General features: G+C 47.9%; 1 protein-coding gene across 2 annotated transcripts; it reads left to right on the top strand.

Annotated features, from left to right (window-relative positions):
• Nucleotides 1-71,261: 71,261 nt before the first annotated feature.
• TRAM2 (translocation associated membrane protein 2) lies at nt 71,262-139,886 on the top strand. Of its 2 annotated transcripts, none has more exons than XM_068994044.1 (11): nt 71,262-71,433; nt 106,731-106,794; nt 122,816-122,925; nt 123,356-123,472; nt 128,892-128,950; nt 130,072-130,156; nt 130,715-130,785; nt 132,339-132,443; nt 132,640-132,783; nt 133,504-133,667; nt 134,796-139,886. In XM_068994044.1, the coding sequence occupies exons 1-11, from the start codon at nt 71,314-71,316 to the stop codon at nt 134,867-134,869; spliced, it is 1,113 nt and encodes a 370-aa protein (XP_068850145.1). In that variant the 5' UTR covers nt 71,262-71,313; the 3' UTR covers nt 134,870-139,886. The 2 variants fall into 2 exon arrangements, with proteins under 2 accessions (XP_068850145.1, XP_068850146.1); XM_068994045.1 differs by lacking the exon at nt 71,262-71,433 and adding an exon at nt 72,323-72,339.
• The last annotated feature ends 3,291 nt before the right edge of the window (nt 139,887-143,177 follow it).

Here is a 143,177-nt window from a genome sequence, read left to right as displayed (position 1 = left end):
GGAGACTTGAGTTCGACCCCTGGGTCGGGAAGATCCCCCCAAGAAGAAAATGGCCACCCACTCCAATATTCTTGCCTGGAGAATTCCATGGACAGAAGAGCCTGGTGGGCTACAGTCCATGGAGCTGCAAAGAGTCAGACACAACCGAGCAACTAACATTTTCACATACACACACACTTATGTAAAGTCAAACTAGCATCCAGCATCCATTGACCATCTAGTGGGGAAAGATTTGGAGCAAGGCCAGGGTTCTAAGCCTCATCTTCTTCCTTACAATACACATGACACCAAGCAAACACACTTCCTCTCTGAGCCTTTGTTTACTCATTTATAAAAATGGGTAATACATAACCAACCTCACATAATTGTTGTAAAGGTTATCAATTACAGGCTTATTTATACCTGCAGTACAAATGTCCAGTGCTATCTTGTAACGCTACTTCTCCAGGTTTGGAAACATTTAACCCTTAATACAAACAATTTATAAATGATTTGAACCAACTGAACATTTTCCTACTAATGTTAAGCTGCAAACTACCCAGCACACACCCTAGTACAACCCTGCGCCTTCGGAACAGGTAACCCTGAATGCTCTAGGAAGTCAGATTTCCTAATACTATGTCCTTTTCTCTCTTGCCAGGTAATTTATTACATCTGGTTGGGCTTTGTAGTGAAGTCTGGTTGCTCTGAGGGAGGTGACTAGAGCAGAAATGGCTCTTTAAACAAAATGTAACAGAGGGCAGAGGGACCTCTCCATGCCTGCCCTCCCTGCCACACTGGGGAGCGTCATTCAGGATCTGAGAGTGACCTCGGCAGCCTGGGCTGACATGTCCCCACCACCGGCTCTTGGGAAAGCTGCCCTCCCACTCACCAGCCAGGTCCCAGATCAGTGATTCCCAGTAAGCAGTGAAAAAACAACAGCAGCAAGAAACAGCTTTCTTAGTACTCTTTCATCGAGAAGAAAAGAAACTGCAGGCAGTATTTTCATCATTAGTTATTATGAAACGTTCATGATGTTCTAGGGAGATAAAAGCCGAGGCTCGCACGGCCCTCCCACTCCCACCTGCCTCAATCCGTCCATAGCCACCTCAACTGTAAAGCAGTTCAAACTGGACTTGTGTAAATTCCCCAAAAAGGTCCAGATTTTAGAGTGTACCTACCTCTGAAATATGGAGGAAGAAACATTCTTCACTCTTGTTCCCTGCAAAGGAGTTAAAGGGAGGCAGTAATGTTTACTGAGCTCCTGGCGGATGTCAAGGCATTTTCTCAGATGATGTTTGCTCTTCATTATGACACTGAGGTACATATTCATACTATTGTTAGGGAGGCTGAGGGCTAGGAAGGTCAAAAAATTTATTCACGGTCACATAGCAAGTAATTGGTAAAAGCAGCATCCTAACCCCCGTCTACCTCATTCTTTTCATTAATTCATCTTCTAAAATACGAATGGTGAGGAGTTCAGCATTAATTATTACTGTAGTTCTTCAGTTGGTAAAACAGAATAAAACACTGAGCTTATTTGAAAACTAATCCTGCTTGTTTCCTCCTAAAGGCAATGTTGACCAGTAAAAAAAAAAAAAAAAATCTTAAAAAAATGAAGTTCAGTTCAGTTCAGTCGCTCAGTCGTGTCCGACTCTTTGAGACCCCATGAATCGCAGTACGCCAGGCCTCCCTGTCCATCACCATCTCCCGGAGTTCACTCAGACTTACGTCCATTGAGTCCATGATGCCATCCAGCTATCTCATCCTGGGTCGTCCCCTTCTCCTCCTGCCCCCAATCCCTCCCAGCATGAGGGTCTTTTCCAATGAGTCAACTCTTTGCATGAGGGGCCAAAGTACTGGAGCTTCAGCTTTAGCATCATTCCTTCCAAAGAAATCCCAGGGTTGATCTCCTTCAGAATGGACTGGTTGGATCTCCTTGCAGTCCAAGGGACTCTCAAGAGTCTTCTCCAACACCACTGTTCTAAAGCATCAATTCTTCGGCGCTCAGCCTTCCTCACAGTCCAACTCTCACATCCATACATGACCACAGGAAAAACCATAGCTTTGACTAGATGGATCTTTGTTGGCAAAGTAATATCTCTGCTTTTGAATATGCTATCTAGATTGGTCATAACTTTTCTTCCAAGGAGTAAGCGTCTTTTAATTTCATGGCTGCAGTCACCATCTGCAGTGATTTTGGAGCCCCCCAAAATAAAGTCTCACACTGTTTCTACTGTTTCCCGACTATTTCCCATGAAGTGATGGGACTGGATGCCATGATCTTCGTTTTCTGAATGTTGAGCTTTAAGCCAACTTTTTCACTCTCCTCTTTCACTTTCATCAAGAGGCTTTTTAGCTACTCTTCACTTTCTGCCGTAAGGGTGGTGTCATCTGCATATCTGAGGTTATTGATAATTCTCCTGGCAATCTTGACTCCAGCTTGTGTTTCTTCCAGTCCAGCATTTCTCATGATGTACTCTGCATATAAGTTAAATAAGCAGGGTGACAATATACAGCCTTAATGTACTCCTTTTCCTATTTGGAACCAGTCTGTTGTTCCATGTCCAGTTCTAACTGTTGCTTCCTGACCTGCATACAGATTTCTCAAGAGGCAGGTCAGGTCGTCTGGTATTCCCATCTCTTTCAGAATTTTCCACAGTTTATTGTGATCCACACAGTGAAAGGCTTTGGTATAATCAATAAAGCAGAAATAGATGTTTTTCTGGAACTCTCTTGCTTTTTCCATGATCCAGCGGATGTTGGCAATTTGATCTCTGGTTCCTCTGCCTTTTGTAAAACCAGCTTGAACATCAGGGAGTTCACGGTTCACGTATTGCTGAAGCCTGGCTTGGAGAATTTTGAGCATTACTTTACTAGCATGGGAGATGAGTGCAATTGTGCAGTAGTTTGAGTATTCTTTGGCATTGCCTTTCTTTGGGATTGGAATGAAAACTGACCTTTTCCAGTCCTGTGGCCCCTGATGAGTTTTCCAAATTTGCTGGCATATTGAGTGCAGCACTTTCACAGCATCATCTTTCAGGATTTGAAACAGCTCAACTGGAATTCCATCACCTCCACTAGCTTTGTTCATAGTGATGCTTTCTAAGGCCCACTTGACTTCACATTCCAAGACGTCTGGCTCTAGATGAGTGATCACATCATCATGATTATCTGGTTCATGAAGATCTTTTTTGTACAGTTCTTCCGTGTATTCTTGCCACCTCTTCTTAATATCTTCTGCTTCTGTTAGGTCCATACCATTTCTGTCCTTTATCGAGCCCATCTTTGCATGAAATGTTCCCTTGAAGAGATCTCTAGTCTTTCCCATTCTGTTGTTTTCCTCTATTTCTTTGCACTGATTGCTGAAGAAGGCTTTCTTATCTCTTCTTGCTATTCTTTGGAACTCTGCATTCAGATGCTTATGTCTTTCCTTTTCTCCTTTGCTTTTCACCTCTCTTCTTTTCACAGCTATTTGCAAGGCCTCCCCAGACAGCCATTTTGCTGTTTTGCATTTCTTTTCCATGGGGATGGTCTTGATCCCTGTCTCCTGTACAATGTCACAAACCTCATTCCATAGTTCATCATGCAGTCTATCTATCAGATCTAGGCCCTTAAATCTATTTCTCACTTCCATTGTATAATCATAAGGAATTTGATTTAGGTCATACCTGAATGGTCTAGCGGTTTTCCCTACTTTCTTCAATTTAAGTCTGAATTTGGCAATAAGGAGTTCATGATCTGAGCCACAGTCAGCTCCTGGTCTTGTTTTTGTTGACTGTATAGAGCTTCTCCATCTTTGGCTGCAGAGAATATAATCAATCTGATTTCGGTATTGACCATCTGGTGATGTCCATGTGTAGAGTCTTCTCTTGTGTTGTTGGAAGCGGGTGTTTGCTATGACCAGTGCATTTTCTTGGCAAAACTCTATTAGTCTTTGTCCTGCTTCATTCCGCATTCCAAGGCCAAATTTGCCTGTTACTCCAGGTGTTTCTTGACTTCCTACTTTTGCATTCCAGTCCCCTATAATGAAAAGGACATCTCTTTTGGGTGTTCGTTCTGAAAGATCTTGTAGGTCTTCATAAAACCATTCAACTTCAATTTCTTCAGCAGTACTGGTTGGGGCATAGACTTGGATAACTGTGATATTGAATGGTTTGCCTTGGAGACGAACAGAGATCATTCTGTCGTTTTTGAGATTGCATCCAAGTACTGCATTTCGGACTCTTTTGTTGACCATGATGGCTACTCCATTTCTTCTGAGGGATTTCTGCCCGCAGTAGTAGATGTAATGGTCATCTGAGTTAAATTCACCCATTCCAGTCCGTCTTAGTTCGCTGATTCCTAGAATGTCGACGTTCACCCTTGCCATCTCTTGTTTGACCAAAACAATGAAGACCTGCTGGTATTTTAAAATGACCACATTTAAAAATTAGGTGTCAATAGGTTAAATTCTGACATTCCATTGAAATCCTTGAGAAGGCTAGAAAATTCTACCTTTCTAAAATTTGAGAAATTTCTCTAACCCTGAGACGTAACAAGGGAGGAGGAAGGCTTTTATGAGAAAATCAACACACAATCATTCTTGGCTCATGAATGAATGGGGAATCAGTTGTGATGCATGTCTTAAGCAATTTATTACCAGTCACAGAAGTCAGCAAAACATTACTCCAATATGATGGAGTACTTATAAAAGTATACTTTCTATTGTTTTATATGTTTGAATTTGTATTAACAAAAAGATTTGTTTCTTTTAGATTTCCCCCATGTCTATTGAAGTATAACTCCTGTACAGTGAAATGACAAGTCTTGAGTGCACAGTTCTGAGTTTCAGCAGTTACATCTGTCTATGTAATGCATACCCCATCACAATACAGAATACTGCCATAACCCCCCAGCTATCTGTCAGCTCCATCCATGTCAACCCCTTCCATCTCCCACCCCACTCCACAGGCAGCCACTGCTCTGATTTATTTATTTATTTTTTTGCTACAGACGGAATCAATATGGATCTCTTTGTACCTGGCTTCTTTTACTCAACACAATGCTATTGAGGCCCATCCTTGTGTCGGGTGTATCAGAAATGATTTTCTTTTTTAAAATTTTTTATTGTTGAAGTATTCCTTTGTATGGAAGGATTCATTGTGCTTGGTCATTCTCCTGTTGATGGACATTTGAGTTGATTCTAGTTTGTTGCTCTTCTACTCGTTAAAGCCTGGACTAGGAAAAGAGAACAAGTTTTTGAAATGTGATTTTCTTCCTAGAACATTCTGTGTTAGGAATAAAGGTGCTGTGAATGTTCACGCACAAGTGTTTTCTGTGTTCAATGTTTTCATTCCTCCTGGGTAAATACCTAGAGGTGTATTTGCTCGGTCATAGGGTAGGTGCATGTTTAACTTTACGAGAAACTGCCAGACCAGTTTCCAAAGTGGCTGCACAGTTTCACATTCCCGCCAGGAACATATGAGGTTCTGTTGCTCAGCATCTTGGCCCACGCTTGGCGCTGTCAATCGTGGCATGCGTGGTGACTTGAACTGCTTTTCCTTGATGAACAACGATCAGTTTTCGTGTGCTTATTGGCAACTCCTCCTTTGTGAAGTGCCTATTACAGTCTTTCCCCCACTTTATTGTTTTTTTAATTTAAAAATCATGTAATCTCAACACCCAGAGATAACCATCATTAACATTTAACATTCGGGGCTTTCAGGACTTTCCTGGGAGTCTAGTGATTAAGAGACCATGCTTCTAATGCAGGGGGCATGGGTTCGATCCCTGGTGGGAGAACTAAGGTCCCGCATGCCACGAGGCATAGCCAACACACACACACATTTGGGGCTTTTTTCTATGCACTTACTTATTTACCAGATATATTCTTTACAAAATTGGGTCCATATTGTATTAACTGTTCTGTAACCTTTTCTTTTCTCATTTAGCAATTTGTCATGAATGTTTTTCCCTGTCAGTAAACACACTTCTATGCCATCATTTCTTTTTCCATGAATGATCATTGCAGTTTTATTCACAGTGATAGCCCAAACAGGATACAACCCAAATGTCTTTCACCCGGTGAGTCGATACACAAAATGTGGTGTATATCTGTACAATAGAATACTACTCAGCAATATGAAGGAACAAGCTACAGATAACCGTGACATACATGCAAAACCATTATGCTGAGTGAAAAAAGCCAGACCCCAACGTGTAAAAACTGTAGTGAAAATGCAAATATAATGACCAAAAAACACTTGGGGCTAAGAGATAGACTGTCAAAAGGGAAGGACTTCCCCGGACCAGCTGAACATTTTCCTACTAATGCTAAGCTGCAAACTGCCCAGCACACACCCTAGTACAACCCTGTGCCTTTGGAACAGGTAACCCTGAATGCTCTAGGAAGAAAGTCAGATTTCCTAATACTATGTCCTTTTCTGTCTTGCCAGCTAATTCATTACATCTGGTTGGGCTTTGTTCTATATATTGATTGCCGTTATGATTTCATTGGTCTATGTATTCATCAGAGCTTATCAGATTATGCATTTAAAAGGGATGCATATTGAAGCAAATTCTAGCTCAGTAAAATGGATGTTAGGAGATGCAATATAGGATACAGGCTAAGCACTGGAAAAGTGGGGCAAGCAAGGCTGACACAATTAAAGAAGAGAGAAGAATTTCTTCTTTAAGGAATTCTTCCTTAGGAAAGGACGCTGAGATAAGAAAGTAGAGTTTTGGTCTCGGTGGCGGGGGGAAATAGTTTTAAGTTGTATTAGGGTTCTTTGTTAAACCTCATCAAAGTTTAGGCTGGATAGGTGATTTATTCCTCACAGCATACCAAAAAAATGTTGAACAGCTGGAACCAGACTCAGGTTGTCCCTTTGGGTCTTTGGCTAGAGCCAGTAGGCTTTTCTAGAGTATATGTGTGTGTGTGGTGTGTGGTGTGTGTGGTGTGTGGTGTGTGTGAGAGAAAGAGAGAAAAGAAAGCCCAGGGAATTCGCCACCTTGTTGCTCACTTCCTGAAGTCTATGGCTGGTCTTCCTTTCCCCACCTTTCAGAGTCTCTTTATCTTTGCTTTATATAGAATGCCCAGAGTTTTTTAGCTGTACTTAGCAGGAGGAGTAAGGTAAAAGTATGTCTACTCCATTTTTCTGAAAGCAGAAGGCTTCTTGACTTTTATTTTTGTTTTATATTTGTTTATTTATGGCTGCGCTGGGTCTTCATTGAGGATCTCGGGCTTCTCATTGGGAAGGCTTCCCTTGCTGCAGAGCACGGGCTCCAGAGCACGCTGATGTGAGCAGCTGCAGCACAGGAACTCCGCAGCTGTGGTCCGTGGGCTTTGTTGCCCCATGGCGTGTAGAATCTTCCTAGACAAGGGGTCGAAACTGTGTCCCCTGCATTAGCAGGCAGATTCTTAACCGCTGGATCACCAGGGAAGTCCTTTTTGACTACTTTTTCGAAAAAATTGATTTGTTCATCTTTTTATTTTTGAGTCATAAGAGTTGCTCACATATTCTGGATAAAAGTCCTTTGTCAGATATGTACATTATGAACAGAAAGGTTCCTATTATTCTGTGTTTGCTGAGAGTTTACTGTGAATGAGTGTTATATTTTGTCAAATGCTTTTCCTGTGTCTGTGGAGATGACCACATGATTTTTCTTCTTTATTCTATTAAATTACATTAATTTGTATTCAAATGTTAAGCTAACATTGCATTCCTGGAATAAACCCCATTTGATCATGATAATTATTCTTCTGTATGGCTGTGCTCAATTTGCTAAAATTTTGTTAAGGACTTCTATATCTATGTTCTGGATCATATTGGTCAGCAGTTTGGGGGGATTTTTTTATAATGCCTTTCTTAAAAAATTCTTTTAATTTATTTAATGAATTTATTTGGCTGTACCAGGTCTTAGTTGTGGCATAGGGGATCTTAGTTCCCTGACCAGGGATCGAACCCAGGCATCCTGCATTGGGAGCATGGAGTCTTAGCCACTGGACCACCAAGGAAGTCCCCCACCGTTTTTTTTGTTTTGTTTTGTTTTGTTTTTATATGAGTAAATCTTGTCTCATGAAACAAGTTTGTAAATGTCCCCTCCTCCTCTATTTTCTACAAAAGATACATAGGATTAATATTATTTTCTCTTTAAATGTTTGAGATAATTCATCAGTGAAGTTTTTTATGTGTATATGTAACTTAGTTTGTTTCTTTTCCTTCTTTCAGGAAAGTCCCCCCAGACTGTTGTCCAGTCTATTTTATGTCTATTTTATGTACCTTATCTAGTTTTGTGGTTATTTATAGTGAGAGGGCTGTATGGTACCAGCTTTTCCATCATGGCTAGGTCAGAAGTATCTAGAAAGAAGCTTGTCTAAACTGATCTTATTATTAGGGTAATTCTAAATTCAATAGATTCCGTATTGCCCCAGTATTGAACCTACCTCAATCAATTGTCCTAACTGCATTTCTATTGAACCTATCCCCACATTAAATATTAATGTAATTAGTATTATTCAATATTAGCAAAGACTAGTACAATGAACAGAAGTCTGGATTCAATATTAATAACATTGCTTTTACTTACTTCAATACTGATATGCTTTCCTGTAAGGAGTACAGATAGCAAAGTTACAGCTAGAGTTCTTTTGTGTAACTCTGATAGACCTCAGGAGAGTTTTGCATTCCATCTATTATGCTTATTAATAGAAGAGTAAATGTTTGAAAGCCATTATTTAGAGACTTACATGCTTCAGAAAGGTTATTACTTAAATGTGCTAAACTTGTCTAATAAAAAGGTGCGTATAATTCTGGTATCTTAGCAGAACCAAGGCCTTTCCCAGTAGAGTATACAAGAGCTTTGCTATTACATCTGCGTAGCTTTGTCCCTGCTGCTTCTCATCACAGGACTAGACCATGAAGAAAACAATCATTTTCCAAAATTATACATAATATCCAGGTTAAGTGGATTTATTAGGCTCATATCTCTCTGTATAAGGAACCAGGCCGGAAAATGAATGCTTTGCTTATAAGGCCTACTCTGGGCCTAAATCTACTTTCTTAGATAAACAATCAAATTACTTCAACTTCCTTTTGGAATTAAGTGGGAATATTAAACAAATGATAAAGTAAATTTAAAAACTACTTGGCCTTTGGGGCTCTTGCCTTCGCTTAGGATAGGTGAAATAGTTTAGCCTGTGCTCCCTTAGAGCGCCTCACTTGGGGCTTCCCTGGTGGTCCAGTAGTTAAGAATCCACTGGCCAGCAGAGGGGACACAGGTTCCGTCCCTGATCTGGGAAGATCCCACGTGCTGCCAAGCAACTCAGGCCCTGTGCAACTACTACTGAGACTGCCCTGCAACCAGGGAAGCCTTTGCAATGAGAAGCCCCTGCTCCACGGTCGAGAGTAGACCCCGCTCGCTGCAACTAGAGAAAACCTGCATGCAGCAGTGAAGACCCAGCACAGCCAAAAATAAATAAAAATCTATTAAAAAAAAAAACAAAGCATTTCACCCTTAGGACAGCCTCATGATCTGAAGTCTGCCTCCCACTCTGGAGTTCAAAGGGAAATCCTCAGAGCTAGGGGTCACCATAGCTCTCCCAGTGTGAACTCTGAAGCTGAAGTAGATTTTTAAAAATACAATTCTGACATTACAGATCATTATCAGTTCAGTTCAGTTTAGTTGCTCAGTCGTGTTCGACTCTGCGACCCCATGAATCGCAGCACGCCAGGCCTCCCTGTCCATCACCAGCTCCCGGAGTTCACTCAAACTCATGTCCATCGAGTCGGTGATGCCATCCAGCCATCTCATCCTCTGTCGTCCCCTTTTCCTCCTGCCCCCAATCCCTCCCAGCATCAGAGTCTTTTCCGATGAGTCAACTGTTTGCATGAGGTGGCCAAAGTATTGGAGTTTCAGCTTTAGCATCAGTCCTTCCAAAGAACACCTGGAAAAAGCAAGAGAGTTCCAGAAAAACATCTACTTCTGCTTTATTGACTATGCGAAAGCCTTTGACTGTCTGGATCACAGATCATTATAGTGACACTGTAATTAAGAGTAATGTTACATCTTTTGAAAAATTTTCCATGATATTGCAACAGGGAGAACATGTAAGAACATGCTAATTGACTAGCACTGGGGAAAACTTTTTAAAAAACACATTACCACAAAATGAAACAATATGTCCTTTTGTTGATAGCACTGGTGAATTCTGATACCTGTACCGGTGAGTTTTAGTTACAATTACTTGGGGCTTTCCTGATAGCTCAGTTGGTAAGGAATCTGCCTGCAATGCAGGAGACCCCAGCTCAGTTCCTGGGTCAGGAAGATCCCCTGGAGAAGGGATAGGCTACCCACCCCAGTATTCTTGGGCTTCCCTTGTGGCTCAACTGGTAAAGAATCCACCTGCAATGCAGGAGACCTAGGTTCGATTACTTGAGACATTTTCCTACCAGCTGTCCCCTTCAAAATTACCATTTGAGCCAGGGACAGTCAAAGAATCTTGCTAATGTCTACCAACAAGTTCACAATTTTAAAAGATTGATTTTTTTTTTGGGGGGGTGGCGGTGTGTGGTGAGCACGCTACACAGCGTGTGGGATCTTAGTTCCCCAACCAGGGATTGAATCCAATACATCCCCTGCACTGGAAGTGCAGAATCTTAACCACTGGACCACCAGGGAAGTCCCTGATGGTCAATGCAGTGGGTTACAAACCCCCGGTGTTCAGAATCACAAGATAGTTTTTAAAATTTTAAATGCCCTAGCCTCATCTCTAATGGCAACCCACTCCAGTATTCTTGCCTGAAGAAATCCAGGGGCGGCGGAGCCTGGTGGACCGCCATCTATGGGGTCGCACAGAGTCAGACATGACTGAAGCAACTTAGCAGCAGCAACAGCAGCAGCAGCCACAGCAGCAGCAGCCTCATCTCTAGATATTTGGATTTGGTTGATCTGAGTAAAGAATAGTTATCAGTATTTTTTCATGGAATTTTTTGAGATATAATTTACATACCATAAAATTCACACTGTCAAAATACGCAACTGAGTGGTTTTAGTGTCTTCACAAAGTTGTGCAACCATCTCCACTAATAAATGAAGAACATTCATCTTCCCAAAAGGAAACTTACACCTGTTGACTGCCCATTCCTTCCTTCTCCTAAACCCTGGCAAACACTAATCAACTTTCCATCTCTATGGGGTTTGCCTATTCTGGACATTTCATAGAAATGCAGCCATACAGTGTGTGGCCTTTGGTGACTGACTTCTTTCACCTAGCATCGTATTTTCAAGGTCATACTATAGCATGAATTCCTGCATCATTCCTTTTTATGACTGAATAATATTCCTTTGCAGGGCTTCCCAGGTGGCGCAGTGGTAAAGGACCTGCCTGCAACGCAGGAGACACCGGTTTGATCCCTGATCTGGGAAGATCCCCTGAAGGAGAGAATGGAAACCCACCCGAGAATTCTTGCCTGAAAAATCCCATAGACGGAGGAGCCTGGCAGGCTACAGTCCATGGGGCTGCAAAGAGTCATGCACCACTGACAGACTGAACAGCACAGTGGCAGTATTCCATTGCATTATTATACCACGATTTGTTTATCCATTCATCACTTGGTGGATGTTTGGATTCTTTCCATTTTGGCTATTATGAATACTACTACTATGAACATTCATATGCAAGCTTCTGTGTGGATGTATGTTTTTAGTTCTCTTGCGTATCCATGTAGGAGTCAAATTACTGGGTCAGATAGTTACACTATGTTTAGCTTTTTGAAAAACTGCCAAACTGCTTTCTTAAGTGGCTGCATTATTTTACATTCCAACTAGCTAATTATGAGGGTTACAGTTTCCCCACTTTCTCCTCAATAACACTTGATATTATCTGTCTTTACAGTTACAGTTATCCTAGTGGGTATGAAGAAGTAGTATCTCATTGTGGTTTTCATTTGCATTTCCCTTATGACTAATAATGTAGGACCACTTTTCATGTGTTATTTCCATTTGTGTATCTTCTGAGCCATGTCTATCCAAATTCCTCATCTATTTTCCTATTGAGTTATATGTCTTTTTATTGTTGAGTGGTAAAAGTCTTTATATATTCTGGATACCAGAGTTAGATTTATTGATGTGTGTGTGTGTGTGTGTATGTTTAGTTGCTAAGTCATATCCGAATATTTACAACCCCATGGATGGAGCCTGCCAAGCTCCTCTGTCCATAAGATTTCCCAGGTAAGAATCCTGGAGTGGGTTGCCATTTCCTTCTCCAGGAAGGAAGATAGCTAATATATCTAAGATAATTGATATCTAACATGGGCTTTACTGGTGGCTCAGTAGTAAAGAATCTGTGGCTCAGTAGTAAAGAATCCACCTGCCAATCCAGGAGACGCAGGTTCAATCCCTGATCTGGAAAGATCCCCTAGAGAAGGAAGTGGCAACCCACTCTAGTATTCATGCCTGGGAAATCCCATGGGCAGAGGAGCCTAGAGGACTGCAGTCCACAGGGTCACAAAGAGTCAGACATAACTTAGCAACTAAGCAGCAATATCTAGTATATGATTTACAGATAAATGATTTATAAATATTTTCTCCCAGCTTTTGGTGAGTTGTCTTTTCATTTTATAGTGCTCTTTGCTGTGCAAAAGGTTTTAATTTTGATGGAGTACTATATATCTATTTTTTTCTTATTGCTTATGCTTTTGGTATCCAGTCTAAAAAACCATTGCCCAATTCAAAATCATAAACATTTACACCTATGCTTTCTTCTACAGCTTTAGTTTGACGTCTTACCTTTGTGCTTTTGATGTATTGATATTTGAGGTTAATTTTATATATGGAATGAGGTAGGAGTCCAACTTCATTCTTCTGCATGTGGATATCCAGTCATTTTATAATCCTGATTCTGATCTCATTTCTGATCACCAGCTGATCACTGTTTCTGATTCTGCACCTAATTCCAGTGTGTGAGTTTTTCCCCTATGTCACCAAGCAATTTTCTGACACCATGTAAGTGTCCTACAGTTCAGCTCATTATCAGACCCGTAGGTTGGGGGCTCGGTCCCATAAGACTGCCTCCTCCATATTTCAGATGCCAAAAGCCTGTCCAGATTATCACCTGGTCTCTGGCTGTCGATCAGAAGTTCCCACAACCCCCTGCTTGAGTTTTATTAAATGCTGGAGCAGCTCTCAGAATTCAGGAAAACATTTACTTACTATATTACTGGTTTCTTATAAAAGGATACGTTAACGAAAAAACGTTATCTAGTTCCCTTTATCTAGTTCTACAAGAATTAAGTCACTAGCCACTACAGTCACTGACCTTTTACCCTGAAAGGAGTTCAGGACAGAGATCACGAATGAGGCATTCTTTGCTCTGGAAAAACAGGCAGAACGGGCTTTTAGATAGTGATTTTCAGAAGAAAATGTATGTGTCTTCTCATATCTAGAAAAGCACCAAAATCATTACCAGAAGCATCTGCTCCTCATGATTAGCAGCAGCCTTCCACTGAGACCTGTGCTTGGTTGCGTGGACTCCCTTACCAAATCATGCTTTTACTCACCTCCCTCCCTATTTCTTGGAGAAGGAAATGGCAACCCACTCCAGTATTCTTGCCTGGAGAATCCCATGGACAGAGGAGCCTGGCGGGCTACAGTCCACGGGGCTGCAAAGAGTTGGACACGACTGAGCGACTTTGCTTTCTTTCTTTCCTTTTTTCTTTCTTTCTTTCTTTCTTTCTCCCTCCCTATTTCTTCCGAGCAGTTCCTCAAAGCTATGTGAGAAGCTGTCTCCATGGCTATAGTCTTCACTTGCTCCAAATAAAACTGAACTCACAGCTCTTGAGTTGTGCACTTTTTTTTTTCAGCCAACAGATGTAACACAGGAATAGCCAGATGGAAGAGATGCCTAGGGCTGTGTGCTGGGAAAGGGCATGGAACTTCTGTGCCTCCTGGGCGTGCCACCCTCCTTGCTCTCTGGATTGATCTCTCGATCATCACGTAGTGTCCTTCTTTGCTTCTGGTAACAGTCTTTATTTTAAAGTCCCTTTTGTCTAATATAAGTATTACTACTCTGGCCTTCTTTTTCACTTCAGTTTGCATGGAATACCTTTTTCTGTCCCCTCGCTTTCAGTCTGTGTGTCTTTAGATCTGAACTGAGTAATTTATATACACGGGTCTTGTTTTGATTTGTTGTTGTTGTTTTGGGCCACACCAAGAGGCATGTGGGATCTTAGTTCCTGAACCAGGGAAGGAACCCATCCCTCCAGCATTAGAAGTGCAGAGTCTTAACCACTGGACCACCAGGGAAGTCCCACAGGTCTTGTTTTTATATCCATTCAGCCATCTATGTCTTTTGAATGGAGCATTTAGTCCATTACGGTAACTATTGATATGTATGTTCTTTGCCCTTTTGTTGTTTGAGGGTTGTTTTTATAGGTCTTTGTTTTTTTCTTTTCTTCTTTTCTAATTTGATGACTGTCTGTAGTATTTGAATTCCTTTTTTCTTTTTTGTGTATAGCTTATAGATTTTTGGTTTGTGGTTACCATGAGGTTTTTATTGGGCAATCTATATATAGAGAGAGACTGCATTTGATTTGTTCTCTTCTCTCCTCACAATTACTATTTGATAATTATTTTTCATCTGATTGTTTTATGTATCCCTTAATTGCTTATTGTGGATATAGATGATTTTTACAATTTTTGTCCTTTAACCTTTCTAACAGCTTCGTGCGTGGATGATTTCCACGCATGTGGATGATTTCCATGCATGATTTCTTTCTGTCTGTTTACCTTTATCAACCAGTTCTTTCATCTTGCAGTGTTCTTGCATCTAGTTATGGCTCTTTCTTTTTTACCTAGAGAAGTTCCTTCCACATCTGTTGTTAAGCTGGTTTAGTGAATTCCTTTAGCTTTCGATTGTCTGTAGAGCTTTTAATCTCTCCATCAAATCTGGACAAGAGCCTTGCTGAGCAGAGTATTCTTGATTGTAGGTTTTCCCCTTTCATCACTTTAAATATATCATGCCACTCCTTTGTGGCCTGCAGAGTTTTTCTCGAATGTTATTTGTTGCTTTTCCCTTTTGCTTTTGATATTCTCACTTTATCTTTAATTTTTGTCATTTTGATTACAGTGTTTTGTGTTATACTCCTTTTTGGGTTAATCCTATATGAGACTCTCTGCACTTCCTGGACTTGGGTGACTGTCTCTTTTCCCACATTAGGTGATTTTTTTAGCTATTATGTCTTCAATATATACTCAACTCCTTTCTCGCTTCTCCTCCTGGGACCCCTGTAATGCAAATATTAGTGCACTTGATGTTCCCCCAGAGAGCTTTTAAACTCCTAATTTTTTTCATTCTCTTTTCTTTTTTCTGTTCATTGGCAGTGATTTCCCCAACTCTATCTTCCAAATCACTTATCTGTTCCTCTATCATTTAGTCTATATCGAGTCCTTCTAGTCTTATTTTTTCATTTCAGTTATTGTATTCTTCATCGGTGTTTGGTTTTTCTTTACATTGTCTAACTCTTTGTTAAAAACACCTAACTTCTTGCTCTATGCATCTCTTCTCCTTGTGGTGACCCAAGGACAAAAGAGCAGATAAAACCAAGGAGGGTCTTGGAATGCAGGAATGGAAAAACCAGACCCTTATCGTCCTTCCCTCCCCCATGTTGTGACTATTAATGGAACAGTATAACCTGTCTCCCCTCCTACCCCATAGGGAGAAGGTATTTGCCCTGCTCTTCCCTTGGGGTGCACTTTCCATCAAGCCTTCTTATCGCTTTCTATACCTATTACTTTGTTCTCCCATCCGGAAACAGCCACGTGTAAGTCAGACCTATTTCCTTTTCCCTTCATAAAATGTAATTTCATTCCTCATATCTTCTTGAAAACACACATCCTACCTTCCTTAAGCAACCAAGAACTGACCTTTATATTAGCATTCTATAGATTGATGAACATAAGTACCAGTGATAATTTCTAAAAAATATTCTAGAGAACATCTCAGGATGGCATCAAACATTATTCATTAATAGTCCAAAATCTTTAGTTTCTCTGTAAGAGGAAGTTAGTATTCAGTAATGAATGTTTCAGAATCTTATTTTATTTGAAAATGACCTAGCTATTCAATAACCTTCTGTCACTTGGTTTAGTACAACCCTAGAAATTCAGGTTACCAAAATCTAGGTAGACTGTTTTAGACAGACATTTTTAATCTTAACAGAGTTTATCTAAAAGCTCATATATCACTTACATTTTTTTTAAGTTTCTTCACTCGAGTTACTTTCCTTGCTGACAAACTTGTAACAGAGATAACAATATAACAGTATTTAACTTAAAATAAACCTAGGCACAGTGAAAATATTATGCTTAATGTTAGCAGCTCTTAGACATGTATATGTTAGATTAGCAAACAAACATTTATACTAGATATTTAATATTGAATATTTCCCAGTTCACATGAATCTGAAATTAATTTTGGTTAATTTCTCTTGTATTTAGAATTGTCTGATTTGTAAGCACTTACTTTTCTTACGGCCAGTTAAATCAGAACTCATTTACAACTTCAGCAATATTATTAAAAAAACCAAAAGACACACTGAGACATGCATAAATCCAGACAGACAGACAGACAGACAGAGATCTCATAGTTTCCCACTTGAGATTTAAAATGTCTCTTTGACATCCCCCAGACACTTTTTTTTTTTCTAAAGTTCTAATTTGCCCAGGGCTGAGATCTCAGGCAAAGTGGGCTGTGTATTTCAGGGACATGGAAAGGGTTAACTTCAAGCTTTTCCTTAGGCAGCCTTTTTAACAAGCTAGTTGTTTTTAATTGCATATGCAAAAAGAACTGATTTTGAAGCATAGAGGAGAGTTTATGATCCTTCAGGCTTTTGAATATAGGCAAAAGACCTGGACCAAAGGGAACCTCAAAATCCTTTCTTAGAGATCATGTGGATATGAAAGGTAGAGCAGGGGTTATCTAGGAAGTCTGATGGAGAGAAACAGAGGGCGACAGGAGATAGGGCGGCCGCAGAAAGACACATGTGGCATGAGTCCCTCAAATCTGGATTCTGACTGAGGGCCACAAAGGAGGGAACGTAAGGAAATTCTGAGTCCTTTCCCTGCTTTTGACAAAAGCTAGTGTGCCATTCAGAGGCCGTTTTTGGGGGGTGGGGTGCAGTTTGTACTGAGGCCAGGCCTTTTGCAGGGTCAAAATTTTCCAGTTTCTGAGAATGTAGCCAAGGGGTGAATCTGAGAGAGGCTCCCAAGACATACCAGAACCCATCCTTAGCCTATATGTTGTAGAAGGAGGGTACTGAGCGTCACCAACCGGCAAAAAGGCATCCCTTTTTGTCTCAGTTACATCTCCGTGCCACTAAAGGCACAAAAATGACCGACCACCCCAACAGTCGCATCCAACAAGTGAGAGGTGACCGCTGAGAACCATGCAGCTAGGGCACCATGTGACCCGGGCAAAGAGAGACAGAGATTCCTGGGAGCAACCGGGTGACTCACCATTTGGCGATTCCCTGAAATGTGGAAGGCACTCTTGGGATGGCTCAGAGGCAACACCTAGGCTCCTGTAAATCAGTCTGGACCGAAAGGGAAAGATGTGTACGTCACAGAGAAGAAGGCTGAAGAATCCGCCTTACAATCCTATCAGGGAAGTGGTGGCCAGGGGATGATGGTCTCTGTTTTGCTTCAACCACTATGTGCCTGACACAGTACATGGAAGTTGTCTTGCTGGGGGCGGATGCCCTTGTGGCCTGATCCGTTCCGTGTCCCCCTTATTCTCACAAGGGAGTCTTCACGTGGCAGGCGCCCTAATGGTTTTTAAGTGCCTGACCCGTGCCCAGGAGGAGGTAGGGAAGAGACCCCAAGTCCCCATATGGGCCACCAAAAATGGTGTGATCTGGGCATGAGTTGGAAAAGAATTTCCAGACATGAGACAGAACGAGAGGGAAATGAAGTGTATTAGAGTGGGAGACGCTGCTAGAACAGCGGGCCAGCTCAAGGGAGAACTGACATTGAACAGGGGTCCTTAGTCCACTTTTATACTCAGGGTACAAGGAGTGGGATAGGGGTCTTGTGGGTCGTTTGCTGATTGAATGAGGCATGTATACTGGGTGGGGGAAGAGTAAGGCAAATACCTTCTCCCTGTGGGGTAGGACAGGAGACAGGTTATACTGTTCTATTAATAGTTACAACATGGGGGAGGGAAGGACAAGGGTCTGGTGTTTCCATTCCTGCATTCCAAGACCCTCCTTGGTTTTATCTGCTCTTTTGTCCTTGGGGTCCTTGGATCACCACACTCCTCCCGAGCTCTTTGACGAGCTTTACAGTCATTACTCTTAATTCTTTCTCGGGTAGCCTGCCCACCTCCACTTCACTTAGTTCTTCTTTTAGGGCTTTATCCTGATCCTTTGCCTGGAACATGTTCCTCTGCCTCCTCATTTTGCCTAAGTTGCTCTTTGCATTTTTATGTATCTGGTAGGTCAGTTACATTTCCCAACCTTGGAGAAGTCACTCTCGGTAGGGGACATACTATGTGTCTTAGCAATAGACTCCTTTCTTGTCACCCAAGCTATATGTTCTAAGGGTTCCTCCTAGGAGAGCTGCATGGGTCATTCTGCTGTGGCAGGCTGACTTTGTGGGCAGTCTGTAGGCTTGGTTGTCCCCTAGTCTGGTTGGTTACCAGGCCCTGCCTTGTGCAGAGGCTGCCAGCTACTGGGTGGTGGAGCCAGGTCATGAGGTGGCTGACTGCAGAACCCCAGGGGGCTCTGAGGCTACTGCTGGCTCACTTGTGGGTGGTGTCAGGGTTTAGAAGTGTCCAGGGCTGTTGCCCACCACAGGCAGAGCTGGGTCCTGGAGTCTGGCTGCAGGCCCCAGGGATTCCAGAGCTCTGGTGTCAGATCTCTGGTGTGGGAGGCTGAATCCTGACACAGTTGGGTATGGAGTTCAGGGTGTCCCAAACTCATGGCCAGGGCCCAGCTGGCCCCAGAGCAGGGTCTGGCCCGATGTGGGCAGAATAGGTCAGTAGGCTGTGGGACTGTGGTTTTTCTTTTGCCCTGTGTCTACCTCCTGGTGGAAGAAACTGGTCTAGGGGCTAGAGCAGGCCTCCTGGAGGGCAGGTCTGGTGTCTGCCCACTGGTGGATAGAGGTGGTCCTGTCCCTTTGGTGGGCAGGGCCACGTCTAGGGGCATGTCTTGGGGTTTCTGTGGGCTCAAGAAGTCTTTGGCAGTCTGTCTGCTGATGGATGGAGCTGCAGCCCCACCCAGTTAGTTGTTTGGCCTGAGGAACCCAAGCCCTGATGCCTGTAGGCAGCTACAGAAGCCAGGTCTTGGTGCTGAAAAACTAGATGGGGGATTTCTCAGTGGCTCCCCCCAGCACCAGTGTCCATGCTGTAAAGGAGCTCCCGACGTGGCTGCTGCTGGTGTCCATGTGAGCCACAGCCCCCCTGCATCTCCAAAGACTCCCCAGGACTAGCAGGGAGGTCTGGCCCAGACTCCTATCACATTAGCTTTTGTCCTGGGTCCCAGAGAGAGTGAAATTTTGTGAGTGCCCTTTAAAAGTGAAGTCCTTTTTTCCCCTAGTCCTTTGGGATTCCTAAGCCGCTCTAGCCTTTAAATCCAAATGCTCTGGTGGCTCATTCTCCAAGCGCAGGACCCCCAGGCTGGGGAACCTGATGTGGTGCTCAGAACCCTCACTCCTGTGGGAGAACCTCTGTAATATAATTATTCTCCAGTTTGTGGGTCACCACCTGGGGATATAGGACTTGATTATATTGCAAGTACATCCCTCCTACCCATCTCTTTGTGGCTCCTTCTTTATGTTTTTAGTCGTAGAAGATTTTTTCTGGTAGGTTCCAGTCTTTTTTCTCTGATGGTTGTTCTGCAAACAGTTGTGATTATGATGTGCTCACGAGAAGAGGTGAGACCTCTCTAGTTTCCCATCTTGTAGCCATCTACTTTCTGAATTCGGCCCTTTTGGGTTTTTAAGGAGACTTCATTAATTAGGCATGATTGATTAAATCACTGGTTATTGGCAATCAATTCAACCTCCAGCCCCTTTCCTCTCCCCAGAGTTTGACAGAGTTCCTTTCAGAGTTGGGACTCAAAGTCCCAACATTCAATCCACTGGGTTGGTTCTTCTGGCAACCAGCCACCATTCTTAGGTTCATTCCAAATATATCCTCATTTGCATAACAAAAAACCATTATGGCTCTCATCACTTAGGATATTTCAACGGTTTGAGGAGTTCTGTTTTGCCCAGCAAATTATGCTGTGAGACAGTTATGCTCTGAGACTAAGATTGTCTTTGCCAATAATTTGTTTAACGCAGGTTCAAGGCAGTAATTATAATTTAAAATAGTAATATTTCACAAGCCAATAATGTATGGGATAATTTCTCTTAATAAGCCAATAAAGAGATTTCATACGTCAATCCAATGATAGGTAAATTACACTATTGCCTGAGGCAGAAGGGAGGTAAAAGAAGTCCAAATTTAGTTGAGATGTACCTTTCTATAGTTCTCAGTAGAGTCAGCCAATCAAGAGCGGGTGTCCAGTTGCCAGTGCAAACAGAAAATCCTTTTTGTTGCTAGAGCTCAATGCCAGCAGAGTGAAGCTGCCAGTGTTGGCCAGGAAGGTGGGCTGCTCCGGAGACCCTCTCTTGCACAGCTTGCACCACTCCTATGAGGAGTAGCCTCTCCAAGGCAAGAACAGATGTCCTTTCTCTTCCTGAGACTGCTGCGCAGTTTAACATCACTGCTGATCAGGAGTGGCCATGGCAGGAGCCAGGGTCTTTATTATTACTATTATTATTATTACTTTTGGCTGCACTGGATCTTGGTTGCTGCACCAGGGCTTTCTCTAGTTGTGGTGCACTGGCTTTTTGTTGTGGTGGCTTCTCCTGCAGAGAAGCTCAGGCTCTAGAAGTGCAGGCTTCACAGGCTCAGAAGCTGTGGTTCGTGGGCTCTAGAGCTCAGGCTGTCATTGAGGCACAAAGGTTTAGTTGCTCCAAGGCATGTGGAATCTTTCCAGACCAGGGATCAAACCTGTGTCCCCTGCATTAGCAGACAGGTTCTTATTCATGGTACCAGCAGGGAAGTCCAGGAGCCAGTGTCTTAAGCTTGTCAGAGAGCTACTTTGATCAACAAATAGCTTTGCCCAGACTGAACGCTCCCAGTGAATCTTCACAAATACTTGGTATTTAAAATTTAAATGTCCATTCTGTGTTGGCCACTTTTCCATATGTTCGGACCCATTAGCACCTCCGGCAGCTCCTCTCAATAGCTGAGCTCCTGAGTGCTGATGCACAACAGATGTCAATGACATCGTCTTGACATAGCTTCCTCAAGATAAACAAGATCACTCTTAGATCAAAACTTAAGTCATAAACAAGCGGACTTGAACTCATAACCAATCCACAACAAGTTTTGTGCCAGAAACAGGGAGGACGACCAAACATATCTTATTATAAATCACAATAGCACACGTCCTATCACCATCAGTTGAAAAGACTATTCTTTCCCCACTGAATGTCTTGGCACTCTTGTCAACTGGCCACGTAGGTTTATTCCTGGACTCAATTCTTTTCCATTGATTTGTATGTCTAATCTTACACTAGTACCAAACAATCTTGATGATTGTAGCTTTGTGGTAAGTTTGAAATTAAGAATCGTGAGTCCTAAACAACTTTGTTGCTTCTTTTCAAGAATGTTTTGACTATTTGAGGTCCCCTGAATTTCCGTGTGAATTTTAGAATCAGTTTGTCAGTTTCTATAAAAGGGCCAGACTGGATTTGATAGGAATTGCATTGACTCTGTATATAAATCTGAAGAATATTCCCATCTTAACAGTGTTAAGACATCCAAACCAGTACTTGTTTCCTTTTGTTGAGTAACATCTTCCATAATTTCTTTTTTTTTTTCATAATTCCTTTCAATGGTATTTTATAGCTTTCTGTGTAGCAGCAATTTTTGCAAAGCTCTTCAGAGAGTTATAATATGCAGCCAGTAAGGATCATTGTTTAATATCCTGAAAATCTTGTCCCCAAATCACAAATCTTAGGTTATGTGTCCATGTATGGCCCTGCTAGGCATAAGGAAGTGGGGCTGACTTTGACCAAGATGAAACACTTCTGAGAGATGTCCATTTCATGACCTTTCCTAGGACAAATCTGGCAGCAAAATCTAATTACACCCTACAGAGAATCATAGAGTTGCAAAATCTTAAGAGGCATGAAAATTAATTTGTGTTGGCCCAGAGGGATGAGATCTATCCTGTTTTAGTGTCTGCTGAGAACAAATGTTCTTTGAAAGATCTTTATCCTTATAACCCATTCCCATGTTAACAAGTTCTCTCCTCTGGAAATATCCTCATCTACTACCTCTGCTTCCCTATTTATCACTAGATTTTGAATCCTCTGGGCTCTCCATCCCATCTGCACCAAAATTATGAGGTTTCTAAATTCTTATTATTACTACTTAAGGCCATTTCTCAGTGATCTGAGGAACATCTGTTCACCATCTCTAGTACAAAGATCAGAAGGAATTTGTTGTTTGTTTTTGTGTTGTTTGGTTTGGTTTGGTTATTTCCTTCTGGCTCTTGATTTTCACTGCCTTCTAGACTGGACCAAATCACTAAGAGATCTAAAGGGAATGAAGTGACCTTTCACTTTAATCCTATATTCTCTGATCACGTCAGTGTCTAAGTTGGGCCCTGAGTAGCTGGACGTGTTGACTAAAAGTGCTTTCCTAGGACTTCCCTGGTGGTCCAGTGGTTAAGACTCTGAGCTTCCACTGCAGGGGGTGTGGGTTTGATCCTGGTTAGGGAACTAAGGTTCCCTTATGCCGTGCAGTATGGCCAAAAATAACTATCCTAACAAATGATCAGTCTATTTCTGGGGAATCTTTGTAACAGGTCAGCACATGGACTTATCTGTGGCTGTCATCTATTCTAGACTCCATATCACTCTCCTTCCTGTTGCTCAACCTGAGGGTTCCTCTAGGTCCTGACACCATCTGCTCTTCTGAAAGTCCAGTCCAGGTGAACTGCCTGGAGATTGAGGAGCAGTCTGGATTTCAGAATACTGATGTAGAGATGGGGTTGAAATATAGGCCCAAGGTTCTCATCTTTTTCTTACTGCAATCTGAATGATGGGTGATGTTCACAACCATGCCACTCTCTCATGATCTATCCAGATATTGAAAAATATCTGGAAATATTTTATAGAGAAAAATAAGAAAATAGTACTACTGACCTTTTTTCTTTATTTGAGATTAATGAAATCATTTTATTCATCTGATGAGTCAGTCCTTTGGAATTTAAAAAATTATGATACAACATGGAAAACCACAGGGTTTGTCTAATTTTTAAATTTTATTTACAATGCAAGATGAGTTATTTTTCAATTCACTTCTCCACATGCATATTAACATGACAAGGAAATATTACAAGTGAAGAATAAGCTTAGATAAAACTTGTCTTAATATGCCATCTGTTGAGTTTTTTAAAAACTAGCATTAATATAAATAAAATAAATAATATATATTTATAAATATAAATAAATATTTATAATATAATATATAATAGTAATGCTAATTTTAATCACATTGTTTCAGTAATAACGACTACATATTGACTCTTTTGGGACCCCGTGGACTGTAGCCCACCAGGCTCCTCTGTCCATGAGATTCCCCAGACAAGAATACTGGAGTGGATTGCCATTCCTTCTCCAGGGGATCTCCCCAACCCCAGGGATCAAACCTGCATCTCCTGCATTGGGAGGCAGGTTCTTTACCACTGAACCACCCGGGAAGCCCCATTACATATTAGTAGTGATGTACATAATCCCACTCTTGTTTACAAAGAGTATATGCATGTTGTCTATTCTTTATTTGTATTCTACTATTTATCTATTCATGTTTCTCATTTAAAAGAAAATGAGAAATTTTCTCATGAAAAAACGTGTTACAATGATTTACACTTTTCTTAACAAGTAATAGTATCTCAGAAATGAGGGCTAATTTGGGCCTTGGGAGAAAATTTGGCAAGCTGTATGACTCTTTTCCAGTGGAAAAAAAAGCATCTTACCAACAGCAAAGGCACAAATCATAAAATAAATAATTGATAAACTGGGTTTCAATTTCAATTAAAATTGGAAACTTCTCTGCAAAAGACAACATGAAGAGAATGAGAAGACAAGCCACAAACTCAGAGAAAATTTTCAAAAACACATCTGATAAAGGACTGTTATCCAAAATATACAAAAAATACTTAAAATACAACAAAAAGTAAGCAAAAAACCGAATTTAAAAAATGGACCAAAGACCTTAACAGACACCTCTGTAAAGAACATATACAAGTGACAAGCAGGGAAATAAAAATATACTCCATATCATATGCTATCAGGGAAATGAAAATTAAAATAACAATGAAATACCATTTTACATCTATCGGCATGGCCAAATCCAAAACACTGACATCACCAAATCCCACTGAGGAGGGTGAGCATCAGGAACTCTCATTCATTGCTAAGGTGGATGCAAAATGGTACACAACCACTTGGGAAGGAAATTGGCAGTTTCTGAGGAAACTGGACATACTCTTACCATATGAGCCAGCAATCATGGTCCTTGGTATTTACCCAAAGGAGTTGAAAACTTCCGTTCAACAAAATTCTGCATAAAGATGTTTTTGTTTGTTTGTTTGTTTTAAATATTTATTTATTTGGCTTCACCGGGTCTTAGCTGTGGCATGCAAGATCTTTAATTGTGACATGCACGATCTAGTTCCCTGACCAGGGATCAAATGCCAGTCCCCTGCATTGGCAGCTCAGAGTCTCAGCCACTGGACCACCAGGAAGTCCTGCATACAGATGTTTTTGTCAGCTTTATTTATAGCTGCCAAAACTTGGAAGCAACCAAGATGCTGTTCAGTAGATAAATGGATTGATAAACTGTGGTACACACAGATAATGAAATATTATTCATCATTAGAAAGAAACGATCAAGCTATGAAAAGGCATGGAGGAAGCTTACATGCATGTTACTAAGTGAAAGAAGAAAATCTGAAAAGGCTACATATGATTCCAACTGTAAGACATTCTGAAAAAGGCAAAACTATGGAGACAGTAAAAAAGGTAGTTGCCAGGGGTTGGAGGGTGAAGAGAGGGATGAATTGGAGGGATGAATTGGCAGATTTGGGGAGCAGTGAAAATTCTTTGTATGATACAGTAATGATGGGTTCAGTTGAGTTCAGTTCAGTCACTCAGTTGTGTCTTTGCGACCCCATGGATGGCAGCACACTAGGCTTCCCTGTCCATCACCAACTCCCAGAGCTTTCTCAGACTCATGTCCATTGATGCCATCCAACCATCTCATCCTCTGTTGTCCCCTTCTCCTGCCTTCAATCTTTCCCAGCATCAGGGTCTTTTCCAATGAGTCAGTTCCTTCCATCAGGTGGCCAAAGTTTTGGAGTTTCAGCTTCAGCATCAGTCCTTCCAATGAGTATTCAGGACTGACTTCCTTTAGGATGGACTGGTTGGATCTCCTTGCTGTCTAAGGGACTCTCAAGAGCCTTTTCCAATGCCACAGTTCAAAAGCATCAGTTTTTCGGTGCTCAGCCTTTTCTATGGTCCAATTCTCATTTGTCCAAACTCATAGAATGTACAACAACACTAAGAGTGAATCCTAACGTAAACTGTGTACTCCGGGTGATAATGACATGTCTGTGAAGGTTCATCAGTTTTAACAAATGGTAGGGGATGTTGGTAGGAGAACAACATCTCTCTCTGGTAAGGGATGTTGACAATGGGGAAGGCTGTGCATGTGTGGAGCAGAGGTATTTGAGATATCTCTGTATTTTTAGTTTGGCTATGAACTTAAACCTGCTTTAAAAAATAGTCTTTTAAATGAAAAAAAAATTAAAGCACACTACCTATATAAGAACTGAGAGATAAACTGAGTCTGCTCTGATTTTTAAAAATCCCAGTCTGATATAAAACATTAACTGCAACGTGTTTCACAGTTATTTAAGACTGAGACCCTCTGGTCTAGACTGATAGTCTCCGAATTTTTTTTTTTTTTTGCACCCTACCATTAGAAAATGTGATCCCACAACCCAGTGCTCTGTGACAACCTAGAGGGGTAGGATAGGGTGGGAAGTGGAAGGGAAGTCCAAGAGGAAGGGTACATATGTATGCCTATGGCTGATTCATGTTGATGTAGGGCAGAAACCAACATAACATTGTAAAGCAATTTTCTTCCAATTAAAAATAAATAAAAATTTTAAAACATGAGCATGAACACCCCATATATATGTGTGTGTGTGTGTGTGTGTGTGTGTGTGTGTTTATTTTTAAATTACATTCATGTACCACTGTGCTGATAAATTCTGTGCAGAGAGAGAAGGGAAATTTTTAAAAGGTGACATGAAAGTAAATACAAATCAAAACTTTAATATGTTTTTGTCCCATCTATATGGATTGTGCTGCAGAGACTTTGGCAAATTTATTTTCCCTCCAACTTTTAGCAAAAATAAACCGATGAGTTATTTATGGGTCCACCAGGGAATATAGGCCTTAAATGTTCTTTGGTTAAAAAACAGCAAAACTACTAAAGAGTAGGTCAGATATTTGCTTATCCATGTCATCTGTGTTCTGTGGGTGTCAGGAGGACTTTGGGTCTCCTTCAGAAGATTTCAGATTGGATTGGTTTTGACCTCTCCTGTGAACTCTGAAAAGAAGGTAAAAATGTGTCATCATGGAGACTTGCAATTTTTCTCTTATTTCCGCCTTTCTTCCCATTGTAGGAAGAGTACAGAGTGTTATGCAGCTTTCACAATCTTTTCCTTTTGATGAAACATTGAAATGATGAGCCTTTGTCAATCGTCTGTAACACAAGGTGTGTCACGGGATATTCATAGACGCCTGCATTTGACTTTTGATCTATTCTGTACTTTGTTGTTTTGTTATTCATGTCTCCAGTGTCAATGATATGGGAATTGCAGTTATTTCATCTTCAGTGAAACTGAACCAATAATAATTCATTTACTTTCCTAGCTTACTTTCTTCTTTTTTAAAAATTTTTTAAAAAATCTATTTTTCTGTTTTCTGATTCACTGATTTCTGTTCTTATCTCAATTTCTGTTACAGTCCCTTGGTTTATTTTTTGTTTTTATTTACTTTTCGTTTTTTTGGCTGCATCACTCAGAGTGCGGTATCTTAGTCCCCCGCCTAGGGACTGAACCTGTGCCCCTGCAGTGGAAGCAGAGTCCTAACCACTGAAACTCCAGGGAAGTCCCTGGATGGTGCTATTTCCGATACGCTGAAACAAGGCAGTAAAGCTAGGGAAGTTCCAGGAGCCATCATTCCTCTGTAATCCAGAAGCCCTGTAAAGCAGTTTTAATTTTTTTTCTATGCTGAAAACATAATCCTTCCTCTTATGATCTCTTTTTTTGTTTATGTTTAGAATGTCCTTCTCTCATTTATATCTTAATCTTTATTTTCAAATAAAATTGTATATCTTATGGCTATATGGAAATCTTGAGGCCAAAACATTGGAATTAAGCTTGGTTTTGTTGTTCTTTTTCATATAATCAATGAAAATATATATCATCTGTTGAATAATCTTTCCTTTTATCATTGGATAGTGATATTCTATCTCAAATACATATATTGATAGATACTAATAAATCTGTTTCAGGGCAGATGTTCTCTTCTGTTGTATTAATTTTTTTCATTCTTACAATACCACAGCATTTAAAAAGCTGACATTCTGTGCTTTAATAAAGTGGAACAATAAAAGTCTTGATTTTTCTCCTCATTCTATTTAGAATCATGTCCTCAAATGCCAACAACAAAACAAAATTCCACCGGGATTTTTTGATGGGATTGCCTTAATCTTGTCAATTAATTTAAGGATGATTTCTTCATCCTTTCTAGCAGTCAGGTTTTATTCACCCGGGAATATACTCTACCTCTCCATTTATTTCACCCTACTTGCATATTTCTTAATAAAGTTTTGGTTATATAGTGCCTTGTATATTCCAGAATGTTGTATGTTCTGCTGCTGCTCCTATGAATGTATTTTTTTTCCACTGGTGTCCTTCAACTGATTATATATTGGAAAACTAAGCATAATTTTGGATAATTTACTCAATTTCACCTTACTCTTAGGGGCCTTCTTATTTATCCATGAAGTATGTCCCAAGAATAAAAGTTTTCAGTAAGAAAGAATTCACAGTTTCATTTGGTTCTCTGTTTTATAATACTTAAAATATTGTCATTTTTTAATATTTAAAAGTTACCAAACTCTCCATCAGTTCAGTTCAGTCGCTCAGTCATGTCCGACTCTTTGCAACCCCATGAATCTCAGTACGTCAGGCCTCCCTGTCCATCACCAACTCCCGGAGTTCACTCAAACTCACATCCATCGAGTTGGTGATGCCATCCAGCCATCTCATCCTCTGTTGTCCCCTTCTCCTCCTGCCCCCAATCCCTCCCAGCATCAGGGTCTTTTCCAATGAGTCAACTCTTCGCATGAGGTGGTCAAAGTATTGGAATTTCAGCCTCAGCATCAGTCCTTCCAAAGAACACCCAGGACTGATCTCCTTTAGAATGGACTGGTTGGATCTCCTTGCAGTCCAAGGGACTCTCAAGAGTCTTCTCCAACACCAAACTGTCAATATTATCCTGCAGTTTACTTTTTCCCCTCGACTGACAAGGAGAATTAGCTCCCTGAGGACAGCCATTAGTGCTTCCTTTTCCTCGTTGTATGATAGTCCACCATGTAACTGATTGAAGGCAAAAAGAGCAGGGGGCTGCAGAGTATGAGATGGTTAGCATCACTAACCCAATGGACATAAATTCGAACAAACTCTGGGAGATAGTGAAGACAGGGAAGCCTGGCGTGCTGCGGTCCGTGAGGTTGTGAAGGGTTAAACACAACTTGGCAACTGAACAACAGAACAGTACTTCCTTTCCCTTGTTGTATGATATTCCACAACATGACTACACTAGTGTATTTGTCATCTTTCATTAATGGAAACTTAGGTGGTTTTCTGGGTTTTTTGCACAAGCAATGTTGCAATAAGTATCTTTGCCCTTGCTACCTAGGGCAGAGAGTAAGTGATGGTATATCAACTGAAATATTGATTTGTCATTGAGTTCCTAACCTATATTCAAGGTCTTGGATCATTTTCATTATTTTTTCCATTGTTAAATAGTTAAACAAGATTGAGGCCCAGAGTTCTATTCTCAGACTTGAACTAGTTAACAAGCAGATCTGGCCGTTGTTTTCTTTATTGGGCAGGGTGATTCCTGGAAGCCTCTGGAAGCAAGCTGCTGCTGTTTGCTTTTTACTCTGGGCCGTTTGACTTGGAACATTTCTAAGGCTGTTCAGTTCCTGTGCATCTAAATGGACGGCTGTTTCTGAGTACAGGTTGGTTGGTGGTTTTTAAAACCTGGACCCGGGCCTCTGTTTTTGGAGGACTGTGTTCTGTGTACTTGTGTTCCTCTGTACAAGGGAGCCTTATGTGCGGAGCCATTCATCACACCTCTCAAATGGGCCACAGGAGAGAAGCAATTTCCCTCCAACCCACTGGTTATTACTATAAGGCGAGGGCCTGAGCTGAAGTCAGTGAGGGAAACATTAGTTCCACTCATTTTGCATGGTTTAAATTCCGCTCTCCCATATCTCATCAATATGAAATACCCCTCACCCTCTTCCCTGCTGCATCCTCCCTTTACCCCTCATTTCCTCGTCCAACACCATGTTTATTATTAGGCACCTACCAGTCTAGGCAAAACATCGAGTAACCTGTACACTTGGATGTATGAGGAAGGGTGATGGAATATGCTAAAACTTCTTTGATGAAAACGGAGTAAATTTCAACTAAACAGGCCTTAAAATTAGCTGTACTTTGGAATAAGATCATTCTGGGTTCAAATCCCAGCTTTGCTTGTTCATGATAAGCAAATATTTACAATCAACCCTAAGATCTTGAGCCAGTTACTTAGACTGGTGGAGTCTCAATTTTTTCATCACTAAATGAGTATAGTAGTAGGTATCTCACTCAAGGTCATGAAAATATATGAGTTTGTTGTGAGTGCTCAACCAGTGATACCGGTTATCTTTATAGCAAGAGTTTAATATGAAATCCCACCAGGTTATAGACTAGTCTCTGTACTGATTTAGGTAAATCTCCTATATTGTTCTTTTAAAGCCCCATAAAAAGCCTGAATTCTCAAAGATTGACTCAGTTGGGTTTCTCATACTTTTAGGACTAATGTAAGGAAATTGATCAAACATCTTAATAAGATCATTAACAATAATCCTAGAAAGAAAGACCTTACTTAATGCTCCCGAATACTCCATTCCAGATTTGTGGGACTTGGGCATGGCATTCTCCAGATGACAGCCAGATCTGGTCATGAAAATCTGTGGCTTCAAACTTATCCCGCCAATGCCTGTCAGCCTAGTTGATGAGATCGCCACTGATCTAGGCTTGCTTCCCTCTGCAGCCTCTACTGGTTTCCCTACACACAACTCAACACACACACACACACATACACATACAATACAAACTTGTTTTCCATGTTCCATTCTGATTCACATTTTCTCTGTTTCTTAAATACAACCTGTTCTCATCACCAGGGCACTGAGTACACTGCTTTTGCTGTCTGGAACACATTTTTTTCAGCTTCTTGCCTAACTTCTCACTTTAAATGTCATTTTCTCTGAGTGACGTTGCTGCACCCATCACATCTGGTGCTTAATTCCATCCAGTGCTCCGTCTGTCATCGTCATAGTCAGTTCATTTGCCTGAATCCATGTCTAAACAAAAAATTCTTTGAATACAGAAACTGTACACCATCCTTTGCCACAGCACTGCCACACAGAAGACATCCAATCCATTAATTTTTCTTTTTCTTTGGCCACGCCACATGGCATGTGAGATCTTAGTTCCCCAATCAGGGATCAAACCCATGCCCCCTGCAGAAGTGCAAACTGTTAACCACTGGGCCACCAGGGAAGTCTCATCCAATCTGTTCTTGAATAGATGAATAAATAGACTGGACATAGCATAACAATCTGGCCAGTTTGTCTGAGCAGAATATTTATAAAGAGGAGTTTGGAAAGTAAGGTCAGAAAATAAATTCATTTCAAATTTTAGAAGCTCTTAAATTTGAGTTAAACTAAGAGTTTGATCTTTATCCTGTGAGCAGTGAAGAGCTATGAACAAGTTTTAACCCTATGAAAGGACATGATTAAAATGTTTACTTAGGAATATTAATTTGAATGTGGAATGCCTGATAGAGAAAATGACTAAGAGACTACAGACAGGAGACTTGAGTTGAACCTTCAGTTTCTCACAAGGAGAAAAATGCCTGAGAAAGAGTTGATGACTGTGACCCTGAAGAAGCTTTGTGGGGCTTCCCTAGTGGCTCAGTGGTAAGGAATCCACCTGCCAATGCAGGAGACACAGGATCCAGGAAGATCCCACATGCCGCACAGCAGCTAAGCCCATGCAACACAGTTATTAAGCCTGTGTTCTGGAGCCTGGGAATTGCAACCGAGCCCGCATGCTGCAGCTACTTCAGCCCACACCTCTAAAGTCCGTGCTCCGCAACAAGAGAAGCCATTGCGATGAGAAGCCGGTGCACCGCAACTAGAGTAGCAGAGAAAAGCCTGTTCAGCAATGAAGACCCAGCACAGTCACAAATAAATAAATAAATAAAATTACCAAGCAAAGAAACTTCTTACGATAAGAACCAATTCTTCTTGGTCCTGGTTTAGTCACTAAGTCACGTCTGACTCTTGCGACCTCAGGCTACAGTCCATGGGATTCTCCAGGCAAGAAGATTAGACTGGATTGCCATTTCCTTCTCCAGGATCTTCCCAACCCTGGAATTGAACCCGGGTCTCCTGCATTGCAGGCAGAGTCTTTACCGACCGAGCTACGAGGGAAACCTATCCATTTCTTAGTCTTATTTTTACCCACTGCAACCGGTACAATGGCTTACATTTCACTGATGCTTAGTAATCGTCACTAAGCAGATGAATAAGGAATGTGAAAAAGAACAGATGCACAGGCTTTGGAAAGGAAGAACTGATAAGACTGGGCTGGTTGTCTCCGGAAAGGTGTCATGCAGAAAAGAGGCCCTTTGCTAGAAACAGGCTAAGGGAAGAAGATCCAGTTTATGTGAATCCAGAATGCAACTTTTCATGGATGTTTTTCCTAGAAGGGATGGACAAAAAGCAATTCATTCTCATAATATCCTTAGGCCTTTGCAGTGTTCATAAGATTCCCCACTCTCCTTGTCACCTTAAATGGCAGGAAGAAATCGGCCAGGTGGTTGAGTGAGTCACCTGCAGTCATAAAGCCAGGAGAGGCCATCCTCAGAACAGAAGCCAAGCCCCCTCCTGACACGGGATCCAGGGGAGAGACCATGCCAGCTCCTCTTTGAACTAGGAGGCAAATGCAGTCTTTAACTAAGCATACCACGACGCTCCAGTTATGCTACCCGCTCTTCAACTTTTCACCGAGGCTCAAGTAGATGAAACCCTAATTGCCTGACTTCTGAGTGAACAGCAATAGTTGAAAGGAAATAAATCCACACACTGCTCTTAGCAGAGTCCTCAGGTGGGCTGTTTTCCGGGAATGCTGTCTTGAGTAAAGATGTAAAGGTGGTGAAAATGGCTAAATTACAACTAAAACAAAGGGTGCGAGTGAAGCCTGGTGATGTGTAGTCCAAACTGGGATTAAGTAAATGGTAATCATCCTTGATGCAGGTTCAGTTAGGGGCCTTCCTTTCTATCTATATATCTTTCTTTTTTTAAGGCATAAAGATGTTAACTGTCACACATACTTGACCTGGGGTCTGTGGTCTTTGCCTGCCAGCTGTGAGCCACACACAGCCCTCCCAGACTGCCTCCTTTCCTCACAAATGCTCCGGCTGGGTCCCCTCATGTCAGGGATACTGGCTGCATAATACATGGGGCAGGCCATGGTTATTCATTCACACACAAATATTTATAGAGTGCCTGCTTGCCTGACACTGTGCTAAGCCTAGCAGAGGTGGCAAAGAATCATAAATCCCAATATGCAGAAAGCATTCCCTGAAACTGAAAGGAGCTTACCGTCTACTCTGGCAGACAAAGGAAGTAAAGCAGTATAAAACTGTATAAACATTATAAACACATGATAAGGGTTATAGGTGTCCCATGATACTAGGCTAGGACTTTACAATGTGTGGGAAAATTCAAAGGTGGGTTGAGTCTGTAAGACAAAGACAGAGTTTATTTTTTGTTGGAAGGAAGATCTGCAGGAGGACAGAGCTAAGCTGGACTCTTTAGCCATCATTATCCAAACCTGGCCTGAGGCTAAGCTAAAGCTGTTGTATGAGTCACCAGAGATAAAACGCTTAAACAACAGACCGCATGGCTTGCGCAGCCCAGCATCCAGTCCTGAAGCATTTTCCTTTGAATGCCCGACTGCTCTGATATCACACAACGTCAGCCTACTATTGCACCCTTTATTAAGACTCTAAATTTACTGAATTTACTGTTTTAAGACTGGTATGAGCTTTAGTTGTTGTTATGACTTCCCTGGTAACTCTGATGGCAAAGAATCTGCCTGCAATATGAGGGACACCGGTTCACTCCCTGGGTCAGGAGGAGCCCCTGGAGAAGGGAATGGCTACCCACTCCAGTGTTCTTGCCTGGAGAATTCCATGGACAGAGGAGCCTGGTGGGGTACAATTCATGGGGTTGCAAAGATTCAGACATGGCTGAGTGACTCACACACACACACACGCAAACACGAATGATTAGTTAGATCTCTGCATAATTACTCAGCAAATGGAAGCCAGCTCTCCCTAGAACTCTGGATTATCAAGACTCATCAGGAACCCCAAAGACCAATGGAACATGCCCGGCCTGATGAGTAACCCCAGTCTAAGACTCCAGCAGACAGGAGATCATTTCCCCTTCTGAGCAGAGCCCTGGTTGGGAGGAAATGCTCTGAGATGGGGTAGAGTGTTCCCTGTTCAGTTTATTTGTTTAGAAGTGGGGAAAGACAATTTGGGGTCTAGAACTGTGTAAAGTTGCCCATCTTCTATCTCAATCCAGAAACTGTGATTTCAGTACAAGCTTGTCCACACCATGGTTGTTATAGAGCCTGGGAGCATACTCAAGGCCTTTCTACTGAAAGCCTTGGCCCCTTGTTTTAGCTAAGTGAGAAGAGGGTACCTAGGTCTGAGCTGGGCAGGGGGAAGGGAGTGATTTCAAGGGCAAATCCTTAGAGACAGGTACCACCCCAGCCTCTTGTTCATCTGCAAACTCCTTTTCACCCAAGCTTCATCTTTTAAAAATATATATATACATATATACTTATTTATTTAGTTGGCTATGCTGTGTCTTTGTTGTGGAATGTGAGTTCTAGTTCCCTCACCAGGGATGGAATCCAGGCCCTGGAAGCAGGGAATCTTAGCCCCTGGACCACCAGGGAAGTCCTGCTTCATCTATTCTTGAAAGCTTTTCTGCCTGTGTCCCTTCTGAGCCACCAGGGTTCCCTGCCCTACCTACCCTCTGTAACTGCACGTTGCGTTGCAACGTGGTGAGTCACTCAACCGGGTGAATCACTCCTTAGAGAGTTCCTAGAAGGAAGAGACTGTCTTCAGTTCAGTTCAGTCACTCAGTCGTGTCTGACTCTTTGCGACCCCATGAATTGCAGCAAATTACCTTCAAATGCTCATTGCCTTCTTCATGCCTGGCACACCGTAAAGGTTCGACACAGGTTTATTGAAAAGTCCTTGGAAATAATAGTTGGCAAAGTTGTGGCCAAGTGTGTTTCTTAAGCTGGGTTCATCAGACTCCTGGAGCTTCTGGCACTCTAGAGGTGTTCTAAAGCACCAGAGAGGTGTCTTGGGAACCCTCGTGGGAATGTGGGGGAAGATGTTCCCCAGGGCTCCTTCTCCTCCTGTAACTGTCTTTGATCTGAGTGGTTCTGCTTTTGTGTTTTATATATTAGGGGGTGGGCGACAGTCCATGGAGGTCTCAAAGAGTTGAGTGCAACCGAGCACACACACACATCTGGTTTTGCTTGAAACTTGCTGGCAAACCCCTAAAGGTGGAGGGAAGAGGAGCCTTTGGGTCTGTATGGTACCATTTCAGCAGGATATCGTCACAAGATAAAGAGGAGTGAGGCACTTGGGAGCATCTGAGCATGGTCACAGCCTCAAGACTGATTGCAGGCCACTAGGGAGAAGACCTCAGGAGAAGGAGAAAGGTGGTCACAGGGGTCTCTGAGTCACATCTCAGGGGCCTCCTTGAGAAGGTCATCAGCCATTGGCCAGACTCCTTAGGACAACAGACAAGGCCCGCCTTCCTCCTCTTGGTGTTTCCATTCCCTCAGTCTACACTGCAGCCACTCTCCCCTCAAACACAATGAAATCTTTCCTGCCTCAGTATCTTTGCACAGGCTGTTTCCTCTTCCTGGAAAACTTCCTTCCTCCTCTCTATCTGGACCAGTCCTTCTTTAAGCCTCCACTGAATTGCCTGTCCCTAACGTGCATCCTATCTCCCTTGACCTAGACCGGATAGGAGGAGCCTTTATTCCCTGTATTTCCAACTCAGCCTGTTTGTTACCAGTTGCAATCATCTGAATGTCTGTCCCCTTTCCCCTAGATAGGTTGTAAATTGTGATGAGAGAAGGGTGCTCCTCACTGTATCCTCTGTACCTGGCACAGGGCCACACAGCTAGGAGGGGCTCAACAAATTCTTAATAGATGAGACTGACAACCTCTCAGATGGTCCCCAAATATCTCTACCTGCTGGTGTTCACAGCCTTGTGTATTCTCCTTACCCTGAGAAACTTGTTTCTGAACCATGAGAAATGGCAACTGTGAGAGGCTCTCACTTCCATTATCAGGTCATAATAGAGTATACCTTCCATCTTGCTGGTTACCTTCTCAGCTTGCATACTTTGATGAAGCAAGCTGCCATGTTGGAAATGATCACATCGCAAGGAGCTGAGGGAGTCCTCAGGAGGAGCTGAGGTCCAGTTCAACATCCTGCGAGAAACTGAATCCTGCCCACAACCACATGAGCTTGGGAGTGGATGCTTCCTGACGAGACTCCACCCCTGGCTGACACTTTGATTACAGCCCTGTGGGAGACACCAAAGCAAAGATCTCAGTTAAGCCACATCAGACTTCTGACCCTCAGGAACCAGGAGATAATAAATGTGTGCAGTTTTAAGCCACTAGGTCTTGGGGATAATTTGATACACAGAAATAAACAACTAATAAGACAAGCACATGAATAAATCAGTACACTAATGAATGAAACTGAAGACCTCCCCCAAAAAAGGAGGAACTTCAGACTTCGGGGGAATAAACTGAGTTGCTAAGTCAATAACAAGGGCTAATGTTTCCTGTTTTTTCTCCTGGCTGTGAAATCTAAAGATGGGATTCTGAAGTTTTGATTCTGAAAATTCTCCAGAGTTTTCAGAATCAGAAATCCATCAAGTCTGTAGACATTATATTTGCCCAAGTCCTATTTGACATCTGAGTTCTTGAGAAACCTACATGCAGGTCAGGAAGCAACAGTTAGAACTGGACATGGAGCAACAGACTGGTTCCAAATAGGAAAAGGAGTACATTAAGGCTGTATATTGTCACCTGGCTTATTTAACTTATATGCAGAGTACATCATGAGAAACACTGGGCTGGAAGAAACACAAGCTGGAATCAAGATTGCTGGGAGAAATATCAATAACCTCAGATAGGCAGATGACACCACCCTTATGGCAGAAAGTGAAGAGGAACTGAAAAGCCTCTTGATGAAAGTGAAAGAGGAGAGTGAAAAAGTTGGCTTAAAGCTCAACATTCAGAAAATGAAGATCATGGCATCCGGTCCCATCACTTCATGGGAAATAGATGGGAAAACAGTGGAAACTGTGTCAGACTTTATTTTTGGGGGCTCCAAAATCACTGCAGATGGTGACTGCAGCCATGAAATTAAAAGACGCTTACTCCTTGGAAGAAAAGTTATGACCAAAGTAGATAGCATATTCAAAAGCAGAGATATTACTTTGCCGACTAAGGTCCATCTAGTCAAGGCTATGGTTTTTCCTGTGGTCACGTATGGATGTGAGAGTTGGACTGTGAAGAAGGCTGAGTGCCGAAGAATTGATGCTTTTGAACAGTGGTGTTGGAGAAGACTCTTGAGAGTCCTTTGGGCTGCAAGGAGATCCAACCAGTCCATTCTGAAGGAGATCAGCCCTGGGATTTCTTTGGAAGGAGTGATGCTAAAGCTGAAACTGCAGTACTTTGGCCACCTCATGTGAAGAGTTGACTCATTGGAAAAGACCCTGATGCTGGGAGGGATTGGGAGCAGGAGGAGAAGGGGACGACAGAGGATGAGATGGCTGGATGGCATCACTGACTCGATGGACATGAGTCTGAGTGAACCCTGGGAGTTGGTGATGGACAGGGAGGCCTGGCGTGCTGCGATTCATGGGGTCACAAAGAGTCAGGCATGACTGAGCGACTGAACTGAACTGAACTGAACTGATTGAAGCAGTCTGGCTTCAGAAGCCTTTATTATAAATGACTGTATTTTAAATCTTGATCTGAGTGGACCCTCTCAAAACATCTCTATCTCAGGTATATCTGGCTGCAAGAAGGGTCTCGTGTGACTTTGAAAATGGAAACAGCACTAATTAACTGGAATGGGTTAGTGGGCATTGATTGTTTATATAGTCTAGATGTAAATAATATAAAATCCTTGATGGAGCTGTAAATACCAGCTTAACAAAAACTCTCATAATTTATAATTTACCAGTGCATTTCAAGATGCCAACTTTCACCTTTTCCCTAGATTGATGGGCTCACTTCAGTGTAATAAAAGGGTGGGAAAAAATAATGATATACTTTAATGTGGGGCTTCCCAGGTGGCTCAGTGGTAAAGAATCTGCCTGCCAAAGTAGGAGATGCGGGTATGATCCCTGGGTCAGGAAGATCCCCTGAAGAAGGAAATGGCAACCCACTCTAGTATTCTTACCTGAAAAATTCCATGGACAGAGGAACCTGGCAGGCTACAGTCCATGGGGTCACAAAGAGTTGGACATGATTTAGCAACTGAGCAAACACACATTCTTTAAATGTTATGCAAGTTTCAACATCCGATTTTAATAGAGGTCTACGAGGAAGTTCCTTTTGTACATTTTAAATTCTCATATTTTTTCTTGCTCAGTTACATATAGGAAATATAATTGCCTGTTGAGTTTCCCTGGGTTAAGCTTATTTCAATAGTAACTACTAATTACTTGATCACTGTGGGATTGTAACTTGCCCTAACATTTAAAGTTTATTTGCTCTCAGATAAAGGGCATTTGCTTTTCCTGTTATTTATAATCATTTTCTTAATCTCCTAGCAGTGAACTCCCATTTCAATTGCTCATTATGAAAAACTCTTATTTGCTGTGTGGAAATGCAGAAATGTGTGCAATGGCGTGAGGTACCTTTGTGTGTATCCTAAAAAGAAAGCGAGCAGGCTTATTGAAGAAATCTGAATGTTGAAATATGGGCTTGAAGATAGGTTACAGGCTGCCTATTTGAGTAGAAAACTTTTTTTGTCTATGTCATTTGTCATGTGGGATCTTAGTTCCCCACCTGGGATCGAACCCATGCCCCCTACTTTGAGGGCACAGAGTCTTAACCACTGGACCACCAGGGAAGCCCCTTGAGCAGCAAACTTTTAAAAATCACTCTTTGCAGAGGGATGTGTTGCACTTTTGGACTACTGGTTGCAAGACCATGATTCTTAAAGCTGCCATTTTAGAGGCTTCCGTCAAGAGACAATAGACCAGAAATTAAGATAAAGCGTCTGTGAAGTTGTAATGCAAGTGCACCAGAGCTGGAAGTCTACCCACACTGTGCTCAGGTGACCTGAGAAAGCAGCTTCTGACTTTCCCTCAAGCCCTTGCCTACTGACTCACCTTCTTCTGCTGCAATAATAAGTGAAAATGCTTGGGCTTTCTGATTTTGTGGCCCTTTCCTTTGTTTCCCTAAAATGGGATTGGGAGGAATGATCATGGGACTAGGGACGAAGGTCTAGAATCCAGAAGTGTCTCTCGTGCTCCGATCCCCACTGTTGCCCATTGCTGCCTCCCTGCTGACGTCTGCATATAGCTCAGTTGACTGGAGATCAGGGTTTGGGGCTGATTTCTGGTGCCTGGGGGCTTCCAGGCAGGGCTTCTCAGTGTTAAAGAATCCTCCTGCCAATGCAGGAGATTCAGATTTGATTCCTGGGTCAGGAAGATCCCCTGAAGAAGAAGAAAAAATGGCAATCAAATCCAGTATTCTGCCCAGGAAGTTCTGTGAACAGAGGAGCCTGGCAGGTTACATCGTAGGGTCTCAAGAGTAGGACACAACTTAGCAACTAAACAACAACGTGGCTGCCTGGCTTCTGCAGCCTCTTGCTGGTGTTAAGCCCTCCAGGCCATGCCCTCTGTCCAGTCCCTGCTCTGGGGGATTAGCCCATCCTCCCTGCTGTAGGGTCAGCTCCCCTCGTGACAGTGGGCCTCTCTCAGCTCAGCTCCATCTTCTTCTCCCTTTCCATGAGAGGACGTCTAGGGCCCCTCCATGCCATATGGGAGCTGAATTAGTCATGGTGCTACCAGGCTTACTGAGGAGTGGCTACCTCCTAGGTTTGGCACAGGGAGGTGGCAAGACAACCTCACCCCAGAGTCCTAGCCATGAATTAAAACAAAGAAAGAAATGAAATGCCCCTGCCCTTGGCATTCCTCTCCACCGCTCCCCCAGACTTCTCCTAAAATGGAGAGATGGAGTACCACGTGACTCACTTCCTGACCCACACGACTCTCTTCTCACCCCTTTATCCATACAGGTAAGGAAGGGAACTTGTATTTCCCCTTTCTGAATCCCTGAGATCTCCTTACCAGCCCCGACCTCAAGGCTGAGACTTAATGACTGATAGTGTATGACAAAGACCCGCTTACCCATACAGGAACTAATTCAGGAGGTATTTGAAAGATATCACACCTCTTCTATAAGTCAACGGAAAATATATCACCTGATTTGAAATGAAAATTGTATCTTGATTCTTTAAATCCACTTGGAAACATATTGGATGTCAATTATATGTCAGTCTTTAAAAATGATGAGCTTTTTTCTATTAGTACATACTGCATGGTGACATTTATGACATTCAGTAAAAGGCAAAACTAGAGGGAGAGAAAACAGATCAGTGGTTGCCTGAGGTGGGGGATGGGGAGAAGAGTTGATGACAGGGGGGAACAGAAGAACTTTTAGGGGTGATGCACCTTGATTGTGGTGTTGGTTACATGATTGCGTGTGCTTGTTAAAACTTGTGCATCAAGTGGGGTGAATTGTATTACACATAAATTAGACCTAAATAAACTTGACTTTTACCAAAAATGATGAGCTTTCACACTCTCAGCATTATAGCTGACATGTATTGAACATTTATGAATGTTAAGTGGTTCTACCACTTCGACTGCCTTAGCTCATTCAGTCCTCAAAATAACTCTGATTGGACGGAGCTATTGTTATCATCATCTCCATCTTACTGATAAAGGAACTGAGACCTAGAAAAGTTAAGTAACTTGCCTAAGGCCACACAGTGAGCGCAGCTGGAATTCACACCTACATCTCTGTTGCCAAAGCCTGTGGGTTTCATCATGTTATATAAGTAAGTTTAGGCTGATAAATCGTTAAGAGATAAACTTGTAACGTTTATGTATGCCTATAACTTACCTTTCCCAGGGTAAATTCAATCACATTTGCTCTCTGATCAGAAAGTAAGTGGTACACCCCACCCCCAACACAAACACACACACACACACACACACACACACACACACACACACACGCCCCAGGAATGTATTTCTCCAGTTTCCCCAATTCAACATCCTTAGTTAGACTGAGAGTTGCATTCCTGTCGGTGAACTAAGAATGAGTCAGAGCTGGGTAACTGCTGCTTAGGAGGATCTCCTGGAAATTTCCAGGAGCTGTGTGGCCCACCAAAGTTCAAACTCCTGACCAGGCCCCCATCCTATACTCTCAGGTGAAGTGAAGTCGCTCAGTTGTGTCTGACTCTTTGCGACCCCATGGACTGTAACCTACTAAGCTTCTCCGTTCATGGCATTCTCCAGGCAAGAATACTGGAGTGGATTGCCATTTCCTTCTCCAGGGGATCTTCCCAACCCAGGGATTGAACCCAGGTCTCCCGCATTGGAGGCAGACGCTGTAACCTCTGAGCCACCAGAGAAGCCAGATACTCTCAAGTAGGGGTCTTTTAGTTCCAACCCAGATACCACCACAGCCTGGTGTAACAACGATGGTAGACTTCTCTGCTTCCAGAGACTCCTACTCAAGTTCCTGTTCAGTTGACCAGGGTCTGAGAAGCTCCTGCTTCCTCTGACAGCAGATGAATGAAGCACTGTTCTCATTAGCTGCTGGTTGCTAGCACACCCAGATTTCTGAAAGAGTCTTCCCAGTTGCTTCTCTCTACAGCAGAGGGCTTTCCATAATCAGCCATGGAGTTCGATGGAGGACAGTGGTCAGTCAGTTCAGTTGCTCAGTCGTGTCTGACTCTTTGTGACCCCATAGACTGCAGCACACCAGGCTTCCCTGTCCATCACCAACTCCATGTGGCAAACTGTGAGAGCTTCAGGCTGATTCTCGCCAAGGGAAGGGGGCACTGAGGACCACATCTGGTCTTTGGTTCTCTCAGTCGGGAAGGTATGCTGTGCAGCTCACTTATCAGCGAGCAAAGTGGTCCAGGAGTGCGCATCATTACAACAGGCGTGGGCATGTGCTATGCTCACTGCCGGGAGAATCTAACTGGTCGTATATCAGTTTGCTCAGCCAGGGACCTTGGTTCAGAAGTAGATGGTGCAAACACACTGAAAGGGAAATGATGTACTGTAGCAAAGACTACTTTGTGTTTTTTCTTATCTGCTTTACTTAGGGGACAATTTGGTCCTCTGAAGTACCAGTGAATCACCAATGCCTATAGGGCTGGAGGAAGGTGCTATGGAATTGGGAGGGGACCACGCAGGGCACAGCTTCACTCACCTGTCAGCAATCTTTATGGCACTCCTGGATCCAAGGGCAGGGTTGCTTATGTTGGGTGATTTGAAGGTCTATCATCTCAAAAATGCACTTTAATTCTCACTATTAAGGGGCCTGTTGTTAGATTTGGTCAGTTTCTGACAAAGATACTGAAGACCGGGGCAAGGCTGGGTAAGTTTGGATGGGATGGTGAGAAGGGGAGAGGTACGGGGGTCAGGGCGAGACTGTAGGTCCAGAGTCTTCCCAGAGGCAATAGAGAGCCTCAGAGACATGCTCTGGGGTCCAGGGACACCTTGACACTGAAAACAGAGGATTAAAAGTAGTCAAGGAGGGGGCTTCACTGGTGGCTCAGTGGTAAAGAATCTACCTGCCAATGCAGGAGACAAGGAGTCGATCCCTGATACGAGAAGATCTCATACACCACAGAGCAGCTAAGCCCATGAGTCCGTGCTCTAGAGGCTGGGAGCTGCAACCCACGCACCCTAGTGCTCCGCAACAAGGGAAGCCTCTGCAATGAGAAGCCTGTGCGCCGCAACTAGTGAAAGCCTGCACAGCAAGGAAGATACAACAGCCAAAAATGAATGAATAAAGACTTTTAAAAAAAAGTAGTCAAGGAGAGCCTTAGGAGACAAAGTGGTCTGCAGTTTGGCCTGGAATACCACATCTCGACTACTCTAAACTGTCATCATTACCAGTTGTTCAGACCTGTGTATAGTTTTTCCTTTTCTACTAGAGGAAGCCATGAAAATACAGGACACCTGATGCGAAGGATCATGGGTGTAGGTCAACAAAGGACCCAGAGGAGTGAAGATTGGAGACAAAAGAGCAAATGTCGCTTCTATTTACCTTTGCAACCTAGGCATGAAGGATGAAGATTATTCAAATTTGAGAGGGCCTAGCAAATAAGCGGTAGAGAGATCAGCCAAGGTAGTACCAGAAAACCAGTCTTCCTTCCTGAACAGAGGGTGGAGGGACCTGACAAGGCAGCCCTCCTCTAATTTTATCTTCTCAAGCATTAGAAATCATGTGCATGAAACCTAGAAAGCCATCTTATATGTGTAAACATAAAAGAACATTGCTACATTTGGAGCCATCTCTTTTTCTGTCTCTTAGCAACCTGTTTTGTTTTTTCAATCCTCCTAAATCTTATTGTTTTGATATTCTTTTGTTTAACAAATAGGTATTGGTGATGGTATATGCAAACCTCTTTCAAAGTTTGTTGCTACCAGTGGGGAAAGATAGCAATTTCCTAAAACTGCTCAGTGCTCTATACTCAGATTGTGAAAGAAATATCAGGGTATTTTTTAAAAATGAGCACCTACTGTATACAAACACCCTGCTGATAATCCAGAGTCACGCTGCTCTAACACTTTCAAAGATGGGGAATCCCTGATGGAGAGGAAATGTCCTGGGAGGGAAACTGAGTTGTGAAGTTTCCATTTCCATGATTAATTTCACTCTTTCCAAGCTCCTTCCCCCAAACCGCCTTTTTTCATCTATAAAATGCACTCACAGTTTATTGATTTCAATAGTCTTCTCATTGATTTGTAAACACAGATCAGGATGCCAGACCAACATTTGTGCAAACTGGCCTTGCTCACAGATGTAGAAACTAAAATAAATCAGACCTTGGGTTACAAGCGGTCAGCATGACCTCAGGAGGCAGAGTCAGGGTGCTCCCCAGGGGCTGTCTCCCTCCCTCCTTCAGTGCTAAGTGGTGATTCAATGCTGACCTGCATGCTGGCTTGGTCTCATCAACTCTAGAAGATCCTTGCCCTCCCTCTATCTCCCAGGGTTCAGTTACCTGCAGAGTGCACCTATTTATACAGTATTAGCTCTTGGATGTTAAAGATTCTATTCTGGTTCCCAGCAGCAGAGGCAAGACCAATGCATTTCCAAAGTCCAGAATGTTTCAAGGCTAGCCTTTTTTAAAAAGTGGAAGCAGGGACTTCCCTACTAGTCCGGTGGTTAAGACTCTTCAATGCCACTGCAGGAAGCACAGGTACCATCCCTGGTGTGGGAACTAAGATCCTGCATACTTCAAGCTGCTGCTGCTAAGTCACTTCAGTCGTGTCCTACTCTGTGCGACCCCATAGACGGCAGCTCACCAGGCTCTGCCGTCCCTGGGATTCTCCAGGCAAGAACACTGGAGTGGGTTGCCATTTCCTTCTCCAATGCATGAAAAGTGAAAATTGAAAGTGAAGTTGCTCAGTCATGTCCGATCTTCCTGACCCAGTGGACTGCAGCCTACCAGCCTCCTCCATCCATGGGATTTTCCAGGCAAGAGTACTAGAGGGGGTTGCCATTGCCTTCTCCGCGTACCTCAAGGTGCAACCAAAAAATAAAAAATAAAGTGAAAGAGACATAGGTTCATTTGTGGACAATTTGGGGAATACAGAAAAGCACAAAGAATAGACAGAATTTGCCTTTAACCATGTCTTCTAGTATTGTTATGCATACATATCCAAATCACCTTAAGACTGTATTTTAGAGAAAAATCTGGCCCTTTTCATATGGTTGATTCTGCTCTTTCTTTAAGATTACCCAAGACTCCCCATGAAATCTTCTTTATCCTTTGCTCTACCCTCTGACCTGATCATTAAGACCATTCTTGACAGAGAAAGAGGAGGGGACAGATAAAAATTCTAAATACAGGATGGCAGTCCTTTCCCAATGATTTGGATTGTGTAAGGAACTTTCAGAAAATGCAATTTCCCTGTTTTATTTTAGGTTTTTGGCAGTGGTGGTGTGTGCGGAAGGGAATGCCAGGACAGAACAGGAGTATCTCTTAGTCCAGAAGACAAACCTTAGGGGCAAGTAAGTCAGAAACACAAGCCCCCTGCGTCCCCCCAGACCTACTGGTTGAGAATCTGCATTTTCATGAGATTCCCAGCTACTTCCACACTGTGCACCTGAAGTCTAAGAAGCCCTGGCCCGTGGAGCCCCTTTCTGGCCTTCCTCAGGTGGTACTGATTGTCAGGATTTGTACCTAACCTCACACCTCCTTGATGTTGAAACTAACAATAAAATCCCACCTCCACAGGAGTAAACACCTCTGGCTCGGGCCACAGCCCTCATTCTTCTGGGAGAACTCTATAAGTCGATCTCAATGCCCCTGCAGAGCTGGTCTAAATGGAAGTCAAAGGAGGCAGCCAACTTTTTACTCTGCGCCCCGCCCCCTAAAGTCCCCTCCAGGGTCAGAGCTGTCATCATAAAGCATTCACCAGGGGGACAAGAGAGATTCAGGACCGTGTTCTTTATTATATTTTTTAAAGCTTATTTACATTTTTATTTGGCTGTGGAGGGTCTTTGTTGCTGCACGCGGGCTCTCTCTAGATGCCACAAGCCGGGGCTCCTCTTGATTGTGGTGCACGGGCTTCTCCTTGTGGTGGCTTCTCTTGTTGAGAAGCACAGACTCTAGGCTCTCAGGCTTCAGTAGTGGTGGCACACAGGCTTAGTTGCTTCTCAGCATGTGAGAAGACCAGGGATTGAACCTATGTCCCCTGCATTGGCAGGCCCCACCAGGGAAGCCCTCAACAGCACTCTTTAAGTTCTGTTGGAAAAATATCCATCCAAACCCTCTCTCCCTGTCTGCACCACCCCACTGGCCTCATTTCCAGCTTCCACTGATGCCTTTAACCTTGGCGGATCTACCAGGGGCCCCACGGGGGCACAGGCGGGGACCTACGGATTGCGGCGACCCTAATCAGGAGAGCTGGGATCAAGGACTCTTGAGTGCGGTACTGCTGATAGAGGGAGAAGAATCAGTGGCAGAAGCCAAAACAGTCGTGTCTGCCTGAGCCGTCAGCCACAACCATGTGTGCACATCGGGATGCGCGTCAGCCCAGCCTGGGGGAAGCCTCCAAAGGGCTGCTGCCATTAGGGCTTTGCTTGATGCCTCCAACCAGGCAGGCAGTGTCTGAAGCCCACCTGAAGAGGAGCATTCTCCTCCAGGACTAGCTGCACCCGGGGGGAGGGGCGGGGCTTGTCATTCCTCTGTCTGCGCACAGACTTCAAAGGTGTCCCACAGCCTTTGTGCCTGGGCACTGCAGCTCCCTCTGGGTGCTGGCACCACATCCTCTCTGTCTGTTTGGCAGCATCAGAGGATCCCGCTGGCGCTCAGCCCCGGCCTTGGCTATCAAGCTCTCATCTGGCGCCTCTTCTCTCCTGGGGTTGGCACCCTAAACTCTGGCGCTGGATCTGCAAATCCTTCCGTGGGTGCAGATGGGACACTTATGGGGCCCCACTGCCTGTAGCAATAGGGAGAAGGATGGTTAGAACTGGCTGCTTCCTAACCCTGGGGGAACATACAAATGTCACCCAATCCATCCTGGCAACACCGTGTTTATAAAACAAGCAACTATAGTGGTCATCTTTCTAGAGGTTATGGTGCATAGTGAAAGTCGCTCAGTCATGTTCGACTCTTTGCAACCCTGGCCACAATTCTCCAGGCCAGAATACTGGAGTGGGTAGCCTTTCCCTTCTCCAGGGCATCTTCCCAACCCAGGGATCAAACCCAGGTCTCCCACATTGCAGGCAGATTCTTTACCAGCTGAGTCACAAGGAAAGCCCAAGAATACTGGAGTAGGTAGCCTATCCCTTCTCCAGACAATCTTCCTGACCCAGGAATTGAACTGGGGTCTCCTTTGCAGGAGGATTTCTTTACCAACTGAGCTATTAGGGAAGGAGATGGTGCACAAGGGGTCGAAAACTCAGACCCTGAGGTTGCAGAGGCCTGTACTCAAAACCTGGCTTCCCATCACTAGCTGGGTGCTTCAGCTCTAAAGTAGGGCTCACAAGCCCAGCTTCACAGGGTCCTATGAGAATTAAATGAGATGCTGTCTATAAAGCACAGTGCCTGGCAGTTAGTGTGTGCTCAGTGAGAGGTAACTGTCATTGTTGTTATTATTACCTAAAGAGGACAGCAAGTCAGGCCAGAAAACCCATGAATCAGCACTGGGTTCTGGATCCGTTCTGGATCTGCCTTGAATCACCCTGTTTGTCTCTGTTTCCTCATCTGTAAGATGGGGATGACGCTGTCTGGTGTCCTGACTTTGCTGTAGCTAACCCTTATCCATTCGTACCAGGCACTGTTGTAAATGCTGCTTCTATTAATTCATTTCATCCTCAGTACATCCCTGTTTGACAAGTGAAGAAACCAAGGTACCTTCCCAAGGTCAAGCAGTTGGTAGCAAATGGAGCTGAGATCCCAACCCAGGCCGCCTGGCCCCAGAGCTTGCATTTCTCCCTTTCTTACTGCATCTCCGTTTTTCTCCACCAGCAAGCGCACGTGTGCGACGGCTCAGTTGCTTCAGTAGTGTCTGACTCTTTGTTTGACCCCATGAAGTGTAGACTGCCAGGCTCCTCTGTCCATGGGATGATCCCAGCAAGAATACTGGAGTGGGTTGCCATTTCCCCCTCCAGGGGATCCTCCCAATGCAGGGATCGAACTCGTGTCTCCTGCATTGGCAGGCGGATTCTTTACCACTGAACTATCTAGGAAATTTACTTTTCTCACTGTGGGGAACCAAATGGTATTTTGATTATGAAAGTGCTTTGGGTGTGGGAAGTATAAAAACATGAGAGATTATTACCTTATTCAAGTCTCTTGGTGCTCGGTCTTATTTTTTTAATTTCTTTTTTTTTTTTTGGTCATTCCCCTTGGCTTGTGGGATCTTAGTTCCTTGATCAGGGATTGGACCCGGGTCCCCTTCAGTGGAAGCTCGAAATCTTAACCACTGGACTGCAGGAAGTCCCTCTTGGTGTTTTGTCTTGACCTGGAATCCTTACTCTTTCCTGGCAGGGTATAGAGCTGGGGGTTACTTCAGTTTTTCCTGAAGTCTTTTAATCATTGGATGTTGAGGTGAATTGTGTTCTCCAAAAAAAAAATACATGTTGAAAGTCTAGCCCCTCATACCTTAGAGTATGACTGTTTTTGGAAATAAGATCTTTTTTGGTTACGGCTGGGGATTAGTCTTAGAGGAACAGAATGCCCATAGTCCACAATGTCGTGTGCCAGACTGTATGGATACGAAAGTTGGACCATAAAGAAGGCTAAGTGCCAAAGGATTGATGCTTTCGAACTGTGGAGCTAGAGGATACTCTTGAGAGTCCCTTGGACTGCAAGGAGATCCAACCGGTCCATTCTAAAGGAGATCAGCCCTGGGTGTTCTTTGGAAGGAATGATGTTAAAGCTGAAACTCCAGTACTTTGGCCACCTCATGCGAAGAGTTGACTCATTGGAAAAGACTCTGATGCTGGGAGGGATTGGAGGCCAGAGGAGAAGGGGACAACAGAGGATGAGATGGCTGGATGGCATCACTGACTCGATGGACTTGAGTTTGAGTGAACTCCGAGAGTTGGTGATGGACAGGGAGGCCTGGCATGCTGCGATTCATGGGGTCGCAAAGAGTCAGACACAACTGAGCGACTGAACTGAACTGAACTGAAAAATAATTCTACTGATTGATTGGTTTTTTCTGGCTGTTCTGGCCCCTCCTTGCTGGGAGGCTTCTTCTCTAGCTTCCGGTAGCAGTGGCTCCTCGCTAGCTACAGTGCTTGGGCTTCTCATTGTGGCAGAGCTCGGGTTCTAGAGCACAGGCTCGATAGCTGTGGTGCACAGGATTAGTTGCCCTGTGGCATGCGGGATCTTCCCAGACTAGGGATTGAACTCATGTCTCCTGCATTGGCAAGTGGATTCTTTACCACTGACCCACCAGAGAAGCCCAGAAATAGGGTCTTGACAGAGGTCATCAAATTTAGATGAGGTGATTAGGGGGAGCCCTAACCATATGCCTGGTGTCTCTAACAAGAAGGGAAAATTTGGGCATGGATGTACAGAGAGGGACAGAGGTCATGAGAGAATGCCAAGTGGAGGCAAAGTATTGAAGCCATCATTCCACAGCCAAGGATCACTGAGGCCACCCGAAGCTAGAAGAGAGGCACAGAAAAGATCCTGTCGTGGCTGCCAGCATCTTGATCTTGAACTTCTAGCCTCCAGAATTGTGAGATGAAAATTTTCTGTTGTCTTAAGCCATGTAGTCTGTGGAACTTTGTATGGCAATCCCAGGAGACAAATACACTTACTAAGATCAAGGAGGTGGAGATGAGATGAGGACAGAGATGAATGGGAAAGTCAAGGCTGACGATGGGTGATGAGAGGATGCTGAGAGGGGCTCAACACTCCCATGTGTGCACACATGTATGTGCACTTTGACTGTGAAATCTGAGCTGTAGGCTCACCAAGCCTGCAGAACTTTCTTCTACAAGATCACAGGAGAGGTCAAGCAAATGTTTAATCTGTTCCATCTCCACCTAAACAGGCAGGAAGAGGGGTCTTCTCCGGGAGAGCATTTAATTAAACCCCACCCCCTTTTTTCTGCACCAGAGGATGTGAGAAGTGGGGAGCTGGGCTCCCAAGACCCCCACATCAGTGAACAGCAGCAGTGGGGTCGACATCAGCCACGCTGACATTAGAGGTTTATTTCTGGTTGGCATGGAGGAATTCACTCTTATGCTATTATAACTTACTTTACAAAATTACATTCTGGTTTGTCTATTTTTTAGGAAACTTTTGAATGAAATATAACAGACATACATGTCACAGATCCTAAGTGGACAGAAGTGTGTCTATATCTGTGTAAGCAGCATCTGGACAAAGACTGAGCCCATCACTGTACCCCGAGGCCCTCCTGCCCCTCCCAGCCACTCACACGGACAAAGGAACCACTATACCGACTTCTAACATCACAGATGGATTTGCCTGTTTCCGAGATGATATGAATGGGATTCACAGTCCTCCTTTGTGTCTGCCTTCTTTCTCTGCACCTTATGTTTGTGAGATTTCTCTTCATCTCGCCTATGGAGCAGTTCATTCTCACTGCGAGAGAATAATCCGTGTTTCTGGTCTTTTGAATCAAATCAAGAGATGCAGAGAGAGAGAAGTGTCCTTACATAATTCAAGCTAGTCCTTTTGAAAAAACAAAACAGTTAAAGCCACTCAATTGCTGAGACAACAGCAAAACAAGTTAATTGATCTTTGTAAATTGGATCCAATTTATTGGCCCTCTTTTAAAAGCCACTTTCCCAGATCACTTTCAACCCACCCTTTCCTTTCCTGTTTCCCTGGATTCCCAAGCCCCAGTTATGTCACCCTGGGCTGACCCAGTCTGGACTTAGGGGAAGGGATAGGGGGTTCACTTGCTTGGATTTCCCCGGGTGAACCCATCTGCACCCCAGAGTAACTGGGAGCCTGGACTATCCCTCACTTGGCTAGGAGGGTTTCTGTGCCTTGAGCAGTGTCAGAGCCGCCTTCACCCAGAGTCGAGGAGGCTGCCCCCCACATCTGAGATTTTGGAGTTCTTCCCCGCGTCTGAATCAGAGATAAAGCCTTTAGAGCTCCAGTCCCTCCGAGGCAGGAGGGAGTCCGAGAAAGGGGGCGGCTTCTCTGCGGAGTCCCTCCCCTGGTACCGTGGCTGAGAGTCACTCCCACAGCTCGCTCTCGGCCTCTGGCCTTCCTTCCCAAGAGCAGCTTGGCTGGAAAGGGTCTGCACCCCACCCCCACCGCACACCCGCCCCGTCCCTCACCGTTCCACGCCAGACCACAATTGGCCAGATTCCTTAATGCTGACCAGCCTTTCTGGGGGCTTCCCTTTGGCTGGTAGCAATGACTTAATCCCAAAATGCAATTTTCTGGGAGCCCCGATGCCGGCCTGAGCCCGAGTCCATATATGGTCTTAATACAACCCTTGGGCCCGGGCAGGGGTAGCGCTGAGAGGCCCTCTCCCTCCCCACGCCGCGCCTGCCCACTCCAGTTTCCAGTGACGTCAGCCGTGCACCCATAACAAAAGGTTAAGGCGGCCCCCCTCGCAGCACTTCTTTGTGCCTTTGGAAGGAGCAATATAGTTGTTGCTTCTTTTCAGGCTCCCCAGTTCCTGGGGGGTGCTTTCCCTTCTGGAATGTGATAAAACCGCGACACGACTGGTACTTTTCCTTCAGTTACTGCTCTGGCTGTGGGTGTGGGCAGGGAACTTGAGGAGAGAGGACAGTATACTTGCTCAAGCCCAGTTGCCCTGGACTGTTTTGAACTGGAAGCAGTCTCAGGGCCCCACCCTGGCATGGGGCAGAGTCCAGTTTTCGCAGACCTTAGTTGGAGCCTTGGCTGTGCCCTGGTCTCCACCCTCAACTAGTTTTTATTTGTTTGGCCTTCTGTATGAGCGAGAGAACTAAGACATTGTCAGACAGAGGAAAAAATATTGAAGTCTAGTTACCAGCTCTATTCAAAGCTCATTAGTAGATGAGCATGTTCTTTTTATTAGCATCCTCACCACCGTTCTAGAACCAATTAAAAGTAAAGCCTGGGACTAGACTCCAGCAGTGGCGTGCTGGAGCTAGCTCAAACCAGTTGTGAACCTAATTTAAGTTTTCAGGAACTTTGCAAGCCTATGGTTAAACACAACAATTACTAAAGATTAATTTATATACAATTAAAATAGAAGCAACTGGATTTAAAACATTTTAAGAAATTATCAAAACTCATTCACTTCCTAAGGATTTTACTGTGTTTGCTGTTATCTGTGTTCTTGAGGTTGAAAAAAAAAGTGAAACTGTCAGTTGCTCAGTCGTGTCTGATTCTTTGTGATCCCATGGACTATAGAGCCCACCAGGCTCCTCTGTCCATGGAATTCTCCAGGGGAGAATACTGGAGTGGGTATCTGTGTTCTTGAGATTATTCACATCTATTGTATCTGTGGCCTTCTCTGGTGGTTCAGATAGTAAACAATCTGCCTGCAATGCAGGAGACCAGGGTTGGATCCCTGAGTCAAGAAGACCCCCGGAGAAGGGAATGTTGGTGGAAACCTCCTATAATGCAAACATCCTATGATGCTGTGCACTGTTCAGTCTTCCCACATCCCGGTTCAGTAAGATCACACTGGGATGTTGAAATCAGCTATGATGGGGGTATTTAACCACTAGAAACATTACAAATCAGACCTCCAACCCCCAACCCCCAAGGCAGTTGTTGACCTTGACTGTAGCTCTGAGAGGCAATAAGAAATGACTCACTCCCTGCCCTCAGGGTGCTTATAAGACATGGAAGGGGACAAGCCCAAATCCTTCATGACTTGAACTGCTCCGGATTTCTCTAAAATCCCAAATGAAGGGTGTCAGAGGACACAGGCATTGCAGTCGGAGAGACCTGCATCCGCACCCCAGTTCTGCTACTTACTGGCCATGTCCCCTTAAATAAGTTACCCGATGTTTCTGAATCATTTGCCAGGGAATAATAGCATCACAATATGGTTGCAAGGATTTAATGGTGAAGATATGCAAGTGCAGAAAGAATATTTCCAATTGAGGGACCAGCCTGAAGGGATGGTGTAGAAGCATACAGAAGTGGAAAGACAATTCAGGGAATGGCCAGCAGTCTGGGAATGTCTGGATATTACAATACACTGGAAGTATCAAGCTGGGCAGAGTGCAGGTAAGATGTGAATCTGAAAATACAGGATTAACAGGGAGGGTAAAGCTGAGGCTCCTTGGAGCAGCGCTGGGGAGACTGAGCTGCCGTGAGGGCCACCAGCAGTCCAAGTCACCAGGTTTGAAGGACACAGCAAGTTCAGGTGCAATTCAGACAATCCTCTCAACCAGGATGTACAGTCCTTGTTGTTATTGTTCAGTCGCCAAGTCATGTCTGACTCTTCCGGACCCCAAGGACTACAGCACACCACTCTTTCCTGTCCTTCACTATTGAGAGATTGAGTTTGCTCAAATTCATGTCCATTGAGTTAGGGGTGTTATCTAACCATCTCATCCTCTGTCTCCCACTTCTCCTGCCCTCAGTCTTTCCCAGCATCAGAGTCTTTCCCGTGAGTCAGCTCTTCACATATGGTAGTCAAAGTATTGGAGTTTCAGCTTCAGCATCAGTCCTTCCAATGAATATTCAGGGTTGATTTCCTTTAGGATTGACTAGTTTGATCTCCTTGCAGTCCAAGGGACTCTCAAGAGTATCCTCCAGCTCCACAGTTCAAAAGCATCAATGCTTTGGCACTCAGCCTTCTTTATGGTCCAACTCTCATATCTGTACAGTCTGGCACACGGCTTTGTGGACTATGGGCAATCTGTTCCTCTAAGACTGATCCCCAGCCGTAACCAGAAATACAGGGTCCTCCTCCTGCCCTAAAGAGAGGGCCAACAGGAATAGGTTAATAAGCTATGTTGATTCAGTGGCTCAACATCATCATCAAAAGGCCAAGCACACTTTTCATTTTGATATTCCTACAACTGTTCTCAGTGTGTCAGCTTTTATTCTTGGTGTTGATGCCAAGCATGGTATGATGGTTGCCACAGCTCACAACCCCTCAATTAAAGTAGGTAAGAGTGGGGGCAAACCTCAAAATCATTATGCTGTGCTGTGCTTAATCGCTCAGTCGTGTCCAACTCTTTGCATCCCCATGGACAGTAGCCTGCCAGGCTCCTCCGTCCATGGGATTCTCCAGGCAAGAATACTGGAGTGCATTGCCGTGCCCTCCTCCAGGGGATCTTCCTGACCAAGGAACCAAAGCCAAGTCTTCCACATTGCAGCAGATTCTTTACCAGCTGTGCTACCAGGAAAGCCCCAAAGTTGTTGTATCAGGAAGCAAAATCTTTCTCCAAGCCCCAGCAGATTTCCTCTGTATCTCATCAGTCATAGTGGGTCACAAACTATAGCAGGCAGACAATGGCCTCCAAAGACGATTACGCTCTTATTCCCCGGAGCCTGTGAATTTGTTACTTTAAACAACAGGGACTTTGTAGGTTAAAGGTAGATTCTTGAGATGGAGAGGTTATCCTGGATTTCTAGGATGTTCAGCATAATCACATATGGAAACTCGCTGGTGGTCCTGTGGTTGGGACTTCGAGCTTCCACTGCAGGGGGCATGGGTTCAATCCCTAGTTGAGGAACTAAGATCCTGCAAGCCATCCTGTGTGGCCAAAACCCTTGCAAAAAAAAAAAAAAACAGCATAATCACATAAACCCAGATGGATGACAGAGATGGTAGTGTGGGGCAGGGGTTATATGTAAGAGAGAGGCTGCTAGATACTAACAAAGGCCCCCAGCTGATAGCTCACCTCAGTCTTTCAGCTGCAAGAAACTCAATTCTATCTATGCCTAAAGGAACAAGGAAACCAATTCTTCCCCAGAGGCTACAGAAAGGAACTCAGCTCTGCAGCCTTGATTTTAGCCCAGTGAGATCTATACCTGACTTCTGACACATACAGCCATAAGAAAATAAATTTGTGTTGTTTTATGCTCATTTGTTATGGCAGCAATAGTAAACTAATACACCTGCCCATCTCGTAAGCCAGTAAAGGTAAAAGGGACTGAGCTAACTATCCCTGGCTTAGGGAAAAACTAGGGATTTTCCCCTGGGACTAGGTGACAAACCAAGTTCCCTGCGGGTGCTGGCAACAGTCCATAAAACCAGGAAGAAGTACTACAGCCAGGGTGGGGATCGAGTAAGCTCCGGGACAGACATGCCAATGGTTTTCAGCTTTCTTCTTCTCAAAAATATTTATTTATTTATTTGGCTGCATCGAGTCTTATTTCCAGCATGTGGGATCTAGTTCCCAGGGCTGGAACCTGGGCCCCTTGCATTGGAAACAAGTCTTAGCCACTGGATCACCACGGAAGTCCCTATCTTTTGTTTTGATGCTGCTGCCGCCAAGTTGCTTCAGTTGTGTCCGACTCTGTGGAACCCCATAGACGGCAGCCCACCAGGCTCCCCTGTCCCTGGGATTCTCCAGGCAAGAACACTGGAGTGGGTTGCCATTTCCTTCTCCAATGCATGAAGGTGAAAAGTGAAAGTGAAGTCACTCAGTTGTGTCCAACTCTTAGCGATGCCATGGACGGCAGCCCACCAGGCTCCTCCATCCATAAGATTTTCCAGGCAAGAGTTCTGGAGTGAGGTGCCATTGCCTTCTCTGTGTTTGATTGGATCAAGCCTCTAAACATTTCAAATATCACACAGGGTTGCAAGCAGAGGTCCATACAGGCTTCCAGAGTTCACTCCTGTTACACCAGCACCCAGGTCTGATTAGTGGGTGGTCTGGGGGGAAGACTCAGAGAATGGGCAAGCAGCTTCCTAGTTCCTGGACAAGCCTCCAGAGCTCTACTGTGGAAAACGCTATCCACCACACTCCATCAGACCTGAGATATCTTCAGTTGGAAGCAACATCGTTACTTCATGAACCAACAAAAGAAAAAGTGCTGTCAGATATACAGCAGCCTGCCACAAATTGCAGTGTTTAAATGAGTAAGGTGTTAAAGTGAGAAAAAGAGTACATCTTAAAATCAAGAGTTAACTCTTAAGATGCTGCCAGCTCAATCAAAATTGGCAGGGGATGTACTCATGAGTTTCTAGGGACCAAGGTGGGAGGGCGAGTGTGGGCTTACAGCTCTCCTCAAAGCCAATCGTAAGGATGCGGGCTTCCTCCTGTGGGCAATGGGCAGTCACTGAGGGGACCTGGTAGGAATGGGGCCCCCAGTTTCCGAAATCAAATTTACAACTTTGTTTCAGATCAGAGCATGAAAGACTGCTCCTCTATTGCCCAAGAGAGTTGGGCAAAACTGGCCTCACCTTTGACTAGCACTGGTCACCTCTGTTACAAGTGAGGATGCATTTGAAGGATAGCTTTTTATTAATAAGGGGCTTGGGTTTACCCACCCTGATGTGCAGGGTCTACCTGTTCTTTGATTTATTCAGTTCAGTCACTCAGTTGTGTCCAACTCTTTGCGACCCCATGAACTGCAGCATGTGAGGCCTCCCAGTCCATCACCAACTCCTGGAGTTTACCCAAACTCACGTCCATTGAGTCAGTGATGCCATCCAACCATCTTCTGTCCTCCCGTTCTCCTCTTGCCCTCAATCTTTCCCAGCATCGGGGTCTTTTCAAATGAGTCAGCTCTTCACATCAGGTAGCCAAAGTATTGGAGTTTCAACATCAGTCCTTTCAATGAACGCCCAGGATTGATCTTCTTTAGGATGGACTGGTTGGATCTCCTTGCTGTCCAAGGGACTCTCAAGAGTCTTCTCCAACATCACAGCTCAAAAGCATCAATTCTTCGGTGCTCAGCTTTCTTTATAGTTCAACTCTCACATCCATACATGACCACAGGAAAAACCATAGCCTCGACTAGACAAACCTTTGTTGGCAAAGTAACGTCTCTGCTTCACGACTTCACTTTGAATATGCTATCTAGGTTGGTCATAACTTTCCTTCCAAGGAGTAAGTGTCTTTTAATTTCATTGCAACAGTCACCATCTGCAGTGATTTTGGAGCCTAGAAAAATAAAGTCTGACACTGTTTCCTCATCTATTTGCCATGAAGTGATGGGGCCAGATGCCATGATCTTAGTTTTCTGAATGTTGAATGTTAAGCCAACTTTTTCACTCTCCTCTTTCACTTTCATCAAGAGGCTCTTTAGTTCTTCACTTTCTGCCATAAGGGTGGTGTCATCTGCATATCTGAGGTGATTGATGTTTCTCCCGGCAATCTTGATTCCAGCTTGTGCTTCCTCCAGCCCAGCATTTCTCATGATGTACTCTGCATAGAAGTTAAATAAGCAAGGTGACAATATACAGCCTTGATGTACTCCTTTTCCAATTTGGAACCAGTCTGTTGTTCCATGTCCAGTTCTAACTGTTGCTTCCTGACCTGCGTACAGATTTCTCAAGAGGCAGTTCAGGTGGTCTGGTTTTCCCTTCTCTTTCAGAATTTTCCACAGTTTACTATGATCCACATAGTCAAAGGCTTTGGCGTAGTCAATAAAGCAGAAATAGATGTTTTTCTGGAACTCTCTTGCTTTTTCGATGATCCAGCGGATGTTGGCAATTTGATCTCTGGTTCCTCTGCCTTTTCTAAAACCAGCTTGAACATCTGGAAGTTCACGGTTCATGTATTGTTGAAGCCTGACTTGGAGAATTTTGAGCATTACTTTGCTAGTGTGTGAGATGAGTGCAATTGTGCAGTAGTTTGAGCATTCTTTGGCATTGCCTTTCTTTGGGATTGGAATGAAAACTGGCCTTTTCTAGTCATGTGGCCACTGCTGAGTTTTTCAAATTTGCGGGCATACTGAGTGCAGCACTTTCACAGCATTATCTTTTAGGATTTGAAATAGCTCAACTGGAATTCCATCACCTCTACTAGCTTTGTTTGTAGTGATGCTTACTAAGGCCTACTTGACTTCACATTCCAGGATGTCTGGCTCTAGGTGAGTTATCATATCATCGTGGTTATCTGGGTCATGAAGATCTTTTTTGTACAGTTCTGTGTATTCTTGCCACCTCTTCTTAATATCTTCTGCTTCCGTTAGGTCCATACCATTTCTGTCCTTTATCAAGCCCATCTTTGCATGAAATGTTCCCTCGGTAGCTCTGATTTTCTTGAAGGGATCTCTAGTCTTTCCCATTCTATTATTTTCCTCTATTTCTTTTTTTTGTTAAGATTTTCATGCATTCCATTTATTATTATTATTATTTTATTTTATTTTACTTTACAATACTGTATTGGTTTTGCCATACATCAACATGAATCCGCCACAGATGTACATGAGTTCCCAATCCTGAACCCCATTGAGGAAGGCTTTCTTATCTCTCCTTGCTATTCTTTGATTTATTAGGTGATAGACAAGCCTTCTTTGGGGCCTTCCAGATGGCTCAGTGGTAAAGAATCTGCCTGCCAAGCAGGAGTCGTGGGTTCAATCCCTGGGTCAGGAAGATCCTCTGGAGAAGAAAATGGTAACCCACTTCAGTATTCTTGCCTGGGGAATCCCATGGACAGAGGAGCATGGAGGGCTACAGTCCGTGGGGTCGAAACAAGAGTCGGACACAACTTAGCAACAAAACAACAACAGCAAATCTTTTCATCCACCCAAGGATTTGGGGGCCCAGAAGCATAGCAGGACTCCAGAGGCATGGTCTGGACAGAGGGAAACACGGTAGATGGAACTCCGAGGGGTCACCAGTGATCACCTTTGCCACCCACTCCATCCCTTTGCCTGTGCTTGACCTCAGGTCCAGAGAGCTTGGAGATCTTTTGGATTGCCTTTATAAGTAACGGGGGAAAGTCACAGCATCATCACATGGAAGGGCCCCAAGAAATCACCTCTTCCTCTTAATTTTTCCCATTAGGAAAGAGTGTAGCTAGCCTAAGTTCACCCATCCTGGAAGTGGCAGAACCAGTCTGGAGTCTAAGTCTCCTCCTGCCCCCAGGGCACGTCCAGAGAGGCGAGGGTGGGGACAGAAGTGCCATCCCCAGGCACACCCTGCCCTAGTGTCCTGGGACCCTGGGCCAGTTACTTAGTATCTCTGGGCTTCTACGTCCTGTAAGTCGGGACTAGCAGCAGCACCTGAGGATTACGTTCGTGAGAGGGCAGAGGCCGCTGGGTGCCAGCTGGTGATTGCTCCATCAAGAGCAATGGCTGCCACTGTTATTCTTTCCTGTGATTTCAGGCCGCCTCCATCACCGTGCTCCTGCTATCAAACAGGAGGTCTGAACTTTGAGACTCTGGGACTGAGGCATCCATGGAATTTGCTCCCCTTGCTAATCTGGCAAAGTCAACAAACCCTTTCTGTCCAACTGGACAGGAGCCTCCTGGAGGTGTTAGGTCGCAGCATGGAAGAGTGTGCTGGGAGGTCCTGGGGTGCTGGCTGGAGGGCGAGTGGGTGGCCCCAGTGATAGCAGGGAGGTGGCCCTCCAGGGGCTGGGGGAGCCCGGCCAAGGGTGCCGGGGAAGGGGTGCAGGAGCCAGCAGGCGCCAGGCGGGGCACTTGGCATGTGAGTGGAGTGTGGAAGGCCAGGAAGGGGGTTGTGATTGGGCCTTCACACTAGAAAGGAAGGGGACTGGAGTCAATGAAAAGAAGCATTTTCTGTGGTGCTCAGGAAGGGCCTCTCACTGGGGATTTCCTACCCGGGGCTGCAGGCCTTGGCCGCCTTCCCAGGAAAAGGTGGTGCTGGTCGTGGGGAGCTCGCACACTGCGAGGCCTCAGTCTGCGGACAGAGGTGCCCACTCCCGCCTCTGGTGCTGCTGGGCTCCCTGAGCCTGCTTCAGCCTGGAACAAAATGCTCTTTGCTTGAACAGTCTATTTCAGATGTCTCCGTGCAGGACAGGGACACCAAGGTCTGGGCGGAAGTGGAAGAGGGGACTGGAAACTACGAAGAGCGGGGAGTAAGGGAGGTCAGGGCCTCGCAGGGTGGGCCTTGAAGACTGAGCAGAAAGGCTATTTCAAAGGAACAGGCCTTGGCACAGGGGCTGGCATGGGCCTAAGACCACAGGTCAGCCCCGGACCACTGGTCATGCTGACGTGGCTGTTCCAAGGAGCTCGATGTCGGCTAGGGCTAAACCTCCTTGGGGAAAAGAATTTCAAGATTAAAAAAAGGAAAAAAAAAAAAAAACCCCACAGATCAGCTCCCTTTTCCTCTTTTTTCCCAGCCCCAATTAAAAAGTATGCTATCTGCTATTGAAAAATCACATCTCAGAAGCAGCACCACTTTCTGACAGTATCAGCCAAGACTTCTGATGAGTCTGATGGACATGCGTTCCATTTTCACATTGTATAGTGAGTAGAGAGAGTCCTCTCACATTTGTTCAGGCGAGATAATGATGATATTATTACTAGAAGCACTGTGTTGCAAAGAGAATCTATCTTTTTTTTTTCTCTTTCCTACCCGCTGGCTATGTCCTATCCGCTTTCTTTCTTTCCTCTCCTCTCTCTTTACTGTCTTACGCCTCCCATCTTCTGGTGTTTACGTTCTTGCTCTCACTCTTAACTCTTCTCTTTCTTTCTTTCCTCACCTCAGTGCCCCACTCAGCTTGTGGAAACCCAGAGGACAAAGCAAGGAATTCTTCTCTTATCAGGAGGAGGGGCTCCTGAGAAGGGGCAGCGGCCAGGTTCTGGCTGCCAAGATCAGGAGAGAGGGGTCTTGTCTCTCTCCACAGAACCCTGGTGCTGCCCAGTCAAGGGCCCTCTCCCACTCATCAATGAGTCCTTCAGCCCAGTCAGAGAAACCTCTGGGCTTGCCCAGCAAAGAATCAAGCAAAACAGCAATGTGACCCACTCATTCCTGCCAAAGAGACAACAGATGGAAAGGGTTTCATGTATTTAGCATCCAGGAATATTTTGCATCATAACTGGACACTTACTTGATTTACAAAGGAATGAACTTTTCATGTTGGAATATAATCGCAGAGAATCAGAATGTGAGGATGAATATCAGAGTCAGGGGGAGCTCTCATTGTGTTTCCCAAATAATTTATTCATTCATTTTTGTCAACAAATATTCACTTAGCACCTATTCTGTAGCAGAGAATGAGGTGGTTATTAATACTAAGGCACACATGAAAAGTTATGATTCCAATCTCTCAGGGTCTTAAAATCAACCTCAAGGTTCTATCCACCCTAAATGTAGCTTTGTTCTTGAACACACCTCCTGTGTGGAAGCAGACTCCCCTTGGGGCTCCTTCACTATGGAATTACCTTGGGCACCCATATAAATATGGGATAGTATGGATTCCTTCATGATGGTGGTGGTTTAGTTGCTAAGTTGTGTCCAACTCTTGCAACCCTATGGACTGTAGCCCGCCAGTCTCCTTTGCCAATGGGATTTCCCAGGCAAGAATACTGGGGTGAGTTGCCATTTCCTTCTCGAGGGCATCTTCCCAACGCAGGCATCCAACCCACATTTTCTGCTTGGCAGCTGGATTCTTTACAGCTCAGCCACCAGGGAAGCCCAGATTCCTTCATGTTGATCCGTTAATCCATGCGCTCTTCCACACATCCGATCATCCACCTTTCCAACCTTTCATTCACCTATCCAGCTACCTTCAACCTAGTATCCATTCATTCATCTACCTACCCATCCAACCATCCTACCATACACCAATCTTCCCTTCCACTCATCTATCCATCCATTCACCCACCCTTTGACTCACCCATCATCCATTCAAGCACACAGCAGGAGGTCAATTATCTGCTCAGTGGGGATCGAGGCACCCAGAAACAATTATTGTGGTTGGGAACTGTACAAAGAGAGACCCAGTGGTTGTATGTAGTGTTCCTGATTGACAGCTCACAAATGAATGGTTCCTGAAGCCTGGGCTGTGATGTGAGAATCAAGATGGGATGGATTTCATGGACTGGTACCAAAGGTCCACAGAGAGGTGCCTAAATGTAATCAATGTCTCCCTTTCTCCCCAGTCTGGGCGAAAGCTGCTTGGGGAAGGCAGTGGCTCCTATAAGCCATCTTTCCATTGAGCTTTTCCTCACTGTGCCGCCCGCTGTATAACAGAGCTACTGCCCTGATAGTTACTGCTTTCTTTTTAAACAAAGGATAAGTTTCCCAGATAGTTTCCATCTAAAGATGCCCCCCACACTGGAGAACTCAGTGAAAGTCAAGATCTGAAATTGTTACTTTCCTCCCCAAATGTTGTATTCAAATTATTTTTCTGGTTGCAGGAATTCTGACCTCAATGTATTCATTTCTAGTGTTAACTTGAGTTGCGTCTCTTCTTAAAAATGTCCCCCACTTCCCTTCTGAATGGTGGCACATTCATTAGTCGTCTGGAATAAATCTGTCTCCAGCTGAATGAGAGCTGGAAAGAGGAAATAGAGGACAGTGGTTAGAGCCCTGAGTGGTCAGGAGTCTTGGTTCCCATGTGTTACTCTGCCACTGAGTCACTAGCTGCCCCTGGATGAGCTACTTGTCTTTTCTGAGTTACTGCCTGTCTGCCAGAGACTAGTGAGCATGGGATACTGAGACTGGGCTGGGAGCTCCAGGCCGGGAAGGGAGGCCTTGTCCTCGGCCCAACTCACCAGTCTTATGGGCTTTCTTCTCATTGTCTCTAAAAGGAGGAAAGTGGGCTATTTTAAGGTAATTTTTAATACCTGGACTCTTAACTCTACATTCTCTTGTACTTAGCACATTTAATAGTGAGCTGGCATTTTTTTTTAAAAGACTCTGCTCCTTTCCCCCCAGCAAAAAACAAAAACCAGAAATAATCACGACACATTACATGAAATTAATAATAATAAAAAATAATAATGGTATTTGTACTCTGTCTCACTGTTCTAAATTTTAAAACACAAATACGAGCTGCAAGTGGTCACACAGAATGATGGAACGAAAGTAACAATTTGTCTCTTCATCTGTAAAATCATTATCATTGTTTATTTCCAATCTGTGGTTCAAATGCAAGCTTCTGCTACACTAGAGGGTGGAGATCCGGCTGTGCAGGAATTGAGTTCCGCTGATTCCAATCCCATATGAGCTTACCTGAAACAAATGTGAGCATCTGAGAACCTGTAAACTAGGGGCCAGAGGTGTATATGAGAGCTGAATTAACTTCACATAGGGTGCAATGCTTATTAAAAGATAAGCAATAAAAATGGGCTAAGTTACATATTTATTATTAAAACTCAATAGCAACAACAATTATTTAGAACTTAGAGCAAAAGTTTTGGGCAAGAAGGAGGTAGTTTACATAGTTATTATAACTTAACAGCCATGACAACACTTGTTTAGAACTTATAGCAGAAGTTTTGGGCAAGCGGGAGGTATTTTTACTTCTAACGTTGCTTGCCAACATCCGCTGGATCATCGAAAAAGCAAGAGAGTTCCAGAAAAACATCTATTTCTGCTTTATTGACTATGCTAAAGACTTTGACTGTGTGGATCACCATATACTGTGGAAAATTCTTCAAGAGATGACAATACCAGACCACCTGACCTGCCTCCTGAGAAATCTGTATGCAGGTCAGGAAGCAACAGTTAGAACTGGACATGGAACAACAGACTGGTTCCAAATAGGGAAAGGAGTACGTCAAGGCTGTATATTGTCACCCTGCTTATTTAACTTCTATGCAGAGTATATCATGAGAAACGCTGGGCTGGAGGAAGCACAAGCTGGAATCAAGATTGCCGGGAGAAACATCAATCACCTCAGATATGCAGATGACACCACCCTTATGGCAGATAGTGAAGAGGAACTGAAAAGCCTCTTGATGAAAGTGAAAGAGGAGAGTGAAAAAGTTGGCTTAAAGCTCAACATTCAGAAAACTAAGATCATGGCATCTGGTCCCATCACTTCATGGCAAATAGATGGGGAAACAGTGGAAACCGTGTCAGACTTTATTTTTCTGGGCTCCAAAATCACTGCAGATGGTAATTGCAGCCATGAAATTAAAAGATGCTTACTTTTTGGAAGGAAAGTTATGACCAACCTAGATAGCATATTCAAAAGCAGAGACATTACTTTGCCAACAAAGGTCTGTCTAGTCAAGGCTATGGTTTTTCCTGTGGTCATGTATGGATGTGAGAGTTGGACTGTGAAGAAGGCTGAGCACCGGAGAATTGATGCTTTTGAAGTGTGGTGTTGGAGAAGACTCTTGAGAGTCCCTTGGACTGCAAGGAGATCCAACCAGTCCATTCTGAAGGAGATCAGCCCTGGGTGTTCTTTGGAAGGAATGATACTAAAGCTGAAACTGCAGTACTTTGGCCACCTCATGCGAAGAGTTGACTCATTAGGAAAGAGGGATGCTGGGAGGGATTAGGGGCATGAGGAGAAGGGGACGGCAGAGGATGAGATGGTTGGATGGCATCACTGACTCGATGGACGTGAGTTTGAGTGAACTCCGGGAGTTGGTGATGGACAGGGAGGCCTGGCGTGCTGTAATTCATGGGGTCGCAAAGAGTCGGACTTGGCTGAGCGACTGAACTGAACTGAACATCACTTAGAATTGTCATGGTGATATTTTTAAAAAACACCAATTTTTAGTCACTTTTTTCATTTAAATTCTTTTAACTTTGAAATAATTTTAAATTTACAGGAGAGTTGCAAAAATATTATGGATAGTCCTCATAAAACTTTTCGCTCAGCTTATATAACTGTGGTCCATTTTTTGAAACAGAAATTAGCGTTGGTACAATACTATTAACCAAACTATACTCTGTGTTTGGATATGAGCAATGTTTTCACTAGTGTCCTTTTTCTGTTCCAGGGTTCAATCCAGGATACCACAGTGCCTTTAAAGGTTTTCATTGTTTTAAAATTCTTTATAGATCATGCAACTCCTTTGTCCCTGCCCCCAGGGCTAACTGCTTCCGCTGCCCTGACCTTGGTACACCACTGATTCCACTACACTGCTGCGGGGTACGAGGCAAGAAGATCAGATGGTTCGTCATTTGGCAAAAGGTGGTATGGAGTCTGCTTTAATATGCTAGACTCCAAGAGAAATAATACTTCACTTTGTCAAGCTGGAGCTCCGTCAGCCAGACTCTTCAACAGTGACTGTTAGGTGTGTGACATTTGCAAAATTCATATGTTTGCTGTACAGAAACCAGAAAGCCGGACTCGTTTTGGGCAAGAGTGCCATGAGTCCCATAAGGCAAAGAAATGAAAATATACAGAGTAAAAAACCTTGACAGGGGCTTCCCTGGTGGCTCAGTGGTAGCGAATCTGCCAGTGTAGGAGACATGGATTCAATCCCTGATCCAGGAAGATCCCCCATGCTGTGCAGCAACTGAGACTGTGAGCCACAACTATTAAACCTGTGCTCTAGAGCCCAGGAGCCACAACTAGAAAAAAGCCTGTGCAGCAAGGACGTCAAAAATAAATTAATAATAATAAAAAGCCCTGACAAAAATTACCGTGCAGATGTTTCCGGATGCCTGCTCCATACCAGTCTCCCAGCCCTTTTTTCTTGCCGTCAGTAGTCAGGATCTTCACAGGAGGCTGAAAGCCTCAGCTCTTCTGAGGATGGCTTCCTGGTGAGGTTACTCCAATCATGTTAGTTCTACTCACCTTGCCAATGATTGGATTAAGTATGGACATGTGGTACGATCTGGTCAATGAGGCATGAGGGGAAAGTCTGGGGTTTCTGGGGAAGTTTTCTTCACTCTTCAAAATGCCCCTCTCCATCTTGTCTGAATTTTGGGTCTCATTGTATGAAGGATAGACTACCTGGTGCTATCGCAGCCCCTTTGTAACCATGAGGAACAAGTCTGAGACAAAAGCAAAGTGGGAGGACAGTAAGATTCCAGGGTTGGATGAATCACATACACACCTGGGAATGAACTAATTCAGGACTTCCTGTTATGAGGGAAAAGACATTTTCAATTTGCTGGGGATAGTTGTCATACTTGTACCGGCCATGACAACAGCATTTCTCTTTCAGCCATTTATTCGATTCACTAACACTTGATGAGAACACACCATGATATGAGAGTGAATGGCTAGATTCCTGCCTTGAAAGGTGACATCATCCAAAGGGGGTGTAAAACTCATGGGCAAATCCACCGGTTGCAGGAGAACTTGCTGCTTCCTGAGTACGCAGGTGCCATGTGTCCAGCCTGAATGCCCTGAAGACAGTTTCGTGAAGGAAGAGGTAACTCCCTTTACCTTGAAGGTTGGCTACTTTTAGCAAAGGGACACGGCACAAGGGTCTTATGAGGGGAACAAAGACACAGAAAGTAGAAACCACAGGGTGTGGTCAAGAAAGAGGGGCTACTCCAGTTTAGTTAGGAATTGGTATTCAGAATTATCAGTCCCCACTTCCCTGGTGACTCAGATGGTAAAGAATCTTTCTGCAATGAAGGAGATCTGGGTTCAATCCATGGGTCAGGAAGAACCCCTGGAGAAGGGAATGGCAACCCACTCCAGTATACTTGCCTAGAGAATCCCATGGACAAAGGAGCCTGTGGGCTATAGACCATGTGGTTGCAAAGAGTCAGACATGACTGGGTAACTAATGCTTTACTATGGGACTGGTGGAGAGAGAGAGATGGCACCTACCTGATCAGTGCCATGCTCTAGGAAGCCTGAAAGGCTCCAGTCTGGGCAGGCAGAGGGGACCCAGTGCTGACCTCTGGTCTGAGTCCTGTTTCATCAACCTGCTAATTATGTGGCCCTTGGTTCACGTGTCTCAGAGCAGCTATAAGAAGGGGCTGGTAATCACTATCTTGCTCCCTTACGGGGCAACTGTAAGCACAATATAAATGTGAGAGGTTATCATCTCCTCCACCTCCAGGCCTAACTATATATTCACCCATCTTAGGTTGTTGTCCTAGGCTCAGAGTTTTCCTTCTTGCTTTTGTTGTTGGAGCGGCCCTCATGCCTCTTCCTTGGTTTCATCCATGATCTCCCATATTTCTAGTATTTTATATTTCCTTCTCTTTCTCCTAAATGTTTCTTCTCTGTCTCCAAACAATCTCAGATCTTAAAAAATAAAGATCCTTCTTTGGATCCTCCATATCTCCCAAGAACACCATCCATTTTCCTTTTTTTTCACCAAACTTCTTAAAAGAATAGACTACTTTCTCATCTCCTTTTCTTATCGCCTACCCAATGTTAACTAAGTCCACTCCAATATCCATTTAAGAGTGGCACTCAAAACCCTCCTATACTGTAGCCAAGACATGGAAGCAACCTAAATGTATATCAACAGACGAATGGATAAAGAAGATGTGATACAGATACACAATAGATTGTGTGGATTGAATATTGTTGTTCAGTTGCTAAATTGCGTCCAACTCTTTGTGACCCCATGGACTGCAGCACACCAGGCTTCCTTGTTCTTCACTATCTCCTAGAATTTGCTCAAATTCATGTCCATTGAGTCAGGGGTGCTATCTAACCATCTCATCCTCTGCTCTTCTTTTCTCCTTTTGCAAACTTCCATCTTTCCCAGAATCAGGGTCTTTTCCAATGAGTCAGCTCTTCACACCAGGTGGTCAAAGTATTCAGCTTCAGCATCAGTCCTTCCAATGAAAGTTTAGGGTTGATTTCCTTTAGGATTGACTAGTTTTATCTCCTTGCAGTCCAAGGGACATATATACAAGGGAATATTAACCAGCCATTAAAAAAGAATGGAAGGATTTCCCTGGTGGTCCTGTGGCTAAGAAGACTGCACTTCCACTGCAGGGGCATGCACAAGAATCTGAAATATGTATATAACTGAATCACTTTGCTGTATGCTTGAAACATTGTAAATCAGCTCTACTTCAATTAATTTTTTTTTTTAAGTAGGCTCTTGAAGACTGTAATGCCTACATCTAGGGGCTTCATCCTCTTCTCATCTTGCCTGATCTAACCTGTCCTGCTGAAATGCTTATGTTCCAGCTTCCTCCACCTCATCCTTTCCTTTTCCTTCTCCTCTCTTCTTAGGGGTGGGGGGGTCCTTCAGATTCTGCTGAGTCTGGGCTTTTTCCTCACTCAGCACACTCTCCTGGAACACTTGGTTAACCTCATTGATTCAACAGTCCCCTTGCAGATGAAGCACTGCTGCTGCTGCTGCTAAGTCACTTCAGTGTCTGACAGTGTCTGACTCTGTGCGATCGCATAGTTGGCAGCCCACAGGCTTCCCCATCCCTGGGATCCTCCAGGCAAGAACACTGGAGTGGGTTGCCATTTCCTTCTCCAATGCATGAAAGTGAAAAGTAAAAGTGAAGTCACTCAGTCGTGTCCGACTCTTAGTGACGCCACTTTCCAAGCAAGTGTACTGGAGTGGGGTGCCATCGCCTTCTCCGAGATGAAGCACAAATACCTTTAATTCTGGCTTTCCCTCCCTTAATCCAATCCAGTGGTTTCCAACTTACCTGTCTAAGCATTAAGGACTCTTCAGGCTCAGCTTGTGTAAAGGGGAGGCTCACTTTTCCTCTCTTATAACTGTTCTTTCTCTGTTGTTCCATATACATTTCTTTTTAATAGTCCCACTATCGTTTAGGTCATTGCCTGGAAAATTCCACGGACAGAGGAGCCTGGTGGGCTACTGTCCATGAGATCGCAAAGAGTCTGACTCAACTGAGCAAGTGAGCATGAGCACCAGAGCCTAAAGTTTTGACTCCTCCATCTTCTATACATCATATATTAAAGCAAACACCAAATCCAATGAATTAACCCTTGCAATGTCCCTGAAATCATCCACTGCCCTTTCACTCTTATCACTGTTGAGAAGGGTTCCTTTTTTTTTTTCTTGACTAGGCTGTTATAATAGTTTTTCAATTGGTCTTCCAGATACCACTCTTTTTAAATAAAAATGATCTTTATATTCCTGATGGTTCTCTCTCTAAAGAGAGATTCAGTTATGCTAAAAGAAACTCCCACTGTCTGCAGAGTAAAGTCACAATTCTCTCTTTCTTTTTATAAATTTTCAGTTTTACAAAGGTATAATTGATAAATAAAATTGTAAGATATTCTTGGTGTTTTGATAAATGTATACCTTGAAAGGTACAATTCTTTATCATGGCATTTGAAATGCATTACAATCCAGCTCCATCTTAAGTCTCCAAAATTTATCTCACACTGCTCTTCTGCATTCTCTATTAGTAAAATAGAGAATGGACCTACTAAAGGTCCAGCCTGAACGTCCTCTTCCCAGTACCCCAACCAGAATTAAGTTGCCTTTTCTTTGTTCTCATAGGGTACATATTTCAAACTGTTCTTAGAGTCACCATCATCACACCGAATTGTAATGATGCCTCTGTCTCTTCTAACAGATTGTAAGCTGCAGCATACCTCTTGGTGTATAACAAATGACAACCAGATTCAATGACTTAAAACAGCAGATGTTTATTATTTCACAGTTGCTATGTGTCAGAAATTTGGGAGTGGCTGGTTTTGGCTAGGGGTATATCATGAAGTTGCAGTCAAGAGGTCAGCCAGGGCTGCAGTCATCTGAAGGCTTGATCAGAGCTGGAAGATTTGCTTCCAACAAGGCTCATGCAGAAGCTTGGCAAGTTAGCCCTGGCTGTTGGCTGAAGGTCCTGGTTCCTGTCCATAGGGACTTCTCCATAAAGCTGCTTGAGTATCCTCAGAACATGGCAGCGCACTTCCTCCCCAGAGCAAGTGATCCAGGACAAGAGAAAAAGAAGAAAACCAAAATGCCTTTATGACCATCACTTATTCTGTTAAAAGAAAGCCACCAAATCCAGGCCACACGCAAGGGGGAGAGGTGAATTAATCACCACCTCTTTTGGGGAGAGATACGGAAGAACTAGAGGACATATTTTTAAAAAACCACCAAGGGCTGTCCTATCTTTCTGTCTTCAGTTACTAGCACAGTTTCTGGCACTTGGTAGGTGCTCAGTAGATATTTCTAGTGGAATAATGTGTGAAGGGGGAAATATTGGAGTCATTGTAATATGGGTAATTAGTGTGGTCCAGCTGAAGAATGGTGGAGGTGAGAGTTGAAGGGAGAGATTCTGAGATAAGAATTCATGGGACTCCATGACTGGTTACATGAGAAGGGTTGGGAAGAGATTCATTTGGGGTTGAAGGTGGTCTCGAAACTAGGACTTAAAGATGGTTGTGTCAGTTGAAGTAGGCATCTAGGACTTCCTTGTTGGGGTTTCAAAGGTAATGACATATAAATCATACAGCTAAACTTAAGCCCCAAGTCTAGTTGTTCAGTGATATTCGGAAAGATTTGGAGTTGGCAGTCATCAATTTGAGCCAGAAGTCATCCCCTATATATCATGTTTCTCATTTATAAATGTGGAGGTTATAATACCTAACTGTGTACCAGAACTGTCCAACTAAACTCTTGGGAATATTAAAAGGTTGGCAACATCTCATCTTTTGCAAGAAATTCCCACCACTGCATCCTCTAGAAATGGTCATGTTTAAACACAAGGGAACCATCAGATTAAACCATATGAAATACTGGTATTCCAGTTTTGACTTACAAAGAAATCAATTCCATAGGGTTCAACCTAATAGATATATGTCTGCAGTTTGAAGATTTGAACACCTCTTCACAGATGGAAAATTGAGATGTTCCAGAGTTCTGGATCTTTCTATTCCTGAGACTGAGGTCCAACTAAAAGAAAGGTCAGTTTTGAAGTTAAATTAGGTTTAGCCCAATACAGGCATTACTTTCTCATTTCCTTAAGTCAGATAAAGGAATTAAAGAACAAAGACTAAATACTGGATTCAAGAAACTTAAGATGGAAAACTTATCTTGGAACTCCAGCTAAGTCCAGATTCAACTCCATTTCCTACACTGTGCCGTTTCTAAGAAATTGTATTTACTTAGAAGTGAAATAGCTGAGGACCTAATAAAAAAGGAACTAGGAATTAAATAGTTCTTTGCTCATTTTTGTATTTTTGTATATCTGGAAGGTGATTAGTTGACTCCTTCATTACTGGTAGGAATAATTCCAATATTTGCCGATATAAATTAATTTATGAAAAATACCTTTTGTCATTTCCAGGAGTACTTCTAAAACTTAATACCGAACAGAAACTTTCAGTGTGAAAGTTCTTTCTTTTCTTCTTCTTCAGTGTTTATTCTTCCACTTTTTCAGATTAATACCGAAGATATTTGGGTAAAAGGTGTGAAACTCATTGATAGCGGCATAAAGATCTCAAATGTCAGAGCAAACCCGCACGAATTCATCCATTCCCCTCTTTGGAAAACAAACTCCCCGAGGGCAAGGTCTTTGCCGCATATTCCCAGCATTCTGAACCGTGCCAAACGCTCTCCAGCTTTCAGCAAACACTTGGTTATCCGTCCATTCATAATCATCGGTGCAGGGCGCGGGCCATCAAGGAAACCGGCCTGCAGCTTTTCCTTCCTGCGCCCAACCTGCGCTGCTCTCAACCCCCCAGGGTCACAGATCGCACCGCCGGAAGAACCCTGGAGGCGCGGCCCACCTCTCGGTGGCCCTGCGGCCCTTCCCTTCCCGTGGAGGAAGGAGCGGTAGCCGCGGAGAGAGGGAAACCCGGGCCCACTTCCTGTCCGGGCAGGGCAGGGCGTCCGCGAGCCCCTCAGCTGGAAACTGCAGATTCGCAGCACTGGAGAAGGCAGTGGGGTGCGGGAGCCGGGCGAGACGGACCCGGCCGCGGGTACCGCCCCCACCGGCCCCGGCCCCGCCCCCCGCGCGTCCCCGGCGGCGGCGAGAGGGTTAAGCGCGCGGGGGGCGGGGCCCGAGCGAGCCGGGCGCGCGGATTGAGGGCCGCGGGGCGGCGAGGGGGCTGCGCCGGGGGCGGTTCCGGGCGGCGGGGGCGGGGGCGGGCGGAGGAAGGGGGCGGGCCCCAGAAGTTGTTGGGAGCTGGGCCGGCGGCGGGAGGGCGAGCGAGCGGGCGGGCGGCGGGCCGGCGGGTGGAGCGGGGCCGGGGCTCGAGAAGTTTGCACGGCGGCTCCTGAGCGCCGGGTGCGGGCCCCGCCGGCCGTGCGCGCCCGCTGCCATGGCTTTCCGCCGGCGGACGAAAAGTTACCCGCTCTTCAGCCAGGAGTTCGTCATCCACAACCATGCGGACATCGGCTTCTGCCTGGTGCTCTGCGTCCTTATCGGGCTTATGTTCGAGGTGAGCGACATCGGGGCGGGGAGCGTCCCTCTCGCACGCCGCCCGGCGTCCCCCTACGGGTCCCCTGGGGTCTGCGTCTGCGCCCGGGCGCCGGGCCGCCGTGTCGGTCCCCCGCATCCCCCCGGCTTTGTGCACCGTGCGCCCCTCGGCCTCCTAGTCAGCCCAGACGCCGCCGCCAGCTCCGCGTCGTGCCCGCCAGCCCTGCCGCCCCGTTGGGTACCCACTGGACCCTGCAGCTCTCTCTGCAGCCCCGACTCTCAACCCTGGCCTCGAACCGACGCGGCCCTGGCCCGCCCAGCGGAGGTTCCTTTCTGGTGTCCAGGAGCCAAGCCCGGAGACTCCCAGACCCGCAGGCATTGCACAACTACCCCTTCCTAGCCCTAGCTGCCAGCTCCTCTGGGCTTTTCCAGTGGGAGGGACCCCGGCCCTTTTCCACTTCCCACCTGATTTTCGGTGTCTTTTGCATCCTCAATTCTGGGCCATAGTGGGGGCGTTCGGGGTACGGCCCTAGCCCCGTTCCAGCAGTGCCCTTTGCGGTCCTCCTGACACCCCTCTTTTTTTTTTTTGCTCTTGCCCTAAAGGCCAGTTTTCATAAACCCTGTGAACATAACGTTCTGTGAACTGTTCCTTCGCTCCATCTGTGGTGGGCCTAGAGCTTCTCCCTGTGATAGGAGCAAGGTGAAGGCGAGGCATACCCTCTGCTTTTAGGAGAAAGGTGATTCTGCCATAACTGTGGGGGTAGAGGACAGCTGGGGCAGGCCTCACCGACTTGCCTCGAATGGGGTCGGAATCCAAGGGGGCTCATGGGAAGACTCCCTGCTCCGGACAGCCAGAAAAATGTGATAGTCACAAGCAGGGAGAACTGGCAAACAGTGAAGGACTCGCCCTGGTCTGCCTTGTCTCAAGGTGAGTGCCGCTTCATCGGCAGCTTATCTGCATCTCAGGAACGGGCTGGGAAGCTGTAACCATCTATCAGTTGCCTTGGATATGGAGGATTCCTGGTGTGGCTAATTTCCTCTTCCGTGTCCCTCTGTGTCTGGGTTTCCTATCTCTTCTCTCAGGATGAGGAGGGCCCTGCTAGGCAGGGAAGCTGCCCTCAAGGTGGGGATGTTCTTGTGGTGGCTGAGCGAGGGTTGGATGGGTGCACGCGTCCTTGGCTGGGCTTCAGGGTCTGTTGGAAGTAACTGGAGACTGCTATTGGGGTCTGCAGGCCTGCTTTACTCTTCCCTCATAACCCCCATAACTCTCGTGGTATATCCGCGGCAAGGGCTTTGTCAGGCCAGGGTCATCTCCTGTGCTGCCATCTCTGCTTGGTCACTAATCTGATGAAATTAAAAAAAAAAAAGAAAAAAAAAGCTGCAGCCTCAGTTTCCCCATCAGTACAGATTAGTAAAAACCCGTCTTTCTCCTGGGGGTTATTGTGAGGTTTAATTGAGATCATGTGAGCAGCAAACGCAGTAACAGCTTCTACCAATATAAAAGCAAGTCATTTGCGCCTGAACCTTTATTGTTGGCCATAAAAATAGCCTATGGGATAGAGAATTTGTTTGCTCCAGCAGATGCCCTCAGTATCTCCTTGCTGTCCTTCATTCTGAGAGGCCTCCCAGTGCCTTGTCACCAGTCTTGGAGGGTGTGGTTGGAGAGACACACGTGACAGCTGTAGCACTCACAGCCACATGCTTGCTCTGCAGCCTGGTGGGCCTCTGCTGTGTCTCTGGCGTTCATTAAGGGTGGTGACTCTACCTACTCTTGTCTTTGCTCCAAAAGAGCTGCCGAGCATTTAAACTCCGGATACCTCCTCCCCTCGCCATCTGTGGTCTGGTGAAAAGTCCTGTTGGTTAAACCTGGCCGCCTATGGGAAGTAGAAAGTGCCAGGAGTCCTTCATCCCGTACGTGAAGAGGAGGAAGGAAGGCCCAGGGTGGGAAAAAACAGCAAAAAGACTGCCCTGCTGTCCTCCCCATCTTGGGATTGGACTGGGAAATGCGGAAAGGATCGTGGCTGGAATGCCTCTGTCCGTCCCACCACCCTCTTCCAGTAGAGTCTTAGTCCAGTGGCATCCATGCCTTCAGGTGGGTTGTCTCCTGGGAAAGGTGCACTGAGGTGTGATGTGGGTCAGTGTGGGCTGGCCTGGGAGGAGGAGGGCCATGCCCCATCCTCCCTTATGAAGCATGAGTGTTCTGCTGTGCTAGGCACACAGAAGGTCCTCATCGTATCTACCAGCTGATGCTCCACGGAGATAGGTATTTGGGGAGACTCAGGTTTCTAGAACTACGTAATGAGAGTGGACACAACTCACTGTCTTCTGGGGACCTCCAAGAAACACATGTGGGCTCCCTCACAGGGGAGACCGTCAGGGACGTACTGCTGTCACTCGGGGCCATCTGGGCTCTCCCCTGGAGGGGTGCTGTGCGTGTGTGTGTGTGTGTGCGTGTGCGTGTGTGTGTGTGTGTGCGTGTGTGTGTGTGTGTGTGTGTGTGTGTGTGTGTGTGTGTGTGTGTGTGTGTGTGTGTGTGTGTGTGTGTGTGTGTGTAGGTAGGGATGTGGGTGAGAGTGCAGGGGCAGGCCAGCACTTAACACCGCCCAACTGGAGAGGGAGGAGATGGAAAGGGGAGGGGGAGGCAGGGCGAGGGGACTGCCAGCTTTTGGGTTTCTAACTTGGGGCAGGGCTAGGATGCCTTCATTCAGAAGCTGAGTCAGGAAAACTCAATTATAATTCTTCCCACAAAGAGCTAGTATCCTGGCCACTCCCTCCTCTAGGGTCCCCTGCCCAACCTCAGCCAATGAGCTGAGGCCCTCTCCCCCCACCCTGGCAGCCGCGGCTCTTGCATCCTAACTGGTCTCCACCTCTTCTGTGCCTTGCCCCTTCCCCGACTCACTGGTCAACTCACCAGCATTCAGAAGGGCTCTCGTTCCCCAGCAGGGACCTCAGGACCTTAGTTCTGTCCCGTGGGAGATGCTGACTCCAAGTTCCTTCCCTTGGGATCGCTTCCTTTGAGAACACACGTGAAAGAGTTCCCCTCCCACCTCCATCTGGCTCAGTTTTGAACCCTTCTGAAATTCCTTCTCCCATTTTTGAGGCTGGGGTAGGGGGACAGGCTCTTCCCCCCTGAGCCCAGGTTTTCTTTCCATCCTGCGGGCTGTTTGGAATAGAGTTGTTCTGTGCAGTCTCGGCACTCGGCTAAAAAATGTCAGGAATGTGGAGCTTTATTTTCCCCCCTCCTTCCCTTCCAGCTCTCTCTTTCTTGACTCTGCTGGGGAGAGATGGTGCAAGGGGGGGTTTCTACTCCACACTTTGGGTCCTTCAGGCCTGTCTTAGGTGGAGTCCGGCCCCAGCGGCCTTCAGGGTGTGGGCAGCCAGTGTGTGTCCGATTTGAAAGCCACATTCCCTCCCCTCCCCTTTGCCTTCCCTTTCCAGTGTCCTGTTCCTTTGGTGCCACGTTTCAGACCAAACCAGGCAGGGGAAGAGAGAGGAAAAGGCGCTCATTAGCAATCTGAGAATGAGAACAAGGTGTGGGGGAGGGGGCGGCACATCCAGCGGAGACGAGGCCACTTGTATATTACCTCTAAAGTCATTTGGAGGCAGAAACTTTTGTTTGTTGCCCAAGCTCATTTACAAGCGCTGCCGGTCTGCAGCATGGAAACGGTTCTGAAATTCTGGGCCCATCGTTTGGAGGTTGGGTTTCTGTTTTGGTCCATGATGACTGTAAGAATTTTGGATTCAGAACTTTGAGGGCAGTGGCTGGCTTTTGCTTTCAAATTGTTTTGGAGACAGATGTAGTAGGGCCACCTTTCCCCAGGAACCACCTTCTTCCTGGTTGCCACGGTCAGCTTGTCAGGGTGATGTGTTTGCAGCATATACAGTGGGAGCCGGTTGTGTTACAACCTGGCAGGACACGGGTCCCGTGGCACCAGTCCACATCCTGCCAGGCGTCCCCGTAGGCACCGCAGCCCGAAGTGAGGCTGCCGGTCCTGCCTCTTAGCATTCATGATTGCCCTAAGACAGTTCTGCGTCCCTTCCGCTAAGACGAAGAGCTGTGTATACGGCACAGAGATGTTCATCCGCGGGCATGTGTCGCCTCTCTTTGACTAACTCCTAATGTGCTTTTAAAGACGTTCCTCTGCCAGCTTGTACAGTTCCTGACTTACGCGTCTTCCTCTCCTGCCTCTGACGTGGCCCATCAGTGGTGTTCTAAAGAAATGAGTCAGGGGAAACCGAGAAGGGCTGTCTCTGGGGTGCCCTTGCTCTGTGATTGGATTTCTACCCACATTTCAGAACAGAGATTTGGAGCTAGCGTTCCTCCTGGTCTACCTAAAGTGTCAAACCCTCTCCTGTGGGATGTAAGGGTACCTCAGTGATCCCTGTTTATTCCCTTGGCAAAAATGTGATGGCCAGAAAGGAGGTGTTGATCAGTGAGTGCGTTTTTAACTCTCACCACAGGATAATGTGTAAATGTCTCGCACTGGGCCTGGCATGCAGGCACTCAGTTGATGGTCTCAGCAACCACGCTGGTGGTCTCTGTTACTGGCGTCCCAGTTGGGCGTGTGAGCACACCTTCTGCCATCACGCTGGCCCCGATTTCCATTTAGATATGACCTGTTTTTCCGTGAGACCTTTCCCCCGAGTTCTCTAGTGCCAGCCATCTGCCCCAAAGGGGACAGTCACAATACCCTAGGTGCCTCTTTCCCCGGAGAACATCAGTTGTCCCTCTTCCATCCATCTTATTGAAAGGTGGGCTGGGGGTGCTAGAGGGTCTCAGATATGTGGCTGTCAGCTGCCCTGCCAGCTCCGTCCTTGCCACTTCCCTCTCGCCTGCTCTGTGTCTTTACCCTCAGCTGCTGCTTCTCTGGAGCACTGTCCAGCCCAGTCACAACAGAGCGCCTTAGTCCTGCCTGTTTGCAGAGTCCCATGTGTTGCTATGGAGAAAACTTCAGTCTGGCAGGCATGAGCTCCTTTTTTGATCTGCTTCATCGTGGGCAGGGGCCCCAGAAATCACACTATGGCAGATGTATCCCCCGTTCCCACCCTGATAAATGCCTAAGCTGAAGGGTTGATAAGAGGGGATTAGAGTTCCCAAACTGCAGAAGTGCTTTCTAATCAACTAGAGTGCTTTTAGCAGGCCATGGTGGGAAACTTCACTGATATGATCTCGTAACCTTTTTATCCAGCTCTGTGTATCTGGTGTCCACTGGTACCTAATGGTTAAAGAAAAGGGAGTTAAAAAAAACAAAAGCTGGGGGAAGAAAACAGTAAAGGCTATCACCATGGCTCCTGACACAGCCCTTCTCATTTCACGAGCACACCTTTATCTCGTATACAGCCTTGACTTGCTGCCCCGTCTCAGGTGTCCCGGGTGGAAAGAAACCCAGTCTAGCTTACTCACAGCTGGTTAACGTCGGGGGTTGACTGTGAGGTTTAAAGAGCTTTGCAAGTGGGTCTCCTGGACCCCGCAGGTTCGCATAGCTTTCCTGCACGAAGGAACGGAGCCCGGTCATCATGAATGGGGGCCTGGGAGGCCCCTGGAGGGCATTTGGGGACTGCAGGGTTAGGTGAGGTGCTGCTCTGTGGCTCTCCACCCGAGCCACGTTGCCTCTCGACGGCTTCCCTCATCTGTCTCGAGGGGTTGGCAGGAGTCTCCATCTGTGAAATGCTTTACTGGCCTCACCCTGTAATCTGGATGGTTTATGGGGGTTGTCATACCCATCCAGAGCCTGGCTTCTAGAGCAGAGACTTGGCCAAGGACCATCCTCCCCGAGTCGGAGCCAAGACAAGAAGTCAGCCCCGTCTGGCTCACACTTAGAGCTCAGCTCTGATGCTTCCACGAATGCGGCGTCTACGGAATGTAGCCAAGGGCCGCTTTATTTTTCTTTGTCTGAGTGGAATCCGTTTATTACCTGGAAGTAATGTCTGGGGGTCATTGTTCCATGTGGAGACTTTTCTTCCTGGAACAGTCATTGCAATTTGCATATCCCTGATAGAGACTCCAGAGAGTAACCCGAATATGTGTGTCATATGTGACCAAGGGTGAGTGGGCAGAAGCTTTACCTCCTGTTAAAGTCACTGCTTGCTCTTGGCCCACATCTGCGTGAGAATCATTGCCTCTGGCGGTGACATCTTCATTGGCCTTTTCATCAAGTTAATATCGTGGTCACTGCTCAAGGGCACAGCTTTTCTTCATATTTTACAAGCCCAGAGGCTAAAGGGAAACCTAGACAGCATCTACAATATTCATAGAAGAGGAAAACAAGACCCCAGAGGTTGAGTGATTCGCCCAGGACGATCGAGTGAATTTCTGGCAAACTCGGGGCTTGAACCCATGTCATCTGACTCAGGTCCAGTGTGTTTTTACACATCTGCTCATTGGGTTTCCAGACGCTGCATTTGAATGCAACTGTGTGTGCAGAAGCCTCAAGACTGATAGATCTTTTTTTTAGTGCGCTGCATGCATTTATTTGGCACCTCATTGCTGACTGAGTGCCTGCTGTATGCCTGTGTGGAGTTCTGGGGATGAATGTGAACACGGTGACCTCCTCTCCAAGGAGGTTATGATATGGTAGCTTGAAGCTGATAGTCTGTTTTGCAGATAGAAGTAAGGTCTTGAATTTGATGAAAGCGGCAGGTGCAACTTACAGAGTTACAGATGATTGGGCCTCACCTTCAAGCCACTGCCATTGGCGGAAGAGGGGATTTATTGAATAGAGGCCCAACACCCTGAGCAGAGGATAAGTGTGGCGGTGACTCCTAGGCATTGTGTATGACACAGCTTCATGGATGAGTGAACTGACCGAAGGCGGGGTGGGGGTGTGTGTGTGCGTGCATGCAGGTGTGAGTTCTTGTACGCGGAGGCCTTCATTGGTTGGAGCTTTGGTTGAGGTTTGAAGAACTCCTCCATATGGTTTCTTAAGATTTTCAACATCAAACCCCAACATGATTTGAGTTGGTAGGGGTGAGAAGGACGTCATCCCCAGAGCCTCGGTCGTCCTGCCTCTGAAGAGGGTTTCTTTTCCTTTTTTGGCTGCGCTGGGCTTTCGTCACTGCCCTCAGACTTTGTCTTGCGGCGAGCGGGGCTGCTCTCTAGTGGTGATGCGCAGGCTTCTCCTTGCAGTGGGTTCTCTTATTGCAGAGCATGGGCTCTGGAGTGAGTGGAGCTTTAGTAGTCGTGACTCTTGGGCTCTAGGGCCTGGGCTCAGTAACTGTGGTGCTTGATGGGCGAGGAGTAACTGTTGATATGGATTTTGTGACTGCTGTTTGAACGAGGCTGACGGGGGACCTGGGAAGAGCAAGAAGAGGCCACTGTCCTGGGCAGAATGGCCAGCGTCTGCCCTGCCCGCCCAGCGTTCATCACACGGGTGCTCAGGGTGGTCTCGGGCCCTGGGCTGGAGTGTGTGTGCATATTCAGTGATATGCCACACACACACACACACACACACACACACACATCTGTGGCCTCTCTATTTCAGATCAGTGGGGTGAACCTAGAGTCTGAAGCCACCCTAACCCCACACCCACGGCAGCGTTCTTAAGGCATTGCCCGCCAGCTGGTAGGGTCCCACTCCATCTGCAAGGCCTCTTCAGCTCCTCTGACCACGGGCATGCTTTCTGCCTTGAAATTATAAGGGCAAGTTAATTAAAGGGGTAGAGAGATGTTGTAAAAGAGAGGCATCAGCACTTGGTGACATCCTTCTGAAGCCTAGTTTCGAGGAGGGCTTATCCGTTACGGTTAGCATTTGAGCTGCCCCAGTTGTGGACTCAGCCAGCACAGGCCTCACATGTGCCGTCAAGTAGGCAGCCACACGCCACACCCGGCTGTTTCAGTGTAAACTCATCAAGATGATACAAAAGGTTCAGTTGCTCAGCCACACTCGCCACATTTCGAGAAAGTTCTGTTGGACATGCTGATCTCCGGGTAGCTTTCAGAATTTGTTTTTTGTGGTTTTTGTTTGTGTAGTAATGTGAAATGGGGGGGGAGGGGTGGTCTTTAAGGTGTGGTTCTGTTAAGGACTCTCAGAGGCATGAATTATGGGGCTGAGGTCATGGGCCTGGAGCCACATAGCCTGAGTCTGAATTCTGGTTTTCCCTATCCTAGCAGTGTCATCTCTGTAGATTATTTCATCACTCCATGCCTCAGTTTCCTCATCTGGAAAATGGGGGTAACACTATGTCTGATAGTTGTTGGGAGGATTAGAAACATCAGCACAAGAGGTGAAATGTTGATATAGCTACAGCGCTTAGAAGATGGCTTGGTGCAGGGCATTAGCTGAGTGCATGTGCCCTGTTCTTCATGTTGCTCTCCGGAGGTGTTGGAGAGATGTCTTGGCTCGTGGGGCTCCCCTTTGCGGCTCCCTCGGCATTTGGAACGCAGCTGGGAACAGGGTGTGCGGGGAGGTCAGCCCTGTGCCCTGTCCTGTGACCTCCACACCGGGTAATCACTCAGGTCCTTGCCCAGCCGCCTGCACTCACTTCACGTACAGTTATAGGAAGCGTGGGTATGTGATCCAAGGTTACAGAAGAAAGAACAAATTCAGATGGAGCAGTGGCTGGGCAGATAGACAACTGTGGGCAGGTAGGTGGTGGCCGCCAGCCTGAGACTTTCTCCTGGAGGTAATGGGGGCCTTTGAAGAGCTTTGGGAGGGCAGTGACCTGAGACTCTGTCTTCTGCTCTGTTGATCCCTGGGGGGTGGGGTTGGAGGCGAGGAGTCTGATCAGAAGGCTGTGGCAGGGACTCCCCAGGAGAACTCCCCCTACCTCCTAAGACAATTTTAGTCTCCACCCCAACCAGGAAGTATGCCCCGGGCCCCCACTTTCCTTAGGACCCCCACATCTGAACTTTCTGGTGTCCACTCAGAGACTCTCCCCATCCACCCAGTGTGGCAGACACTCTCTGTGACCAGGCAGTTGTGTAGGACCCGCTGTGACCTGGCTGCCCCGGTGCAGAGTTGCCCTTGAACGCGAGTGTTGCTCTGAGCCACTGTCTGGCGGAGCCTTTGTGTGACCTTATCACTGAAGTGTCCTTCAGACTTACTCAGACAGTATGTTTTGCGTCTAACACGATTTCTAATTTTTTAAGAAGTCAGGCCAAAAAAAAAAAAAAAAAAAGAAGTCAGGCCTCAGCCAGATGGAACATCTTCACCCCCCTCCCTTTTTTTCTCGCTACATAAGCCATGAAGGGGCTTATGTTCAAGTACAGCAGCCTGACCCAGGGAAGCAGGGTTTGTTCCAGTGTCAGAGGAGGCGGAGGGCGAGGGAGCCCTTTGGGGAGGTTTCCTGGGGTTAGGGGTTGGGGGTTGACTGGGGAGGGGAGGAGAGAGGCTCGGCCTGTGCACAGCTTCGTTTTGTTCCCGAAGTTGCTTCGCTCACTGTACATAAGGAGCCATCTGCGCTCCGTCCGTCAGGCGGTGGGTGCTGATGGGTGTCAGTCATCATCTTTGACCTGTGTCTTCCATCTCTGTGCTGGTGCCAGGCCCCTGGAGACAAAACGAGGGGGTCGGCCCCTTGTCTGACCTCTCGCGGTGGAACCGTGGGGGTCTTCTTCCCAAGGCCCGTTGGTGATCACTCGTCATCTTAACTAAACAGCCCTGGCCCCCAGTGCCTGTAGTTTACGTGGTCTACAGCAGAGGGACGTAAAGCAGGTGCATCTGTCGGAACAGCCCCTGTGGTCACTGGCCCACGTCTCGTCTGTTAGTCCCGCCAGCTTGACCTTCTGGGCTGCCCCGCTTCCCTGCTCACCCTTACTGCTCCTCGACCTTTGCTCACACCCTGGGCGTCTCCCACCTGAGTGGCGACAGTGAGTCCCAGCTTGGTCCTCGGCCTCCTGTCTGGTCCCTTCTCCATGGATGTGCTCTGGCTCAGAGCTGGGTCTGGGTCTCTCTCTCTTCCAGGCCTCTGGTGGTGCCCACCTGAAGTCTGGGGAGCCCAGCGTGGCGTTCCAGGCCCCCTGGAGTCTGACCATCCTGTCCTGCAAGCTCAGCCTGCTCCTGCCCTGACCCCTCATCACAGTCCACCCTAGTGCTTCCTGAACATTTCTCTTCCTGCCTCCTGCTTTGTGTATGCACCCCTTCCCCGCCCCGTCTCTCCCGTTCTGTTGACTGACTCTAGCTTCTCCCCAGATGTCGCCTCCCATGTCGCACTGGCACCACCTGCTCTGAACGCTCTCCCAGCCTCTAACGGTTCACACCTCCTCACTGCCAGCCTTGGCCTTTCTCATCTGTTGATCCAACCCAGCTCAGACCGGGCGTGTGCTCTCTGCCAAGTGGGTCACAGATGGAAATGTGAAGGTCTTGCTGTCACAAGGGCCCAGAGTCCTCTGCGAGGGGGCAGTATCCTTGGTGCTCTTGTGTGCAAAGGTGCAGAGTGAGTCACTGTAAACAGGAGATGTGTGTGCTGGGGCTCAAGGCCTGAGGGCCGCTGGCCTGGCAGATGGGCCTGGGAGAAGGTGTTCCAGGCAGAGAGAGGATGTGTGGAAAGGACAGAGAGGTTAGGGAGTGGGAAGTGGCTCTGGGTTGCCAAAGTCGGGGAGGTGGCTCAGGAAGGAAGTTATGGAAGATGAGTCTGCACTGGTCTCAGGGCCGTGGACGCCCAGCGTTTGGATTTGCTCCTCAGCTTAGGGAACAGAGAGCCATTGCTTGAGTCCATTTTAATGATACTAAAATACATTTGTATATGCAAAGGCAAAATCCGGAAAAATCATAGCAGACTGTCAACATCGATTATGTTTCTCCCAGGTAGCTCATGGAAGACTTTAGTTTTCAGTGTTATAGCTTTCCCTTAATTTTTTTTTTTTTTCTAACAGTAGGTGTATGTAGCTTTTAAATTCATCTAACTCCTCCCAGTTCTGTTTTGGAAAAAAAGAAGCTTGAGATAAGAATTCAATCTGAACCACTAGATATCAGTGTAGGAAGTAGTGCTAGATACCAGCTTATAGCTAAATGCTGAATACACTTGTGAATACAGCGGTTTTAGCCACTGTGTAAGCCTGGAGTTGAGAAAGCTTTTAGATTCCGGCAAGGGAAGCTTCGTCAGAGAAGAGTGGGACTTGGCTGGAGCCTCAGAGGATGCTGACGTTCATGTAGCACTTTACAGCTTGTGGGGTCAAAGGACAAAGTGTGCTGAGCGCTGACCTTGTGCCAAGCACTGCTGTGAGCACCTTCCTTGGGTCCCGTTATCCCGCCCTCCCAGCCACCCTTAGGGTCGGTACCGTGGTTGCTCCCGTAGTACAGATGAGGGAACTGAGGTCTGCAAAGACCGGGGAGCCTAACCAGGCTTCCGTTGGTCAAGAGGCCAGAGCCAGGATCGACAGCCCACCTGTCTGACTTCAGAGCCCGAGTTCTGACTCCCATTTTAAAGAGAAGAAAACTGAGGCCAAGAGAATTCACATAACTTGCCTGAGGTCACACAGCTAGTAAACTGGGGAGCCAGGTATGCACTCAGGATATTCCAAATAATCCATCTACTCACACTGATATTTCCTGATTCGAGTTCCAGGCTGTTGGAATCCCTGGCGTGGTGACAGGAGGCTGGAAGTTTCTGGGTCAGAGGGGTACATGAAACTCTTCCTACCAGGCCCCCGTCCTTGGAGATTCACGCACCACATAAACTTGTCAAAGTAGAGGAACATCTCAGGTCTACTGGCCCTCCCTCTCCAGCAGGATTTAGTAACATCCACAGGTTTGCTCGGGCTTCCCTGCTGGCTCAGTGGTCAAGAATCTGCCTACCGAGACGCAGGAGACGAGGGTTCGATCCCTGAGTCGGGGAAGATCCCTTGGAGGAGGAAGTGGCAACGCACTGCAGTATTCTTGCCTGGGAAATCCCATGGACAGAGGGAGCCTGGCAGGCTATAGTCCATGGGCTCGCAGAGTTGGACACAGCAGAGCCCCTGAGCACGCACACAGAGGTCTGCTCTCTAGACCGCCGCCCTCCCATCCTGTTACAAGGAGCTGGGAGTGAAGCAGCTGCGTGGACAGCTCCCGCTCCTGTGACCGGTGGAGTGCCAGCTTTCAGGTCTGGGGGTGAAAGAGTGTGGGGAAGAGTCTGGTTTCTTGGATGGATGTGGGGCTTTGTCTCTGACCCCTTTCTCATTTATTGACTCTCCCTGCTTTAGGATACCTGGAAGGACCTACTGAGTGTCCTGTTTGCCACCTCTGTGACATTTTGTTTCAGTAAATCATGGTTCACTCCTAATTGTTACCGTATTAAACCCACCCCATACTTGTTAAACTCAAATTATTCAATGCACACAATGCCACATTTCATACAATGGGTATTAAAAGTATCTGAGTGTCATCACCTGTTATTTTTCTGTGATACGTGTTATTTTTTTTTTTAATTGTGGTAAAATATACCTACTTGCCTGGTGGCTCAGACGGTAAAGGCTCTGTCTACAATGCGGGAGACCCGGGTTCGAGCCCTGGGTTGGGAAGATACCCTGCAGAAGGAAATGGCAATCCACTCCAGTACAATTGCCTGGAAAATCCCATGGACAGAGGAGCCTGGCAGGCTGCAGTCTATGGGGTCGCAAAGAGTCAGACACGGCTGAGCTACTTCACTCACTTGATACATAACGTGGGCTTCCCTGGTGGCTCAGAGGTTAAAGCGTCTGTCTGCAATGCAGGAGACCTGGGTTCGATCCCTGGGTCGGGAAGATCCCCTGGAGAAGGAAATGGCAACTCACTCCAGTACTCTTGCCTGGAGAATCCCATGGACGGAGGAGCCTGGTAGGCTATAGTCTACGGGGTCGCAAAGAGTCGGACATGACTGAGCGACTTCACTTTCACTATACATAATGTACTAGTTAGTATCTTACCATTTACAACTTTTAATTTTTTAAATTGAATGGAAGGTTCTTTAAATTCCATAGTCCTTTACAATTTTCAGAAGTTTCACACACATGACTTCATATAATCCCATGGCCCTTTTAGCCCCCTACCCTGATATTACCATTTAAGTGTACAGTTCCATAGCATTAAGGACATTCCCATTGTTGTACAGCCATCCCCAGAACTCTTTTAAATTTGTCACTGTTGTTTATTTGTTGTTTAGTTGCTAAGTTGTGTCCGACTCTTGAGACCCCATGGACTGTAGCCCACCAGGCTCCTCTGTCCATGGGATCTCCCAGGCAAGAATACTGGAGTGGATGGCCATTTTCTCCTCCAGGGGATCTTCCCGATCTGGGATCTCCCTGACCTGGGTCAAACCCGGGTCTCCTGCATTGGCAGACAGATCCTTTACTCTTGAGTCACCAGGGAAGCTCAAATATTTATTGAGCCCCTGCTGATTGAAGGTGCCAGGGACCTGGAGATGATTGAGACTCATGTGGAGGACAGATAGGAAAACCAGTGGTTACAGTTCATTGTGGCCAGAGTTGTGAGGGGCTCTCTCTGAGCTCGATCGCTGGGGGGCTTCTGCACCTGGGGAGGGGCCACGTTACCACCTTGTGCTGCAGGGCTCCCTCTTGGCTTCCTGTGGGCCCCGTGCTGGTTTCTCACCGCATCACTTCCTGGAGTGGTGGTGCCGCCTCTGCTCCTGGGAGCCCCAGGGAGGATTCAGGGACGTGCCTGTGTCAGAGCCAAGTGCTCGAGCCACACGGCTTGGGTGGCGGCAGGCGCGGGTGGGAGAAGGGTGCTGCCACCCAAGCCAGCGCTCCACCGAAGCCCCTATCAACGGTTTGCCCAAATATAGTCTCCTTGTCCTTCCACCCAGCACGCTGAAGCTAAATAGACAGTCTTTCAGGTGTGATTAGTCCCAAGTGCCTTCGCTCCACTTTACTGCTAAAAAAAAAAAAAAAAAAAGACCACGGTGACGTGGCCAAAGTCCCAGACGAGGGGCATGTATAAAAGCAAACAGATCAGAGAGGCCTGGCTCCAGGGCGCAATTGGTTCTGTGCATTTCCATGGAGACCTCCGGGAAGTGAAAGGCAGTCGTGGTGTTCTTGTGCGGGTTTATTAGGATGGTTCACTCCCAGGCTCTCCTCCTCCTGGAAAACAGACTGCTGGTGTGAGGCTCGGCTGCCCTTGCCATCCGGGTGGGCACCCCATTTCCCAACATCATGTTGCCAGGTCGTGCCGGGCTTGTACATACCCCAGAGCACGTACAGCTTGGGAGTGCAGGCGTTGCTTTCACACTGCCTGGTTCTTTACCGGCTCCTCCACGTCACTAATTTAAGATCCTCAACTGTGCCCCACATAAGCTCAGTAAAATGGGAATGAAAATGATTGTGCTTATCTCATTGAGTTTTTTGTGAGCTAATCACAGAGCTTGATATCAAGGACTCCATTGATGTTCATTATTCATGAATACTGATTAATTCTGTGACCATCACAAGCCATCATTAGACAGCTGCTTTTCTGTTGTCTCTCATTTTCATATATATTTATATATCGTCCTGATGTATCGACGTCACACCAGACACACCATTTGCTGCCTGGGCCACCAAGCCTGCTAAGAAATGTGGAAGTGGGGTACGTTTGCTGAGGTTTTCTCCTTGGTGGGCTCTGAGCCCCCAGCCCATGGTTCACTGGGCTGCCTCAAGTGATCAAGCCTCAGAATTACCTCTCACCTCTTCCCCTTCTCAAAGATCCTATGACTTCAGACCACTGTCTCCTTCTCCCCCTAGGAAGAAAACTCTGTAGTCCAATGAAGTGGAGATCTGCTGCCTGAACTATGTTATACTATGGTGTGGTCTGTCATGAGCCTTCTCCGGTGGTAATCTGCCTGCCAGTGCAGGAGACCTGAGTTTCATCTCTGGGTCGGGAAGATGCCCTGGAGGAGGACATAGCAACCCACTCCAGTATTCTTGCCTAGAGAACCCCATTGACAGCTGTCCGTAGGGTCCCAGAGAGTCAGACACAACTTAGCGGCTGAGCACCCATGCACAGCCCATCATAGCGTTTTTTAAAGATAATATGGTATTTGCATTTTACCAATTGCTTTTATTGAATGACTTTCTTTGCTGTTTGAATGCCGCTCTTATAAACAGATTTCTTCGAGCCCTCCCGCTTAGCACAGTTGATTTAAGTTTTACTCTGCTCAGTGTACGTGCGAGCTTAGTCATGTCCGACTCTTTGTGACCTCATGGACTGTAACCTGCCAGGCTCCCCTGTCCATGAATACCATAGTGGGTTGCCATTTCTTACTCCAGGGGATCTTCCTGACCCAGGGATCAAACTCCCGTCTCCTGTGTCTCCTGCATTGGCAGGCAGATTCTTTACCAGTGAGACACCTGGATACTGTGGTTTTTCATGATTGTAATAGAAATGCTCAGACCAAATTCTGACCTTTCCCCCCAGGCAATGGTATATCGAAATATTTTGAGATGTTAGCATTTTTAAAAGTTGAGGTTGTTTCTGAATGCCTGCCAGGAAGGGATTGGTTAGATCAGTTGAAAATGGTGACATAAATCTATATGCACTGTCACAGAAAGCTGTCTATAGCCTATGGGTGTGTGTTTCTTTTTAAATCAGGTTATAGAATGTAATGTCAGTGTGGTCCTCTCTAAAAACTTGGATTTGTGTTATTTTTATGAAAAGACAGCGGTAAGGATAATTATCAAGATATAGTCGATGGTTTTGTTTTCTATGTGTGGCACAACTGTAATTTAATTTTTTCCATGCTTCTATATATCATACATATATTTTTTTCAACGAAATGTTGGTTTGCTAAGCAGAAAAGGCACATTAAGGCTGTTACCATTTTGGAGATGGAAAGATGGAAAGTTTGGATTGGTGCAGAGCCTGTTGCTTGGGGAACAGGAAAGATGAATGGCGAGAGGAGAAAGCAGCTGGAGGTGGAGTGGGAATTCGGGTGTGTTGGGCGGGGGAGCTGGGGGGGGGAGCTCCAGACGCTGCAGATATAAGCTCACGCCCTGGATCTTAGAGACGTCGTTCCCACCTGATGTAAATAAGAGTTTGCTTTTCTGAAGGCTTTTTTATTTCAAAGAAAATATTTATTTGGCTACTCCAGATCTTTCGTTGTAGCGTGTGGGATTTAGTTCCCCTATCAAGGATTGAAGCTGAGTCCCCAGCATTGGGAGTGTAGGGTCTTAGCCACCGGATCACCTGGGAAATCTTTCTGAAGCCTTATGAAGAGAGGTTCAGAGGGTGAAACGGGGGTGTTTCAAGCCATTCAGAGAAGCGACTACAGACACATCAGGAAAAACGCAAGTCAGGGTGGACCAGAAGTGGAAATGAAACTTCTCAGTTTCAGTTATTAACCGAGCAAGTCACATGAACATGAATGAAAGGGCCTGTGGTGAAAATTTAAGCTTTTAGAAACAGCAATTGAAAATTTCAAGTTAAATCCTAACACAGCAGGTCATCGTGGCCCGGCGTGGGGGTGTGGAAACCAGTCACCCTGTCCATTTTGGGGTGAGACCCACCCCACCTTGGTTTCCCGAGCACCTCTTTACCCTTCCAGGGCTGTAGCGGGTGAACAGGTGGTGGGGGCAGGGCTGGATGGTACTCTCTGGGGGAGGGGTTCAGTGAAGGTATGGGTCTTGACTGCTTGAAGAATCTTTGGACCCACAGCGCCTTGCTCAATGCTAATAGCCTGGGGCTGCTGACTCCACTTCCCTGCCCAGGTGTGTACCTACCTGCTGTTTGTGATGGTGGCTTTTGTGCATGCTCCGTCGCTTAATCGTGTCCGACTCTTTGTGACCTCGTGGACTGTAGCCCATCAAGCTCCTCTGTCCATGGGATTTCCAGGCAAAAATACTGTGGCCCTTTCCTCCTCCGGGGGATTTTCCCAACCCAGGGCTCGAACCTGAGTCTCCTGTGTCTCCTGCATTGGCAGGTGGATTCTTGACCACTGAGCCATTGCATCAACACATTATTTGTTAAACCTGATTGTGTAGAGGGAAGAGCGGGAGAAGGAACAGCCTTGGGGCTTCCTGTGGTTTCCTATCGAAAAGATACACAGAAAATGATAAATGGCAAAGCAGCGGTAACAAATTGGAAGAAAAATGGCTGATGATGACTTACTGAGTGTGTGATGTGCCCAGCCTTGTGCTGAATTGGCCCTTCCCTGTCGGCAGCTCTCTTCAGTACGTCCTGTTGTCTCTCCATACACAGAGCACTCGAAGCAGCTCCATCAGAGTTGCTGAAGGCAGGACTGGGATTTAACACCATCTTTCTGAGTTCAGAATCCAGGCTCTTCACTGCCGTGCTCCCCTGCATCTCAGGAAGGCCCGTAGGCAGCATGGGCTTCGGGGTGAGGCAAGGAAGCAGTGTGGGCACGGACGGCAGGAGGGGAAGTCTGGGGAAGTGGCGGCCAGGGCTGGCCCTCGAAGGGAAATCGAGGCAGAGACACAAATGGAAGGCAGAACTGAGGGCTGATCTTCCAGGCAAGAGAAGTCGTGCAGAGAACTGAAGGGAACCGTTAATAGATGAAATGCTGTAGAAGTTTCTAGGCTGAGTAGGCTGGGGAAATGATACGCTAAACAGGTTTCTTTGCTGCAGAACTTATCAGAGCCTTTATTGGAGCATAATGAGTCTTGTATACCTGCACCCCAAACATATTTGTTGCCCTTGGAGAGTATGTCATGCAGTGATATTCTAGAATATTCTTTAGGGTATCCAGGGCTATGGTACTGAGTTTGGGGAGTTGTGGTAATCAAGGGCGGAGAGGGAAGGAGGTTCAGGAATGTCAGATGGAAGGGTTAGACGTTTTCCTGTAAGCAGTGGGGAGCTTGGAAGAGCATGGCTGTTCTAGCTAGGATGGCCAGAGAAGAGAAGGGAAGACTGTCCTGAGGCAGAGACTCCAGTTAGAACCCTCTTCTGTAGGCTGGTGAGAGATGAGGGTGTGAGCGGGAATAGAGGATTTAATTACATAATAAAGCCAACAGGTTACTGTAAGGGCCATGGGAGTCCTTGACTGCAGCCTGGGACATGGGCAGATATGGGCCTGTCTCTTGGGTACCAGCTTTTGAAATAAAGATGCGTAGTGTGAATTTTGGCATGCCGAACGGGGTCAGTGGCATGCTGTTTAGGTAAAGATGCAGGAACGTCCCCCAGGAGAAAGATCTGAGTAGGAAAAGTAGATTTGAGTGTCACTGGCTTCGAGGCAGCCACTGGGGCAGGATTTCTAAAGGACCAACAAGGGCCCAGCCTTGAACCCTGAACCTTGGGGTGAGTCTCTGTCCTGGAAGCGTCTGTGTGTGGAGGAATCCGAGGGAGCAACGGGACTGCAGGGAAAAACCCTTTGGAAGAGGTGACTCCCCAGGCCTTGTGGGCGGTGGCTTGTAGCCTGAGGCTCCACAGCCGCTTTGTGGCTGAGCTTCTAAGAACAGTCAGCTGCGTCCTCCGGGTGCTGTTTTCCTTGTGTTCTGCAGGGCTGCCTGCCTCTTCTGCTTAGTGATAAATATCACGTCAGGGTTAGATATTTACAGGTGCTTCACGGAGGGCTGCTTTCCTGGGTCGGGAAGATCTCCTGGGTTGTGAAGATCCCCTGGAGGAGGGCACTGCAACCTACTCCAGTATTCTTGCCTGGAGAATCCCATGGCCAGAGGAGCCTGGCAGGCTACAGTCTGTGGGTTCGCAAAGGATCGGACACGGCTGAGCGTGTGCGCACACAGGAGGGCTCCAGGCGGCTTCCTGTCAGGTGTGTCCCCCAGGACTTTGGACTTGGGTCACTTCTCGTCCCCCGCACCCTCTGCCAGGTGGTGGAAGGACGTGAGGGTCTTGTGGTCCCATCCAGCGATCCATCTCCCCTGAATCCTTGCCTTCTGGACTTCACCTGGGGGAGCCTGAAGTCTCCGTATTTGAGGCTGGGGCCCTGCGTGGCCCAGGGCCTGCTTGTCAGCACGTGGCTTGGGTTTCCGTGTTAACGTTCCCAAATCGGGATCACAGAGGATCGAGTGTCGTGCTGGCTGGTCATGCCGAGCCTTCTGGAGCAGCCAGCTGCAGAACTTTCAAAGGGCCGCATGTAACTTGCGCAGGAGATGTGGAAGGGGTGGGGGCACCGAGATGGGGACAAAGAAGCCAGTTTGTGAAAGGGAAAAAATAAATGAGCATAACAGCTCTGGGCCATTGGGTGGGGTACGGCAGGACACTTGGGTACTATGCAACCCCTTTCCTCTTCCCTTTGGATTTTTCCCCTTCCAGAGCCGCCTTTAGTCAGAGCCTTAGTGACCCCTGCAGACCCCCTCTGGGTAAATACAGCCCCTGCCTCCCACCCCTCCACTCATTATGCATTCCTTTAATCCGGCCCATCTCCAGGTTGCCAGCTGGCAGAGACTCAGCAGATTCCAAACCCCAGCTGGTGCCGGAGTGTTTACACGGGGAAGCTTGGCAGACAGCTTGCCCCCAGGCTGCTCAGCTGGAGGAAAAGGTGGAAGGACGTCCCAGAGCTGAGGCCCGGTTTGTCTGCAGGCTCTCCCTTCCCCACCACCTCCCAGGCCTGCTCTGTCCCTGAAAAGGAAAAGGGGAAAAAAATCCCCCCATGTCTGAGGAGGTGTTGGGCTGAGGTCTCCTTGGCTTACCCCTTCCACCCACTTGGAGCCTAAATAGGCTGAGAGCCTTTCACTTGCCTGCTGGAGCAGATGAGATTATTATTTCAAAGCTGTTATTTGTCAGTATAAAGTCAGTCTCCAGAGTGGATGTGACTTTCCAAAATCAGTGCTGGAAGCTCTGTGATCAAATATTCCTGAAGCCAAGCTTGGGGTTCCTTCCTGCAGCCTGAGGGCAGTGGTGTCCTCAGAAAAGGCCCCTGAACACACAGGTCACTGGTCTGAAGCGGGGGCTTGTGTTGACGACAGTGTGTGAGAAGCCAGTCCCAAGGCATCTTGCCCAGGGGAAGTGGTTTCTGCTGGTTGTCAGCATCGCTGGTCATTGGAACTCGGAGCAGCTGTCTGTCCGCCTTCCCGTTAGTTTCCTGGTTAATGCTCCCAGCATACATGGATAGGAGAGGATTCGAATTATGTGATATGCCCTGTTGCCAGCAGGTGTATAGATGAGGTTAATTATTGTCACGTGGTATTAGTAGTAAGCCTTTTATTTGAAGAGCATAACAGTTTCAGTCCAGGTCCCAGTGGAAACAGATGAGGTGATTGAAGGTGCTGTTAACACAGGTGGAGACAGACAGGATGAGGGGAAATGGACAAGACACGGTAAACTGCCCCAGGGCTTTCGATCATGGAAGGTGGCCCCAAATCTGAAGAGATGGAGGATGGAGTGGGTGCAGAAGTTGTGCTGTGAGGGAGAGAGGGAGGAAGAGGGAGAGCTGGTGGCCGTGGGAGCTGTGGCTGAAGGAGGGGGCTGGACCTTTGGTATGTGATCGAGTCACTGCCACGTCACCCGGGGGGAGGGCACCAGGCAGTAGCACCTCCTGGTGTCCTCTCACCTCCTGTGGACTCAGATGAAGCCAGGACTCCAAGAAGCCCACTGATGCACTCGGTAAAGGTCGTCACACCCTCTGCTCTGGGTCCCAGGGCAGGATGGAGACTCAGCCAGACCAGTAGCACTTGCACATTCTCTTCTATCTCCTGTTTGATTCCTTCCTCCTTTATGCCTGCAGGCAGTCGGAAAGGGGGGCAAAGGCACACTGGTACTCCTGAAATACTGCAAACTCTGACGACAGCCTTTTGGGGCAGATGTTTCCTGATTGCAATAATTCAAATCCTAGAACATGTTTACTGTAAGCTACTGACTGCCCTGATTGATTTCTGGGGAGACCAGGATCGCCCTGGCTCCTGAACCAGTTCAGATAATGCTCAGGTACCACTTCAACCCATTTCCTTCTCTGCCAGTGCTCTGCACCCTCGGCCTCTGGGACCAAGAAGAGGTTCCAGTGGAATGTACATGGGATTCTTATCATGTGTCCAGTTAACCACTGGCCTTGGAATATCAGTATCCAACAGGAAATTACTTCCTTGATGGCTTCATGTGGAGAAGCTCAGACTCACTAGACCGTTAAATAACTGATAAAATTTAATTGGCAAACTGAAATGCAGGATGGTCTGTCAAGTTTTGTGTCTGGAAGTAGAGTTCAGATTTTTATGTGACAGTGTTGCCTCCCTAATTGAGGGAAGCAATTATTTTTTCACCTGTGCTTGGCTCTTTGGGGAAGCAAGATGTTGAAATGCCCAGGATGTGGGAATGGACAGCATTCCATGGATGAATTCAGTAGGTAAAAAGTCGACTTTGGAGCCAGGTTGCTTTTAGAATGAATGAATGAATGCTTGAATGAATGAATGCGAACTTTAAGGGGTCTGAGGGCCAGATTTCCCTTCCTTTTCCTGTTTTAGACTAGCTTCTTTGAAACACATGGTATTCAGCTGATCTGAATCGACCCACACAGTAGGTGCCCCCAAAGTTGCCCACACATGCCCCCCAAAGTTGCCCAACCTAGTAGATGCCCCCAAAGTTGCCCACACAGATGCCCTCCAAAGCTGCCCCACACGGTAGATGCCCCCCAAAGCTGCCCCACACGGTAGAGCCCCCTGAAGCCACCCCTCACAGTAGATCCACCTCCCCGCCACCGCCTCCCCTGAAGCCACCCCACACCGTAGATCCACCTCCCCACCACCGCCTCCCCTGAAGCCACCCCACACCGTAGATCCACCTCCCCGCCCCACCCCACCAAAGCCGCCCTGGTGCGCTGAGCTGGCTGGCTCCATCTGGGTCCTCCCGCACTGTCTCAGCACAGTTGTGTCTCATCTCAGCACAGTTGTGTCTCTTCTCACCGTTGCCCCTCCCCTCTACTTATCCACAATCTGTACATCTTTCTGGCTGAGCTCACGCCCTCCCAGGGGTCTTTCCCAAGGAGATCCATAGGCTGCAAGCCCAGAGCACTTGCTGCTATTTACAGAGTCGCTCCTTTGTACCAAGGACCCTCAGGGTGCAAAGATGAATAAAGCCACAGTCTCTGCCCCAGATAGTAGAAGGACCCCCACTTGTCCTTTGTCTCGTCATGTCCTGATTCACGGCATCTTGTCTCACAGATAACTTCGCGTGCGACAGAATCTCTGTCGTTAGTTTTCAGGCTCATTGTTCAGGGGTGCATGTGGCTAAGAGTGCACACGTCACAGTCTGATAGATCTGGGGTTCCAGTCCCATTTCTGGGGCTTATTAGTTGTGTGCCTCTGGGCAACCCTCCTAAGCTCTTTGAGCCTCACTTGTTCTGTATAATAGGGCTTGTGGGAGGATTAAATGAGATAATTTCTGTTAAGTGTTTACAGCGATTCCCGGCACATGGTTGGAGGATAGTAAGTAATAGTAGAGGCAGTGTTCGTAGCAGCAGGAGTTTCTACAACAGAAGGTTAAATGGGGTGATCCTGTTTGCTGTTTACCACGGGACCCAGCATTTAATGAGATCTCACACATTCATTGTTGTTCCTTACAGGCTTGTTGAGGGTTATGTGAGGTAATCACATAAAACGCCTCAACCTGGCCCAGCTGGCAGTAAATGTTCAGTGAAGGGCGGTCAGTTTTACCACTGCGGAAATTAAGGAGTTGCACTGGATTGACAGCCTGTAGCTTCTGGTTTTGGTCTCTGAGCTTTTGAGGGAAGGAAGTAGACCTTAGAAATTTTTGTGTCTCCAGTAGCATCGTGCCTTGCACAAAGCATGCACTCAGTAAATATTTTGTGATTGATTTTATATTTTTAAAAGTTTTACATGTTCTTTAACTTTTCAGATTTTCCGCTTCTAAGCAGAGGTATGTTTCTGGAGAGTGAGAGTGTCTTTCTTACCAGCCTGATATACATGCATGTGCACACACATACACGCTTCTCTTGCTTTCCTTGACCCACCCGTTAGAACTCCCGGTGTGGCCACTATAAGATCCAGGAGAAGGCCCCAGAATCCCGCCTGCGGCTGTGGTGGGCAATGCGGACCCCGGCCTCAGCCAGACCTTATCTGTCTGTGTGTCCGAGGGTTCTGATTCTGAGCCCCATCACTCCGACCAGAGACAGTGAAGGCTGATGGAATGATGGGAAGTCGGAGGCCTCCTGGTGGTCCTCTGGCCAGCACCCTAACAGTTCCCCCGGAACTGGCGGAACAGCTGTCCTCCTGTGAGTCCATGCAGGCAGCCCTGCCTCTCCCTCTCGGGCCACTCCTGAAGGTGAACTGATGGCCTCAGAGAGTGGCCGTGCAGTGCTGGGCCAGAGGAAGTGACTGACAGGCCAAAACGTTTCCCAGCCCTGTTGAGCGTGACGGTGCGGGGGTGGTGTTATAATTTTGGTTTTGCTCCCCCACCACATCCTCCCCAGTCCTCTTGACTTCTTGTTTCCCCGTTGAATTACATCAGTTCAAGGCATACTGAATGAGCATCTTCTCGGATCTGAACAGGTGTCAGAACTTCAGAGGCAGCAGCAATCTTGTGGAGCTGCCCGGGGCCAGTGCTCCCTCAGCCACCCCTCTTCTGCAGTCCTGGATTTCATTTCCTCAAGAGATCCCCCCTGAGTAGATGTATTCCTTCCAGCTCCCCCGTTTTCTGCGTATCTAGTCACTTCACCTCCCGTAGACTTTTTCCTCACCACACGGAGGTTTGAGAACTCTCCCATCCCTCCCTGACCTCCTGGCCACCGGAACAAGCAGTCCAGACCTGTCTCCCCTTCTCTGTACGTTTCACGCTCATCCCATGCACCGGCTTCTGCCACCTCCTTTTCTGCAACATTATACTCAGCAGATAATGACTTGATGACCTTCCCGTCCCCAAATCTGATAGACTCTTCATGTACTCATTCATTCAGCAAATATTTATTGGGGTCCCAGTGTGTACTGAGCTCTGTTCCAGCTGCTCTGGATCCATCAGAAGAAAAAAAGACCACTGCCCCCTGCAGCAAGAATCTCCATCCCAGGCTGGCTGGTCCTCCCTGGAGCCCAGACTCCTCCTGATGCCCTCTCCCCTGGCTGCTGTTCCTTCTGCCTCTCTTGTGGGTCCTTCTCAGCCCCCCTCCCTTTCCCTCCCTGACCCAGCCCTGGACCACAGCTGTCTTCTCTCAGTTGATGATCCCACCACCCGCCCAGCATTCTGCATTACCATTCTAACACCAAGCACATCTTCCTGAAGTTGTGTGTTTCGCCGTCCATTTCCTGAACCAGATGGGAACATTGCTGTTGGATCTGAATTCACTGTGCCATCGAATCTTCTGAAAATGACCCACACTGCCTGTGTCTGTGGCCATCACCTTCGTTCAGGTCTGCGTTATCCTTCCTTCCAAACTGGTTTCCTGCCCCCCAGCCTTCCCCAGCCCCTCCTCTGTGCCCCGAGCAGGTATGCTCTCTGCAGTGGAGACCTCATTGTGTTCTCCCCTGCTTAAAGCCTCCCACAGGGAGCAAAAAGTCCAGTTTTTATACCCACTATAGAGGGTCCTTCATGGGACCTGGTTCTTGCCAGCCTTCCAGCTTCATCACTTTACACACACAGACCATTCATTTCCCCAGAGTCATATTTTTCTGGTGTCTCTGAGAACATGCAACCCGCTTCCTGCCTGCCTTTGGCCTGTCCATCCCTTCAGTTCTTCACTGCAGGCAGAGCTGCCCTGTGGTCTCCAGAACTGCTGTTTGTACCCTCTGAAAATGACGAGGTTGTGTTGTGAGCTTTTCCATGCTGTTTTATCTGGCTGGGCTCCAGGTTTGGGCAGTGCCTTTCCCGCCTGGGATGGTGTTTGGGGTGAGGGTGTTCTTGTGTCTGGGAGTTGAGGGGGCAAAGCTTAGAGAGGTGGGGTGGGGTACCTGTGGTGTCCTGGGATCCAGGAGGGGGCCTGATTCCTTTGTAGGCACTAAGGAGTCCCAGAGGACTGTGGAGTGGGCCTGTGGTGTTTTCAGGAAGGCCGATCCTGGTCTTTCCCAGTGCAGTCTGGGAAGAGGGTGAGACCGCACTCAGGCCTGCTCTTTGACCTGCTCTCTGCAGCCCATGGCCTGGGCTCCTGCCTTAGAGGGGGCAGAGCAGTGGCTGCAGCATTGGCCCCCTCGAGGCCTTGGCAGGGAGGCCCCCCTTTGTGTGTGCCTGTTTGCACCTCCCCTCCTCCACCTTTGCTATGTGGTTGATGGCTCTGCATGGAGTTCATCCGTGCTTCTCAGCCAAAACTTAGGGTCACTGGTGTCCCCAGCGGTTCCTGTTCCTTCAGAGGGACATAAGTCTCTCTGAAATACAGTTGCCCAGTTTCGCCCCTGGCCCTTGCTCCAAGGCCTGGATTCACCAGCAGGTGGTCGGGGGTTTGCACACTGGATGTTGGATGAGGGTGCCTGCCGCTGCCTGTCTGCCTCTGAGGACCTGCCCTGAGTTCAGCCTCGGTCCAACCTCTCCCTCTGAGGTGTGGTTTTCTTCCTGGGCCGCCTTCACCTGTGTGAGGTCACAGGCAGCCTCCTGGGCTGCTGAGAAACTGAGATGGAAGCTGGCCTCCCCAGCAGAGAAAAAGCACCACCCATTTTTAGATCTCATTTAAAAAATCGCTTTGAATTAATAAAGTGAGATTTTGCACTAACATGTATTGCTTTATCTGAGTATGTGTGTGTGTATCTTGGAATATAGCATGTAACCTAGATATTAGTGTTTGCCTGGGCTCTGTTTATTCTGTTTAGGCGAACGGAGGGACTCCTGTGGCAGAGTGTGGGTAGTGTCTACCTCAAGGGTGCCTTGGGGGTTAGAATTGTGTATTCTGTCTGTAGCACATTTTTCTGGGAACTCTTGCCTTTCATGTTGTTTTCCTTCTCCACTTTGAAGACGATTTGGAACATCCCTCTGTGAATATTATTTGCAGACATACAAGGGATGTTTGAGTGCCTGGTGTTTTTCATTCATCTTGATGGCCTTGATTTAATTCACCTGAACCAAGTCATCATCCATGAAGTTCTCTCAGGTGCCCTCCTGCGGGTGGTCTTCGGCAGGCCTTCCTGGACTCGTGCTGGGTAGGCTGGGGGCCGCCCAGAGCAGGGTATAATGCATGTGCGGTGAGCGCGGGAAAGAGCGGTGGTTCAGAGGTGCGGTGCGCAGAGCAGTGCTCGGCCGGCCTCGACTGTGGAGGGTAAGGCGCTGCCTGCAGTTAGGTGGCATCACAGGGGACCCGCTGGAACCCGCGAGACCAAGACGACAGACAACGCACATCCTCAGTTGCAGAGGAATGGCTGATTGTACGAGCTCACTTATTTGCCTTTTTGCCCTCGTTCCCTCAGTTCGCGTGTGGGTGGAGGTGGACAGCCTGAGTCAGGGCCTCTCTTTGAGGCGCCCCGACTGGAGCCCAAGAGGAATCCGAGGGTTCCCACGGGAATCAGGCCTGGTCTGCGGGCCCCGGAGAAGCTTCATCGCTCTCCCCAGTTCCCTTCTCTAGCAAGCCCCGCTCCCCACGCCTGGCTCTCCCCACGCCTGGCTGACGTTTTAAGTAGGAAACTTTCCAGACGGTGGAAAATCATTTAAAAGGGTAGCCTTCGACCCTGGTCTACCCCGCTCTTTCCTTCCTTCATTGTAAACAAGCAAATGAAGGCAGATCCACCTGGGCCCCGCCCGGTTCCCCCGCCCCCCACCCTCAGCGAATAATCCTTCTACTTCCTCCAAACAGGAGGAAATGCCACGAGCTCCTTGGGGCTGATTCTTGCTGGCAGCCACTGGTGATGGTGGCCAGTGAGTAGTGACTGGCTGCTGCAGACACATGTGCCTTCAGGATTGCCCCCTCCCTGTGTGTCCCGCCTTATGGAGCTAAAGCTTCTCTAGAAACTGCAGCTCGGTGGACGCTGTGATATATTGGTGCCAGAGTTCCTTTTCTGCAGTCAAGTCTAAGATGTTACTTAATCTGAACTCTCCCCCCAAAATCACTTGGAGCCTAAAATTCTACACTCCGCAACCCTTTCTTTTTTCTGTGTTGATTTTTATTTTAAAGATGATACTGCATCTGAACAAGTAGCTTTTGCTCATAAAAATAGTTTGTTCTCACTCATGAATGTGCTCTGGGAATATCCGCAGAGAATCTGAACTCTGCCATGTCCTGCAAGAGAAGCACATTTTAAGTACATTGACATGCTAGAAAGGTATTCTGTGTACACACTTCCTTATTTTGTTATTTTTAAATTTTGGATGACTAAGTGCTTCTTTGAGCGTCCTGGGTGGCTCAGAGGTGAAGAATCCTCCTGCCAGTGCAGGAGACTCAAGGTCAGACCCTTGGTTGGAAAGATCCCTTGGAGAAGGAAATGGCAACCCACTCCTGTATTTTTGCCTGGAGAATCCCATGGACAGAGGAACCTGGCGGGCTACAGTCCACTGGGTCCCCAAAGAGTTGGACACAACTGAGTGACTAAACAACAACAACAAGGCCCTTCTTTATTTTTATATAGTTTTAGCTTCTGTGAGGAACAGTTTCTGAGTATGCTGACCCACCCAAATAAGGGGAGAGCTGCTGAGGATGAACGGGAGGTGAAGTATGTAATCAACTAAGATTAATTAAAATATTGGCTCAGGGCTCTTTTTGGGAGGGAGCAGATGAGAGTGTGTATATATTAAGGCCTCCAGAGAAGAAATATAATTACACAGGATGTAGGTATTTCATCTAAGGCTGTCTGTAAGGCGCATAGTGGGTCGAATTCCTTCTGTACAAGCATAGGTTGCATGAATATGCAGTCTTAAGGTTATCAGTCAGTTATGGCTGTAAAGGAAGTAGAAAGAGCTGTCCTTAGACCACCTCCTGTGTTTTAGTACTGGATTAACTTCAAATTCAGTTTTCATATGTATCTTTTTTTTTTTCTTTCTGTTTTTGAATAGCTCATCTTGGGAATTCCCTTGCTGTCCTGTGGTTAGAACTCAGTTCTTTCACTGCCAAGGGCTGGGGTTCAGTCACTGGTCAGAGAAGTAAGATCCTGCAAGCCGCTCAGCGTGGCCAAAAAAATTTAAGAGCTCAACTTCAAAATTTTAGAAACTGTTTAAGTGGCCCTTTCTAAATTCCTCTTGATCCCAATATAAAGTTTAGAGTTTGGAATTAATGAATGTCCTGGAGCCCCTGCTATCATTGTATCATGGCTGCTCTGATGATGGGTTTTTCTCATAAATATACAGTGTCATTTTTTTCATTTGATATAGGACTATGATCATGACTGTTAACAGAGAGTCTTTTCAGCACAATGAACACGGGCTTGTAGAAAATCTGTTGTGTGTGTTTGAGTAGCTTTTGCCTTGTTCTTACATTAAGGCGGTTTTTCAGGTGAGAAAACTCAATCTCCAGGTGTTTATAAAAGCCACACGGAAGGTACCATCAGCAACCTGCCCCTGACTGCCGGCACTCGGCCCTCCCTGCCAGCCCCTGCTCATCCAGATGGAAACTTTGAGAAAGCAAGTGTGAAGAGCATCTTTGTCTCAGCTGTATCTGCCTTTTATTGAGTGGCAGAGGGGCTTCGAACCTCACCGAGTCCCAGCCATATTACAGTGCATGTAGGTGACCAGCTGGACTCACTCTAGGAGAGAAAGGCTAAAAGACTTATTAAAAACACTCATCAGTTGAGCATGACTTATTTACTTTTTCTTGCAGTTTTTTAAAAACTGAAGTATAGTTGCTGTACAATATCATATAACTTACAGGTGTACAATATACTGATTCACAATTGTAAATGTTATAATTATTATAAAATATTGGCTATATCCCCCATGTTGTACACTATGCTCCTGTAGCTTATTTTATACATAACTGTACCTCTTAATCCCCTACTCCTATATTGCCCCTCCCCCCACCTACCGGTAACCACTAGTTTTTCTGTATCTGTGAGGGGTGTGAGTTTTAAATGTTTTTCTGACTAAAATTTTTCTGTGCACCACCTGGGCAGGAAGATGCAAGAGCAGTTTTGGGAAATTCTAAGTGGAGATTGTGTGGCTTCGGAGAGCAGGCTGGGGCATGAGAAGGGGACAGGTCACTTGGCTCACTTGTGCTCCTGAGGAGCTGGGCGTGAGCATCCCTCCCCAGAGGTTCCAGGTTGGCTGCATGGACTGCGGTTCAGCCCCTGGGTGGGTGAGCTTCCTTTGGAGCAGGACCCCTCCCATCCCCTGTCCTTGGTGGTGAGTCCTGCAGTGCAGCCCCATTCAAGGACCAGTGTGTGGATATGGCCAAGAAATAAACAATAAACCAAACTGAAGGTCAAATACTGCTTACCAGGAAAGCCAGGAGACTGCCTTCTTTGCATCTCTCCTCTCTTATCTCTGCTGTCCCAGACATCAGCTTGCAGTGGAAGAGAGCAGACTGGGGCACTGGGAAGCCCAGGTATACGTGGTAGGTGGGCCTGGCAGGTGGACCCAGGAGGCCTTGTTTTCTTGCTGTGGGTTACAGGTGACACCTGGGCCTCGTCTTCTCACGATGCAAATGCAGTAGTAGAGTTTACACTCTCAGCAAGCTGTCAGCTTGAAGCTGTTTTTTAAATTTTTGTGTGTTTGGCTTGCTGGGTGTTTCTTAGTGTGCAGGATTTTCTCTAGTTGTGGTCCTCTGGCTTCTCCTTGGAGTGGCTTCTCCTGTGGTGGAGCGCGGGCTCTAGACGTCAGTAGTTGCGGCTCCCAGGCTCTAGAGCGCAGGATCAGGAGTTGTGCACGGGGTTAGTTGCTCGGAAGCATGTGGGATCTTCCCGGACCAGGGATCAAACCTGTGTCTTCTGCATTGGCAGGCGGATTCTTTATCACTGAGCCACCAAGGTAGGCCAAGGCTATGTTTTTAGCATTGATGTAAGTGGGACCAGGAAATAACTTTTTGGAACTGAAGGTGGAGAGAGGACCTTTAAGGACATGCATTCTTATACCTGATCCTTTCTATGCTTATCTGTAAAATGGGACTATTATGAGTATCTGCCTCACAGGGTGGTTGTGAGAATTACGGGAAAGAATTTCTGTGAAGCCCTTAGAACCATGCATCGCACTGAGTAAGCCCTAACATTCGCCACCATTGTTGTTCATGGATAAATAGACGGGTCCAGAGAGGTGAAATGTCTTGCCAGAGGTCATCCACACCAGGACTGGGACTGGAGTCCCAAGTCCATTATGCTTTGCTGGAGGCAGCTGTTTTACTGGCATCCTTGTCTCAATGCAACTGAGAGCTCAGATTCGTGTGCCCCTAATAGAACACGGAATGACATTTTTAGTAGATTCCTGTTTCTTAGCCCTCTATGTTAACGAAGCCAGCCAGTGCTGGCACAGGGGGGTTTGTTGGCTGTTTCATCCTTGTTCTGAAGTTGGGAGAAGTTTGGAGTGACGCTTTGGGGTGCCAGAAGACCTCAGAAGTTTCTTGTGCTGGAAAAGTAGAGCTGCCTTTTTTGTGTGCTGGAAAAGTAGAGTTGCTTTTGGCGGGGCCGTCTTTTTTGTTTTCTTAATTAATGGATGTGATCAATCTAGGAGCTGATGATCCTCTTCCTTCCGACGACTTTGAGAAAGCTTAAGGCCAAATTTCTGGGGCCTTAAGCCAATGAGACTTTCTGAAGTGAGTTTTTGTGGATCAGCCGCATCACTGCTCCTTCTCTTTGCCTTCAATATATATTTTTTGGTCATCCTCTCCTGTTTTATGTCATCATTCTATTTTATGTGCCATGTTGTATGTCTCCTAAATTTGTTTTTGAAATGCATTAAAAAAAAAATCAAATTGTTGCCTTTTCTGCTTGTAAACTTGTGAGGTCTTGGTGGACCGGGGACCTCTCTGTGGCTCAGCTGTAGTCTCTTTGTCGTCAAAGCAGAGAAAACACGTTATCTTGCTGAGGCGTGTAACGTGGAGGCAAGCTTGGCTGCCGCAGACAAGGATGCGTGGCTTGAAATGGTTTCTGCTGTTATGACCAGGGGCGTAGGGATGGAAAAATACAGGAATCTCAAACTTTTTGCCTTAAGCAGAGTCCCAGATCCTTTCCTCTTCGAGTCATGTTTAGAAAGCATCTGTTAAACTTTTGTCTGTGGTTACTAAATACTATAGCTTCTTGCAGTATTCGCTCATCAAATAGGCGTTTATGAGAGATCTGCTACATGCCCAGCACTGGGAAGGACCCCAGGGAGAGAGAGGGGACATGCACAGGGGAATGAGGGCAGAGGACAAGCTGAGGGTCAAGTGACAAAGTAGCAGCGCCTCCCCTGCTTAATCAGGTCTGCATTTAACAAGCGCTTGCCCAGTGCAGGCTGTTTCTAGGCACTGTTGCCACAGTAGATTGAAGATAATCAAAGTAAGACCCCTCCTCTTATAGAATTTACATCCCAGTGAAGAGAGAGTTTAAAAACAAGGAAAGATAAGCCCTATAAAGCTGGCTGCTTATCAAGGATGAAGTTTATGGTGCATAAATTACACCTCAATAAAAGTTAAAAAAGAGAAAACCTTTCGGGTTCACCCCAGAACAGATCACCCTCACTCTTGGCACCTCTCACGTGTGCACTGCTGCTGTGTTCTGATGTGGACCTGTGACCCCAGCGCCCCACCTCCAGGCGACTTTGCGGTGTCTGTGGACACGCTCAGGGTGGTGGGGTGTGTGGCTCACTTGACGAGCACGTCCCGGATGGAGGGGAACCGGGTGACGCTCTGCCGTCCCGATCTAGCTCCTGCCGTGAGCGAGTGGCCTTCTTGCTGTCTGTTTAGTGCCACAGTCTTGCATCTTCATGGCTTTCGTTGGTGACTTAGCTGCTCACAGTGGCCCTCACACGGGGTGCCAGGGTGCCATCTGGGCATCTCGAGCATGGAGAGGCCGGGATGGGCCTGGCGGAGAACGTACATGTGTTAGAGAAGCTTCCGCAGGCTCAAGCCACAAGCTCCGGGTTCATGTTTCAACAGTGTGTTCCATGCAGCTTCTCTCAAAGGGAACACGTGTAAACCAAGGTTACATATTGATCAGTTGATGGAAATGTGCTCAGAGGCCTGTAGGAGTCTGATCCCCTGTCCCCTAGGAGCAGTGAGTGGTCCACTGTTGCTGCGATCACAGCGATTTTGCAGAACAGCAGTAACAAGAATTGCCTGGGTATGCAGGGCTAGGCCAAGGGCATTGGTACAGCCCATATACCAGATTGCTGTCGTCCCTAAAGCAAAGTGGGATAATCCATCCACCAGTTAGAGGCTAATGCTCTGGGTGTTAACTCCTGTGTCAATAGCTGTTTCCCTTAATTCAGGGTACAGCTTCTTGTGTAGGACAGCATTCCTTCACATACCATTTTTGTGGATGTGTGTATTAGGGCTAATTGAGATAGAAACACAGCTTTTTCTTTAAAGTATAGTTGATTTACAATGTGGCATTTCAGGTGTACAGCCAAGTGATTCAGTTATATATATTTATTCTTTTTTCAGATTTTCCATGATAGGTTGTTTTTCATATTTTTTCCATCATGGTTTATCACAGGATATTGAATATAGTTCCCTGTGCTATACAGTAGGTCCTTGTTGTTTATCTGTCTTATATACTGCCATTTGTAAGTGCTAATACCATGCTCCTAATTTATCCCTCACCCCCAGCTTTCCCCTTTGGTAACCATAAGTTTGTGTTCTATGTCTAAAAGCACAGCTTTTTAATAGTTTAAAATAGGCTTTCTGCCTGTTACACTTTGTGCTTGTAACCAGTTAAGCCAGTGGCATGCTTGGTTCTACCTTGTCTGTGTTTTCTACTTGTATATCCCTGTTTGATTTGTTTGTGCCCTTTATTGCCATTTTCTAAAATTTTTTTTCAACGAAAAGAAAAAAACGTCCATCTGTATACACTTCCACAGAGAGGCCATTTTATTTGGCCAAACTTTTCAGCCTAAAACTTCAGGGGTGACCCCATGGGAAACAGTAATGAAAAGGCCTAGTATTTATAGAAAGTTTTTATTATATAGCCACTTATCTCTGTGTTGCCATCAGTAAAGAAAAAGTCAAGCTACGCATTCTGTGTCACCATACTCTGAATACTTTCACGTATGCTGAATGTTTTTGGGCCTTGGTCTGTAGATTCCTGCGACAACCATTTGATTAACCGAGCTAAGAAAGTGACTTAAACAGTACTTAATAAGTTCTTTTACTAAGTAAGTCAAGGAGATAGACAAATACCATGTAGTATTGGTGTATGTGAATATATTGCCTATATGTGAAATCTAAAATATACAAACAAATTTGTTTACAAAACAGACAGACATGGAAAACAAATTTATGGTTACCAAAGGGAAAAGCTAGGGGGGCGGGGGGGGGATAAATTAAGAGTTTGGGATTAGCAGATGCAAACTACTATATTCCAAATAAATAGCAAGGTCCTGCTGTATAGCACAGGGAGCTATATTCAATATCCTGGAATAAACATAGTGGAAAAAATGAAAAATATATGCGTGTATAACTGAATTTGGTGCACTGGAGCTGTACACCAGAAACGAACGCTACATTGTAAATCAACTATACTTCAATTAAGAAAAAATTGGGGGAAAAAAAGTTTAAAAGCTCTTTTAAAATTTCTTTACTCTAAATTTAATCCCTTGTGTCAAGTGGTATAAACACAGCCTAAGTTACGATGTCAGAGTAAAATGAAATTAATTCCAAGTGGGTAGATGCATAGGAAAGCTCTCAGAAAACTGACCCCACCCACGTGGGGAGAGAGGAAAACCGAGAATGTAGAGTGAATATTCAGCTCTTAGTTTTACATTTCTGAATTGTTTCAGTTTTTAAAGTATGTATGCACCTGGCCTGCTTTGGGGAGCCTGGTGGGTTGCTGACACCCCCAAGCTGTAGGATTAACTGGGGGTGGTCCAGGAATCGAGATTCTAGAAGCTCCCCCAGAGGTTCGAACATGCCGCCTGGGTTGGACCCCAATGCTGTTACTCGTGAGACTCTGATATATCTTAGGATGGACTCTGAGCCAACTTTGAGGGACTGCCTGGGGGTTCCTACAGTTGCTGTGAGTCACTGCTTCAGGGCAGAGCTTCAGGAACCCCAGCAGGAGAGTCTGGCAGGCACGTGGCACTGACCAGGTTTTCCTCCATCCCCGCCCAAGATTCAGAGCCCGGGAGAGGGTGTCCGATGGGCTGGGGAGAGCGTCTGCCCCCTCCATCCTTCCAGGAGGACGGGGGTCATCACAACTCAGGTGGGGAGAGGTATCTCTTCAGGAAATGTCAGTGCCATTAGGCAGAGGCCAGGGGGTCCTGGTCAGCCAGAGCCACACTGAGGTCCACTTCAGCCCGCCAGCTTAAAAGGCGAGTGTATTTCTTGGGTGACACTGGAGGAGACTGTGCCTTAAGCACACAGCGTTTGGTTGAGGGGCCGTAGGGCGTCCTTCAGCCATCTCCCTGCTGTTTCTGCCACAGAAACCTATGTTCCCCCACACCCACGGGGCACCCTTCACATCTTTCTGTTTAGAGGCAAACCAGTAACTCTGCTGATGAAGTGTCCCCAGGGGCCTGCCTGGAAAGGCCTGGGGTCCGACTACCCCACACCTGGCCTCTGCACCTGCTCCAGAAACATCAGCACATCAGAAACATCTGGGGAGCTTTAAATGACACTGACAACAGGGCCATCGCTGCCGCCACTTCCTCCCCCAGACCAACCAGGGCACCGCAAATACCCTGCCTTTTACAGACAGGGGAAGTGAGACTCCAGGTGTAAGATCGTAGCTCCTGGTTGCAAGGTAGGCAAATGCAGAGGCAGCGTCTGAGCCCAGGCAGTCGGTTCTAGAGTCCAAGCGTCCCCTCATCTTACAGTCTCTCCCCTTCAGGCTGAACCTCAAGAGGACTGAGTGGGCTGTTAATAACCCAGGTGACAGCCACAGTTTTATCACAGCACCACTGAGATTTGAAAGGCAGCTTTCAAAATGAACAGACCAACAGTAGGGGGTGTTGTGTCCTACCACCCCCCGAGTAGAGAAGATGTGAAATTAGCAGCTGGAGTTCTCTGTTTCTGAGGCTCAGGTTTGGATTTGGGGGGCTGCTGCCCACTGTGCAGTTAATCAGCGTGCTGGGGAGCCTCAGCTAGGTCCTGAGTTCTGGAAAACTCTGGAAGGCTGTGATCTTGTATTAGTTCCCGTCTTCACTGGTGCTGGGTACTTAGAACTAACTTGATAAACAGTTGAGTGAGTGAATGAACGAATGACACGCAGACAAATGTGTCTCCCTTGCTTTTGAGCTCTCTGCCGGTGGGTGGAGCACACCTTGTCGCATTCTGTCTGCAGGGAGCACAAGTCTAGATACCATCCAGGACTTGGGGTGGTTTCGTTTGTTTTCAGTGCAGGTATTGGGAGGGATGTCATTAAAGAAAATGGGCGAGAAAATCAAACGTTGCTAACTCAGCTCCAGGTGAAACCCTTCATTGGAGAGGCCTGTGGGTCTGAGAATGTGAAAGGCATGGACTCCAGGACTGGTCGCAGGCTTTGCTGGTTGGGTGTTTTTTTTTTTAATGTGGCCAAGAAGCTAACTTGGACCTTTTCCCTCTGTTTCACAGGTCACCGCCAAGACTGCCTTTCTATTTATCTTACCTCAGTACAATGTTAGCATGCCTACAGCAGGTAAGGAAAGCACTGATCTCTATCTTTCTCGGGCCCTGTTTACCCAAAAGTTCTTGGAAAAACTTCCTTTTCCTGTGCCATGTATGATCATTTTGGATATCTAGACTCAGCATCCGACTTCCTGTTGCTGAAAAGGTGTGGGCCACGTGCAGTGCTCAGCCAGGGGCTCTGCAAGCTTGGGGTTCTGAGGTCCACCTCCAGGAACTGGGTGGGCATCTCTAGGGCCCTCCTGGTGAATAAAGGGGGAAATGTTCTTCCCTGAATCCAGTCCTCCCTCTTTATCCTGCAGTGAGGAGGTGAGTTGTCTGGACATGGAGGTAAGATTCCTTTCTTGGCTTGGCTCCACCAGAGGCTGCCTGAAGGGCATTGGGGGCAAAACTCTGAAACCATGGCCTCTGCAGGACATGGCTGGCATCTCTCCCAGATTCGCCTGCCCCTGCAGTCCCTGTAGCTAGGCTCTAGGGGAAGTCACACCCTGGGGATGGCTTACTCAGCCCTTCATCTAGAATCAGAGCTGGTTGGAGAGGGAGAAAACACCATACTTATGACAGAAGAGATAGGAAATGGCACAGCCAGCTCATCCCAAAGCACACGCCAGCCTGGTGGGCACACAGACCATCTTGCTCCTTGCCATGTGGTCCAGGGTCAAATTCGGCCTTCTGTACCTATGTCTTTTGAAAATCGTAATAACTAGGACAACTCTGGACCCAGCTATACTTATGATTTATGCATTTAGCATTTAAAAAAGTATTTTGGTTTTTTAAAAAACTGGGGTAAAATACACATGTCTTTTACCATCTTAGTTATTTTAAAGTGTACCAGTTCAGTGGTATGAAGTTCCTTCACCACCATCCATCCGTCTGTAGGACTGTTTCATCTTGCAAAACTGAACTCTGTAGCTCTTAAATGACTCACCATTCTCCTTTGCCCCCTCCTGCCCACTACCACTCTACTTTCTGTTGCTATAAATTTGACTCTTCTAGGGCCTCCGATAAGTAGAGTCGTATAGTATTTGTGTGTGTGTTGGTTACAATTTAGCTTTAAATGTTTTCCAAAGTACATTTATGACTCTCACAGGAAACTTATAAAATACAGGTAAACATAAAAGTCATACTTGACTCTACCACCCAAAGACTACAGTTAGCATTTTGTAATCTTGATTCATATAACACACTTCTCTGCTGTTAGCATATGATGAACCTTTTCCCTATGTCATTCATTATTCTTCCATTCAATTAGGCATTTGCAAAAACTACAGAAAACTTATTAATAAGGATTACCACAGTGATGTATTCAGTTATACATTGTTGGATATTTAAGTTTCCAGTTTTTATAGTGCTACAGTAAACATTCTTGTGACTTCCTGCATTCATGATTTTTTTTTTTGATAAATTCCTATTACTGGAATTTCTGTGTCAAGTAGTATGTACATTATAAAGTTTTTATATATGTATTGCCCAAATACCCTCAGGCATCTAATTCTTATGACTCATAAATCATGTTTTTTATAGATAGCATCAAATGCATTTTTTCTTGAGAGTCACTCAGTTGTGTCTGACTCTCTGTGACCCCATGGACTGTATAGTCCCTGGAATTCTCCAGGCCAGAATACTGGAGTGGGTAGCCTTTCCCTTCTCCAGGGGATCTTCCCAACCCAGGGATCGAACCCAGGTCTCCCCACATTGCAGATGGATTCTTTACCAGGTGAGCTACAAGGGAAGTCCGAGACTACTGGAGTGGGTAGCCTATCCCTTCTCCAGCGGATCTTCTTGACCCACGAATCGAACCAGGGTCTCCTGCATTGCAGGCAGATTCTTTACCAACTGAGCTATTAGGGAAGCCCAAATGCATAGGCTTTTAAAAAATGTCAGAATGCCAGTTTATTAATTCGTAAAGAGATATCCAGGGGCTTCCCTGCTCATGCAGTGGTAGAGAATCCGTCTGTAATGCAGGAGACACAGGTTCAATCCTTGGTTCAAGAAGATCCCCTGGGGAGGGAAATGGCAACCCACTCCAGTATTCTTGCCTAGAAAATTCCACGGACAGAGGAGCTTGGTGGGCTATAGTCCATGGGGTTAGAATGAGTCCAGCACCACTTAGCATCTAAACAGCAACAGCTGGACACGACCTAGCAACTAAGTCAAAAAGATACAGCAAAGAGATATGCACCTATCAGAGGTGGTGCCTGTACTTTCTTTACCTTTCTACCCAAAATCGACTTAGAGGGGCTGCCTGCCAGATCCTAGCCCAGCCTTGCTTTGTTCATTACTGGAAGAATGTACCGTGGTTGAAGCATGTGTGAGGGGGATGTGGCTTTATTGTAGGAAGGGCCTGTTTGTAAAGCCAGATCATGACCAGGGGATTGATTGTTTCAGTCTGAAACTTTCCAGGAGAAATTAGGTGACAAGTGATATCCTAAAAGCGTCCCTCTTCACAGCAAGGGTAACAAGTGAGGCTTCCTGCTCCCCGGCCGAACCCAGAGCTCCTGAGCAGGAGGCGCTTCCTATCCTGCCCTCATTTGTTTGTTTTAACTAATTAGTTAATTGATGAATCCAGACAAATATTTGTGTGCCTGCTGTGTGCCAGGCCCGGACTGTAAAGTAATTCACGAAACACGTCTGATCTCTGACTCATGAAACTTAACTGTTTATTAGGGAGCACAGCAAACAATAAATAATTACAGTTGTGATACGGGTGTCGAAAGGCGCATACAGGTTGTGCGATAAGGAAACATCAAAGGGTGGTTACCAGATGTTCCTGGGAAACTGCTGTTTGAACTTCTGGTACACAGCTGGTGTGAAGGGGCTTGGGGAGGGGGGTATGTGCAGAAGAAGGAACATTCCAGACATGGATTGGCATGCACAAAGCCCCCAGGTGAGGCACAGACACCTCGGCATGTTCTAGTAACTGAACCAAGGCCAGTGTGTCTGGAGCCAGTGAAGTTTGGCATTTTTCTCAGGTGGGGCAGTTGTGTCCTGGAATCCCCATCCAAGCCAGAATAAGGCCTGGGTAGAGGTGGAGGGATGTACTGACAGGAGATAAAGTGTTGCTAAAGGGCCTGGCTTTTGTTTGAATCTTGCCACTGGGGCTGTTCAAAATAAGACTGGCACATCACCCAGAGAGACAGTGCAGTTAGAGCAGCCTGCTTAATTTTGCTTTGAGCTCCTTGGTCACCAGACCAGTGTGTTGGTATTTGGTTTGCAAGTTGCAGAGGAGGGCCAACTTCTCACTGGAAAGAAGCAGTTCGCAACCCAGGGCAGAGGGCCCTTGAAACTGCGGATTTAAACCCCACAGCAATGGCAACCCACTCCAGTATTCTTGCCTGGAGAATCCCATGGACAGAGGAGCCTGGCGGGCTACAGTCCATGGGGTCGCAAGAGTCGGACACTACTTAGTGACGAAACCACCACCACACGCCTCTCTTTGGGACTTCCCTGGTGGTCTGCTGGTTAAGAACCCACCTTCCAATGCAGGGATTCGGGTTTGATCCCTGGTCGGGGAACTAAGATTCCACATGCTGCGGGGTCAACTAAACCCATGGGCCATCAAAATAAAAATTTAAAAAAACCCTCCCACTCACATCTCTTCCAGCCTGCAGCTTCTTGAGGATGAGTCCTATTTGTAGAACCAGGGTCAGTTCTGATTTCTAAGGTTTCTTCTTTCAGTGGCTTGCGACTTGTTCAAATCAGTGTTTAACACGTGGATTTTAGGAGAACAGCGACGGTTTTCATATAACTGGCCTGCTGATTCTAAATCCCTAACCTCCCTCGGCGGAGGTGTTCAGGTTCTACAGGAAACAGCCAGTGGGAGCGCTGAGGAGTTTCTTCCCGGTTTCCTTTCCTCCATCTCCTCTCTTCTTTCCAGCTCCCAGCATGTGTTTATAGGCCAGTGGTGAGAACAACATGCCGCAAGCTGAGTGGCTTAAGCAACAGAAATGTAACATGTACTGTAAAAGTGTAAGAGCAAGGTGTCAGCAGGGCTGTGCTCCCTGGCTTGGACCAGCGGGACACCAGTCTTTGTGTTTGCAGCCATCTCTGCATCCAGTTTCTCTTTCTGTAAGGACGTCAGTCATATCAGATTAGAACACATTCTACTCCATCATGGTCCCATCTCAACTGTTTACATCTGCAATAACTCTGACTCCAAATGAGCTCACGTTCTGAGGTGCTGGCAGTTTGGACTTCACAGGAGTTTTGTTCGATTCAACTCATAATGCTAGCTAAAAAATGCATGACTCTGTCATATTATATTAAGTTAGCTAAGAAGATTAAGCTCCATTCAGAGAAATGAACTAGAAGAGAAGATGGCACAGTCCTTGCAGTCAGAAGTTGTGCATCCTGGGACAGTGTCAGTGTCCCTGGGGTTTTCTTTAAGGTCAACAGTGATGAAGCAGGAAGTGTTCTTGGCACATCATTCCCACCTGTTAGGGTTGCCAGACTTTGCAAATAAAAATCCAGGACTATCCGTTAAATTGGCATTTCAGAGAAACAGTCCTTTTTTTTTTTTTTTTTTTAATTCCAGTGTAAGTATATCTCAAAGAATATCTGGGGCATAATTATACTAGAAAAGTAGTCTTTGTTTATCTGGAATTCAAGTTTAACGGACCATCATGTATTTTATCTGCAACCATCCACCCAGGTCTGGCGAGGAATAAAATGTCATGTTTCTGGTCTTAACCATCAGACAGAGTCTTTCTGATTCAAATACCCTACAGTATCTGGTATTACGGCCAGAAGTATATAGACTGTAAAAGGTCAGCAAAGAACAGAGGCTTGAGTCCCCCCACAGACAGACTCGTGGCTTCCTGACCCCCTTCTGATGTAGAACAGGGGACCCCACACAGGCTGAAATGTACCAGCTTCTTTTGAGTTGTTCCAAGAGTTTGCTGAGCTGTCTTGGGCAAACTAGGTGGTGTCAGGGTCCCCATTCCCTATCTGTCAAGTTGAGGGTGATGGTCACTGTCTCCACCCAGCACCTCCTGAAGACAGGGATCCAGGAGGCACTCACTCCCCAGATTGTCACAGACCTGCACCATCTGGGAATTGGTTAGAAACACAGACTCCAGGCCCCGCCCTGGATCCCTCGTGGTAACGAGACCCCCAGGTGTCTAAAGTGCTGCTCCCCGTGCTCTGGGTGGAACCCGCTAAGTAGGCTTTCAGAGGACCCTGTGCTCCCAGCCCCCAAGTTCAGGGAGGGAAACCCCCTAAATCCAGGAACTCATTTGCATCTTTCTGTTCTCATCCAATTTTGGCTTTTCTAGAACTGTTTTTAGTCTGAGGCGTGGAGGTGGGGGGTTACTATTGTTGGGTGGATTTGGTTTTGAGCAGGGGGTTACTATTGTTGGGTGGATTTGGTTTTGAGCAGGGGGTTACTATTGTTGGGTGGATTTGGTTTTGAGCCGGGGCTGCCACTGCAGGAGGCAAGGGCACCTAGGTGTTCCTGGCACCTGGAGAGAGAAGGCTGGGTGTGCAGGGCCTGTTGTGGAGAAGGGCTGGTTTCACAGTGAGGAAGGAGGACAAGGACCATTCCCTGTTGGTCCCGGTGGCTTTATCACCACCAGCTGCCACGTAGCATTTAACAGCTGGAGATGAAAAGCCCAGGGACCCCCCAGGGTCCCTCCCCCGCACCATAGTGTGGCCCTTGTTCTCACAGCCCTCCCAGGGCGAGACACACGGCCCCATCAAAACAACCTCAGACAGATGGTTTTAAAGCCTCATTCAGCTGAAAGCCTTTGTCCAGGGCTCAAGAGTGTGTTTTGTTCGCTTGCTAGCCAGTAGGAGTTAGCCCTGTGCTTGTATCACGTACTTAGAAGATTGGCGGCACGTACCAAACGGAGCCCCTGTTTGTAAGATGAGCTTGTGGGAGACTAAGAGGGAAGAGACAGGTGGGCGACAGTGACTCTGGAGTGGAAACCTGACGTGACTACAGGCGGAAGCTGCCCAACCAAGACCTGTGGTCTGTCCAGCTGCAGGAGACTTTGAGACTCGCAGAGTCTGGCCTTGTCCTTTTACAACAAGGAAGAGAGATGGTGGAAGTTCCTAAGGATACACCAGTAAGGACAGAGGGGGTGCTGGGCTGTCACACCCCTGAATGGGAATGGGACGGTGGGCGTGGCTCCAGGGGGCCCACCAAGGCCGGCAGAGAGCTGGCTCCATCCTAGTCCCCCTGGCCAAACAGCTGCCAAGATCCCCTTTTGCCCTGAGGTCCTGTCTCTATGAATAAGAGAAAATGAAAATAAAGCCAAGTCTTCACTGCCCTCACCATATTGGTTGGCATCTGAAGAAGCGTGGGAGTTTATAGCCAGCCCTGGGTATAATCTTTTTTTGTTGTTAACTTATTAACCTTTCTTAGTCTGTTCAGGCTGCTGTGACAAAATACAGACCAGGCGGCTTATAAACAACAGAAATTTACTCCTCCCAGTGCTGGAGGGTGGAGTGCGAGATCTGGGTGCAGTCTGGTCCAGTGAGGCCCCTCTCGCAGGTCACAGGCCTCCTGCTGTGTCCCCACGTGGTGGGAGGGGCAGGGGAGCACTCTGGAGCCTCTTTCATAAGGGCACTAATTCCATTCATGAGGGCTGCACCCTCAGGGTTTAAACACCTCCCAAAGGCTCCACCCACTAATACCATCATCTTTGGGAGTTGGGAGTCCAACGTGAACTCTAGGGGGGACACCAGCATTCGATCATAGCACTTATTATTTAAGTGTAACAGTTGTGCAGAAAAGTGGACGCACAGTCATTGATCAGCCCTAGGTAACAGCCCCTCAGAAGTGTGTCCCTTTCCTGCCTAGACTTGATTTTTATCCAGTCCCCCTGTTACAGCCCAGAGAGTTTATGCCACGTGGAGCTCCTGAGGTTTAAGCAGGGGCCGCTGAGTTGCTGTGGCTAATTGTTAACCAGCCTGAAGCCTCCAAGCGGGCAGCATCTTTGAATAGCTGCCTCCCCTCCCCCACACGGCCATTTCTCCTGAGCAAATCTTTCCTTCTCCTATCTAGCCAGGATTGTTTTTTTTTTTTTTTCTTTCTTGCTTATTTCTTACTGAAGTAATTTTTGTCCTTAAACAGTGAACCTGATATTTTTATCCAAGTTAAAAACAAGGCTGAGATTTTAGACATTGTTTTGGTGTATGATCTTGAGTTGTTTTTTCTTTATGGCCCTCAGTTCACCTTGTCCCCTCGGTAGGCACTCTTCAAGGACCGCACGATTTCTGCCCAGGCCTCAGACTTGTGAACCACAGTGAGGCTGAGTGTGTGCCTCTGGTATTTCTTTCTTGAAGGCCTCAGGCAGAACTGTACACCCTTATAGAAAGAAATGGTTCACCAGGAAAACTCCGCAGAGGCTGGACACTTTTATTTGCAGGTTCTCTTTAAGGAGTCTCTCATTTTTTGCTACATTTTTGTATCATAAAAATATCCTTGTCTTCCTACATCCAGTGAAACTGGAGAAAAATACATTGCGACAAATCGTGCAGTCTGCAGTTAAAATGGTGACTTTGAAGATTCTTTCATTCTCTGAACAGCCTGAGAGAGAGTGTGTGTATTAAGTTTGCTAAGGCTGCCATGATGAAGTACCACAGACTGGGTGGTTTGAACAACAGTAAAGCATGCAGACACTTAGGGGCATAGTGGGGTGAGTTTTTGCACCTGTGTGTGCCATGCACCCATCCCCCAGGGCAGGAGGCAGCCCTCCTAGCTTCCTCAGACCCCTCCTGTGAGCGCCCCCTCCCAAAGCAACCGCTGTCTGCCCTCATGTTTTCTGATTAGTTTGTCCTGTTCTCGCCCTTCATTTCTCCCTGATTTTTTTAAACTGGCTCCATTGTCTATATGGACAATGTGTTGGGATCCCCTGGTGACATTAAACATGGATTCCTGGGCCATGTCCAAGTTTCTGATTCACTGGCCTTGGGGTGGACGTGCAGCAGCGTGCTCCCCTGGGCTCCCTGGGGAGGTATTGTGGTACCTCGTTACAACTGTGTGTTATAAGACGTTGTAACCCAGGCACCCGGAGACGAAAACTACTTGGGTTGTTTTCGTAAGGGTGCTGTTAAAAACCATGCTGCCGTGCACCACCTTTTGCAGGAGTTATTTTGAACATGGCAGATACGGCTATACGACAGATCCCCAGAAGTGGAATTGCCATATCCAAAGGCCGATGGTTTGTAATCTCAGTGGAAAATTTCAAATCGCCTTTCCAAAGAAGTGGTCCATTTTGCATCCCACTGCAGGGTGAGAGCCTGGTTTCCCATAGCTTCAGTAAGAGTGAGCGACCAGCTTTGGATTTATGCCAGTCTGACAGGGGTGGGATGGTATCTCATTGTGTCTGTAGTTCGTTTCTCTTCTCAGTGAGGTTGAGCATCCTTTTAAATGTAAAAGGGCCATCTGTGTTGTTTTCCTCTGTGAACTGTCTGTTCAAATCCTTTGCCCATTCTTCTGTTGGGTTTGTTACCTTTTCATCCTCAAGTTCTAGGAGCTCTTCATACATTGGAAGATCAACCTTTGTTTCTAATCCGAATTATAAATATTTTCCCCTCAGACATCATTTGCGTCTTGATTTTGCTTTTGGTGTCATGTCAGAGTTCTGGGTTTATTTATTGTGTAGAAGATTCAGAATAATGAGGAAACAGTTGCCCGCAAGCACAGAAACCAATAGAAAGTAACTCATAAATCCAGGTTTGCAAGGGTGAGGAAGGAAGCTCGGAGCAAAAGAGGCATCCAGGTTGTACAGTGGTGTTCTTTGAAGCCCCAGGTTTCGGGACAAAGGCAGAACCCTCGCTGGCAGTGCCTGGACTTTAAGCGGATGTAAAGAGCGAATGGGGCATCAGCCGTAGCTGGCCACTGGCCAGCTCAGGTCCCTGGGAGGAGGTCAGACACTGCACAGCTGTGTCCAGACAAGATGGGCCTTGTGGAGGCAGGCGGGAGAAGCCGCTTGCAGGTGACACCAGGGAAAACGGGAAAATGTCTGTTAGTCATAGGAAGCAAACAAAGCAGGAGGTGAGAGGGTGCTCCCGAAAGGGCCGGCTCCACCCGAGGTTGTCGGGACAGCCAGGCTCGTACCGATCACGTTGATTCTCTTTTTAAACTGTTGTTGCTGTCCAGTCGCTAAGTCGTGTCCAGCTCCTTGTGACCCCGTGGGCGGCAGCACACCAGGCTTCCCTATCCTTCACTTTTAAACTGTGATCAGAGATAAAGTGAGTGCCACTTTTGACAGGAGACAGGATGAGTCACTCATAGAGGGAGGGTCATTATTGAAGGTGCTTCTTCCAGGGCGAGGTTAACCCCTCCTGGGGATATACTGACCTTCTCCATCGTGGTGCGCAGGAAGAGGACTTGGAATATGGGCGTTGGGAGGTGTCAGGAGGCATCTGGGCTGGGGATTGTAAATCAGTGGCCTGTGGTCAGAGCTGGCTTATATGCGTATTTTCTTTGGCCAGTTTGGTAATTGGCCCATAAAGTGTTTTTACAATTTTGGAATTAGTCACCAGCATTTTAAAATCAGATGATTTCATGTAGGGAATCTCTCTCTCTCTCTCTGCTTTTGAAATATGGGGCCACACCCCTCCAGTGGCCTTCCCCCTCCTTCCTTCACCCCCTCGGGGCAGATGCTCTGTACTTCACCACAGTCACCACTCCTCTCTAATGTGCCCCCAACACCGAGACTGCCTGGCAGCCACTGCGTATCCCAGTCTGAATTGTTTTACTTCTAGCAAGGTTAAAAGGGGTGTCACTCTTTTCTTAAACTTGTTTCTCTCTGAAAGCGGAAATGTGAAAGACAGACTGGAAGGGCCCTACAGCTGGGGAGAAACAGTGGGGAGCTCTGTGGTCCTGAAGACTGCTAGTGAAGCAGACCCTGGGTTGAAAGGACTTACCTGAAGACGCCTGGACCACTTTGCTCATTGCGTTCCCCGCCTGGTCTCTGCGGGCGTTTGCTGTGATTCTCGGTTGGAATCACCTCTCTGGTCCAAGAGCTCAGATGTGCCAAAACATATTCTTAAAAATCACAGCAGCTCAGAAACTTCCCTGGTGGCCCAGTGGCTAAGACTCTGTACTTCCAGTGTAAGAAGTGTGGGTTAGTTGCCTGGTCGGGGAAGTAAGGTCCCACATGCCATGCAGTAAAGCCAAGAAAGGTTTTTTTTTCTTTTCTTTTCTTTTAAAAAGGGACCTATTGGCTATACCCCAATACAAAATAAAAAGTTAAAAAAAAAAAGACCTAAACTTTAATTCTAAAAAATAACAGTAGCTCACTGCCAGACTGCTGCCATTCTTTTCTGAGAGCTCATACAAAGTGGGGGTGCTGCTTAAAGGGTCAGAACTCTAACATGGGGGGAGAGAAGATTTTTTAAGAATTTGTTAGCAACCAAACATTAAAAAAAAAAAATCCATTTGTTTATAACCTCCTGAAAAACACAGGTTTCCGACCTCCATAGCTCCATGGTGAGCAGAAGGGGCCAAACCAGTCCCCTTTCCTGCTCTGATTAAGGGCAGGAGGGTAGCAGATAAGGGGAGAGCAGTGGAGATGCTGTGCGTGAATCAGAGTACAGCTCGTGAGTGTTTGTGTGATGCTCCTTGCTCTGTGGTAGGAGAAAGAAGTCCAAGGATCAGCTTCTCGCCAGTCAGGGTGTGGGGTCAGGGCGAGGGTCATGAAGGGGGTCCTGTTGACCCGAGGTGGCTTTGGGGGCTGGGATGGGCTGTGGGACCCTGGGAGACCTGAGAAATGGCCCTGTCCCTTAACCCTGTGAGGCCTGCTGGTTCATCCACTCTGCCTCCCCATGGATGGGGACAAGGACCAAACAAGACAGCATGTTGACGCATTCTGAAACTGTGGGCGCTACCAGAGGACAGATTCCGGAGGGAACTTGAGAACCGTTCCGCATGGCCAGCCCACCAGCTGGTCCTTATGAGTCCATTGCCCACATCTCTCGGAATTTGTCTTCTCAGACATCACGCTGCCACCCTCCGAGTGGAAGGCACCCCTGCACCCCACCCTGGCCTCCTGTGGGCACCTCCTGACTGCTCTGCTGGCCCTATTCCAGCCCACTTAGCCCTTCCATCTGACAGGAAGAGTGATCTTTACAGAAGGTGTCTGTGGCTCAGCGCTGCAGAACCTTCCCTTGCCTTTGGATGCTTGTCAGGGGCGGGGGGTGGGGTGTGCCATGGCCTTTTCACCCCTGCTCTCAGGTCGCCCAATCCTCTGCCCACCAGGATCTTCCCTGGTCGCCTCTACCCAGACCTCTGACCGGCACACCTCAGCGTCCCACCTCAGTGATGCCTCCTCTCCAGGGCCTTGCCCTCATCATTTCCTGCCCACGTCATTAGCACTCATCATACCTGGCCACTGTTTTTTTTTTTTTTTCTGTCATGAAATACGCCTGTCATGAGATGTACAATCTTACCCATTTCTGAGTGTCCAGTTCAGTAGTGTTAAGCACACTGATACTGTTGGTGCAACCTCCAGAACGCTTCATCCTACAAAACTGAAACTGCATCCATGAAACAGCGGCTCCCCATCCCTCCCCAGCCCCAGTCCCTGGCAACCACCATTCTTGTTGTGTCTCTGAATTTTTCTCCTCTGGGGCCCTCTGGTAATGAAGTCATGCAATATTTATCTTCTAGTGACTGACTGATTTCACTTAGCATGATGCCCTCAAGGCTCTGTGTAGCATGTGACAGGTTCTCCTTCCTTTTTAAGGCTGGATAGTGTTCATGGTCTGTGTTATGTATGGACCATAGATTTTGTCCTTCCATTCATCTGTGGATAGACACGTGGGTTGTTTCTACCTTTGGTTCTTGTGATGTGTGTTGTGAATATGGGGTTTATAGATACTCCATCAAGATCCTGCTTCCAGTTCTTTTTCTGTATCCGGAAGTGGAATTGCTGGATCATCTGGTAGTTCTATTTTTAATTTTCCAAGGAATCATCGTACAGTTTCTGATAGTGACTACACCATTTTACATTCTCAAAACAATGCACAAATGTGGTTCAAATTTGTCCACACCCTCACCAACGCTTATTCTTTTTTTCCTAAATTGTGGCCATTCTAATGGATTTGAGGTGGTACCTTATGGTGGTTTTGATTTGCATTTCCCTGATGATAGTGATGTTGAGGGTCTCTCCATATACTGGTTGACCATTTGTGTGTCCTCTTTGGAGGAATGTCTGTTCCTTTGCCCATTAAAAAAAAATTATTTTCCATTATGATTTATTACAGGATATTAAATATAGTTCCCTGAGCTATACAGCAGGGCCTTGTCTATCTAGTTTGTGTATAGTGGTTTGTATCTGCTAATCCAAACTCCTGCTTTCTCTGCGCACCCCTCCCCCACCTCTCTCCCCTTTGGTAAGCATAAGTTCTCTGTGTCTGTGAGTCTGTTTCTGTTTTTGTAGATAAGTTCATTTGTGTCTATTTTGGATTCCACTTATAAGTGATATCACATGGTGTTTGTCTTTCTGTCTGACTGACTTCACTTAGTTTGATCATCTCTAGGTCCTTCCCTGTTGCTCCAAGTCTTTGCCCAATTTCCAATCTAATTGTGTGTTTTGGTTTGTTTTGTTTCTGTCGTCGTTGTCGGCCTCTGGTTTTGGGTATAGAGAATTTGGTGTGTAGCTGCTAAGCTGCAAGAGGGCTGGGCCGTGCCCACCTCATTCCCTGCCATGCCCCAGTGTCCAGCATGGAGCCCTGCCTGTGGTTTATTGGTGGGTGAGCAAATACACATGGAGCTCTTGTCAGCAAAGGAGTAAAAGAATGTTAGTCCACGCATCCCTTCTTGTTTCAAGAAGGATTTAAGGCTCTGGTCACATCTCTTTGGAAGCATAGTGAATGGGGTGATGAATGGAAGTAATTTGAAGAGGCTTTAAGATGGATAATCCAAAGTCTTGACTTTTTTTTTTTTTAAGATTTATTTATTTCGGCTGTGTTGGGTTTCCATTGCTGTGCGGGCTTTCTCTAGTTGCAGCAGTCGGGGGTTACCCTTCGTTGCGGTCTGAGGGCTTGGCAGTTGCCACTCGAAGGCTCTAGAACACTAGCTCAGTAGTTGTGGCTCACGGGCTTAGTTGTTCTGCGACATGTGGGATCCTCCCCAACCAGTGATTGAACTGGTGTCCCCGGAACTGCAAGGTGGATTCTTAACCACTGGACCACCAGGGAAGCCCTTGACATGTGTTATTCAACTACTTTGGGGCCATGCTTTTTTTGGTTGAGTGCCGTTTTGCCTAATAAGGCTGGTCTTGATGGTGAAACTTTGCATGTATTATTTTATAGTTTCAAAATATGCTGCCAACTAGTCTCCGTTGATCCTCCATTACGAAGGCTGGGAAAGGGTGATGCCGGCCTTGCAAATGGAAGGGCAGAAGCATAGGCTGACCCACACTCCCGCCTCTTCCCTTCTTCCTGTGCTTCCCCCATCCTGGGTCCCAGCTCCCCTCCCGCGTCTCAGCCCCTGCCCCTGTCAGTCACCTTGACTGACAGGTCTAGGCTACCGATGGCCCTCCTCCCTCCCTGTTTCCTCTTCCACTTGACTTCCTGTCCCCCTGGTTCCTTACCTGTCTCACTGGCATCTGCCTCCAGGCCCAATGCTTATGCAGCACTGCTGCCAGAGTAGACTGTCTGAAACCCAGTTTCTGCATTTTCCTGTTGAGTTTGAATTCTTCGATGTTTCCACGTTGCCTTCAGGATCATGTCCACACCCTTTTATGTGGTGCCCTGGCCGCCCTCAGCAGTGTGTCCTCGGTCCCTGCATCCTTAGCAGATGCTCCTCTGCCCAGGATGCTCCACCGCCCCCTTCCCCCCCACCCCCCCCTGGCCCCCACCTGCCTACCCCTGCTTGTTCTCGAGCTTCTGTATCATCGCATTTATCCTGACAGGCTACCCCGCCTCCCCCGCCCCAGCTGGAGGCTCCCTCACCTGCCTTGGCTCCCTGTGTGGCTGTGTTTACCTCTTGCTGCCGCGTGGCTGCCTGCCTGTCTGTAGGTCTTTCTACACTTATTTGTCAGTCTCCTGGCTGGTCTGTGCTCTCCGAAGCTGAGGCAGTGTCTTTGGTCTCCGTGTTTCAGCAGTCAGCCCAGTGCCTCTCACAGAGTAGGGTGTTTGTGGAAGCAAGGAGGGAGAGGACGAAGGAAAGCTGGCCTGATCTCAAAGTTCATGTCTTCCTGCGCCCTCCCCAGCCCGCTCCCCACCCCCCCACCACCCACCACTGCATTCTTCCTGTCCAGGGTGGAGGGTCATGGGTTGGCTCCCAGAGTGACCCAGTCGGCTCTGCTTGGCTCTGTGGCCACCCTGAAACTCACTCACCCTGGCCTACCTTCTGGTAAACGCATCCCAGCAGAGAGAGATGACTCATCTGTGTGTGACTCAGCGGAAAGGCAGCACAGCTGGAGAGGTGGCCAGTGTGTCTGCCTGGGGGAGGGCGGGCCACGGAGCACCAGGGCTCCAGGCCTGGGACCTGAGCTCCTGCAGGTCTGCTAGCTGGACGGAAGGCAGGAGCCTCCTCTGTCCATGGAGGGAGTGGTTGCACTAGCAGAGCTTTGCAAGACTTAAGATATCTGGAATTGCATCTCATTTACCACTACCAGATACTGTTTTTTAATAACTTTAGTGTATATAGGCACTGGTAAGCATCTTGCATGTAACCAAAACAAGAACAAAAATAATAGCAGATACTTGTACAGTACTTCCTATACAGCAGATACTATTCTAAGTAAGCACTTTGCATTTTTGAAGTCACCTAATTCTCACAAAAATCCTATAGTACAAGAATCCCATTATCCTCATTTTATAGATGAGGAGTCTGAGGCCCAGAAAGGTCACACATAGAGGTGCCCCAGAGCTACACTGGGAAGAAATGACATTTTCTTTATCCATTCGTCTGTCGAAAGACACTTAGGTTTGCTTCCATGTCTTGGCTTTTGTAAAATAGTGCTGCTGTGAACACTGAGGTGCTTGTATCTTTTCGAATTATAGTTTTCCTCTTTCCTTTTTCCTGGATAAAGATGTTTTATATATATACAGTGGAATATTACTCAGCCGTAAAAAGAATGAAATAATGCAGTTTGTAGCAACATGAATGGACCTAGAGATGACCATACTAAGTGAAAGTAAGTCAGACAATGACCAGTATTATATGATGTCCCTCATATGTGGAATCTGAAAGAATAATGTGAATAAATCTATTCACAAAACAGAGACAGACAGACATGGAAAACAAGCTTATAGTCACCAAAGGGGAAGGTAGGGGGAGGGATAAGTTAGGATTGACAGATAGGATTAACAGATGCACGCTACTATGTATAAAATAGACAAGCAGCAGGGAATTGCGTATAGCACAGGGGACTGTATTCAGTGTCTGTGATAACCAATACTGGAACATAATCTGAAAAAAATTACATATAATGGAATCACTTTGCTGTGTACCTAAAACCAAAACAATGTTATAAGTCGCCTATACTTGAGATTTTTTTTTTTAAGAGGGAGGAGTAGGTTTCCTGGTGGCCTAGAAGTTAGGACTCTGGACTTTCACTGCCATCGCCTGGGGTCAGGAACTGAGATCCTGCAAGCCGCGCAGTGTGGCCAAAAAGCAAAAAGAGGGAGGAGATAAATGACAGTTTTGATATGAGCTCAGGTTTCTGAGCCTGCACTCTGAACCCCACCCCGTGCTTTCTCAATGAAATCTATAATCTGCAGTGCCGTTTTTACAGAGGAGGTGATTATGGCTCAGAGAGGTTGGTCACTTTTTCTGTAGTCACACAGCCAGGGAAAGATGGAAGCTGGTTGTCTCCAACCCCTAGCTGGGAGCTGCAGCCACCAAGCCCTCCTGCCCAAATCAGGGCATGCCATGGGCTGGCTTCTCCTTACCCCTCCCCACTGGTGCTCCCGGGGCCCAAGTCCAGAGGGTGGGTGGGTTCTCCGGAGTAAATTCTTTCTTCTCAGGCTGGCGTCACAGCCACAGGGAAGCCCTTGATGGCACGTTCCGCTCCAGTGTCCCTTCAGCTATGGGTTGCAGGGCTGCTGACGTGGCTCTTTTGCCTCCGCAGACGGCGAGACGGTGCACTACCGCTACGGCCCGAAAGACCTGGTCACTGTCCTGTTCTACATCTTCATCGCCGTCATCCTGCACGCCGTGGTGCAGGAGTACATACTAGACGTGAGTGCCGGGCCTGGGCTCGGAGGTGGGAGGCTGAGGGGACGCGCGGGGGGAGCGGCCGCAGCTCGGAGGCCTCCGTCCCCTTTCGCAGGCTCCGGCTGGCCCTAGGGGGCTGACCTTCCACACCACACTGTGGTCCCTCTCCCCCTCCCCGCCTCCTAGTAGCGGTGTTTATTCACGGGAGGGAGCTGCCTGAAGTGTGTTGACACGGCGTCATCGGGGCTCACCCGGCACGGGTCGGGGACGTTGCCTTTACATCTCGGCTAAAGACATGCACCTCGCCGCTTGTTCAGAGTGCTTGCCTTCAACTCAACACTGCAGCACTCACGAAATAGCTTCAGCCCCTTTGTGGGGAGAGCAGAGGTGTTTGAAACCTGCCCGTTATCCATACACTTATATATTAACACGCGGGTCCCTCTCTCTTCTTTAGAAAATCAGCAAACGGCTTCATCTCTCCAAAGTCAAGCACAGCAAGTTCAACGAATCTGGGCAGCTGGTCGTCTTTCATCTCAGCTCGGTGATCTGGTGCTTCTACGTGGTGGTGACGGTGAGTGGTCCTCGTGACTGCTGACGGCTGGGGCCCGGGCAGCCGTGGTATTGTGGTGGAAGAGGGATCAGCGGTTTAGGAGCTGTGTGAAGCTGGGGAGCATCATCTGATCCAAAAGATGTCACCGTGATGACAGCGTACAGCTCCATAGCTCTGTGTCCCCTCCCAGGGCTCCTGCACCGTGCTGTCCCTTGAGCTGAGGTTTAAGTTCACCTTGGCACCTGGGTCATGGATTGAAGGAATCCAAGCTCAGGTTTCTGGTCCTGCGGTCATGTGGTTCTGCAGCGGACAGGACTTGAGGCTCTGCTTCTGATTCACCACGTTGGCCTCCCAGGGCATGGCCAGCCCTGCTGTGTGCACATCAGGCCCCTGAGAGTTAGCACCGCCCCCATCAAATGCCTGGAGGAGCAGGCAGCTGACCTGCCTTCCCTCTTTGCACAATACGACTCTTAAGCAACCTTTGATACAGCAAAATTCCTTTGTACAGCACAATGTGGACAGTCCTTTGAGGTTCACTCTAACAAGCCGGTCGTGCTAGGAAGTTTTTAATTCCCCAGCCACAGCCTGGAGCACCTCCTGTCTGTAACCAGGTGTCTTCCTCATGAGCTAGAATCGTCCTGTGAGAAATCCAGGCCAGGAGCTTGGAAAATTCTGCAACCTTGTGATCTTTTAGGAGCTTCTTTCCCTGCCTCCCCTGACCCCTCACCCCCTTCCTCTTCCTTAGCGACAGTGGCCCACTCTCCCATCCTCGGGACCCCTCTGTCCCTGGTCTGAACCCTGGGCCCATGTTCTCAAAGCAGGACTAAGCATGTCCTTCAGCATGTTGCCTGTATTTCTGGTACCACTGAACACTAGGGATTTGAAACCCAGGGCCCCAGGCCTCTGTGCTGCAGAGCAGGCCCTGGGGCGGACTTTCAGTGTGGTCTGTGCGAGTAGCGCCCCCTGCTGTTGTGCAGCGCAGATGCAGCCCCAGAAAGTGTACACACCGCTGGGCTCAGATCTCTCCCTGCTGCTGGCTGTTTGGGTCCCGTGGCTTCTGGAGACCTGGAGCTCCCTTGAGGCAGAGCAACCCTGGGGTCCTTCAGATACCTCACTGCTCTTGCCTCATCTCTGAATCACTGTTGCCCTTTCAGTCTCACCCCACCGTCCACCCGAACTGTGACCCAGCCGCTCACCCAGGGGATTTCCCACCCCCTCCAGAGTGTACAAGGCTCCATGCCAAGTCCCTGCTTCTCCCGGGCCTGTCGAGGGCTTGGAAGCGAGGCTTGTTAGTCTGGAGCGGTCGCGCTTTCCTGCGTTCACTCCTAACAGGCTTTTTCTGTGGTGACAGCCAGGCCTCCATTCAGCGTCTCCAGCTGGAGATAGAGACCCTGGAAAGTTCCAGTGACCCCGGTCCTTATCCCCCATGTGGCTCTCAGCCTTCACGTGCTTCCTCCACGCCATTCCAAGTGAAAGTGACTGAAGAAGAGAGGGTCCTCATGTAAAAGGAGTAAAAACAGCTAGGTTTTTAAAATCATATGTTTCTGTTATGATGAACTTTTTCTCAATTCTTCTCTTTCACTCTCCAGCCAGTTCATCAGCAGGCCCCCTGCCTTCACCAGAACGTGGAGGGCCTGTCCCCTGCTTTCTGCCTGCATCTCTGCCCCCAGGCCGGTGGGTCTCTCCAGGGGACACTTGACAGTATGCTCCTGGCATCTCATGAGTCGAGGCCAGCGATGAGCTGAGTGTCCTGCAGTGCACAGGAGAGTTTCCACAGCAAAGACCAGTCTGGCCCTGGGCTTCACTAGTGCCACAGCTGGGCAGCCCTGATCTGTAATCTAGGCCACCGTCATCCTTGCTGGACCACTTGTAGAAGGAGGCTGTTTCCACTCCTGTGTCCATCCACCCACCCCTATCCATTTTCTGCCCAGCCAGACAGATCTTCATAGAATGTAATCCAAGTCATGCACCCTCTGCTTTCAAAGCTGCTGTCCCACTTGTAGGGAAATTGTGCTTTTTCCTGAGCTCTGGGCCAGCCTTATCCATCTCTTCTCACTCGCCCCAGGCCCCACCATTCTAACTCTCCTGGCCTTCCTGCCTCTTGGGCTTCACAGGCAGTGCTCTATCCCCTGACATCCCATGCCTTCCAGCTCTCCACCTAAATGTCACCTCCACAGAGAACGCCCGTCCTCTTGTATCTGCTGCACTCTGCGCTCTACTCTGGTGTTTGCTTGTTAACGGGTGTTCTCTGCGTCCTGCTTCTGCCTAGCACTGCTCCCAGAATTGTGCTCACAGCTGGCCCCCAAGTTCAGTGCTCGGTGTGTTCCCAGCATGTACAGCATGTACAGGGTGCTCTCAGTACTGTTGTGAGAAGGAATAAACTGCAAATGTATCTTCTTGTTCCAGCTTTCAGCAGTTTTTAAAGTAATCAATCACTTGTTTTTATGAATTCAGAGATCTTTTTTTTTTAAACATGAGCCATACATAAAAGGTTATAAAAAGAGAGTAAAAATTGATCCTAAATCCCTCCCCCACAAAATAACCAGTTTTATCTTGGCACTGGATTCAGATTTCTCTCTGCATTGATGTAGGCAGGGTGATGGGATTGTAGATGGGCCAACTGATCATTTAATAAGAATGTCAACCTCCTAACCTTTAATCTAGCCCGACTGCTGTTCATCGTTCAGGGCAAAGAAACAGAACTCTACTGCGGAAATCAGGCTGGGTTGGTGCCTGGCCCCCCTGCCTGGCTTCCCAGGGATGCTTCCCTTCCTAGTGTGGGCCTGCAGCTGGGCGCTCAGAGGGAGCCTTGCCCTGGAGCACCTTCGGGGCAGGTGTGCAGGGCAGGGCTGCCGCCTCCTGACAGACAGCCTGCCTGGAGCGGAACCTCCACAGTGGTGTTCCTGAAGGACCGGTGGGTCCAGGGAGAAGCTGACCGTATCAGGACTGAATTCTCCTCTTCCATTGGTGCTTTCTGGCTGTGGGGGAGGGGAGGGAGTGTGGAGGCTCAGCGGGCCTCCTTGCTGCCTAGTTGATTTGTAGAACCAGGAAGAAACAGAGGACCCCAAAGGCCCCCAGACAGCATGCCCGGCAGCAGGGAGATCTGGGGGTGGCGAGCCCACACTCTTATGTGCTGAGCTCCGAGGGTCCCGGCCTGGGCCTCCCTGGGCGGCTGCCTGGCCCGAGATCTGGAAAAGACTGTTCTCAGAGCAGTGAGTCATTCTTCCTCTGGCTGCCCCGTGCGCCTCCCTCCTGCCCTGCGCGGGCAGGCAGCATTGTTGTGGGGCGTTCTCTCTGCCGTCGGTTGCTTCACAGTTCTGACTTCCTTGTCTCCTAAATGAAGGGCCAAGCCGGGAGGGCCCCTGTTTGATATTCCAGGATTCTCTGGGCTTTAAATTTCTGTCAGTGCTGCTTTTCTTGGCCAGTCTTGTTTTTTGGCTGAAATTCTCCCACCTCAGTCCTCGAAGTACCATTTTCCTCCTTAAGTACACTGGTGCTTCTTCCAGGGAGGAACGTCCTGCCTGCTCTGGTTTTGTGGAAGGGAGGGTGAAAGGCTGTGAACCTCTGTGCCCAGGGTTGGTGTCTGATGCAGGTGGCGTGTGGGTGGCAGCGAGGGGTGGCCTCTATGCAGAAAAGCCCTGTCTTCACCCAACTCGCCCTGGAGCCTCCCACTACTGCTGGACGGTGAGGAGGAAGATGGAATGAGGCCAGGAGGGTTTGGGGGGGAGACCATGACTGCCCTGGGCCTGTGCCTGAGGGCACCCAATCAGTTGGGAAGCTGTGTTAATAAAGCCCTGGTCGTGGGTTTGGGGCCATGGGCCATACCTGAAATGTCCTCAGGTGTCTAGTGACTTAAGTGGGGGTAGACTGGCTCTCCCGTGGAAATAAGGCTGAGGCTCATGTAGCCACCTGGAGGTTCCCCTGTGAGCCACTGGGCCTCCTCTCCCAAGCACAGCTGGTCCTTGGTCCTGGTGGGAACATCTGAAACTCTCGGCCTCCTCATCCAAGCCACTAGCTCGGTTTCTTTCTGACGGACCGGGCAACCAGGCCTGGGGTGCCGGGACCAGGAGGCTGGGGATGCAGCTCAGATTTTGGTTGTACTGCTGAGAAGCCACCTCGTTTCCGGGGCTCCTTCCTTGCCCCTCTCTAAAATGAGGTCAGGCTGCCATCACCTCTGTCCTCTTTGAGCGTCCCGTTGGCCTTCTCGCTCTTGGTGGGTTGTTTCCTTGTATGTTTTGTGATCCTGGATAATAAAGTCATCTTTAGCAAGGCTTTGCGTGTCAGAACCCTGTATGTCCTTGGACAAGAGTATGTCCCAGTGGTCTCACTGGCCTGCAATACCGCCAGTGCTGAGTTCTTAGGTGGGGACTCCTGGACACACAGGTGATGTCCATGTGCGCTCCAAACCCACGTGAAAGTGAATCTGAGGTTTCAGACGTTCCGGAGGTCATATTTTTTTGTTTCCATACTGAGCCGAGGGTGAGCAGACATTGACCTCTTCTCCCTCTGTTCTTTGTCAGATCCTTTCTAGTCTCCCCTTCCTCTGGAGTGGTAGCCGTTTGAGGGTCTTCCTGTCCCCATGTGGGTACATGTGCCCTGGTCCCACAGCCTCAGCCCCCTGCTCTGCCCTCCTGGGCCCTAGGGGTTTGCCTTTCTTATTGTGAACTCAGCTTTGCATCTGAAAGAACACTTGTTAGATTTCATGCAGCATGTCCAGGTGTCTTCTGATCGGAAGGTGTTCAGGTTGCCTCCCCTTACTCTGTAAGAGGCCCTGGGCTAGATGCAAAGAAGGGCTAGAAAAGAACCAGGGGAAAAAAAAAGGCCGGAAGAGAAGGCCCGTGGTGTCCTGGCGCTAGGACAGGGGCTGCACTGTGAGATGAGTGTCACACAGGACACCGTTGGGGAGGCCTGTGGGGTCCTGCCGTTGTTTTTACTCACGGCGTTGTGAAAAACCAGAGGAGGCTTTTCATTTCTCCAGTGGACGGTGATTCTGGAGTTGATCTGCTTATTCACCCTGCAAGCATTTCCTGAGTGCCTGCATGCCAGGCATAATACTCGACACTGTCACATAAACATAAACTGTCACATTTATTTCTAACAATAACTCTGGGAGGGTATTTTTATCCTCATTTTACAGACAAGCCAGCTGAAGCTCAGGGAGACACACTTGCTCGGAGGATGCGGCCAGTCAGGGTCAGACCCACAGTCAGACTCGGGTCTTCAGTCAGTCAGACCCCAGAGCAGGGCTGTTCCTCCTGCCTCATAACTCCTTTTTATGATAAAGAGACTGGCCAAGGGCCAGAGGGCCTCCGTGTTCAGTTTCCCATTGCCTCCTCATTCTGTCATCTGGGGACTAGGTGTGTCTCTGACCCCTGACCCCAGGGTCCCAGCTGGCCTCACAGTCACATCTCTAAATGCGGTCTCTTCCCGCCCATGACAGGAAGGATACTTAACAAACCCGAGGAGCCTCTGGGAAGACTACCCACATGTGTACCTCCCGTGAGTATTGTCACGTTCTGTCCCCAGGGAGGAGCGGGCTGGGTGTGCCAGCTTCTCGCCCCAGACTGGCCAGAACATGGGCCAGAGGGCATGAAGACCGGACGCCCCCCAAGCCTTCTGGGGCCAGTGTCGTGGAGGCCGGTCCGGGAGCTGCTGCCTCCCTCAGCGCTCGCGGGTGCTTCCTGCAGGAGCTCGGGTGCAGGGTCTCCGCCCGGCTGCCGTCAGGGAGCACTGCAGACAGCGGGGGTCCAGAGGGCTTATAAACCCCAGACAGTCCTTCCTTGCAGTTCTGGAGGCTGGCAGACTTAGCGTCTGCTGAGGCCGCTTTCAGCTTCACAGATGGCATCTTCTTCACATGCAGAAGTGGACAAGGGCCTTTATCACCAGGGCCCTAATCCCACTCGGGAGGGTCCACCCCTGTGCCCTCATCACCTCCCAGAGGCCCCACGTCCTGGTACCCTGTCACTGCGGGGTTAGGATTTCAAATGTGAATTTCAAGGGTAGGGGGCATAAGCGTTGGGTCTGCAGCGGATTCCTAAACTGCCGGGAGGGAGGGGGAAGCAGAGCTACTGCCTGGAGCCCCGTGGGCTGCGCCTCCTGGCACCTGCTCACATCCACACCTGCGTCTATCTGAGCTCCATCGGACACAGCACCCTCCCCACTTCTGTTCCAGTGGGATACCAGGAGGGCAAAGCTGGGCCCGCATGCTGCTGAAATGACTCTCAGCCTCTCCTAAGACCCTTAGAACAGCAGCCCCGAAGACTTGGCGGAGTTAGATCCATCCTCTGCGGCTGAGACCCCTGCCTTCGTTGGCATGTACCCGCTGCCCACTGCCTCCTCCCTGACAGGGCTCTGGAATCAGGCCCCTCCTCAGCCTTTCCTCTTCTGGGCTGAAGACCCCCTGCCCCTGTCTTTTCATGGGCTTCCTGTGTCCCTCCGCATGTGGAGCAGTGTCCCGGCCCAGGGATCTAGTAGTGCGTGCCAGCTGCCCGCACCCCCTCCCCGCAGCCCAGCTCTCCCTTACCCGCCCCTGCCCAGCCCAGCTCCTCACCCCGCCTGCCCCCGCCCACCCTGGCAGGGGCTTCTCCATCCCTCTGGGTGACTGGCCCCCTTGTCTCCAGCTTCCAGGTGAAGTTCTTCTACCTGTGCCAGCTGGCTTACTGGCTGCACGCACTTCCCGAGCTCTACTTCCAGAAGGTACGGAAGGTGAGTACTCGCCGCCCCTCTCTGACACCACTTGTCCCCCCACCCTCCTGCTGTTCCTCCCTCTGGCCGCCCACGCGTGGTGGAGATGGGGGTGTATTGAGTGAGATGCTGAGCCAGCGCCTGTCAGAGTCTCCCTGATGTCCTCCAGGATTGTTGGGGCAGGGAGGGAGTGAGGAGCTGCCAGTTCAGCCTCTTCCTCCCCTAGAGGACATGCAACTTTGGGGGAAACCTGACTCATCTTCAGGGGAGCTGATGGAGAAGTCTTTGCCTTTTCCACAGATTTTTTTTTTTTTTTAATTTCCCTCTGACTTATTTCCAAAAGCCCTGCTCCCCAGTCCCTGTCTCTTCTGTTTGAACCCAGTCCCGCCCTCTGACCATCGCATTACCTTTGGACTTTGTACAGCCTGGTGCACGGGTCTCTGGGGGCACCCCAGTCTGCCTGTGTTGGCAGCATCGTTCTGCGCCCCTCCTGCCTGCTCTGCCTGCGCCTTCTTCCCCTGCTCCTGCGTCTCAGGCTGGGGAGTCAGCACGTGTGCCGTCTGTGTCTCTCTTTTGCAGGAGGAGATCCCGCGGCAGCTCCAGTACATCTGCCTCTATTTGGTCCACATAGCAGGCGCATACCTCTTAAAGTGAGTGGGACCCAGAGCGGGCCAGGTCTCCCCGCCCTTTTATGTTTGTGCCCCTCTCCACACCATCATTTAATCAGGAGGCACTGATCAGACACTCTGTGTGCCAAGCACCATGCTGACACCTGGGACTGCATAGATGGACAGTGGATGGTTCCTTTATGTTTACCGGATTTTTTCTCCGACGAGTAGGAGAGAAAACTACAAAGATAAGTGGGATGAACACTGTGCTACCACGTGGACCACCTGCCACGGGAACCCAGAGGAGTGACCGCCTCAACCCGAGACAGAGCTGGGAGGGATCTGAGGCAAACAGCTGCCGACCCAGGGCGTTGCAGGTTGCCGGCAGCCTGAGCGGGGCTCCCGCCCCACGCGTCCAGGTGGGGGCGCTGCCAGAGCTCGTGGCCCTGGACTTCCCTTTGGTCCGCAGTGAAGCGTAGAGTAGACACTGCTTGGCTGTCCCGAGGTCAGAAGCGCGGCCGTCACCCCGAGTGTGTCTGTAGTGAAGAGAATCACCGCTGGGCAGGATGTGTCTTCTAGTTTGAAGTTTTCTCGGGCTGGGTTTTTTAGCGGGACAGGAAAGCAATGCGCTGTGTAACCTTCTCAGGTGCCCTGGGGGTCCTGGCCCTGGGGTCTCCTGGGTCTGCACTACGGCCTCCTGTAAGAATGACCAAACAGGGCGATCCAGAGCCAGGTCCGCTCTCCCGTCTGGAGGCTGGGAGCAGCGTCCATGCCTGGACAGGCCTCGGAAGGGCACAGGCCATGCGGGGCCTGTTCTGCTCTTGGTGCTGCGTGCAGGGCAGGTCTGAGCAAGCCAGCCCGCGGTCACCCGGCCCTGAGGTGAGGGCGGGCTGAGGGTGCACAGGCAGGACCACTCGAAGGAAGGGAAGGAGTGTCTGTCAGGAGAGTTTCCCGTGGTGGGCAGGGTGAGGAGGTGGCCCCTTTGTGGTGGGAAGAGCTCTCTGAGGAGGGGACTTGGTGGGGGGCGAGTGGCGGAGCCAGGCAGGTGGAGACCTTGGTGGGGTGCTGTGCAGGAGCAGAGCCCTGAGGTGGAAGTGGGGCTGGGAAGTGAGGCTTGCGATGGCCAAGGGCACGATCCCGCTGGCCAGCCTCAGTCATGCTCTCGACCATTCTTAGGATCCAGAGAACTCGTGGTTTAAGAGGCCGGTTCACTCACACGTGTTCTTATGTTGTGTTGAGTTTTGCTTCTTTGTGCGCCTCTTAGCCGTAAAGACTTGGATGACAAATCGGGCAGTGGGTCTCCCTCCCACCAGCTCCCCTGTATTTCTGCATGTGCACAGCTCAGCTACTCGCCGTGAACACCTTTTCTGTGCTTGGCCCCACCCTGGGCCAGGTGATGAACGCAGAGTGACGGGTGCTGTGAAGTCAGCCAGGTCCACGAGGGGAGCAGGTGGGGGCAGCGGGCCCAGCACGTGAAAGGCCAGGCTCAGTGTGGGGAGAGACTGGAAGGAGCAGAGCTGAATCGCGCGGCGAGGCAGGGCCCCAGGGCGGTGGGTGTCTCATGGGGACTATGAGGCTCGCCTGTGTCTCCGCAGCCTGAGCCGCCTGGGCCTCGTCCTGCTCCTGCTGCAGTACTCGACCGAGTTCCTCTTCCACACGGCCCGACTCTGCCACTTCGCGGACGAGAACAACGAGAAGCTGTGAGTGATGCTGGGCTGAGGCGGCGGGGTGGGATGGGAGGGCCCTGAGGTTAGGTGGAGCCCTGGGGTTATTTTTTTCCTGGAGCATCTTATTTTGGACACCTCAGTTATCAAGCACCCTCCCCGACCACCCTTGAACCCTCTTCCCATTTGGGCCCCAACGGCTGACACACCTTCTGCACCTCCCTGCGGGCAGATTCAACGCCTGGGCGGCCGTATTTGGAGTCACCCGCCTCTTCATCCTCACCCTTGCCGTGCTGGCCATCGGCTTCGGCCTCGCTCGCGTGGAAAACCAGGCCTTTGACCCCGAGAAAGGGAACTTCAACACGTTACTCTGCAGGTGAGCTGGCCAAGAGCCTTGTGAACTCAGCCCAGCTTCGGCTGGAGGTCAGGAGGGGACAGATCCCCAGATCTCCCGCACCTTGATGTTTAGGGGGGAATCTCAGACATCCGGCCAGGAGGGGAGAGGAGATGCCACCCCCCTGATTCCGTCACAGCCATCTCTCCTGCCTGGCCCTAGACCGTCAGTCTGCAGGCCAGGTCCCAGTGTCAAGAGTCCCCCACCGGCCCACGCCTCACGGTGGGTGCTGGGCTCACAAACAGCCTCTCATTTGTCCGTCATGACCCCTTGTGGGCTCTTCACAGCGTGTTCTCCCAAGCGGCCAGGAGGGCAGCGAGGAGGCCACGGTCCTCATGACCCCTGGGATCTGGGGTGGGGGGATCAGAGATTTGTCTGGGTTGCTTGCCGGGTGAGAATTTGCTCTTCTAGAATGATTTCTGCTGTATCGTACCTGTGTTCACTTGAACCATCACCCCCTGATGATATGGAGCTTATATGTGCTGTGTTCTGGGCGGCAGGTCCCAGGCAGGCACGGGGAGTTGTGACAGGAGCTGGAATCACATCTGTCATCTCCTCCCAGCCGGCACACCCCCCTCCCCCGCCACGCGCCTGGAGCTGAGCCCGGCACTGGCTACGTTCTTCCCGGAGGGCTGGCAGGCCGAGCGCTGCGGGGTCCTGGCTGTGCCTCCGCCCAAGCCCACCGGGCCCTTCTCCCTGCAGGCTGTGCGTGCTGCTGCTGGTGTGTGCCGCCCAGGCCTGGCTCATGTGGCGCTTCATCCACTCGCAGCTGCGGCACTGGCGCGAGTATTGGAGTGAGCAGAGCGCCAAGCGCAGAGTGCCCGCTGCCCCCAGGCTGGCAGCCAGGCTCATCAAGAGGGAGTCGGGTGAGTGTGGTTCTGCGTGGGGTAGGTGGGCTCCCCCAGCACCCTGGACCAGACCTGCTGCTGCTCCTCCCCAAAGGGGGCTCTTTGGCTCCTGCCGGGGCCTGACTGGCACATGGCTGGGTCCGGATGGCTTGTCAGGGGGCGGGGGCAGGCAGGTGAGGCAGGGGCCCTTGTGGCCAACCGAGGGCAGGGCGGCGGTGGGGTGGGGAGCTCTGGCAGGAAGCATGCCTTCAGGCTGGCCTTGGGGACCCCATCAAGGGCGGCCGCCTGCCCTCGTGTCCTCGCCTGCCCCCTTGCTCTGCATCTCGGCCTGGCTGTCTCCCAGGATGCCGGCTCTGCCTCTCTCTTCAGGGGTGACCCGAGGTGACAGCACTAGGGGCTGGCGGATGGGGGACACCCCCTTCTCCTCTGGCCCCTGCCAGGTCCTGGGGCGCTGCCAGCCCCATGCTCTCCGTGCAGCCTGGGGGCCTGTCTGCGCCAGGCTCCGTCTTCTGAGTCACCGGCCTTTCTCCAGGTGTGGCCTGCTTGGCAGGGCTTGTGTGTGTTTCAGACACGTGTGCGGCTGGGTGTGGCTCGGAGTCGGGCCCCGCTGGGGGCAGGGGTGGGTATGGGGCGAGGCTGCAGCCAAATGAGCCTCTGACTCTGAGCAGGGAGACTAGGGTGTTGCTGACAAGAAGAGTGGAGTTTTTTCGGGCAGAGGGAGCATTAGGCAAGAGGGTACAGCCTTGTCCCTGCAACCTCTCCACCTCCTCCTGTCTGGCCGGTCAGCTTCCCTGAAGCTTTGCTGAAGCCGGCCAGTGCCCTGCAGGGGCCTGAGGGGAGCTGAGGACTCCAGAGGCCTTGGAGTGATTTCAGGGAGGGTCTAGGCTGGCCTCAGTGACTGTGTGTCACCTCAGCCCCTCCTGCTGAAGGACGGAGACCACCCACCTTAGAGGGGATCAGGAGCCCCCGGAAGTGGCCTGCTGGTGTCCTTCGCCATGGGGGGCTGCAGCCTGGGTCCTCTCGGCTTGTCCCGTGCAGAGCCACAGGGCTGCCAGGCCTCTCCCCACCCTTCCACCCCCACCCCCACCCCCCGCCTCCCATTTCAGACGCAACAGAAACACCATGTCCATCGCCTTTCATTCCCAGGTTACCATGAAAATGGGGTGGTGAAAGCCGAGAATGGAGCCTCCACACGGACTAAGAAACTGAAGTCTCCTTAAGGCCAAAGTGCTGAGAACAGGAATCCTCTCGTGGGGGCCAGCAGGGAGCGCCCCCACCCGCCTTCCAGCTGCAGACGCCCCGCCTCAAACAGCACAATCCCGTCTTCACACAGGGCCTTTTCCTCTTCCTCATGTCTCAGCTGTCTCCTCTTCTTCCTCCATGAACCGTTCTCAATAAAACCAAAAATCTCCCTCTCTCCCTTCCTCAGACCGCCTCACCTCCTCACCTCTGTCCTGGGTGGGGTTTGCTAGAAGTCCAGGCTCTCTCACGGTTCCTTTTCTGTTGGCCTCCTCTTTCTCTTCCTTCATGGCTTGTTTCTCTTTCTACTCGTTAGTGTCCCTTATCGTGCAATTTCTCCTCTCCATGTCTGATTTTTTACGAGAGGAGGCTAAGCTTGCAGTGCTGGCCATCCAACACCCAGTCCCTGGGACTTGAGTCGGCCACCCCGTGCCATGGAGCCTCCGCCAGGCCGGCAGTGGCCCCTCGGTGATCTCTGTGCAGATGGACAGCAGGAGGAGAGACCAACCCTCTTGGATCATCATCTTCTAGGTGCTGATGAACTGACGAGATGTATGATTCTGGTTCTGCACATGCCATCTTGAGCACACCCCCTCCCCCATCCCGGGGGCCCTTTCTAGTCCTAAGTGCCAAGGCATTTGGCTTTGGGACGTGACGACGCGTTCCAGAAGGACGGTGGTGACTGAGTTGGGTCCCGTGGCTGGTCATGCATCGGCAGCCACCCATGCTCTCTGTTGGGGCCCTGCTAGAGGAGGACGAGTCATCCCACTCTACAGCAAGAGCAAAGTGACCGGCGTGGCGGGCGCCTCCAGAGAGGTAACGTAGCAGAAACGACGGCGTCGACCTGGCCTTCTGCGGCACGTCCAGCTGCACTGCTCTTCCTATCATTCACCAGCAACCAAACCAAACAGCAGTTAACAGACAGCCCGGCGGGGGACACACCGGTTCTAAACCCAGCAGCCCTGCCTGTTGGGGGCTGGCCTTGCCCCTGACTTTATCTCTCTCCCTGCAGGAACACTAAGCTCCCCGGTGACCCCTGGTGCCCCAGCGAGGGTCACCTAGGCCCCTCACTCGCGAGCCTCACTTGCTGACTGTCCTATGGAGTTGTTGTCGTTGTCTGCTGCTGTTTGCTGAGCACGCCCACAGCATTTTAGACGGTATAAGCCCAGGCTGACTCAGAATCAGTCTGCTGGTTAGGAGGGCAGACCCAGCCTTGCTGATGGGAGTCTTTTTGCACCTTCCCCCCACGTGGTCCCCCCCAACCCCCCAAAGACAAGGCTTCCAGGCCTCACAGTGCCTTGTGGGGACTCCAGCAGGGAGCGAGGCTCTCAGGAGCCCTGAGTGCCGTGTGGAGCTGGTGGGAGCAGGCATGTTAGTGCCATGTGAGGGGCTGCTCTTCTTCCTGACATCAGAAAGTAAACCTTGAGTTATTACCCAGCACGGGGGAGATGAGTCTCTTCATCAAGGCAGCTTCCTTCTCCAGGTCACTTGCCCCAGAGAGATTTAACCTCCCAGTGCCTTGGATTTGCTTCCTGACAGCCTGGTAGACCCTCGCCTCTCTGCTCAGGATGAGGCCCTGGAGAGGGGAAGGGGTTCTCTTGATTATCATTAGGAGAGGGACAATGCTCGTGAAAACGTGAATTTCTCCCATCTTCTCCTTCCCTGACACTTATCTGGGCTGCAAGGGAGAATGTTGGTGAAAGGATGGGTTGTACCAACTAAGCGGACCCAGTCTAGAATGCCCTCAGCTGTTCAAATAGTCCCCCTCCCCGCTCGCAGCTGTAGCCAAGTTTCTGCTCTTGCTTGCCCGGGGATGCTTTGTATGTAGCCCAGCTCAGCCTGCGGCCTCCTCAGCCCCTGCTGGCCTCACGCCTGGCCCAGCCCTCTCTAGGTGTCCTTGGCACTGCTCCCCGGAGGCCACCCCCCATGCTGGGGAGCCCTGCAGCCTCCTGCCTTCTTGCTGGGCCAGGGAGGAGGGAGCCGCAGCAGAGGCCCTGCCCAGAGCTGCGTCCCTTCTTGGGTACCAAGGTGATCACGGACAGAACACAGGTGTTTGACGTGCCCGTGGTCTCCACGATACCGTGTGCCTCACAGTGGTACCACCAGCCCGGGGCCGGGCCAGCTCTCCCTGTGTCCTAAACGATGGGGTCGGTTCCCTGGTGAGAGTTGGGGAAATCTTCCCCGCCACGTGAAGCCCCCAAGAACATTACGGGAGGCTAGTGTCCCACCCGCCAGCTTCAGGAGTGATTTGAGGGGAGGCTGAGAGGATAACTAGGTGCCTGTCACCCCAGGCATGCCTGGCACATTCACTTCAGAGCAGAGCCAGGCCTGTGGCAAGTTGGCTCACAGTGTGTGGCCAGGGGCCGAACGATCTCAGCTCCGCTTGGTCCTGAGAAGTGGGGCTGCCTTGTCTTGGTTTGGCCAGTCTGGCTCTGTTCTTCAGTCTCAAATCCTCTGTGATGGCCCGGCCACTCGCCCCCAAGTTTGAGAGGCTGCTTAGCACCATCTGGCAGGAGCCGAGCAGACACTTATCTACCTCAGCAGCCCCGCCCCACCCCAGCAGCATTGGCTGGCATGTGTGGGGGCATCTGGTAGCATGGGAGAGGAGGCCCTGGGGTGGCAAGCCTAACCCTCCCTGGAGGCTCTGTGATGGGAAGTTTTCTCGCTCCAGGTTCTGATAACTGCATATTATTCCTTGGTTATAGGTGCCCCTTCTGAAGGCAGGGCAGTTCTGGGGGACCCAGGAGCAGGCCGAGCTGGGCCTGGTCAGTCCTAGCCCTGTATGTGTCTGCAGACCTGCGTCCTTTCCCAACGAGGACCTCTCCCATTTCTGTCCCAAGCGGAGCTACCACACTTCAGAAACCAGACTAGATCCCTACCCTGGCCACCTCTGCAGAGGCTGCTGTTGACTGGAAAGCCCTGGAGCTGGGCCGGGTGTTCGGGATGCGCGCGGCTGGGTTTGCTTTGGGGACCTTCTTTCTCGTCCCCTTTGACTGTTTCCTCGGTGCTGAGGAGGAAGTAGGGGCAGGGTGTGCGCCCCCGTTCCGGGTTCCTTTTCAAGTCTGAAGTGGCTGCTCCTTGCAGCCTTTTGGGTTCTTTCCTGGGCTTTGGCCTCCCTGTTGGTCTGTCCTAGGCCAGAGGGCCAAGAAGGCTGGGAGGTCTGCACGTGACTCACACGCCTGCAGGGGCCCCCGTGTCCCAGTGAACAGACCCCCTCTCCTGAGGGTCACGGCCTGACTCTGTGGAGTGTGGCCATAGGCTTGTGAGTCAGGACCGCCGAGTGGTCTTTGTCCCTCCCCACTGCCATCCTAGCTCGCAGCCCTCTCCTCAGGAGGGCTTAGGCACAACTGCACAACTGGGCTGTTGACAGATCACGTGGGACCTAAGTTGAGTCTCTCTCCCGGTATGGCTGGCTCAGGGAGGGGCCTTCACCAACTTCTCTGTCAGTTCTTGTGTGAGTAGTAATTCCTTTCAGAAGGCTGTGAAAGACCACGGGTCCCCCAGCCGCCTACCTTTACCAGCTCGCTCTGTTTTATGGAGGTCCCCAGAGAGCACGGGGGCGCTGGCTCTGCGAGGCCTTTCTCTGCCCTGAGCTGATCCTGTATCTTTTTGTCAGAAGTGCCTTACTTGCCGGGGTCTCCTGGCCTCCACCTGCACTGCGTGGCCAGCCCCCGGCCCCAGTACAGCTACGTGGAAAAGGGACACGGACTGTGACAGTTTCCCCTCATTCATCCTAGCCTCACCCTCGCCCGTTGTCAGGACCTGGTGGTTTCCAATTCCTCCTGGACTCCAGGTGCTTGTGAGGGCCCCTCTGCGGGCACCTGCCCATCAGGGAAGCTCGGGGCTCCCTGGGCACCAGGCCGCCATGCCTCTGGCCCATGTGCTGAACCCTGTTCATCCAGCTCCCCAACATGTAGAAGAAAAGGTATCCTTGCAGTAGCCTCTTCTCATCTGTTTCCCATTCGACCCAAAGTTTATGCAGAAGGTGTTTACTCTTACTTCCGGTCACAAGTGTTACTCACAGCTGCCCATCTGACGTGGGTCCTGCTGGGCTGTGGCAGACGCCCCCTCCACGCAGTGTTACCTTGCTGAGCATCAGCTCCCCCTTGCCCGCCCCTCCCCGCCACCTCCTCACTCTTCCGGGTTGTGCAATAACTCTCCCAGCCAGTGGTCTTTCCCACAGGCCGTCTGTCCCTTGCAGTGCCCGGCCACTGGGGCAGGACGGAACCCATGGGAGGGGGGTCGTCATCCCCACAGAAGAAACGGTAGCCACGCTCCTTCTGTTGTCATTCTCGTGACCTTGGTGGCACTCTAGTGGAACATTACAGCATCGTCTTAGAAGTCCCTGTATTTTTTAAACTGTTTAAAAACGAAAAAAAAAAAAAAAAACATCCTCATGATGGGGCATTAATAGGTTAGCATCTGGGAATAAGATCTGTGAGACACCCGAGGCATCCCCAGCACTTCGCTGAAAGCGTTCAAGAGTTTGTGTGGAGAGGAGGGAGGTTTTCCCGGGAATCAGCCGTGTGTGGACACCCCTGGTCACCCAGTTGCATCTGACCGGTGGCAAGTGCCACCGTCTCCTTGGGTACAGAGTCAAGTGTTTCTGTGACGAGATTTTACACCTCATCTTTTTCAGTTTCTCTTGTTTAATAAACATCTGAAGGATGAGCTGAGGCTGCTGGTGCCCTGAGCAACTCATAATGCAGATGTGGATGAAGTATCTCTTCACTTTTCCACTTCAGCCTGTTCATGTTATGGACCAAATTTCCAACAAGGAACTCAAGGAAAATTTGTACCTGCCATATTTATGCTTTCATGTAAAAGGGTTTTTTTTTTTTTTTTTGAGGGGGCTCTTTTTACTTTCAGTGAACTTTTTTCCAAATCCTTTTCCCACTGTTTCTGTCCGATTTTAAAACAAATTACAGTTTTGTATGAATTTTTTTTAATGTACATTTTGAAACAAATGATCAAATATTTTTGAAATAACTGAATAAAAGGCATAGAATTATTAGTCTAATTGTCTCAGGTATAATTCCTTTTTACCTGGATGCTCACGTTTGCTTTTTAAAGTTGCAGTTATTTTATTTCACCTCGAAGTCAGATGGCTCTATGGGAATTGATTAGGGTGTTGCTTCAATGCATTTATAGAGTATGTTTCTTCCCCTGAAGATTGAAAAGGTTAAAATTAAGATTGTTTGAAAATAGTGATATTGCTGGCAACTTTCTTTTTTGTAAGAACTTGCACCAACTGTAATCTTAAATTTGTATTCTCAAGTGTGCTTTTATATGAAGAATGAGTTTGCCTCCATTTCAACCTCATTTCTAATGTTTTTCACTGTTAGTAATTTCTTGCATATCTTTTGAGATAGTTTATTGTGGTCATGTGAGTAAGGGAGCTGGAATTAAGGACAGAGAACAAGTCAGTTATTTTGAGTGGTGGGTAGCAGAAGGCCTCTTTCACTTGTGCCTGTAACAGGAGGTGTAAATGTGGACAGGTGTGTGCCGACGTGGGGTGGGGCTGGTGAGGCAGCTCCAGGAGGCAGCGCACTGTGCCCGATGCCTGCGGTGCGGCTCCCGGTCATCCATGGGTGTGTTCTGAGACCCTCGGTGGATCCCTGAAACCCCAGACAGGACCGGGCCCTGTACACACTGTGTTTTCCTATACATACCTACCTACAGTGAAGTCTATACACTAGGCACAGTCAGAGACGAACAATTACAAACATACACCATGATGAAAGCTATGTGAGTGTGGTCTCTACAGATTTTATCTTAACTGTGCTGACTTCTCCTCCTCCTCATGATGTGAGGTGCCTGGCTGTGTGGCGGGGTGACGTGAGCACCCATGATGCACACATGATGCAGCCTTGGGCTACCGCTGACCTGACCACACGTCAGGAGGAAGCGCACCTGCTTGGGGCGATCCTGGGTCTCAACGCTTACGGCTGGGGATCCCGGGTGGGACAGAGCGGGATGGTGCAAGAGTCAGCACAGTACTCAGAATGGCATGCAATTTAAAACTTACAAAGCAGCTCTGGAACTTCCCATCTAATATTTTCAGACCATGGCTTGCTGTGGTAATTGTAAAGTGAAGGTGTGGATAAGGGAGGACGACTGTGTTATGGCGTCACCTGGCTAAAAGAAGACGGGGCTGAGTCTGTGTAGAAGCCACCAGATGTCAGTGTCAGTGCTGAACAGATGCTGCCCGAGTGCTGGTACTAGCAGTGGGCAAGGGACACAGCTGGCACAGTCAGGTGGCCTGTTGCTCATCTCCAGAGCGAGCTTAGGAGATGGGTGCAGTTGGCTGAGGGACACACACGGGCTGTGAGGACCAAGCAGGAACCATGCACCTGAGGCGAAGGCGCAGGAGAGTCAGGGGCTCAGCTGGATGGGCTGGGTGACCTGAGTGGTCGGACTTTCTGAGCTGGCTTGCTCACCTGTGCTCAGTGTTTTGGGGGAGGCGGTTGGCTGCACAGTCGGGTCCAACTCCTTGCGACCCCATGAACTACAGCATGCCAGGCCTCCCTGTCCATCACCAACTCCCAGAGTTTACCCAAACTCATGTCCATTGAGTCGGTGATGCCATCCAGCCATCTCATCCTCTGTCGTCCCCTTCTCCTCCTGCCCCCAATCCCTCCCAGCATCAGTCTTTTCCATTGAGTCAACTCTTCGCATGAGGTGGCCAAAGTATTGGAGTTTCAGCTTCAGCATCAGTCCTTCCAAAGAACACCCAGGGCTGATCTCCTTCAAAATGGACTGGCTGGATCTCCTTGCAGTCCAAGGGACTCTCAAGAGTCTTCTCCAACACCACAGTTCAAAAGCATCAATTCTTCAGTGCTCAGCTTTGTTCACAGTCCAACTCTCACATCCATACATGACTACTGGAAAAACTATAGCCTTGACCAGACGGACCTTTGTTGGCAAAGTAATGACTCTGCTTTTGAATATGCTGTCTAGGTTGGTCATAACGTTCCTTCCAAGGAGCAAGCGTCTTTTAATTTCATGGCTGCAGTCACCATCTGCAGTGATTTTGGAGCCCCAAAAAATAAAGTCTGACACTCTTTCCACTGTTTCCTCATCTATTTCCCATGAAGTGATGGGACCAGATGCCATGATCTTTGTTTTCTGAATGTTGAGCTTTAAGCCAACTTTTTCACTCTCCTCTTTCACTTTCATCAAGAGGCTTTTTAGTTCCTCTTTCTGCCATAAGGGTGGTGTCATTGATATATCTGAGGTCATTGATATTTCTCCCGGCAGTCATGATTCCAGCTTGTGCTTCTTCCAGCCCAGCGTTTCTCATGATGTACTCTGCATAGAAGTTAAATAAGTAGGGTGACAATATACAGCCTTGATGCACTCCTTTTCCTATTTGGAACCAGTCTGTTGTTCCATGTCCAGTTCTAACTGTTGCTTCCTGCCTGACCTGCATACAGGTTTCTCAAGAGGCAGGTCACGTGGTCTGGTATTCCCATCTCTCTCAGAATTTTCCACAGTTTATTGTGATCCACACAGTCAAAGGCTTTGGCATAGTCAATAAAGCAGAAATAGATGTTTTTCTGGAACTCTCTTGCTTTTTCCATGATCCAGCGGATGTTGGCAATTTGATCTCTGGTTCCTCTGCCTTTTCTAAAACCAGCTTGAACACCTGGAAGTTCACAGTTCACGTATTGCTGAAGCCTGGCTTGGAGAGTTTTGAGCATTACTAGCATGTGAGATGAGTGCAACTGTGCGGTAGTTTGAGCATTCTTTGGCATTGCCTTTCTTTGGGATTGGTTTGCTTGCTTGCTTGTTTTTGGAGGGAACGGTGGTGGTGAGATCTAGGGACAGTGAACACTAAGCTTGTGGTTTGAACAGAGCACTCGATGAATTAATTTCTCATAGGAACAGGCTCGTGCTCCTACACCAGCAGGATATTCACTCAAAGTGACCCTTGATCTCCTGGAAATCTAGATACAGCTTCTCAGATACCTCTGAAGCCTACAGGTAACAGGCTTGACTAGATGGTCTTTTCAGGCCCCTGGGAGTACAGACGGAGTACTGGTGGGGAGGAATCCAAGATGGTGCTTATAAAGGTGAAGCTGGTGGCTGACTTCAGCTGAGGAGTAGCCCTGCTTCTGGGCTTTGGAAAGTTCATCAGAGCCTGGTTGATAACCGGGAGCTGTTATTCTAATCTGTTCCGCTTATCTTGAGGCCAGGCTCTCTAATTTTTTTTTTAAGCTACAGCCAACATCAAGAAATACATTATACATCATGACTCATGAAACAAACATCTCATGAAACAATATG

Source organism: Capricornis sumatraensis, chromosome 22 (assembly GCF_032405125.1).
Source record: "Capricornis sumatraensis isolate serow.1 chromosome 22, serow.2, whole genome shotgun sequence".
Taxonomy (NCBI): Eukaryota; Metazoa; Chordata; class Mammalia; order Artiodactyla; family Bovidae; genus Capricornis; species Capricornis sumatraensis.
The sequence above is the reverse complement of the archived record's forward strand: the minus strand, read 5'-3'. Positions and strand labels throughout refer to the sequence as shown.

What these genes read in the sequence shown, in the direction of transcription:
- TRAM2 (XM_068994044.1), top strand. Translation starts at nt 71,314, where the DNA reads ATGGCTTTCCGCCGGCGGACGAAAAGTTACCCGCTCTTCAGCCAGGAG. An exon ending in TGCAGGAGTACATACTAGAC is followed by an intron (nt 122,926 to 123,355) that starts GTGAGTGCCGGG and finishes TCTCTTCTTTAG; the next exon opens with AAAATCAGCAAACGGCTTCA. An exon ending in GCAGGCGCATACCTCTTAAA is followed by an intron (nt 130,786 to 132,338) that starts GTGAGTGGGACC and finishes GTGTCTCCGCAG; the next exon opens with CCTGAGCCGCCTGGGCCTCG.